Source organism: Eucalyptus grandis, chromosome 4 (genome assembly GCF_016545825.1).
Source record: "Eucalyptus grandis isolate ANBG69807.140 chromosome 4, ASM1654582v1, whole genome shotgun sequence".
NCBI classification, from domain to species: Eukaryota; Viridiplantae; Streptophyta; class Magnoliopsida; order Myrtales; family Myrtaceae; genus Eucalyptus; species Eucalyptus grandis.
This window is the reverse complement of record NC_052615.1, coordinates 29,741,466-29,882,753: the sequence shown is the minus strand read 5'-3', so window position 1 is coordinate 29,882,753 and position 141,288 is coordinate 29,741,466. Positions and strand designations below refer to the sequence as shown.

Here is a 141,288-nt window from a genome sequence, read left to right as displayed (position 1 = left end):
GCCCTTGGTGTACCCATGGTTCACAGAGTTGGCCCCACCTCCGAGCAGCTCATACCTGGTGTCACCTTGCAAGCCCTTGACAACACCAGCTCCACAGATGGCACCAAGGCACTGCATGATGATGTAGAACACTGCCCTAGTGAGGGACAACTTCCTTGCCAAGAACAGGCCAAAGGTCACCGCCGGGTTGATGTGTCCACCTGTATCGATCATTCAAAAAACCACCCAAGTACACACATGCTTAGATCCAAGGTCTCTCTAACATTGCCAGATCTGTACTTATCACAAAACAAGAACAACGCAACTAATTTCCCCACAAATGGCATAAAAAGGGAACTTTTTTACTGGGCTTAACCGAATTGCATTGGCTAAGCAGATGAGTTAAGGAATGTATTCGCCTGTACCGAGCAAGAACCACCACCCAACACAAGTATGCTTTAGCCCAAGGTCTCTCTATGATGACTAGATCTATAAATACGCAAAACAAAGAAGAACACAACTAATTTGCCCACATATGGCATAAAAAAGCAAACTTTCTTTCTTGGGCTCCATGCGTTGGCTCAAAAACATTTCAAGAGAGGCTCTAACCTGAGATACCAGCAGTGCAGTACACAAGGGCAAAGATCATGCCGCCGAAGGCCCAAGCGATGCCCTGAACGCCCACAGTGGTACACTTGGTCTTGCTCTGAGACACGCCCATCACAGTCAAGACGGTGATGTAGAGGAACAAGAAGGTGGCCACGAACTCCGCAATCCCAGCCCTGTAGAATGACCATGACTGGAGCTCTCCGGGCTCAAAGAGCGGCGCTGGCGGCGGCTCCTTGTAGTCCTTGTCCGTCTGAGCAGACGTGCCAATGGGTTGCCTCTCAGAGAACTTGTTGGCTCCAAGCCTCACATCTTCTTCCTTACCCTCCATTATCTGTTGCTTCCCTCACACAGAACGAGCAATGCCTGCGAAGATGGTGGAGGGAGTGAAGCAAAAGGTGGTGGTGAAGTAGCAAGGGTGGCGAGGGATAAAAGGGTGGATTTATAGAAAGATGGAATGTCTTATCTGCACAGCAGAGTTGGTGAGGCTATTACTTGTTTCCCATTATTTTTTTAACACTAATTTCTGGGTAAAGAAAGGAACTTGATCATGATTATGTGCTGTCTGGGACTCTGTCCTACCCAAAAACAAAAGAAGCAATAATGGCGTGGTACTCTTAGGAATTTGAACCCCAAAGTAAAGCTTAGGAATTTTTAAAAAACAAGGAGGGATTGTAGGTGGAGCACAGTGCTAAAGAGAGAGAGAGAGAGATGATGACAGGGATTGGTTGGTGCCTCGGTTGTCCGGTTCTTATCCCTTCCTGCAGATGCTCAAGATGATTTCTTTTTAATTTGTCCTTTTAGTATTTATTAAAGGGTCAAAATTCTCTGTCAGATGTATTGGCCGGTGAGTCCAACTCCATCCACACTGTCTGTTCTAATCATGAGAGGAAGAACATCATCTTCCATTCATGCAGACCCAAAATGCCAAGAGAAAAACAGCTCAAAAATAATTTCTGTAAATGAAAAAAATAATCGAGAATGATACCGAGACCTCTATATTATTTTTTTGTCGGAGAGCTTTTCTCAATCCAATTCGATTTTTTTTTATATTTTATATATCATGAAGCAATTCAAACACTATACTTATGATATTCATATTCGACAATGTTTATGTTTATTCTCGTAAGCTTGCCTTACTTTCTGAGTCAAAACTTATATTACATTAGGTGAATATTAGAAAAAAAAATAAGAAAATATTAACAACGATAAATTTATTTCGTAGAATATGCCAAGAAATAACAATTTTTTTAAAATTTAATTATTATGGGGAAAATCCTCTCCCCTTCCTTTAGGGGGTTACCGTTTTGGGGCCAAAAAAGCGAGGGCCCGAAGGAGCACATGGGGGGGGCAACGGCTACCCGGTTCGTAATTGCGCTGAAATTACGCACCTGCCCCTGTCACCAACCGTGCAAGGGGGTGGGTGGGCTCCACTTTCAACGGGTATAATGGGCCACAACGATCCGACACGTCGTTCCAAGTCCAACCCACCTCAAGAAAAGAGAAGGGACCAATCAGCTCAGCTGCAGCTTGGACCTTGGTTTTGGTGGTCCCCCAATGATTGCCTTTTTTTTTTTTTTTCGCCCTTTCTGGAGTTCCGTTGGCTTCCCCAAAAATAAAATAATTAAAAAAAAATATTTTTCTACAAATACTCACTTGTATCGTTATATTGTTCATAACAAAGATTTACATATAAATTATTGTCGACAATCAAAATAATTTCTATTGACTAATTATTTACAAGCGATTACTTTTAAGGAAATGGTTTCTAAAATAGTTTGGAAAACATTTTCATAAAAACAATCATTTATATCGCTTATAAAAATAAATGAGTAAAGAAAAATTATCATCCATGAAAAATGTCTAGATATTAATTGTATACAAGCAATCATATTTCAAACTATTTATTTTCTGCGAAACAAACAGAGTCTAAATAACGAGAACCTCATTTTGAGATGAATTGACCATAGCTTCAAGAGGTATTTAGTGTTGTGTGAATTTAAGTCCATACTATTTATTTCAAATCTAAGAAAATTCATAATCAATTAGGCTTGATTACAAACTTATTAAAGGCCTTAAGCACGAATTTACTTGATCTCAACCGGGCAACGGCTACCCGGTTCGTAATTGCGCTGAAATTACGCACCTGCCCCTGTCACCAACCGTGCAAGGGGGTGGGTGGGCTCCACTTTCAACGGGTATAATGGGCCACAACGATCCGACACGTCGTTCCAAGTCCAACCCACCTCAAGAAAAGAGAAGGGACCAATCAGCTCAGCTGCAGCTTGGACCTTGGTTTTGGTGGTCCCCCCAATGATTGCCTTTTTTTTTTTCGCCCTTTCTGGAGTTCCGTTGGCTTCCCCAAAAATAAAATAATTAAAAAAAAATATTTTTCTACAAATACTCACTTGTATCGTTATATTGTTCATAACAAAGATTTACATATAAATTATTGTCGACAATCAAAATAATTTCTATTGACTAATTATTTACAAGCGATTACTTTTAAGGAAATGGTTTCTAAAATAGTTTGGAAAACATTTTCATAAAAACAATCATTTATATCGCTTATAAAAATAAATGAGTAAAGAAAAATTATCATCCATGAAAAATGTCTAGATATTAATTGTATACAAGAATCATATTTCAAACTATTTATTTTCTCAAGAAACAAACAGAGTCTAAAATAACGAGAACCTCATTTTGAGATGAATTGACCATAGCTTCAAGAGGTATTTAGTGTTGTGTGAATTTAAGTCCATACTATTTATTTCAAATCTAAGAAAATTCATAATCAATTAGGCTTGATTACAAACTTATTAAAGGCCTTAAGCACGAATTTACTTGATCTCAACCGGGCAACGGCTACCCGGTTCGTAATTGCGCTGAAATTACGCACCTGCCCCTGTCACCAACCGTGCAAGGGGGTGGGTGGGCTCCACTTTCAACGGGTATAATGGGCCACAACGATCCGACACGTCGTTCCAAGTCCAACCCACCTCAAGAAAAGAGAAGGGACCAATCAGCTCAGCTGCAGCTTGGACCTTGGTTTTGGTGGTCCCCCCAATGATTGCCTTTTTTTTTTTCGCCCTTTCTGGAGTTCCGTTGGCTTCCCAAAAATAAAATAATTAAAAAAATATTTTTCTACAAATACTCACTTGTATCGTTATATTGTTCATAACAAAGATTTACATATAAATTATTGTCGACAATCAAAATAATTTCTATTGACTAATTATTTACAAGCGATTACTTTTAAGGAAATGGTTTCTAAAATAGTTTGGAAAACATTTTCATAAAAACAATCATTTATATCGCTTATAAAAATAAATGAGTAAAGAAAATTATCATCCATGAAAAATGTCTAGATATTAATTGTATACAAAGAATCATATTTCAAACTATTTATTTTCTCGCGAAACAAACAGCCTAAATAACGGTAACCTCATTTTCGAGATTTAATTGACCATAGCTTCAAGAGGTATTTAGTGTTGTGTGAATTTAAGTCCATACTATTTATTTCAAATCTAAGAAAATTCATAATCAATTAGGCTTGATTACAAACTTATTAAAGGCCTTAAGCACGAATTTACTTGATCTCAACCGGGCAACGGCTACCCGGTTCGTAATTGCGCTGAAATTACGCACCTGCCCCTGTCACCAACCGTGCAAGGGGGTGGGTGGGCTCCACTTTCAACGGGTATAATGGGCCACAACGATCCGACACGTCGTTCCAAGTCCAACCCACCTCAAGAAAAGAGAAGGGACCAATCAGCTCAGCTGCAGCTTGGACCTTGGTTTTGGTGGTCCCCCCAATGATTGCCTTTTTTTTTTTCGCCCTTTCTGGAGTTCCGTTGGCTTCCCCAAAATAAAATAATTAAAAAAAAATTTTTCTACAAATACTCACTTGTATCGTTATATTGTTCATAACAAAGATTTACATATAAATTATTGTCGACAATCAAAATAATTTCTATTGACTAATTATTTACAAGCGATTACTTTTAAGGAAATGGTTTCTAAAATAGTTTGGAAAACATTTTCATAAAAACAATCATTTATATCGCTTATAAAAATAAATGAGTAAAGAAAAATTATCATCCATGAAAAATGTCTAGATATTAATTGTATACAAGCAATCATATTTCAAACTATTTATTTTCTGCGAAACAAACAGAGTCTAAATAACGAGAACCTCATTTTGAGATGAATTGACCATAGCTTCAAGAGGTATTTAGTGTTGTGTGAATTTAAGTCCATACTATTTATTTCAAATCTAAGAAAATTCATAATCAATTAGGCTTGATTACAAACTTATTAAAGGCCTTAAGCACGAATTTACTTGATCTCAAGTGTATAAACACTACCCATTTTTTCAAAATATCGAAATAGGTAAGGGTCCTTACGTGATGCTAAATAACTATAGGCTAAAAAAATTGATATTTCTCACCCCATTGAATTCCTTGAAAATTTTAATGGTAAGCTAAGATTGAACATTTTCATTTTAATTCGGCCTCACAAATAAACAACGCTTATACGTTTAAAAAGATTACAACCATGTGATTTCTTTTAGTAAATAAAGCTACATGATATTTTCTTTTTATCTGACTTTTTAATTACAAGAATACTACTTTGGTTACTAAAACGGATATGCTCGATTTACTCTTGACAATTTATTGATTTCTTTGTCCCAACTAAAGAAAATTTCTAGATCCCTCCTTGATTGCTTACTACATACATCGAACATAATGGAACCAAGGTCTATATGGTTAAAGAAAAAAATACGAAAAGGGAAAGCAAGTAGTGATATCAGATATCCTTATAGTTAATCGATTTGATTACCTTTACCAACCATTCTATGATGGTATACCTTGGTTTCTGAATATTGGTTTGTTTTGCAGCTCTATGGACTTGCCTTTTGTTTATTATTTCTGGGACTTTCTATGGATCATTTCATGAATCATTTTTATAATAAATGAAAATTTCTTTTGACAAAAAAAAAAAAAAAAAAATCACATCGATGACTCAACCCGATCCATGAACAACATTTTTTTTTTTTTTTATGGGCAAGAGTCGTGAATAAGATTGGATTAGCTTAGGTCATCTTGAAACGGGAAAAGCAAAATTGGGGTAGTGGGACCACATTTTCCTAATCAAGGTGCGACATTCACCTTATTCTTTCCATCATTTATCATTATTGGAGCCTCCATTTGCATAAACAAGAGGAGGAATCGATAATGCGTTCCAGCTCAGGAACATAGGATACCCACCTGGCTTTTCTGGCCGCAAATCACATGGCCAGCCCCTTTAGCCCCCCACCATGCGCTGCAGCCTTTTTTCTGGCCATCCGGAAGAAGAATTGTTGCATGGACCCGAATTCGTTGGATTTGAAAATGTTTGATCACGCATGGAAGGAGATGACTGATACAGTAAGAATCTTTGATTTTGTTACTTCCCAGACACGTTGGTCGAGGGCTTTTGGTTAACGAAGTATGATGAACTCTAAAGGGAATTCGCTAAAGAAAGCAAAAGGAAAAGAAGGAAGAAGCCTCTGCCTTTCTTGTGGGGTAGGACTGCAATTTTCCAAAGCACTACAACTTTAGCCACGCTTGCAAGATTAATAGCCAATGCGATTGCGAGCCTACTTAGGTATCATGGGACATTGACTCGATCGCCATCTAATCATCAAAGATGAACCGGCAGAGTCGCCATCATCATAGAGAACCCCTTTTCCTTAAATAGCACTCTTGCGTCTGAATCATGGGTCACGAAATGATGATGGCAAGCAGGAGCGGTTTTAGAGACCACGGACATGTTATCACAAGGATGCGTCTTCAGGTAAAGTCGATACCGCTGTTGGATACAAAGTTAGAACCAATTCAATTCCCTAACCAAACACCACATGGCTGTCGCCTAAATCTCTCGTATCTTTCCGTCCAAAGTGCGCAACAATGTCGTTTCTTACCCTCCTTGAGCTATCTGACGTGAGAGGAAAATCGGGGTGTCGATCCTGCTCTTCCAAAAGCCGAAAATGGAAAGTACAGGACCCCTTTACATTCCCTTTCCTAGAGCATCACCCTCGATGTAGGAAGTGAAAACTTGGCTCTGACGGCGAGGCTCTTTTGCGAAATTCTATCTTCAATGAAACGCAGAGAAGATGGTAAGCACATCATTGTCATGTACATACCAATTGACACAGCAAGCAAGGCTCTCGACACACATCGGGATCTTGCTTCTCCATAGCCAGAGTTAGCAGTCATAGAGCCTACAAGTTACACCTCGTTACCAGATAGCATCGCTCTAGACAGTGATAAAAATACTGCATATACAACATGTTGTGTCTCCATACATTAGTTAGTAGTCATTCGCACATCTAATACAGTCTAAGATGGCTCTAAGTCTTAAAGTGGAAGCAGGTACAGGATACAGGAGAAAGATCTGCCAATGATACATAGACAACGTTTTTGTCAACTGACTTTCACTTTGTTTCAAGCCGATGGTAGCAATCTTGTTCTTGCATACAACTTTGTCATCTCACGGTAAGCATCTGAGAAGCATTTTTCTACCACATAATCCTCAGTTAAGATTATTAACTTCACCTGATGTGCAATTACAAGCTCCAATCTCAATAATCTTGATCCACTTCCTCGCTAGAATGTAGTCGCACGTGTGGACAGGGTCTCTCTGGTTCTCCTCTGGTCCATAGTACCTTTAGATCGCCTCGCCTCCTTCCCAATGCTAAAAAGGTTCCTGCAGTAATGCACAAATCTCCCAGTTCATAAAGAGTTCTGTCAATGTGGCATTGACACATGCTTTAATTAGGTTTGCACGAGGAAATTACCGAGCGTAAATGGAACAATGTAAAGCAAGGCAGGTTGCCCATGCCCATCCATCAAATTCAATGCCACATAAGTTACAAGAAGACCTGCAGTCAGGCGTGCGGCAGAAAATAGTTATAAAAACAGTCATATTCACAAGAAATGGTAAAATGAAATGGGAAAATACTCTTATATTCCCTATCTTTCCATTTAGTAATTTTCTCTTACCTAATCCATAAGCAAGCATTGCCCACAAGAAGTATCCAGCTCGAAGATTCTTATTTGCCAGCCAATCATATCTGCAGATAGTACATTATTGCAAAATCCAATTGTAGACAGAAAGCAGTTTACCAAGATATAGATTTGATTGTGCTTCCGCCAGTTACAAATGTGAATACGTGTCGCAAGTGAGAACTTATTGAACGGAAATATTTTAGTTATGCAGCATAACTGAATCTGATACAAGCCAAAGGAAATTGGGTAAACCTGAGCGAAAATGCTACCACCAGTCCTGGCAAAAGAATGTCCCCAAATCCTATAATGCTATAACCACCCCATGGATCGAACATTCTGGGGATCTTTAACAGCATTGGAATTCCATCCTCTCCACTTCTATCACCTCGAGCAACCTATGGAATTGCAATCAAAAGATTATCGACATTGTTGAGCTCTAAAGAAAAGGCACTTCTAACCTCACTTTGATAAAAAGATTAGTAAGAATACCCACCACAATCATCACACTTTCTTTGAACAGCTTCTTTGAAACGAACACCCAGAAAATGTCATACAAGAAAGCACAGCTTAGAAGAACTGTTCCCACCTGATTAAGGAAACAAGAAAAGTCATGTGAGAGAGAGAGAGAGAGAGAGAGTTTCTCCAATATCCAGGACATTGGCGCTATACAGTTAACTCACTCGGAAAACATACATAGTAAACTACCTTGGACAAGGTCTAAATAATGCCGAAACATTAACCAGGGGAACAACATGCAGAGCAACTCTTGAACTAAAGCAGGGGAACAATATGTTGCATTAAAAAAGATTAAACAATGCTGAAAGAAGTCGAGATCAGGGGTGACATGGCAAATTCCACAAGTTTACTGATTCAAATTGAATTTCGACAGAGCAGTGGTGGAGAGTATTGGGACTGCTGATTGGTGGCATATGAAGGGAGGATCAAGGGGAATGGGGAAGGGTCATACTTGCTGTTTGGTTCCGCATTTGCAGCAGAAGTGTGGGTATCAAGGAGGGAAAGATTAATGGCCTCAAGAGGATCTTAGGGACAACTATGATCAAGAGCTTGTTCTTTACCATATCCATTGACACCTGAATTTTAAAAGCAATCATCTCAGCAGAGTTAATCAGAATGACTACCTTGAGATTTGGAATTCGAACAATTTGAAGAACGGTGATTATCAGAGCAATCCCCTGAAAGGAAGCAGACAAAACAAGTCTAAGTTTAATGTTCCAACAAAATCTCATAAACCTACTTTCGCCAGCCATTCGATCATCAATAATCCCCACACTATGCATAAAAACTCCCACAGAATAGTCTTGACTTGTGATATTCACATAGAATGTAAGCAGCAGACACATTAAGAAAGATCTAAAAGAGTTAATAAACAGAAGAGGCGGTGTAAATAAATCATTTTTGCAGACACCAAGGTATCCCTTTTTATCAGAAGGAATAGTAAAGTAAATAATGACGTGGAACAAAAAGAAGTAAATGTAGTATTTTCAAGTCACCTTTTACAACAACTAGTGCACTTGTTAAAGAGGCAAAAGTAAGAAAATATGTGAATTTATGATGTACATACTCATAGCGAAGTATTATAGGAAATGCAATATTCTTTACCCTATGAAAGCAAGAGAAACTAAAGAGCCAATGCAGGTGATTCAGTCACAAAATAAGGACCAACAAATAAGCAGAGACCAGCATTAGCAATTGCTCATCCCCACTAACATAACTTATCAACTACAATGATGAAATCTTCAGAGGCCTGACCAACCTTGAGCTTAAGCAGGGACTATAGATTATTATACCCAAGTCATTTAAAGATGGAGGCAGTTGGATGTTTGTTGGGTAAAGGAATTTTATTTGTACAATAAGATTGACGAACATAAGAATACTTAATAGTCAAGTATCTGCAAAACATACAACAGATACAGTCAAGAGATGACAAGAGGACGCCTTCTGATGCAGATTTTCCTTACTTAACCAACTGTTCTATTCTTGCAGAAAGTGAAAAATACAGAACATCACTGAGACTATGCAAGGACTACATCCACATGGCTGCAGAAAGTACAGTTCCATTCGGATTGTTAAAAAGGCAATTGAACCTTACAAGTATATCTTGACCAATCCAGGCGAAGTTAGTATTTCGATAAACAGCCCAAACAACAGCAAATGCTATGCAGAATGGAGAAACAGCCAAGGTCAGGTACGACACAGCTCCAAAGAACGGTACTTTGGTGTATGAATCCCCGAAATTTCTGAACCATCTGTAGAAATTGACAAATAATTAACTCTAGCCCTGAGATAATATAAAGAGAATCCAAACTGTTATTCCACTTAACCAAAATATGTCTCATCATCCATTTTAATTGTCTCATATGTATGTTGTGCTATAATCACCTTAATATCATCCCTCCTATCAATAACACCTTGATTTAACTATTTCACCTTCACATGGAGCAGTGTCTTCTTGTCAAGCTTAAAAACTATTATGGGCTTGCTTTTATCAGGTTGTCACAGAATATTTATACAGGGAAAGATATAATCAATAGCCAGCCTCACATTCTGGGAGAGGTCTCTCTAGTCACTAGTAGTGATGCTAGTTGCCATGCAATATGACCTTATTTTACATGACTGTAGAAGATTGTAAAGGAGCTACAAAGAATACGTTAAACACAAAATAAGATTGAATATAAGGACCAATTCCCTATTGAAAGTTGTTTTTAGCTGAATTCTCAAATCTCGCTCAATTTCTCTTTACAGCTTCCATTGACAATTTTTTTATGTTTGTTCAGCACGACAAATGCACATTAAATAGGGTCAGCATGGTATTCAACATAAGTAAATGATTTCTGCAGAATTAAACCATCCTCTTCAACATAACAAACAACAACATAATCAATTAACTAACGAATGGTTTTATAGTGAAATAATGCAACTTTTATATTCTATTATAAGAATTTGGCCCAACACATAAAATGCACCACTTCCCGTACAGAACAGGAACCGGATCAGAACCTGCTGGCTGGGAAATTCGGGAACTGGCGGTTCCAAAACCAACCAGTTCAGTAAAGGTCACAGGGTCAGTTCCTAGTTCTTGGTCCAACTCACCTTAGAACCTATCATCCCTATGTATCGCATCTTTTGTTAGGTAAGGCACGATATTGTGATCCCTATATCAATCAATTCAGCCAAATTCACAAGATTAATTATACTTACACTTGACCAAGTATGAGAATGATGAGCTTATGAATCTAAATTATCAAACATGCAAGGACATACGTGTCAAATAAGGAACTACCTTGACAATAAAGCAACCAAGCAAGTTTGTAAGCCCTGCAAGCCAAAGCAGCTACTATGTCAGATATGCACCTAAAGAGTATGCACACAGAAGGACTACAATCTGAAAAGACGAAGTAATTGTTGGAGCTGTATCATGAGCTATTTTCCTCAAGTAAAATGGCACAAACGAGGACTATTGAGTGACTGGCCTGTCATTAGCTCAGCAGTCACAATTCTGTGTAGAAAAATAAACAAATATGCAATAACAGGGGACGTCAACCAAAGATTTATACCTCTACACCACCTATGCAGAAAAGAACCACCAACAGTTCTATGAACCAGGTAGACATAAGTTTGTAAAGAACGATCAAGAAGCCCGAAGCAATGATGACAAAGAGGACGGCTGAAGTTGTGCTGATTTCTACAACACCAGTTGCCTTTACATGCTTGTCGTCTGTAAGTTCATCCACAGCATCCTACAAGATTGATAAAGGCAGAGAAGGTAAACCATTGAATCAGGGGAAAAGCATCTACCAAAGGAAAGCACAGGTGTACAGCACCAAATCAGAAAAAGAACCTTTGTTAGCTTGTCCTGCTCGAGAGCTGCTTCTCTAGCACTCCATGCAGACCAGTATGAGGCACAGAGGATGGTACCAACAGCCATTAGCCATAGAAATACTTCAGCGATGTCAACTAAAGGACGTGTAGGAGAATATAGCTGCACAGACACTGCAAACAACCTGAATGCTTAGTAAACAATCTGCATATTGAGCAAGCTATGCTTCAAACATAAAAGAGAACTTGAGGTGTGAGTAATGGGAGAATGAGAATGAGGTTTGAGGGGTAAATTTTACTAATGCTATAAGGAACTTTTGGGCCTAGGAAGCAGGAGCCACCACTGCCTTCCACCCCCAAAAAAAAAAAAAAACACAAAAAAGGGCATCTGCCACTGGGTATGACTAAGAAACTTCTGCAGGTAAGTAAATGCTGTACAGCTGAAGTTATCCGTATATTCTCAGATTGTATCAAGGTATGGAACCTTATTGAGCTGACATTAGACATGCAGCTAATTCAGAAGAAAAATTGCTTACCTGATGAACCATTCATCAGCATTTTCACGAGGCTTGAACCAGCATCCTGCGGGAGCATGACCGCCGGTATTTTTATATCCAGATCAGTTTCTTCGGGATCACAAACCATCTTGTATAGTTCTGTTGTGGAAAAGAAACAGCTTCACTAATGTGGTGAACAGAGCCGCACACTAAACTGACTCATCTCAATGGCCAATGAAATTCTCAAGTTAATAAGATTTGGTTTCTATAGTCAGGCACGACGCAGCATTATCTCATCCAAGTTCCAATTTTCATGTCACCTACAAAATCTTCATTATCGAAATTCATGCTTGATAGCAAGAACAAGTATTAGCTTTTTTGACAAAATACCGTCACTATTACCTTTTTGGTTGTTTACAATTAGGATGGCTGATGCATCAGCAAGTTCTGCATTATTTGCTTTTGTAGTAAATGTGCAGTTGCCTCGATCCACCATGATGACATCACCAGTGAGCTTAACAATATTGAAATTATAAGTCAGTCATACTGACGATGCAACAATACATCTTCAAATATAAGTAGTGCTACTTGTGAGTTTCTGGAGCTTTGAGGCGACCTAAAAAGAGATACCTTATTTGGCGGGCGGCAACAATCGCGAGGATCTGATAGAGTAAGGGGCGATTGGTCTGCATTTTTCTCCTTTGACACAATTGGTACACCGAATCTAGCACTAACACCAACAAATTCTCTGCTCTCCAATCCATTAACCCAGGTTTGGACTTTAACCTGACAGAATCATAATGAATCAATCACTGGAAAGGCAACTATAGTAACACTTTGCTTCAGAATGAGAAATAATTTTAAATCTACCAACTCATAACCTACACAGAACCTAAGAAGATACCCAGCTTCAAATCACCAGCTCTTTCCACAGCTGCAGTTTAACAATGATAAGGGCAGGCAGAAATTGGGGTAATACTCTATCTACTGAAGAAACGAAAGTTTCCCCAAAAGTAACGCGTGTCACCTGGGGAAATCTCCCCAGAAAGACACCGAAAACCAAATTGACCGAAAATAACCCCGAAGAAAAGCAACTTTCCCGGATAACAAGCTGAAGCAGTTCACATCTCGGCATGTTTGTACCTAAAGCAGTAAAATTGCTCTAACCTACTAACTCCATCAGCTCCCTTATACTCTTAAACAAAATATTAGCTCCAATCAGCACTATAATCAGTCCCTCTCTTACACACCATCAAGCAGACCACATTCCAACCTCAAACTCTAAGCACGACCCGGTCGCTCATCCACCAGGACAAGCACGGCGACCGGTTCCGTACACCGCGAATCGAGCAACGACCCAGTCAACGGCACGCGAACTGAGAGCCGGCGACCGGGTCAGAGACCGCCGGAACCGGGCGCACGCGTCCCGGCCGAGAACCCTGACGGAGGGAGCAACAACATCGGGAGCTTTACCAGGACGAATTGGTTGTTGCAGCCGGGCTTCTTGGGAGCGTTCTCGTCGTCTTGGGCGATGTCGCCGGCCGCCGCGGGGCGGGGGCCGCACGCCGCCAGCCAGATCACGGCGGCGACGGAGATCGCCCGCCACCAGACTCCCCGGAGCTCCATCGCCGTTCGCCGACCGCAGATTCAAGAAGCGCGCATCACAGCTCCGGACAGAGATAGAGATAGAGAGAGAGAGAGAGAATGCAAATAAACTGTTTGTCTTCTTCTTCTTCTTCTTCTTTTTTTAACTACTTTTTGCCGGTCGCGTTTGTACACGAGACGGTGGTTAAGAAAATGATCGAAAAGAAAAAATGGTAAGAAAGAAAGAAGAAAAAGAAAAGTGTGCGATAAGGTTGAAACTTTTAGCCGACTGGGACCCTGTCGTTTCGAGATTTCAATGGTCAGTAAAAGAATCGACCGACTAAAAACAATATATATATATTCAATTATTCGATTAAGCTCGCAATAATTTGTGCTTCGAATATATTTGACTTCTTGCCAAGGATCCGATTGGCATTTGAGTTTTTGCTCGATCTCGACTTGAGAAAGATAGCGTAGAGCTCGGGGGAAATTCGGAAGTCGAGCGAGCTCAACTGGTTCACTAGTAATTCCGTCGGGTTGAGTCATTTTCTTTAGTTTTTTTCCTTTTTGTGCTTTTCCAGCACGATAGCGTAGTTGGGGAGGAAACCAATAGTAAAAGAGGTAGTTGTACATTTCTACGGTGTCGTACGGTTGGATGATATTATTTATAAATAAATAAAAAGACGATTTGACCCTTTTTATTTTTGTTTGGGTTCAATAAACGTAATAGTTAGATGACCGGCAATTATTGTAGTTACTCAAAAAGAAAAAGAAAAAAAGGAGGGGGAAAACGATGAAGTGCCTTTTTCTTTTTTCTTTTTTTGAGGGAATACCAATGATTGATATAAATCACCGGCTGTGGCCGGTAAATGGGACTTGTCCGTACGCATCTGCCGGTCGGTAGTCAACCCCTTTCGGTTTCTTCTTTTTCGCCCCGCCCCCCCTTTTTTTTTTTTTTCTATATTCATCTTTGGCCATTCGTATTTTTTCCTAATTGGTCATGTCGTCAGCACGGTCGTCTAAACCGGGAACGTCTAAACCGGGACACCAAACACTAAACAAGAGCACGTTTCGCCCGAATTGAAGTGGAAACGTCACTCATCGCGTCAAGATCCTCTGAAAATATACTATTTGACATTTGACATTCGCTGAACCTAAAATCGATCAATCAGATGGATTGAGTTGGGTCGACCCGACTTAAATTAATACATTAAATTCGCGTTGATTCGATTTTTATATAATAAAAATTCAGTGACGTACACTTGACTCTATCCATATTACTAAAATATTTTCATATTTAACCCAACAAAGGAAAACTCGTACCCAAATCCAAGTGAGAGCATGGAGCAAGCAAGTGCAAGATTAAATAAAGGCGAGAGAGTGATAAATAAAACCATAAAAGTGGGTTTGATTTTGGTAAGTTGTAAACTCACTTAATGACATCCATATTTTTGGTTTACTATTCTAAATTTATTTACTGAATATAATTAATTTATTTAACAACTCAGTTCATTAAATATGAGTTAAGAAATTAAATCATTGGCCTATTTTGACAAGTCTAGCCGAACTTTAAACCTCTCGAATCTTTAAAAAAATATAGAAATTCGCATTTGAAATCTTGTAGAATAGGGAAAAAGGGCGGACAAGATAATAGGGAAGACAATTCAATTTGGGCGTACTTGTTCGCATCTGGATGTTGTCGACTAATTCCTAGGTCAAGTTGGAAAGAGAAGGGAGGAAACGAGGGGGGGGCAAAGGTGTAGAAAACCGAGAATTCTTCCCGTTGGTTCATCGTGAAAATTGTTCAACGATTCAATCATTTTCTATGCAAAGTCCAAGGTGGGCAGGTTTGGGTTCGGTGCCTAATAACGACAGCAAGAGATGGGGGCACCGCCCTCCTGCCCTCTGTTCTCCCTGTCTCCGACCGGCCATGTGGTCTTTATTTCACCATGCGTTTGGGGAATGGGGGCAAGATGGCCAGTTTTGACATCGTAACTGCTGCAAATCCTCCTCTACGCGGGTCGGATCTGACCACAAAGCCTAGGAGTGAGCAGGGTTTTAAAGGTAAAATTAGGGATCATCGGCTCCCGATCCGATTCGGTTCTACCTAAGAATCAGGGGGACCGGTTTCCATCTTTTGGAATCAGGATCGGACTGGCCAATCCAGCTGATCCACTTTGGTCAGGTCCAACAAAACAGGCCACTTAGCAAAAAAAATGAAAAAATTACTAGAGTTATTACAATTTTAGAGTTTGTTGCTATTTTTAAGAAATTAAAAGATATATTTTTATTATAAAAAGTGTCGATGCGGTTCTCCCTTGGACCGAGAATTGGATCAAAATCACCAACTTCATTTTTATGAAACTAGGAACTGAACTGACGCCCCTGGAAACCGGACCAAACCGACCAATCCAATCCAGTCGGGGTAGTTATGCTCACCCTTAGATAAAATCGAGAACCTAAGAACCAGATCTTTCCTACCAATCCGATTTCTTATTTTAGGATATGCATGATAGATTGTAGGTTTCAAATATTAGTAAATATGTTCTAATAGGTAAGTTTTAAGTTCTAGATGAAACTAATAACCTAGAACCTTAGTTTCACTTAGAACCTAAAACAAATCTTTGTATTTTTCTTGTTCTATATCTTCGCATTTCATGGTGTCCAACGATGGGTGCGTATTTTGAAACTATTAATTTGAACATCCATTTCAGCTAAAATCTATGACCGAACTTTTACTTAGTCAATATTTCATAATCTTTGTATATGTAAATATAAATTGTGATCCGTAGATTGTAGTAAATGGTGATCATTAGATGTGATGATTCATTACAATAATTAAATTAAGAGTTCGGGTGAAACTTGAATGAAACCTAAAACTACTTACCCCCTACTCATGATCCACAAGCTTGCTTGAGAAGCCGGGATGGATGAAATCGATATGAGAGTGGACTTGAATAAAGTGCACTTGGTCGATAAGACCACGACAGATCTTGATTAAGACCGAGCTAGGCCAGGCTCGATGAATCCCATTTTATGTTTTTTCGGTGATCGGTGGCGGGTAGGAGCGAGTTAAGTTCATTTCGAATTCCATGTGGCCAAATGATCGCCTCTAGTTTCAGTTCAGTCACATCTATGCTTGAGCAGGGGGAGACGTTCTTCAGAAATTTGTGGGATGGTGAGACAAGGAGCATTCAAGTTGTACTGTCTGCATCAGACCGTTTCACTCAAAGATGAACACAAAATGTACCATTGCATCTAGATATATCAAGGCAAGTCAATTGATGGTAAAATTTTTGGAAAGAAAAGCAGCAGACGAGGCATCTCTGGCTTGTAGATTGGAGTCATTCATCAATACTTCTGCTTCACGAAAGAACAGATTCCATCGTGGGAATCAACAACCTTTTTTAGGATCTGGGCTCTGAAATGTGGCGAGCCGACCGTCGAAGCTAGGACGCATGAGGCTGAGGAAGCTGTTAGGAACGTGGTAGTCTGAAAGACTGTGCCTGTTGTTCCACATTGCTCCGCCGCTCAGTCTCAGTCCTAGCGTGCTCTCGTTCGCTCGGAGCAAGTTCTCCAAACTCGAAGGCTGGTCGTTGCTGAAGCTTGCGTCCATGCCCTGATAGAGTGTCGTGGGAAGCCTGGCCTGTGCGGTTGGTTCCGAGGCACCGCCGCGGTTCAAAGAGCCTTCTTTTCTAGGACATGCCTGAGCGAGGCTCCCGAGCCTTCCTGCTGGATTCAGAGTCTCTCTTTGAGAGAATCTCGACTGGACAGGATTGATCCTGTGCAGGCAGTTTTCGCTCAAAGCATCGGCTTTCGAGATGGTAGGGAACATTGAGCATTTCGGGGAACCTGTAGGATTCGAGTGATCGGACAAGCTGCTGATCTGCGAAAGGAAACCTGAGTTTTGCCCGTTCTCCTTCTCGAACATCCTGCAATTAGCTTGATTGTTTGGAGTCACCTGGCGATTGCTTGAGTCGGATGTGATTTTGCTTGCTAAGGGTCTTTCCAGGAACCCAATGTTCCAATCCAGAGCACCCTTGCTCAGGTCAAGCTTGGTCGGCAGGAGTTGGAGATTGCTCTTCAAGGGATCGGTAGATTGTAACGGTTCATTAGTTTCTGGGACTTCTCTGTCGTTTGTCATCGATTTCGAACCGTGACCATTGCTTACGTGATTTTCAGCGGGCCTAGGACAAGTAGTGGGATCCGACGCCTTTTTCCTTTTGGCTGGTTGCGCGGAATCCCTGCCCTTGCTTTGCCTTTTCTTGCCTGGCTTCAGCTTCTGTGCTCTGGCATCATCGTTGGCACGAGTCCGATCCCTCATCTTCACGTTCTCCTCAATGCTGTTCTGATGCTGCAATTGCAATTCCTCTCTTTTGTTTCGTCCTCGGTTCGTCCGACTCTTAAGCCTTTCACTTTGAAGAGCCAGGACGACACCCTTTGCAGAGCTCTTCCCATGCCGGGCCTGATCGTTCTCCACATGTTCATGGCGCAGTGCTGGTTCGGTCTTGTCTCCACTGCAAGTGCCGTCTTTCCTCAACACGGGCGCTGAAGCGTCTCCAGACACCATCTTGTCGATTTCCTCCCTCATCCACGCAACCATTTTTATCCTTTCATCTTCGAGCTCCTGCACTACAGACTTCGTGAAAACTCCAAGCTCTTTCATAATGGAAGGATCATAAGCAATTCCTTTTCGCTTCTTAGTACCGGCTCCGGTGCTGGCTTGCCTCTTCTTTGTTTCCTTTACTGAGTTATCCTTCTTACTCCTAGTTTTCACCTTCTTGGTTTTCTCACCAGCCTGATCTGTTCCATCAGGGCATGCCGCTTGTTCTTTCTCCTGAGGCCTCCTAGAATAGCTGGACTCATTGTCTCCTAGAGAGATCTGATCATGGACCAGTTCATTCTTCTCTGACACTGATGGTGGCTCGAATTGGACTTGTCGTCACTTGACGAGTTGTCTTCGCCATTCCTGAACTCCCATCTCTGCTGAAATTTTAGGTTGCATCCGATTTCGAATCCCGGGGACATCACATTCAGGGCCATCCTGGCTAGAATTTGCTCTTATGCAGCTTACGACTATGTGATTTCTCGTCCACCCTGAAGTTGTTCTTCTTGAGATTTGAGAAAGCATGCATTATCAGACACCGCAACGAATCAATTATCAAACATGGGTTGAAGCCACAATAAAATTAAGAATCAGATCAAGAGCATAGAACGGATACTCTTTAAAACCATCTCGGACATCACATACTCACGGCAGAACAACTAATCAATCTCGACCGAAATGCTCACGACATAACACAATCTTAGCTTATCACTTTCACAGTAGGCTGACAAACCAAGCAACACTACCAGAATATTAAGACAGCAAAATTGAACCAGCCAGGATCGTTGCAGAAGTAATTAAACTTTTGGCATCACCAATTTCAAGTAACATGATATATAGGTGTAAGAACTAACCTATGCCCATATAAGGATTTCACTATTTTCATTTCAACAAAATAAACCAGGAGTTTGATGAGTATGAATCGATAAAAATTAGAACTCCGCCTTTGCCACTATCAACATTAATTGCAGGGAATTGAAGACCCGACGATCATTTTACTTTGCAAAGAAATAAGATGTGGAAATTTTCTCATGAGCAAGAACGATCAAAAGAATTTTTCTCATGAACAAGAACGATCGAAAGAACTAAGAGCAACAGCATACAAATATCACAAATCAAAGAAAAACAAACGAAATTAGCCAAGAATATTTCATTAATTCCAGCAGTTGGAGAATGCTTCTCACCATGTAGCCACCTTCATCTTACTCACAAGAAAAAAACTTCTTGCAGGGTATCTTCTTCTTCACAACCTTCAGCTCCAGTTTTGCACACCAACTCTGGCTCTCTTTCTCGTCCAATTTATCTTCCCGCATTCCATCTCCAAAACGGGGAAAAGATCAATGTGCCCTCCGTCACTTAAATGCAGGGTTTCCATATACTTCACTTGTTTCCCCGTACGGCAAGTCAGAGGGTTGGGAGACGAGTGGCAGAGCCATTATCCACCATTTACAACAACTGTGGTTACTCCTTAGCCCCTTCTTTTCCTCAAGAACAAGTTTTTTCTTTCCCTTTTCGGCATGAAAACTTTATTGGTTTGAACTTTTCAAGAAGTGTATCAAAGGTTAAGGGCTTGAGGGAAAACCCAGCTTATTTGGAGGATTCTGTATTTGATGCAAGGAGAGGGATCAATATGACTTGCACAGAAATGCAAATAGCAAACATTAAATGCGTGCCATTAAGGGAAGAGTTCCTATTTGGAAGTAGTAAATACCTAGAGTGCTTGCCGGTTAAGATATGAGTGATTATGATACGATCCAAGCTCATAGTAGAATGCATCTATTCAGATGAATTTCGTATCTTCTTGTTTTCAAAAAAAGACAGAAGGTTTAGTGATTTTCTTGAATCGCTTTTTTCTTATTTTTACTTTTGAGGTTTCGAGTTCAAATCCTTAAGCTTTCTTTCAAAAGAATGAGACTCATTGCCTCCGTAGATTTTCGAATCCTTAACCTCTCACGAATTTGCAGAAGTACCCGTTCTGGGCAATGTTAGAGGAAGAACTTCCTGTGAATGCAGAGCACAAAAGAAACTTATTTTCATTGTATTCATGTTTTCAAGAATACACCAAACATCTGTAACACTCGTTTTGTGCAAGAAAATTTGGAAGGATATATCCAGAAAATATGACTTTCGTTTGGATAAGTTCGAACACTCGCGGGTTCATCAAATGGTAAAATGATTAATTAGACGGGGAATATCAATGTCTCAAGCTTGAGTTGATCGATGAACAATCCATTATAGAATTGTTGTCTATCATTGACAATAATTTTTTTAAGCTCGGGAGAGCTTTTCTGAAGCAAAATGTCTTCTTATTTCTGTGTCTTCGGATCTCTAGGCACACTAGAAGAAAGTCCTGTATTACCTACGGAGCTAAGTCCTTTCAGGATCATTAGTTTTCTGTGATGAAGCATGCTCTTGCTGACCAAGTTCAGAATTATTCAGCAATGCACAGTGATATTTGAGTGTTTCACACTTCGCTGCTCCTCTAAAAGTGCAAATGGAATATGTAAAAAATATAAACCCAGCCAGAGTCTTTGAAACTTTCCCTTCTTAACACATCACCCACATACATAATTTCCACAGCAAATATGGCGTGCCACAGTTGTTTCGGGGCAAGGAGATTAAGCACTTATTATGATGGTTCTTTCTCAAAGACATTCCACATATATTGATGACTTGCAACTCACCACCATAGGAACAACCGCACAAACACCAAGTAGAGGTGACGTTCAAGCCGCCAAGCTTTTCGAGGCGATCTCAAAAACATTCTCGGACAGTCCATTGGTAGACATGATCATCTCTAACTGCGCCTGTAAAAGAGGCATGGAAAATGGCATCAGTGAATGAAATTGGCAAGTGAAGAAAAAGAGGGTACAGAAAACAGCATCCATGACCGGAACTCCTTACCTTAGCAAGGTTCTGCCTCGTCTCATCATAGCGTCTCCATCTTGAGAAAGCAGAGACCATTCGGGAGGCAACCTGAAATTTATCAAGAGAATATGCTGATAAGAACAAAAGTTACCTACGCTGCAGACGTATCTTACCATACCATCACATGAAACACGGCTTTCAAACCAACCTGAGGATTTATCTTGTCTAGTTGTACCACAACTTCTCCCAAGAACTTGTAGCCCGACCCATCCTTTGCATGGAAGTTCACGGGAGAACCACAGAACCCACCAACGAGCGAGTATACCTTATCCCCAGGAAAAGCAGATCGGTTAGGAATGCAAAAGAGTTCAACATGCATGTAGATTGCAGCTGAGGATGAACATACTTCTATCCCTGGAGCGAGCACTTACCTTGTTTGGATTACGCAAATCAAATGCCGGATGGTTTAAGAGATTCCGGACATTCTCAACATTACCAGGAATGTTAGACATTGCTTGAAGAGAGAACCATTTGTTCACCACCTTCAACAAAGAGGTTGAAACATGTCATTGAAGAATATACCCGACAACAGTTCAAGATTACAAATGTCACCCACTAAATGAATCCAAAACATGCTAAAATGGATGAAAATTTCACAAAAGAAAAGCATTTAAACGCTATATTACACACTAAACAGCTGAATTAAAATAAAATTTACAACAAAACCAAAGTTTTTCCACATAAGGACACACTGAAGTTGTATTTTCCTCATAAATAAATCTAGGCACAATTCTTATTTAACCAATGCCCATTCATTCTCTCCCCCAAAAAGAGAGTCGCAGGCACATTCTCAACCAAGGAATTCAAGAATGGATAAGAAGATATTACCAAGAAGTCATGCTGCCACTTGCTGTAGAAGTCAGCTAGAACCTCCTCACGAGTTTGAGAAGGATTCTGGGCGATTGCCGCCAAAGCTGCAAATTGTTCGGTCATATTTGCGGCAGTTTTGTACTCATGCATAGCAAGCGCGGTACACTCTGGATCATCCAGAGAAGCCAGATATGCTGGTTTATAATTTTTAAAAAAGAAAGATGCAAACTGGTCAGTAAACTATAGCTTTCTTATGCTAGAATCTGAAACACATTGACTTTAAAAAGCTAAACACATACCAAGGGCGGTGTTCTTCAGAGACCTCCTTGCCATGTTGTCATGGTTAAACACATATCCATCTGAGCTCCTATTCTTTTCAACCTGGAGGTTTAAAGAGAAGAGCAAGCTCAATAATTTCATCAGACACATTACACCTTTTTCTTGTACAAAATAAAAGTACCAGAATGTTTACCGTGCTTATTAAGTCACCCTTCAACTCCTGAGCTATCTGCTTCCTGATGAATACTCGAACAGCATGAACTGCATCAGGATCCGCAACATCCATCATGTCCATTACCTCACCCTCACCAGGAAGAGTTATTGCCTTCGCAATGAATTCCTGAACATACCAAGAATGTCAAGGTTCTTCTAAGCAGTAATCTTCTTCTCTTGAGGAGGCCAAGAAAAGAGAGAAAGAATCACTATATCAGCATATCTAAGTAAGAATGAGACCCTACTTTATCCAGACTTGAATCACAGAGGATGCTTCCGAGTCCATGAATGAACTTGGGGTTCAAAACCAATGGTTTGTTTTGTTGGAAATCAGCAGCCAAGGTTAGCATCAGCTTCCTGGCCAGCACTTGCCCCGCTTCCCAACTAACACAGGAATAAAAGTGTTAAGGCGCCTCAATCAGTTGGTAAGGCAAAACATCTGTACATGAAAAATGAAAAAGAAAAAAAAAAGTGTGCTCGTTAGAACAAACCGATTGAACTCATCCGAATCATGTGCAAGGAGGAAAAAGAGGTCACTGTCGGTGAGATCAGATTCAAGGCGAATAGGAGCACTGAAATCCCGCAAGAGAGATGGGATCGGCCTCTCATTTATATCAGCAAACACAAATTCTTCTTCTTTCTGCTTTGCATTGTCAAACCGTAAAAGAGGTTAAATCCGAACTACTGAATAGTTAAAAAAAGTGATGGATATCTGATCATGAGAGGAAATCAACAAACCTTGGTAACACGAAGAACTGTAGAGTAGACTGGCTGACCGTCTTTTGCTATGGATTGCAATGTCCCATCATGATATACTGAGGACAAAGGCAAATCCTTCCCAGTCGAGTCCAGCAGACCAACCGACACGGGAATGAACATTGGCTCTTTAACTGGCTGCCCTGGAGTCGGTGGTACCTCTTGGCTACACATAACAAGAGTCATGAGGCAACACACTAACCAAGCTGGAAAGATGAAAGGATTAGACTAATGCTTCATTGTTTGCATGCATACCAAAATTTCAAGGAGAACGTATGAGCTTCAGCATCGTAGGACGATGTCACTTTTACCATGGGGGTCCCAGCTTGCGAGTACCTAGAATACAGTCATATGTAGTTATTGACATGAAATTAAACTAGCAGACGTCAGGGCAACATGCAGTATACCATAGTAAGAAATTGGAGAATTCTGCATCATTTGCATCCCTCATTGCAGCAAAGAAATCTTCACAGGTGACAGCCTGACTATCATGTCTCTGAAAGTACAGATCCATACCCTGAAACAGAAGATAGAGTGAAGTATCGACCTTAGGATGAGGTCTTGTCAGGACCGAGACAGATGATAACTGTGCTTGAGAATCAATTTTAGGTTCTCCAACAACCTGATGATAACACTCAGCCTTACCTTCCTGAAACCTTGACTACCCAGCAAGGTCTTGTACATCCTCACAACTTCAGCTCCCTGAAAGTTTAATCCCAGGTTATTGAACATGAAATATGATTACTTGATGCACCAAAAATATTTCTAAGTCCAGATAAAGAGTCAAACCTTTTCATACACCTACAGACCATCAGAAACAACCCAAAAAAAAAAAGAGTATTAGAAATCATACAAAAAGAATCAAAGTATGAAGTGCAATAAGCAAGAAGATGTTAAACCTACCGTGACTGCAGGTCATGAGATGGGGAATCCACAAGTATTAATCCAAAATGATTGCAAAACAATTAGAGTTAGAGATGTCAAAGAACAAAAACAAGGAGAAAAGGAAATATTAGAGGAAAAAATGTACTGCCTCCCCAGGAAACACTTGCCTGTGTAAAAGTTGTCCATCTGAGAAACAGAATATGGAAAAAGTTAATAAAGCATTCCGGGAGAATAATCACTGAAAGACAAAATTAAATTAACAGCATATATTTGACTGCAAACCTTGATGTAAGAATGTGGCCGCACAGGATGAGCCATTGGACCAGCATCCTGAAAGGAATAGGGAAAGCAGAATATGACCAAACAATTGGAGAAGAAAGGCGCGCGTTTGGTAACGCTTCCATTCCCGGGAATAATTTCTGATCATAAATTATTATTTTTTATTATGTTTTTGAGAACAATTTATAAACATTTTAAGCCGTTTGGTAATTGTCTAAAATTTCAATTTCCGGAATAAAATTGCGTTTGGTATCGTGCTTCAAAATTTCTACTTCAAATCATTTTCTTTTATTTTTTAAATAATTTCATTATTTTTTCCTTTTTTTCTTTTTTTCCTTTCTTCAAGGTGACTGGTCGTCGACCTTAGGATGACCGGCGACCAGCTAGACAAGGGCCAATGATCTCACCGGAGTGTCACCAACCCTTGGCTAGGCCGTGCCTCGTCGGCCCGAGCCTTGTCGGCAACGGGCGAGGCTCGGCCGAGCCTTGCTCGGCGAGTGGCCTCGCCCAAATTTGCCAAGGCCGAGCTCGCCCAGCCGCCGCAGGGCTCAACCTCGTGGTGCACCGGCGAGGTCGAGCCCCACCGGTGGCTGGGCGAGTGGCACTCGCCCGGCCGCCGCAGAGCTCAACCTCGCCGGGCCACGGTGAGGTCGACCTCGCCAAGCCACCGTGAGGTCGACCTCGCCTTGGCCAAGCGACGTCGACCTCGCAGTGCCCCGGCAAGGTCGAGCCCCACCGGTGGCTGGGCGAGCTCAGCCTCACTAGATCTAGGCAAGGTTGAGCCTCACCGGTGGCTGAGGGAGGCCCCCGACGAGGCCCACCTCGCCGATGGCTGGGCGAGCCTCCGACAAGCTCGCTAGACCTCGCCATGGCCTGGCGAGCCTCCAATGAGCTCGCCGGACCAATCGCCGGCGACCAGCGGCGGATGGCGGCGAACAGTAGTGGCGGCAATTGAAGAAGAAGAAAGAGGGAATAAGAACAAGAAAAGAGAGAAAATAGGTGCTTGATTCTAAAATTGTTCCCGGGAACAAAAAATCAACTTTTTTACTTCTCGATTATGTTATAAATCTAATTCTAGGAACAAAATAATATAAATTTTCACTATTGGGCAAGTTAACAAACAGGCCCGGATTATCAGCAAAGTGGAAAACCTTTATCATTCTATTTCAAGAATAACCATGGCTAACCCACAAGATTAATACATAGATAATTCCACGAAATCCTTCCCACGAAAAAGCATGAGTGAGGAAGGCATAAGGTCTCTGAAAACATGAGAAGACAAACCTGTGGAAACTGATAAATACGAAGCTTCGAAACATCACTAATCCGCTTTACAGTTCGGCTTCCCATGTCAGAGGAGAATTCCTGCCAATCATACGTAAAATATTCTGAAATTCATGTAACAAAAGGATAATAACTTTTTTTTTCTTTTTGAAGTAACGAATAACCCATCATACTTGATCACGGAAAACAGTGAGCCCTTCCTTTAGACTGAGTTGGAACCAGTCGCGACATGTAACTCTGAAATCAATTCAAACAACCCACCGAAGAAAAATAAAAATGATGCCATCACAAAATGAGGTAAAAGTTATATAGTGCAAAGCATAATGTGGCATGCTGACTGCATAAGATTTGCAGGGTTATTTGTGGGTATGGGTGTGAGGGGATGTGCGTGCGAGCATGGGTGCGAGAGAGAGACCTGTTGCCAGTCCAGTTGTGAAAATACTGCACCATAGACAAAATATAAAACCCAAGTCATGATTGACCCACCATACAGATTACTAAAATAAATCAAAATTTAATTAATCTTTGGCAGCAAAGAAAAATATATCAACCTCATGGCCAATAACTCCTAAAATTGCAGCATAATCAGCATCTGTAGCAGTCTCTGGAGATGCCAAGACAAGCTTTGAGTTGAAAATCTGGCAAGAACAAACCCATATATGATTGCCAAAACATTGGTAAGTGAGAAGATTGATTGTGGGAGAATGAAAGCTCGAGACAGATGAGAAACATTACATTCAGACTCTTGTTTTCCATAGCTCCCCTGTGAATACAAAACAAAAGCACTATCACTGACAGAAAGTTGAAACGAAATCATAATCCAAGTAATCAACAAATATGATGTATTGAGTATACAATTACACCATCAACTTAAACATCACCAAGGTAACACATACATGTTAAAATCTGGAACAGCCACAATATTAAAGAGATCCAAGTCATACTCGAGACCAAAAACCTGTCACACGAAAAAATCACAAGTGAAGTCATAAATGGCAGCTGCTTACATAACCTAGAGACTGCAACAGAAAATATAGAAAAGCTACTGAAAACATACTTCCTCATCCCACTTCATAGCTGCTTTGAGTGAATACATGGCATGTCCCGTCTTAGGCACATCTTGCGACGGAGTCCAAATCCTCAGGGACACTTCACGTCCAGAACGAGTAATGAATGAGTCATCTCTGCTCTCCAACTTCCCAGCTACCAATGCAAACAAGTAGCATGGTTTCTTGAAGGGGTCCTCCCAAAGGGCATAATGACGGCCACCCTGCTCCAAGAGCAAGAATGAAATTGTAATTGATGATCCATTGACGGTCAAACTTTCAAATTTCATCAACTGGCACAAAAAAGTAAAGTCAACCTCAAGATCGCCTTGCTCTATAAGGTTTCCATTGGACAGTAACACAGGATAGAGATCCTTCTCAGCTTCAATTCGGCAAGTATATTTTGCCATAATATCAGGGCGGTCCTGTTTATATTAAAAATCATCCATGAAGATAATGAATTCACAATCATTTACTCGACAAATAAAAGAATAAGGGAACATGCTAAATCAACTAATCAGACCTGATAATAAGTGATCTTACGAAAACCCTCTGCTTCACACTGTGTGCAGAAGTTCCCAGATGACTGGTAGAGGCCCTAATAAATATTAAAATAAACAAAACATTAGAGAATATAAAGAGGAAATACCAGGAAAAAATTCAGCCAACAAGGCAATTTTCACCTCTAATGATGTGTTTTTCTGAGGATAGATTTCAGTAACAATTTCCAATGTGAATACACCGCTCGGGGGTGATGGAAGAATCAGATGGCGTGAATCCAAATGGTAATCCCCATCCTACAAAGCAGATACTTTGCATTAAAAAGACTGAAACAATACAACCCCCATAATGCTCTTCAATCCTCTGGGAAGAACTAGAGACATATTTTCCTTAAGCATTACCAGATTCACATTTTCCTTATGAAAAGTGAAAACAATTTAAGTCAGGCTTGCAATTCAAGCACGAAGTGATGGTTTGGGAACATCTTAATGTGCTATGTAAATACCTTCAGCTCCGTCTCATTGACCTTGACAGAAACTAGCTTCAAATCCTGTCCATTCAGAACCAGTGGTGCAGAAGAACCTATTTGTTTACATTGTTAGTCATCAGATAGAAAACTGCAAGATTGCCTCACAAATATTTTGCCCAAAATAAATTAATAATAAAACAAAAACAAAGCTCGCATTCATAGATAGTTTCTACTTTCTATGCATAACACATGTAGAGCAGGTCATGAAGCTACCTTCAACTCTGGCAACAATGCTTATCTTAGAACTGACATAGGTCTTCTCCTCACCCAGTGAAAATTTCAGATCCACCTGAATGACAGTTTTACAAGGAGACATAATCTAGCATGTTTAAGCAGAAAATCCAAGAAGCTCACAACGCTTGGCTGATAAAGCGATTCATACCGTGTCAAAATAGTAATCTGGCAACTTGTAATCCTTCAGAAATATTTCTTTTGGGGCATCCATCTGCGATTCCTCAACTTGCTTAGGTGTAGCCTCTGTGGCAACTGAACAAATTAACCTGCTCGCTTGCTTAGTTCTCTGAGTACACATTTAGGGTAAAATCAGGTTCAATCGGCAATAAACTAGATAATATTCTGCATGCCAACTATGACTACAGCGGCCAATGGCCAGACAACTATAGGTTGTATTGTTTCTACTACCGGTATAATTCCCAAACAAGGATTAAATTTAGTTGCAGCAACTTACACTCAATGAAGCACTTAAAATCCCATAATTCCTCCTGCCCGTAACCTATGGAGAAGCAATTACCAAGTGAAGCTCAATACCACAATTGCTTCAAAATAGATATCCTGCTCTATGAAAAGCGCAAAATAAGATCCGTACCTCTGAGCTAGCGAAAGGCCTACACTTGATTATATTTCTTGCCGACTTGATGTGCAAAGTACCACGAGAAGCCTGAATAGAAGCAAGAAATCGAAACCCTTTAGCAAAAACAAAAGAGTAACGATAATAAGAAGCAAAAGAGATAAAGCATTCAACTGAGAATAATCAAGATGACGATTCTCCATCGGGCGAACCACGAAAATGGAACTAGACACGCGCCTGCATATAATGAGCCGACACGAGTGCAGGCTCATTCATATGGACGAGCAAACTAGTCCCATCATTCCACTGGCGTATTTAATCCAAAAAGAAGTCGAATGTCAATCAAAGGTCTGAGTTTGAGTAATCACAGGAGATAAGGAGATCCAACCGAACAGATTTGTCTTTGCAAAAGTCGAAGCTTTGTACGGAAGAATCAAGCGAGCCATTCAGCTGGGTAAAAAGAATTGAAAACAAAATCCTACCCTAGACGTAATAGATCGAAACAGCTGGGATTTGTTCTTAAAGCATTCAACTTTGGAAGAAACAGAACGACCCAGAACAGGATCAGAGAGACCCAAGAAAGAGGGAAAAACAGAGCAAACTTCAGTCACTACTCCTCTATCATCGCCGGGTCTCAGATGGGTATATATAAACGGATGTGGATAATTCAAAAATATGGACAAGAAAATTTCTCAAACGCAGGGAAATGAATTAAAATCGAAATAAAAACCGACAAGGGTATGCACTGACTCGAGCGTACGAGCAATGGAGACCAGATTCTGTCAAGAAGATCGAGCGAAATTCAAGAACCGAGGCCCTTCACCTCTGTCCGACGATCAAGATGGAGAGGAAAGGTCAAAACAGTGGAATCCCCGAAACCTAAGATGGAACAAATTGAAAGTATGCCCCACCACAGGAAGATATTTGTGAAAAGATAATGACGCCTCTATGGAAAATGATTACCTGAAAAAAAAAATGGAAAATTATTCATCTTCTAAAAAAAGAAAATTGGATGGAAAATTATTCATCCTCTAAAAAAGGAAAATTGGTGTAAAACACCTCGGAAATTGTCCAGCAAATGTAAACTTAGGCTATGTTTGGTAAGAGGAATATAATATGGATATAAATATCTTATATGGGTTGAGATAAAAGAAGGATGAGATTTTTATGTCCATATTATAAAATTATTTCTTTCAAATAACAAACTTCTATATTGATTAAATAAAAGTAGAAACCTTGGTAAAGAAAAAGCCCTATGGATTCTAATGGTCCCAACTCTTCCCCTTTCACATTATGATCACGATGAAAGAGATTATTTTCCTCTTTAACAAGTTATCAAATGTTCTCGAGTATCGATTATGGGTTCAACTGAAAGATCCTCTTATCAAGAAACTCTTTTGGGATATAATATTCCACAAACTCGATTTGAAGCAGTGTTAGAGGATTCATATTTTAAAGTCTCAAATGATGAAGCCATGGGTGAGCCACAGACGGGCTTTGAGGACCTCTCGATAATGAGGGTAAGCAAGGAAGAAAAGGAAAGATTGCATCAACCTTGGTATCAATTTTTAATTGTCATATTGCTAGGGTCAAACTATTGGATACAATTTGCTTCATAAAAAACTTTTGCATATTTCGTTCCCAAAAGTAGAATTAGTTGTGATTGACTTGGGTAATGATTTTTTTGCAAAATTTTCCATGCCGGAGGGCTATCGGTTAGAAATCTTGCTAAGGAAAAACCCTTATGGATTTTGACGGTCCCAACTCTTCCTCTTTCACACTATAATCATGATGAAAGAGATTGTTTTCCTCTTCAACAAGTTATCAAACGTTCTCGAGCTATAGTTGTGGGTTCAACTAAAAGATCCTCTTATCGAAAATCTCTTTTGGGATGCAGTCTTCACAAACTCGATTTGAAGCAGTGTTAGATAATTCATATTTCAAAGTCTCAAATGATGAAGCCATGGGTGAGTCACAAATAGGCTTCAAGGACCTCTCGATAATGAGGGTACGCAAGGAGGAAAAGGAAAGATTGTGTCGACCTTGGCATCAATTTTTAATTGTCAAATTGCTAGGGTCAAACTATCAGATACAGTATGCTTCATAAAAAACTTGTGCACATTTGGTTTCCAAAAGAAAAATTAGTTGTGATTGACTTGGGTAAGGATTTTTTTGCAAAATTTTTCATGCCACAAGCTATCAGTTAGAAACCTTGGTGAAGAAAAAACCCTATGCATTTCGATGGTCCCAACTCTTCCTCTTCCGCACTATGATCACGATGAAAGAGATTATTTTCCTCTTTAGCATCAAACGTTCTCAGGCATTGAATGTGGGTTCAATTGAAAGATCCACTTATGGAGAATCTCTTTTGGGATGTAGTACTTCACAAACTCAATTTGAGGTAGCGTTAGAGGATTCATATTTCAAACTCTCAAATAATGAAGTCATGGGTGAGCCACAGCAGGCTTCGAGGACCTCTCGATATTGAGGGTAAGCAAGGAGGAAAAGGAAAGATTACGTCGACCTTGGCATCAATTTTTAATTATCAAATTGCTAAGGTCAAACTACTCGATACAATTTGCTTCATTAAAAACTTTTACATATTTGGTTCCAAAAGTAGAATTAGTAGTGATTGACTTGGGTAATGACTGTTTTTTGCAAAGTTTTCCATGCCAGAGGGCTATTAGTTTGTGCTTATGGAAGCACCTTGGATGACCTTTGATCATTATTTGGTCATTAGAAGATGGATTCCCAATTTCGATCCAAATGAGGCAACAATTATAGGGTCACGGCTTGGGTCAGGTTTCTAAATATCTATATTGAGTATTTTAATGAGAATCTTATCATGTAAATTGGTTTGTTAATTGGGAGACCATTAAGAGCAGTTTTATACAACGCCAATTACTAGAGGGAAGTATGCTTGTCTTTGTGTTGAAGTTGATTTAACACGCCTTTTAAGGCTTTTGATTTTTCTTGAAGGAAAACTTAGACGTGTGGAGTATAAAGGTATATATATGATTTCTTTCAAATATGGTAATTATGGCCACGGATCGAACGACTGCTAAAGGGGTAAAATGGCAAAAGAAACTATGAATGTAGCTCTATGCCTGATTCTCTTACTCTAAGCATAGCAATACAACAAGAAGTTCAAAAGGAGCCTTAAATTAAGTTTGGCCATGATGGTTGTGCACAAAACACGAAGGGGCTGAAGACAACAATTGAAAGATATGCCAGTGGATAGTTGAAAAGTGTTGGAAGATATGCGGCTAGACAAAAGGATCAAATTGATTCTAATCCGATTTGCACAGATCAATTAGGTTTAAATCTAGAATAAATTGATTTGTAGGATATTTAATTTCCTCGTTCATTCATTCTCTTGTAATATAATTACAGAAGATGTACATTGATTCATTAATTGAAGACAATAGAATATACAAAAACTTCTCTCCATTCTCGAGTTCTTCAATTCTCCTTTCTTTTTCTTCATCTTCTTACATGGTATCAGAGCGGTAGAAGATTCTATTGCTTCCGCTTTCTTATCTTCATCGCTTCTGTCGACTTTTTTTGTCATGGCAAACAATTTGCCTTCAATCCCCGGTGAGCATCCGCAAGCATGAAGATCCCGCACAAATCACGAAAGCCGGGACAATGCCTCCTCTGTTGATGTCGCCGAGATCTCACGAACAACCTGTTCAAACTCAAGAAAATCGCAATTTTTGGCTCGATTACTGGGGCAACCCTACTCGATTCAGCCCATTCCGGCCAACCAATAGCGGGTCATCCTTACCAATGGCCACTGATTCAGATGCAGCCAAATCCGTGGCTGTTTGGGCCTAACCAGAATGCATCATCGCCAATTTTTCAAGGGACATGGGCCTTTGGCCAACCCGATGGCAGCCTACCAACCGCAAGCGCGGCAAGCATCACCGACGGGTCGGGTGGATCAAATGCGGGGCAACCGAGATGGATCCGGTGGTTCGGGCAATGGAGCGAATCCATACCCGAACAATTTCAATGCGGGTTATGGAACCGGTTCGAATCCGGGTATGGGAGCGAATCCCTACCCGGGTTTCTCACCGGATTTTTCCGTTTCCGTGGTCGGGCTTCACCGAACGGCCAGAATCCGGCGACCCCCTTTTCATTTCCACCGCCGACGGACCTCAACTGAAGCTAATCAACCAGCAACTTACCGGGCACGAAAACTACTCCAGATGGTCGCAGGAATTCCGGCACGCGCTGGTGACTAAGGACAAAGATGGATTCCTCGATGGAACCATCCCTATTCCTTCAGACGAACGCCTGGCACGACACTGAAGGAAATGCAATCAACTCATCCGAACCTGGATCGGAAATTGCCTCTCTCCAGAAGTTGTGGCAGGACTTCCACCCACAGAAGACGCTCAAAGGATGTGGGAGAATATCAAAGAAATGTACGGCAAACTCGACCGTGCCAAAAAAATTTCGCTCATGCAGGAATTGAGCAATTTAAAACAGGGGAACATGACGATCACGGCTTGTTTCAACAAGCTATCGTCTTTATGGAACGAACTGGAAGCCATGGAGGAAAAACTCGAGGGGCCAGAATCGACACTAACACAGTATCGTTCCATCAAAGAGAGAGAAAAGGCAACGCGTTTCCTGCTAATTTTGAACGAAAATTACATTACCTTTCGTTCACAGATCCTGGCCATGGACCCCGTTCCTTCGATCGAACGGATCTATCAATTAGCTGTGCAGGAGGAGAGCCAACGTTTCACATCACCGGAGCATGCAAGGAACAGTGACAGTGTCGCTCTTGCAGCCCGCGGCGAACAAAGAGAGGGATCCACGAAAACCCTAAATCGAGAGAGAAGAGGCGGATTAGGGTTCGCAGGAGGAGACGTCGCACGGCCCTTTAAAAGGGACAACATCAACGGCCGAGATTCATTGCGCGGATCGGACGGACCAGATCGTGCGCGCGGATCGGACGGGCTGGATCGCACTCGCGGATCGGATGGTCTACTTATGCTTGAAGGCACAGATGAATCCGACGGTGGATATGATTCCGCACCTAAAGGAGTGGACGGCTAGATTTTTGCCACATCTTCAAAAAATTTCCGGCCGAATTTTAAAGCAAAGGGTAAAATGTTTTGCGATTATTGCAAATATCCTAACCACATGATTGACAGTTGTTGGAAATTACATGGAAGGCCTGGCGAAAAGGAGAAGAAAATATCATCTGCCTATCAAGTGATTGGACCCACCGGCCAAAATGCTGACCAACCTATCTCTTATGGTCAATATCAACAATTGATGCATGCTCTGCAAAAATTGGAAACCTCCAACAAAGGAGGAAGCTTCTCAGGTATCTCACATTGCCTCATTAATTCAATTTCAAGAAAGGCATGGATCATTGACTCAGGTGCAAGCGATCACATTGTTTGTGATAAGGGATTATTTACCAATCTAAATGGAAAATTAATTCTCCCTGTTTCCGTGCAATTACCAAATGGAAGCATCACACACGTGAATGTGACAGAACAAGATGCCTTAGCCCTCAAATTACACTTGAGAATGTCCTTTATGTCCCAGATTTTCAGTTTAATCTTATCTCTATCTCACGGGTATGCAAGGACAATTCATGCCGGGTATTCTTCGATATTGACACATGCTTCTTTCAGGCCCCTTCGACTGGCAGACTGATGGGCTTGGGTAGACTTTCTGAAGGTCTTTATTTCTGGACACATTTCCCAAGTAATTTCAGTTTTTCTAGTACTCATTTCAATAAGAAATCATTGTGTAATTTAACTACCAATGAAAAGAATTTCATTATGCACTTAAGGATGGGTCATAGTACTTTCTTTCCTTATGCTCAATGTCCCATTTGCCCCCTCGCCAAACAGTCACGCCTTCCATTTCCTTTAGGGAGTACTCGTGAAAATGAAATATTATCATTGATTCATGTTGATATCTGGGGCCCTTATCATACAGTCAATCACGATGGGTCTTGTTATTTTCTCACCATAGTAAATGATTGTTCTCGTGCAACGTGGATATTTTTAATGCAGTCTAAGGGGCTAGCTTATTCTCATTTGAAGAAATTCATTATTCTTTCGAAAATCAATTCGGAAAATCCATTAAGAGGATCCGAACTGATAACGAAAAGGAATTCTTCAGCCATGATTGCACCTTATTATTTTCATCTCATGGGATTCAACATGAAAGCTCTTGTATATACACTCCACAACAGAATGGGGTGGTTGAGCGTAAACACAGGCATCTTCTGGAAGTTGCTAGAGCTCTTAAATTTCAAGCAGCAATTCCAGATGAATATTGGGGAGAATGCATTCTTACAGCGGCCTATCTTATCAATCGAATGCCCACTCGGGTCTTACATGGGAAAACGTCTTTTGAGGTCTTATTTGGCAAGGCACCGGAGCGAACACATCTCAAAGTCTTCGAATGTCTTTGTTATGCAGCTATAGTGGGCTCTCGAGACAAACTGGATCCTCGTGCACGTCGCTGTATTTTCATGGGATATCCTAATCTTCAAAAGGGATACAGAGTCCTGGAACTATCTACCAAGGAATTCTTTGTAAGTAGAGATGTTTTATTTCATGAAAATGTTTTTCCTTTCAATGAAAAAACACTTTCTCATGAAGAATCCGGTACTCTGAGTATTCCTCGACAACTTGAGATGGATGATACAACATATCAGGATCTTCATTATATACCATTAGCAGTGCCTACTCATAATCATCATGTTCAGATGAATCCCTCTGTATCAGGACCAATTTCTGATGAGAATCAGGTTCCTACAAATGCATCGAGGAATTCACCTGCAGATTCTTCTACTAATGAAGAAGTTGAAGAAACATTTTCTACATCAGCTGGGGAATCAACATCTTCACTTCCGAGAGGAGATCCTCCACGACGTTCTAGTCGAGCTACACGACCCCCTACATGGACCAAAGATTATGTCTGTGCTGCTCTAGACTCTCCAGGTATCAAATATCCAGTTTCCTCATATGTTTCCTTCAATAATTTATCGTCAGAACATAAGTGCTGTATAAGTAGATTGTCCGAGGATAAGGAACCCGCTAGTTACAATGAAGCATCTGCGATCCAAGATGGCGAGAAGGCCATGGAAGCGAGTTACAGCCTTGATTGATAATAAGACCCGGGATCTTGTCACATTGCCACCAAATTGTAAACCCATTGGCTGTAAATGGGTATACAAAATAAAATATCGAGCTGATGGCTCCGTGGAAAGATTCAAGGCACGATTAGTTGCCAAAGGTTTCACTCGAGGGAAGGATTCGATTATCACGAGACATTCTCACCGTTGCCAAAGACGTCACCGTACGATCTTTTTGACATTGCAGGCTATTCACGATCGGTCTCTACACCGATGGACGTCCATAACGCCTTTCTCCACGAAGATTTGAATGAAGAGATATATATATGGATGTTCCTCAGGGATTATGGAGACAGGGGGAGAAGAAAGTATGTCGTCTCCAAAAATCCCTTTATGGGTTGAAACAAGCTTCCAGGCAGTGGTATGCAAAGTTTACAAGTGCTCTTACAACAGCAGGGTTCCAACAGTCCCGACATGATTATGCCTTATTCACGTGGACTGAAGGTATGTCATCTATTTATCTGATGATATATGTTGATGATATTCTCATTATGGGAAATGATGAAGCGGCCATAGGAAATTTTAAGAAATATCTGCATGCAATTTTTCATATTAAAGACTTAGGAGCACCTAAGTACTTTCTTGGCATTGAGATTGCTCGTTCAGAACAAGGGATTTCGCTCAGTCAGCGAAAATTCATATTGGAGATTATTTCAGAAACAGGTTTATTAGGTTGCAAACCAGCTGTTATTCCCATTGAACAGAACACGAAATTGACCACTCATTATGATAAGGGAATTTCTCAAGAAGATGACTTCATTTTGGAAGATCCTTCAAGCTATCAAAGGCTCGTCGGAAAACCTATATATCTGACAATGACTAGACCTGACATCTCTTATGCAGTGCAGACTCTTAGTCAATTCATGCACAGTCCAAAACAGTCACACTTGAATGCTGCATATAAAGTTGTGAAGTACCTAAAAAAGTGTCCAGGTCTTGGGATATTATTGTCCAGAAGATGTAACATGGAGATAACATCATATTGTGATTCAGACTATGCAACTTGTCCCATGAGTCGAAGGTCTATCACTGGATATTGCATCAAGCTAGGAGATTCTTTACTCTCCTGGAAGACAAAAAAACAACCTACTGTTTCTCTTTCTTCAGCTGAAGCGAGTATCGGGCTATGGCCAAAGCTACTTGTCGATAGTATGGATTCGGGGACTTCTTAAGGATCTTGGAATACGGTACAAGGGGCAACAAAGCTGTTCTGCGACAATGATGCAGCTCTCAAACTTGCAGCAAACCCTATAGTGCATGAGAGAACCAAGCATATAGAGGTTGATTGCCACTTTACACGAGACAAGATCTTAGAAGGAATCATTGAAGCAAGAGGAATTGGGACAACAGAACAGCCAGCGAGACATTTTCACCAAGCCTCTATGTCAAAGACAGCACACATATCTTCTGAGCAAACTAGGTGTCTTAGACATATACAAGCCACCAGCTTGAGGGGGAGTGTTGGAAGATATGCGGCTAGACAAAAGGATCAAATTGATTCTAATCCGATTTGCACAGATCAATTAGGTTTAAATCTAGAATAGATTGATTTGTAGGATATTTAATTTCCTCGTTCATTCATTCTCTTGTAATATAATTACAGAAGATGTACATTGATTCATTAATTGAAGACAATAGAATATACAAAAACTTCTCTCCATTCTCGAGTTCTTCAATTCTCCTTTCTTTTTCTTCATCTTCTTACAAAAAGGAGGAAATGTAGTTGTTCCAGGGTCTCGCTTTTTGGTGCAACCTCAAGCAAACTTACATGAAGATTTGAATGGTCCTTCTCAGCAAGAGATATATAACCACTGTTAGAACCAAAGATAAAAAGAAAGGTAAAGTTGTCGATTTTGACTCTAAGGGCTTGTTCACAAAAAATGAAAGTTTAGGATCGTCTCAGCTTCATAAGCAAATAACAAGAGTTGTGCAAAACCTTCCTCCTACAGACAGTAACAAGGTCTTCCAACAAAGTTCTTCCACTCAAAATATCTTATCCACGTTGTCACTTAATTCTTTAAATTTGCACCTTGACAACACTTTGCTTCCTAGAAATGTGGTGGTCTTGGTTTTCTATCTCTCAAACTGACTAATAAAGGCTTTATGACGAAGCTAGCTGGGGGCTTCGAGAGTCAGCCTAATAATCTATGGGCACAAGTTCTAACTGTTAAATATTGTTCATCGAAAAGTAATTTTCATGCTAAACCTACTGAACTGATCTTACGGAAGGTGGTTGTGAATGTATGGCCGGCCTCACGGGAAGGAGCCTTATGGACTTCGGAAAATGACAAACATGTTAGGCTTTGGACAAATAGATAGATACCAAGTATGGAGCTGCTCTATAATATTACTAGTACCCAACTATCTCCTTTTGAAATAGACAAGAAAGTTTATGATTACATGTAAATGGGAAGTGGAATTTTTGGATATTTAGGGGAATAGAAAATATCATCTTTTGCGTTAGAGCTAGCAAACATACTTTAGCCTTTGGTGGGGACTATGCTCTTTTGTGGGAGGGTACTAGAAAAAAGTCTTTCTCTATCAAGTTAGCATGTGAGGTAATCAATGGGGCGAACAATCAAGCCGACAATATACGATCCACAATTTGGAAGTGGAAGGGATATCAACATATTAGAACTTTCCTCTAGCTAGCCATTCATAAACGACTGTTGACTAGTGAGTTGAAGACGTCTCACAACTTGGGAGGAAATCCATATTACTTGAGATGCAAGTTTCTTGTGAACAACTTTACATGTTTTAAGGAATTGTCTAATTGTCCATAAGGTATGGCTTGAGTTGGTCCCACAACAATTCTTGGGAGAATTTTTCTCAATGAATTTGTTGCAATAATTGAATTCAAGTCTCACTGGCAAGGGACAATCAAATTTTCACCATGACTAGACCATAATTTTTTGAGTAGGTGTGTAGCTTTTTTAGTAATAGAGAAACAAGTCACTTTTCCAAGACAATTTTGTTTTCCCTTCGAATTCGGGATTAAGTAATTCGGTCATACACAAACAAAGGAAATCATTTTTGTTTCATCTATGAATAATCCAACATTAATTGGATCACGTGCTTCTCCGATTTCTATCAAATGGGATCATTTACCTTTCGGGTGATTAAATTGATTATTGATGGGGTTTCTAAAGGCAACTTAGGATTTACTAGTGCAAGAGGTTTATTTAGAAATGAAGGGTTGGTAGTTTTGCCACATTTGTATGAACATATTCGTTGTCACAAGCAAAACTTAGTGCTTTGTGGTCTCTGTGGTTATGATTCAACTTTGCAAAACAACTTGGATTTCATAAGATCATTATTGAGATTAAAGATAGTCATGACTCATCTTCTTAGTCAAGATCTTATGATTGATAATGATGAACTTGCTTTGCTTAAAGATATTGGAATATTGTTGCACTGTCACTTGGAGTTTAAAGTGCAACATAATTTTTGGCAAGGAAATCGCTTAGTTAACTGGCTTGCTAATGTTAGATTGACAAACGCTTAAATACTAGTTTCTTTTCATTATCTCCTATAGAGTTCATTTTTTATTAGGTGATAAAATAGTGATAATAGATTTATGATATTAAATTATCATATTGCTTTTTAGCCCTTTTCATATAAAAAATGAATATGTTCAGCAGAAGTCCTAAAACTTGTTCGAAAGTGCAATTGAGTCCTAAAACTTACAAAAAGTTCAATCAAGTCCTAAAACTTGTCAAGTTGGTTTAATTGAGTCCTAAAATTAACACCGTCAAAAAAGTTAACGGAAATTGTTGACGCGGCGCTGACGTCATACTTTAAATGATTTTTTTATTTTTCAAATGGCTTTTTAAAATTATTTTTTATTCAAAATCTTTAAAAATTAGATTAAAAACTGAAAAGGAAAATCTAAATTCATTTTAAAAAGGAAAATCTAAATTTATTTTTAAAAAAATAAAACTATTCAAAAAAAAAAAAAAAAAAGGGCACCGGTGGACTTCCACCGCCCCGCCGCCGCCCATCGTTGGAGGGGCCGGCAACGGTTCCGGCCCTCGCCCGGGCAAGGCCTCGCCAGCCCTCACGGGGGCCGGCAACCGCCCTGGGCGAGGCCTCGTCGGCCCTCGCTCGGGGCCGAGGCTCGCCAGATCTGGGCGAGCCTCGCCCAGGGCGGGCAACGGTCGCCGGCCCTCGCCTGGGGCCGGCGAGGCCGGCCACCCCGCCCAAGGCCGACGACCATCGCTCGGCCCCTCCGGCGATGGGCGGCGAACGGCGGGGGGGAGAAGAGGGCTGATTTTTTTAAAAACAATTTTAAAAATAAGTTTTATAACTTTTATTTTTAATTTTTGGTGAATTAATTTTTTTAAATGAATAAAAAATTATTTTAAAAATACACGTGGAAAATAAAAAATAATTTAAAATGACACGTTAACATTTTTAACGGAAAAGGCTAACGGTGTTAACTTTAGGATTCAATTGAACTAACTTGACAAGTTTTAGGACTTGATTGAACTTTTTATAAGTTTTAGGACTCAATTGCACTTTCTGACAAATTTTAGGACTTCTGCTGAACATATCCCTATAAAAAATTAAATTAAAATAATAATATAAATGATATATAAATTCTAATATACAATTTAAAATAACAACAATTTTCGTTTTAATTCGTTTATATTTTTATTTATATATTTTAATTTCTTGCTATTCTATAATTATATATGCTATCCATATATTCTTAGTATTTGCATTTATTACATATTTTAGGAATGTTAGTATAGTTTATTATTTAAAGAAATATTAATTATGGAATGATAGAGGAAAAAATGAAATTAGAGAAGGGAAAAATACTAAAAATAAATAAATAAAAATGAAGTAGAAGAACCCAAATATAGTCTTTTTAAAATCATTTTTCTACTCTCTTTTTTTCCAAATTCGTCCATACTTTATAAAATGATTCGCCATTTTCCTTGAATCATTTTGATGAAGGAATTTTTCTTTTTGTCAAATTGATGAAGGAATTTGTTGAGTTTGAAGTTTATATATATATATATTCTCATAATACTCTCTCTCTCCCGCCCCCCCATAATCAAATCTGCTCAATCAATCACTTTTGTCACCTTCTTCATTCAAACAAAACTCCATTACAAGAACCTCAAGCTCAAATAAATGAACTCAATAGTAGAATAATAAGCCACCGCCAGACCACTAGCATCGAATCGACTAACTTTACCACTGAACCATCTCAGATCAAGACATGGTACCTCCTTAGCGCCACATAACCTACGTCGATACTATATGTGTAATTAAAACCATTATATGTTTTCAAATTGGCCAACTCATCATCTCAATAGTCAGCTCAGTATTCTGATGGTCAAATTTAATTTAAGGGTTAACCAGTGAGACCTTTTATAAAATGTACCGAGAGATTTTGGAAGGGTAAAAATGGTAGAAGGATGGTTTTGATTTTTGAGGGGGTCTCATTATACCTTAGTTTAACCTTGACTATGAGGATAGAATATTAACAAGAGGGACATAGATTTAGGCCTGGGCTATCGTATATGAATTGATTTTGGGCCAAGGTGTAGTTGGACTTACTCGGCCTGGATAAGAAGGTTAAAAAGGAACTAGATTTACTTTGGGCAAACAAATGTTGTTCTTCGCTGGAAAAAACATTAGAGAAGATAATTTCAATAATGCCAGCTCTTTCTAGAAAAACCAACTCAATCGTCATGGCTCTATTTATTTCAAGAAAAATAAATGGTTGAGAAAACATCTTTTTAGTATAATCATTTGTATTGCTTACAAAAATAAATAAACGAAAAATATCTTCATCATTCACAAAGATATTTAAACATAAATTATTATCGATAATGAAAATATTTTTCATTGGCTAATTATATCAAGTGGTATAAGCAATCATTTATAAGAACACGTTTTCCAAACCATTTATTTTTTGTAAAACAAGCGGAGCCTAAGTCTCGGGCTTTTCATTTCACTTCTTACAATGAATTCGCCAACTAATAACCTCTAAAAAGGGCAATTAAGGGAGCCATCTTATCTTCTCCTCCGTAATTAATTATTGTCTGATAAAGAACCCCCCCCCTTCCTAACTCGGCTCAATATTCAATACTCTCGCATGTTCTAGGGTACAATTGAAAATTGAGGTGCACATACCAATGTCCAACTAAGCACTAGTGATGGAAAATGTCTTTAGCAGCGGTAGATAATTTAAATTTTGTAGGCCATGGACTAGATCTGAGGCTAGCCCTCTTTTGCTCTCCACTTATAATACTTCATAAACAGCTATAAGCACATTTTTCTCCGCAAAATCAACTAATTTAATCATTGATATTTTACTTGAAAAAAGGCAAGAAGGGGTAGACAACTGGATTCTTAGGTTTTAGTACGACATAAATGTGGAGCAAAGTTGCTGATTATGGGCCTCATTATGAGTGATTGAGGCTGTTGGACTATTTAGACATCCAACTATCACTTTATTGAAAAAGTGAAGAAAAGGTGACGCACCAAAGAGAAACACACCCCCCAAAAATTAATGGCCTTTCTCTTTTCTTTTTTTTTCTTTTTTTTTTGTCCCTTTGTGTCGCATTAAAATGTAATTTATTTGCATGAATAAAAATGGAATTTAGAGGGACACAAGGTCAATTTTACAGACAAGAAAGTCAATTTTAGTGGTGGTGTTACGAGGAGGTTTCAAACAAAGGCGGGGAAAGTCAAAAGGCGAGGGGCTTTTGGTTGAGTTGATTGACTCGATGGAACACTCCTTGTTATGTTACCTCTACAGGGGTTTTTTTCACAAAGAAATAAATTCAAATACACTAATATTCCTCCATTTATCAGTGCGGGGTGTGAGTGATTTTCAAGATGATAAGTTCGGAGTTTTTGTTCTCTAATACGGAGAAAACACAAACTTGCCCACTTAGGTGCCTTAATAAGAACTCCCTCTACTCAATCTCAATCACTCATTTCCATTGGTTTGGAGAAATCTGAACGAGAATTACATTGGAGTGAAAATTCGAACAGCATATTTCTTCACTCGCAACAACACACATCTTGTCATTGATCCCATTGGTACTACGCCATCATCCCACAAGCCGCTAAGCAAGGAGGTGATGCTCCAAACTCTCTAAGATCAATCTGGAACTAAAAAATACATAACAACATGCATGTAAAGATAACCAACTGGCCACAAAGAAACCCACAAAGAAACCCGCATGTTCTTCCTTTATTTATACATTTTCTAAAGTTGTTGGCTCGTCCACATCCCAACAGGCATTCGAATGCGGAATAAAACTAGGGTTTCTCCCCCTCCATCTCAAACCAAGCTAAGCCAATCGGATGTCCTGTTGTGTTTCTTAGGAATGGACAAAGGGCCTATCAGTACCTCCCCGGAGGGAAATGATTGATTAGACTCGGGATCTGGTGACCGTCCATCGGACCACTGTTGAATCGGGTCCACTTATCCTATTTGCTCGAGCAAAGGAAAACGCCAACATGAGCACTGTCTAATCCCTACAACAACTCCAACAGCGGCACACCACACGACCTTCGACTGAAAAGGCGAATGGATTGACCGGTTCCAAGACGAGGGCTCTTTGCAAAACTCTTTGTTTTTCGCCCGCATGAAATCTTGTAAAGCTTCAACGTCGCATCATCATCTGCTGCGCGAGCCATGGCTGGTAGGGGTGGTCCGAATTCAACACGATTTCAAACCCCTTCTTTGGCGTTTCACTCTACCTCGAGACCCATGACGTGTCGAGCCTAGAGACCGCGATCGGGCTTCGGAATCGGCAACGTGGGGAGAGATCAGAGCCGTCGAGAGCTCGGGGGCGATCACATGATTGCATGTGCTTTTGGAGAAGCGCCAGCCAAAGGGTCGTTTGGACTGATGCTGGTGAGGACACGGCCGAAATTGAACAATCGCACTAAGTCAACCGAACAGTGTGCTTTGGCAGACGAGGGAGAGATTATTTTACATCAATGTGGGGGGGACCCTTGTCCCAAAAATAGGAGAAAAAAGAAAGGATAAAGAAAAGGCATAGAGGAATTCGCGTGCATTCCGATACTTTGTTTTTTCGAAACTCGATATTATCCAATCATACAAAAATAATAATTGACATGAGGAGGACTTTTACCCACTTTGGACTCCACCAAAATATAGCTTCTTTTGTTGTTTCTTGAAAATTTTGCGGGACATGCTCCCCACTCAAAAGTCTCTTGGTCAATTGGGTTTTCGCTTCGCCCAAAAAAAAAAGGGTTTTCACATTATAATTTTAGAACACAATCATAGAGTCCGTGAGAAGAATATTAAGATATTACTAATAATGCGACTATGTCTTCGACTAGATCGAGTTGATGGTGCTCGTGCATTTCTTTTCATTTCTTTTCTATTTTTCAGAAAATGAAAAGAAATTATGGAATCAATGAACATGATAAATGGATAGGGTAATTAAGACATGTAGATTTTTTTCATTTGAGGAAAGAGCTATCGAATTCAAATATTTTATTAAAAAAAAAAGGTTAAGCAAAGTACTCCTTTTTTTTGGGTAAAGAGCAAGGTACTCATATTTAGATACAATAAAATAGGTAATTATGGTATCCTCACGACATATTATATTCAATTATCCTACAAATTGCTAACAAAACTCACGACATGAAACTAGGGGTGGAAAAAAAATTATAAAAAAAAAAAGAAGAACAAGATTTCATTATGATCATATTGTAATTATGGGTGTGCAATCAGCCTAGGTCACCTGAGAACTAGACCAGAACACCCGAAAAATAGGTCTGGGAGCAGGTTCCTATCTTAATCAATATGAGAACCGATTTTATTTTTTGAGAACCGGTTAAAACCGGTCCAAAAATCGGTTCCAAGTAAAGACCCACCCCAAAACTAGATCGACTAGACCGGTTGTGATATCGATTTTTACTAATGTTAAAAAAAGGAACCCCAATTGCCTCCCTTTCTCTCTGTGTCTCTCTCTTAGTCTATCTCTATACGCCCACCCACCATCGTCATCACCATCATCAATGCTGCAGCTTACAGAAACGCAACCCGACTCGTTGTTGCCTCTTGTTCCGCTGTCGCGAGACTCGCCATCGTCGCCGATGCAGCGCAAACTTGAGCAAGGTGAGTGTGAAATTGATTAATTTATTTTTGTTAGGGTTTTCGATTTTTTGGAGATGGGGTTTTTACAATCTCTTTTGATTTTGACGCCGGCGTTGGGCTTCCAGGTGTAGGTGTTCCGGTGCTTGGGCAGGCCGCGCCGATTGCTCATGTCTTCTCTGTCTTTGACTCCTCTTTTATCTTCTCAATTCAAAGTAATGAAATATGGGAGTAGGCGTTCTGGTGCTTGGCTTACCAGTGTAGGCATTTTGGTGCTTGGTTTTACGATAATTAACCTTATAGGTCCTTAATTTTTTATTTAGTCAAAAAGTTCATGTACTTATTAATTACATGTACTTAATGTTTCAATATAAATTAGAAGCATTACGTTATTGTTTTTTTGCGTATTTATGTAAAATTCGAAAATGTATAAGATATCGGATAGTTATAAAATAGGTTATGATGCAAACGCGGTAGATTCTAGAACCAGACTGCAAAAATAAATTAGATTCCAAAATAGGTTCTAGTGCAAACAAAGTAAGGTATATGATTCAGAAAAGGGAAATCAGTTATAATTGGATAGGGTATAGGGTTCAAGGTTGAAACCTACCCAATTTGAAACCAATTATCCTTAATTGTAATATAATTTAAACATGGCAATCAACTTCATTAATATCGACTGAAATTGTAGGGCTGAGTGTATCTTGTTAACAATCGTCTTCAATAAGGCCCATCTCGGGTAACAAGATAAAAGAAAGTTCAACGATCTTTGATGCACTAACAAATTTTTCAAGAGTCAACCAAACCTATTTAGGATAGTGAAGAGGGGGATGAAAAATACATGACGCCCATTAATGGAAAATCCAATGGTAAAGTAAATGAATGTTAATCAAATCGGATTCACCATGATGACGAGAATCAATTGCCAAATCAAGAATTAAACACGTCCGTCCACTTCCATAATAAATGAGATTTCAAGAGGGTTATGCCCCTGATTTTCTTCCCCTAGGTGTTGACCTCCCCCTTGCACTTATTACTTTGACCATTAGACCTTTCAGGCTATAAGAATCCATAGATTTTTGAAACCCAATTTTATACTAGACAAAAAGGCATCGATAAGACGGTATGGCCATCGGATAGCCGATTTCCCTAAAGTCTTTCGGTGAACTTCACCAACCGCAGGAACACGGCCATCGGGATATATGAAGTTGTAAAGGTATCATCTTCACGTTCATTCTCCCCCTCGACACATAGAATATTTCTCTTACACCTGTGCTTTACATACACGTCATATATATTTCTCGTGAATTTCGTTGGGATTTTACTGTTAGAATAACGAACAACAACCTCTCTGACCTAGAGATAACCGTCGATTATCTTAATATCGCGAAAAGAGTACATACCAATCAAATTTGAGAAAGATAACTCTAAACTATTTATCTCGTAATCCTAGTTAAACTCCATATAAATTGGGGCTAACTGGGCACCCTAGATGCCTGATTCAGGGTGAAGCAGTTTAAGAACTTGCTTAAGTTCACACCCATCTTTTATAAGGGGAGAAGAACATTTCCACTAGGAAATATGAAACATTTCTAATTTTGACTGAGCTGAAGATTAAAAAAAAAAAAAAAAGGAAATGAGTTTCCTTATCGCAGAAGGAACAGTTCGAATTTTCGAATGCTCGCACTTTAGTGGGGGTCTTAGGAGTAGTCTACTGGGTCAGCCCTCGAGGATTTATGTCTAAATAACGATTTGTGGCGAGGCCTCACCAGTACTACCGCGTACCGGAACATCGTGTGATCTCTGAAGAGTGATCTTAGGCGATCCCACGATCATAAATAAGAGAGGGAGAGAGAGAGAAAGGAAAATCTAGAATAGGATTGGACCCTACGACATGGTAATACCATCACCATCATCTCCGTCAGATCCGTAGCTTTGGTGGGTCCCTACACGACTTCTCCTTCTAACGGTGTCCTCCCTTCTGCTCCCCCAAAAAAACAAAAGAGGCAAAAAAAAAAAAAAAAAAAAACCAGAAAATTCACCATCACCTCAGCAGCAGCAGCAGCACAGAAAAATATATTTTCGGAGAGAGAAAGCGACTTTTGGAGAGAGAAACCACAGCTTCTGCTCCTCTCTAGTAGACATCGAACCCAGTGTTCCCATCATCCTTTCTCTCTCCTCTCTCTCTCTCTCTCTCTCTCTCTATCGAAAGATTTGCGAGTTTTCTCTCTCTTGCCCGTTTCACCACCTCGCGCTGAGTTCGCGTTCTTGCCATATTCTTCTGGCCTCGCGTCCGTTCGTTTCCTTTTCGAGCCGGAAAATCTTTCCTACCCATCTGCCGCTGCTCCTCACCGTCGCTCTCCTCCTCTCTCTCGCGCGAATCTGGAACTTGGGTCCGCCGAAAAATCCTATCTTTACGAGGTACGACACTCGGATTGCTCGCTCCCGCTTTCGCATTGGCCCCCCGTCGCTGTCCGCCCGATTGAATTCCGACCAATATCGGTTTCGAGCTGTATTTTTTTCTTTTTTTTCTTTTTTTGGTGGGCTCTCTGTAATGTGCTTGACACCGGTTTTTCCGTCTGTGTTTTTCTGGTTGGTCCCTCTGCAGACGTGAGCTGGATTGACTGCGGAAAAGAGTGAAGTGGGATTCTGGGGTTGGCTTGGAATTCACGTCACGAGAGTGGGATTCATCTGGATTGGAGGCCGGTTCGCGTGGAATTTGAATCCGCCCAATGCAATGATCGACGATTCCGGGCTCAGTGAGTCTCCAGATCTGAATTTCGTTGCTGGTTCTGTTTTATTGTTTTTGATGAATTCTTCGGCCGAGTTCTTTTTTCTCTTTGTTTTTGAATTCGGTTTCGTGTATTGGATAGCTCGGTTGAAGCTGTGCTGTGGTTTTTCCAACGAGAAAAAAACTGTACTTGTAGAGTGCCGTTCCCTTTTTTGTGCTTTTTTCAGGTCTGCGATCTCATCTTGTTGATTTCTGTGCATCTGTTGCCAGGAGTAGGGACAAAAACCTTGACGTTCACCCATCATGTCTGTCCTGTTCTCATGTCTATGTTAATGGGAGCATATGGAACACACTCATCTGGCTACTGTTTATCTTGTAGTATCTAGTTGATATCATGTTTGATTTTTGAAATTTTTGCTTGTTGAGATGCTGAAAGGCAGTTGGTTTCAGTTGTTATGCTGGATAAGGCTTGTTAGATTGTCGATGGAACTTTTCTATTTTCGATAATAACGACAAGCCGTCGACGGAATTTGATTTGTTCTGCTTTCCTAGATTAATTGTTTCTATATATTCCCTTCATTTATGTGTCCAGGAAAATGGACGGAAATCGCCAGGTGACCTTACCTAATTCTGAGTTGTGCCTATTTCAGGACGATTCTCATAATTAATGTGGTCTAATGGGGCTTGACGCGTGTTGAGAATGGAAACTGCAAAGATATGGATTTTCGAGAAGATAGTTCCAGGTTCGGGCCGTTACCAATCTCTACTTCGAGGAATATGTCATCATCATCTTCAACATTCTTCTCGGCGAACCAGTCACCCTTTTTCTCTCCGAGTTCTTCGACATGTCAGAGATCCAGCTCGATAGGATCAGAGGTTCTGCTTGGCAGATTAAAACACCAAACTTCTAGTGGGGGAATTTTGGACCTCGAAGCTCTTGATGCAAATGTTGGATTTATTTCAGCCAACACATCACAAATGCCCGCTGCTGGTCTTTCTGGCGACTCCCGCAAGTTCGACCATGCATCTAGTTCGACTGGTTTGTCAAACAGCACTGTATCCGTCTTCAGCAACGCCAATGACATAGTCTACTCCGGGCAGCGAGAGAAGCAGAGTAGGCATGGGAGAAGCCATGGAAACCTATTAACTCCAAGTTCAGTCTCTCTCTCCACTAACAGATTGAGGAGCTGCGACGTCTTTATAGGTCTGCACGGTCGCAAGCCGTCATTGCTCAGATTTGCCAATTGGCTCTGTGCCGAGTTAGAGTGCCAAGGAATTAGCTGCTTTATATCTGATAGATCTCGATGTAGGAACTCTCGCAAGCATGGCATTGTCGAGCGGGCCATGGACGTGTCGACTTTTGGTGTTGTGATCTTAACCAGGAAATCCTTTAGGAACCCTTATACCATAGAGGAGCTGCGATTTTTCTCAAGCAAGAAAAATCTGGTCCCAGTATTTTTTGATTTGAGTCCAGGTGATTGCCTTGTCAGGGATATCGTGGAGAAGAGGGGAGAATTGTGGGAGAAGCATGGAGGAGAGCTATGGGTTCTGTATGGAGGTATAGAGAAGGAGTGGAAAGAAGCCGTTGGTGGCCTTGCTAGGGTTCATGAGTGGAAACTGGAATGTCAGGATGGTAACTGGAGAGATTGCATCATAAGGGCTGTTACTTTACTGGCTATGAAGTTAGGGAGGAGAAGCGTCGCGGAGCGATTGGCTAAGTGGAAAGAGAAGGCAGACAAAGAGGAGTTCCCATTCCCTCGAAATGAGAATTTCATTGGTAGAAACAAGGAATTGTCTGAGCTTGAATTCATTCTATTCGGAGACATAAGTGGCGATTCCGAAAGGGATTACTTTGACCTCAAGGCTAGACCTAGGCGAAAAAATCTAACGATCGGTTGGAAGAAGAGCAACCTTTTAGAGGAAAGAAGGAAGGAGCATCAGCTAGATGAAGCCAGCTGGAAGGGAAAAGAACCAATCGTGTGGAAGGAGTCAGAAAAGGAAATCGAGATGTTCAGCTCGGACTTTCGCCCAAAGCAGTACCAACCAAGGCAAAAACCAGGTGGAAGGTATGTGAAAAGAAAAAGAGCTACGAAGATTTTGTATGGAAAGGGGATTGCTTGTGTTTCAGGTGACTCAGGCATTGGCAAAACGGAGCTTCTTTTAGAATTTGCTTATAGATACCATCAGAGGTATAAGATGGTTTTGTGGATTGGAGGGGAGAGCAGGTATATAAGGCAGAATTATTTGAACCTGTGGTCGTATCTAGAGGTTGATGTTGGTATAGAAAATACTTTGGAGAAAAGCAGGATCAAAAGCTTTGAAGAGCATGAAGATTCTGCTGTTTCTACGATTCGGAGGGAACTCATGAGGAATATACCATTTTTAATTGTGATTGATAACTTAGAAAATGAAAAGGATTGGTGGGATCATAAGCTTGTAATGGATCTACTTCCTCGATTTGGAGGAGAAACTCACATAATTATCTCGACGCGCCTTCCTCGGGTCATGAATATGGAACCTCTGAAGCTCTCTTTCTTATCAGGTATCGAGGCACTGCAATTAATGCAGGGAGGTGTCAAAGATTATTCACTCACTGAAATTGACGCCCTCAGAGTGATCGAGGAGAAAGTGGGACGATTGACCTTGGGTCTTGCTATTGTGGGATCTATTTTGTCAGAGCTCCCTATAAACCCTAGCAGACTCTTGGACACCATCAACAGAATGCCCTTGAGAGACTTGTCATGGAGTGGAAGGGAACGGACATTGTTGAGGCGGAACACTTTCCTTTTGCAGCTCCTTGAAGTTTGCTTCTCGATATTTGACCATGCGGACAGACCAAGGAGCCTTGCAACCAGAATGGTTCAGGCAAGCAGTTGGTTTGCCCCAGCTGCAATCCCAATTTCCCTATTAGCCCTAGCAGCTCATAAGATACCTGAAAAGCATCAAGGTACTCGGCGGTTCAGAAAATTATTGTGCTCCTTGACTTGTTGCTGCTCTTCATCATACATAAAGAGATCGGAGGCCGAAGCCGCATCGATGCTGTTGAGGTTCAACATTGGGAGAGCTAGCATCCGACAAGACTGCATCCATTTTAATGAGCTCATCAAGCTTTATGCACGTAAGAGGGGAGTTGTAGGAATTCCGCAGGCTGTGGTTCAGGCTATAATCAGTCGCGGTTTTGTATATGAGTACTCGGAACATTTATGGGCAGCAAGTTTTTTGCTCTTAGGGTTTGGTACTGATCCTGTAGCTGTGGAACTCAAGGTGTCTGAGCTATTGTATTTTGTCAAAGAAGTGGCTCTTCCTCTTGCAGTGCGGACATTTATCACATTTTCACGCTGTAGTGCCGCCATAGAACTGCTACGCCTCTGCACTGATGCTCTCGAAGCAGCGGACCAAGCGTTTGTTACTCCAGTTGATAAGTGGTTGGACAAATCACTTTGCTGGAGACCTGTCCAGACTAATGCTCAGCTCAACCCTTGCCTTTGGCAGGAGCTTGCTCTGTTAAGAGCGACGGTCCTGGAAACCAGAGCCAAGCTAATGTTGAGAGGGGGACATTTCGACATAGCGGACGACCTCATAAGGAAGGCTATTTTCGTCAGGACTTCCATCTATGGTGAAGATCATCCAACAACTGTATCAACTCGCGAAACTCTGAGCAAAATCACCAGGTTTCTTGCGACTATGCAAATCAATTCTTCTCCATAGATCTTTACTTTTCAGGCAAGCAAAGAAAAATCAGATTAGATTCATAGGAGAGTATCCAATAAACCCGCTTCGAAATTCCCCAGAGAAGTTTGTATACCATTATCTTGTTATTCATAAGATGACTGACAAGTTCTCTGATCCTACCCCGCCTTATCATCTTGAGATTCACTAGCCTCAGTTTGACAGGAGGTTGTATAGCTTTTGACATAGAAAATTGTTGTTAAAGTGTTATACTAAGCTTCAAATCTTTTTTCTTGGTATCTGCTCTGAGAAATTGGTCTGTGCAAAGCAAAATGTTTCATTTTATTTACTAGTAGAACCGGACTGAAGCACTTAAAGCAGCATCAATTTTTATTTTATTTTTAAAAAATCAGCTATCGACTTGCCTAAACAGCGGCTATCTATGCATCTATTTCTTCCTTCATGGCTAAAGCTTGTTGGAGACTCAATGGAGATTGCAAAGTGACTATGTGCAGTCTTCTTTTTGCATTGTTGAATCGGTGGTAAGCTTTTATAAAATCAGGGATAGCTGATTATATGCAAGATGTCAGAAGCTTCAGTTTCTGACAGAAGGGTATCAAAGATGACAATAGAAATTTAGGGGAAGTCTAGTGTGTTTCTCGGTGCATGCACGCTACCGGGGTAACTATTTTCTGGGCGAGTTTCATTTTTGCCATTTCTTTTTATTTGCAGAAATTAATTATTGTTCAAGAAGATTAAGAACCCTTCAATAGTTTCTGGAACCTACATTTAACAAGAGCTCAAGAGCATTGCTAAGTTGTCGTCTTGAAGTTGTAGTTCCAACCAGATCTCTAACTCTGAACTATATGATTGGTCTTCTCTCCTCCTTGATCCTGCATAAGATCGATTTGATCTGTCGCAGTACGCCTTCATGATTATTCTGTTGAAACTTGCCAGTAGAAGAACTAATCTATTCTCATCATGTTCAAGAAGTACTAGAATTACAGGTGAGAATCTGGGCCCGAAAATTTGGCAACCTGCCTGTGATGTCAATGGACGATTATGCAAATCTTCGGCCTAAAAACCTCATTAGAAGATTACGGCGCAATAATGAGAGTTACAGACACCAAATTGCTAACCCATTTCAAAAGTTACGATCATGCGTCAGAATTCGCCGGTGACGGAGTAACTTTGTCAGGATTCTGTGATTCGGCAGGGTGAACCAATGACCTTCATATACTTCCAATTGCAGAATGTAGGCATGTGTGATGTATGAGAGGGTCAAAAGAGAGTCGGAAAGATCCCCAGGAGACACATGAAGGAAGCTTGAGGAGGAGATGGTGAATTTTGTGACCATTGGTTTCTTGACGTTGTTGTTCATATAGTTCATGAGACATTCTCGAGTTTCGGCTTCGGCATCCACCAACAATCCTGTCCTTTGTACTATACCGATGATCGAACCAAAACGAAACGCGGCTTTGCCTGCCTTAAGCCGCCTTCCGATCTCACGCCGGCCGGAATGAATGGTGTGATATGAAAAATCTGCAGTTCAAAATATCCAGCACGGTGTCCTCAAATCCAATCTGAATTCAAGCAAAAACACCGAGAGAGAGAGAGACAGATACAGAAGGAGAAGAAAAGGCAAAAAGAGTGCCCTCACGCAGGATCGAACTACGGACCTTCAGTTTACAAGACTGACGCTCTACCACTGAGCTATAAGGGCTCGGTTCTGCCCTTTTTCACTAAAAACTTTATTTAACTTATAAATTTTTTTATGCTTAGGAATAAGAATAGTAAAAATATGGTTAAATCCCACGTGAATCGTAAGAGATGCCTTTTATTTTGGTTTTCCGAAACCCACAAAACAAAGTGAATTCATAAAGAATAGTTAGTTATAGTTTGCATAATTTTAACGGCAAAAAATTATCGATCCTCTCCCAAGCTTGACGGATTAAAAGCTCAATAAGCAACGACGCGTTAAAACTCCGATTATGACTTTCTTAAAACTCGAAATGCTCACTTGATTGTTGATGGTGGGGGGCTTCACCTCCATGATACAGAAATTGGCCTTTTTTTAAGTTTCTTACAAAGTCTTTGTAAAAAGCTTGCTCTCATAAAATGTTACCAGAAGTGCAGGAAGAGGGAGAGAGAGAGAGAAGGTTCATCTAAAGCTAAACTTTAATTTGGGAATTGCACTATGCTCCAAAATCCTCTTTTGATAGCCAACAATGAGGACAAGAATGTCACATGAAATTTGGTATCTTCACCATGTTTGGCCCGCTTAAAAAGCCCAACAAGGTCCAATAAAAGGGTTAATACCCCTTAGCCCGTTAAATGAAATATCTGAAAATAGTCCCTACCAAGTACTAAGCTCCTATGAAGAATTTTGTTGTGTGGCCACAAAATGATAAACAAATCAAATGGCTAACATCAATAAAAATCTCAAACTCCTACACCCATGACATATTTATCCCAAACTAATTTTCATATAACAAAAGATACCAAAATGCCACACCAATGCCTCATTTATCCCAAACTCATTTTCATCTCGCAAAAATACCCAAATTGATATTTGTGTCGCATTTATCTTAAATTAATGTTCATGTTACATAAAATCACAAACTTAATGTACCCTTGACAAATCTACCAAAATATTAGGGCAAAATTGTGGCAAAATTAGGGATCTTAGTGGACTTTCAAAATGGGAGGGGGTTATTGGGGAAAAATTAGTAGATCTTTTCAATTTGGGTCCATTTTCTTCAAATCGGGCTTCCCTAAATTAACGTCACTTAAGAGACCCATTTACATTGAATTTCCACGTTGGATCCACGTCACATCCGATCATCCAAGTTGTTTGCCACGCGTGTTTCCACGTTGGGATTTAATGGGGATATTGAATAGAAGTTAACGGATGGTAGATTATCGTGAATATGCTAACTTGAAATTTTTTATGACACGAATTAACTTTGAATAAATGAAGCATGAGTATACCAGTTTGAGACTTTTTTTTTGTGGTGTTAACCCCATTAGGTAGTACTTTTTGTTGGGTGAAAATCAACATCTGAAGCTGAAGGATAAAAATGAGCATCATAATAAAATGAAGCTCAACATATTGTCCTTTGCCAAAGACAAAATGACAAATGATACAAATTATAATACAACCTCCGTCGGCGTCCCAAAAAAAACAGGGTCTTATGTTCATTCTTTCTCAGTTCCAACAAACCAACAAAAAGGATAGGAATCCAATGACAAATGAACTGCAAAAAATCTCTCTAGACTTCGAATTGGACTTTCCTTTCACGTCGATTTCGAAACTCTACACAGTATGGCAATAACTCATCATTTTTATTATGAAAACGACTCCATCGACGCACTCCACGCAAAGCTTTTGTCGTTCAATGCCCGTTTTGACGGGAGAGGGAGGGAGCTTTTGGAATGGACCCCGCGAGCCCATTAAAAGAGGGAAGAAATTTGGCGGGGGCGTTTCAATTCCAACATCACATCATGTTGTCATGAGGAAAATGTCGGCATCACCCCATCTGTCGCATAATGTCTCGTGACAGCCTGGCCTGTCCCCCTTGCCTTGGGACACTAACCATTTTCAATGAAAAAATTAATTGGGGTGACAACGACACCAGTTAACCAAGCCAATTATGGTAACATCATCCGGTCCGTCATGATTGAAAATCATGCCGAGGGACCTTGAATCGAGGGAAGAACAGCCTCCTCCAAGTTGCCAAACTCTTATCGGCTAAGCATGTCACGAACGATTGGAGCAAATTGCGAAGGATGCATCGGCATTTGTGTTTTTGGATTCTGAGTCATCCCTTGTTTCGATGTTTTTCGAGTGCCGCGCGACGGAGGGCGAAGAGAATATTCGATTGATTGGAGAAGGGATGGGGAGCGGGGGACCGCTAAGTTGGAATTAACAGTTAAAATGGAGTCACGTTGCATGAGTCTCCCAGTCACGACTAAAATGGGTTAGGATCTGCGAGAAGATAATGGGACATGGTTTTTGCTCATATCAACCGTTTTCCACACATCATTCTATCAGTCAATCTAAAGGTGTTAGGGTTTTGAGGAGTGTACACTCTAATCACAAGCATCCCGACATTCCAGGAGTTCTCAGTAATCGCAGGTGCTGCCCGCTTTCTGTCTCTTCGCCAGACGGATGAAGTCCTTGATCACCTCTGCCTCGTTCACTTGCTGCAACATTTGTACATAACATATGCAGATGGAGTAAGTTTCATGTTTCCACAGAGAGAGAGAGAAAAAACACGCAAGCGCATGCACAGAGAGAGAGAGAGAGAGAGAGAGAGACCTGTGATGCAAAATGCCGACCCACAGCTTTAAGCATTTGCTCCCTTCCAAGATGGGAACTGGTGTTCACCTACGTACAGAACATCAAGAGCAAAGCTGAGCAGACAACCCTCCGGATGTAACAAGTTATGTATAAGAAATTTGCCAGATAGACTTACGAGTTTGTAATGTTTGCAGTATCTCCACAGCGAATTTGTTCCTAGTTTCGCCAGGTTTACCCTCTGAAGAGCAAATAACAAAGAATTCGTAAACTTTCAGCAAAACCTTAATGTTAAAACCTACTGTTACTCTTGTAATTGGCAGCTTAAGTAGTTAAGTGAAGCATCGATGACCTAAAACACATATTTACTTTCTCGCAGCTATCCATGGCTTGAGGTGTGGAATGAATGGGTATCATCACATGGTCAGAGACCTAAACTTTTGTTGCTGCTATTGGAAAAGTTTGCAAGGTGTACAAAAGATTTGCTTTATGTTACTTGCATTATGATGAATATATCAGGTTACTTTCTTAAGGACAGAGATCAGTTTAACAAGGACAAGAAGTGATCCAAAATACCACATAAAAGCGTCATAATTTTCTTACCAGCTGAGGAGTCTGAATAATGGACTGTACATCTCGATAGCATCCTCGATTCACTGATTTTGTTGGTGCAGATGTGATCCATGGCCTCGTATGCCTACCTCTTGGCTTGCCGAATTTGTGGAAGTCAAAGCAACTGGCTGTTTGGATGAAAACAGCACCTTAGAAAGTTTTCCTAGAAGATGTGAGATTAACAATACAACTAAAGAAACAAGTTCAGACACTATAATAAAAGAACCAAAACACCACATACAGAAATCACGATCCTTTTCAACAGTTTCAGAGCCACTACTAGAGTCGAAATCATGATCATCATCCTCTTCATTGCCCGTTGGATGTTCGATCACACTTAACGCGTTCCTTTGTAGCTTAACTTCAACCCCATTTTTCAGAACCTGCAGCACCAAGTATCCTTGTCTCAGTTATTTGAAGTGAAACTTCTGTCCAAATGTTTAATTCCCAATCGATATCAGAGTCTAACATGACCATTTTAACTAATTAACAAGAAAAAACATGTTGAGTTTTGACAAAGACAGATATTGTCAGTAGTGTTGTGGAGGGATAATGAGTGTCTTCGTACAGAAGGTCAATGACAACTTAACAAATTAATTTGCTTTCCAGGAGTTTCTTCTGATGGAACTTTCATGATCAAGTGGTAGTATTAAATTAAATTGAACAATCATTGCACTCCACCACAATTTGCTCTGTTCGTCATCTGAAAGGGTGTAGTTAATATTGATTACCCACTTCACGCAATCCTTGATATTTGCTTAAAGGCCATATTGCCAACAATAAACAAAATATACAATCAAACTTTGCAAGATTCGCTAATAAAATATTACACCACCATCATATTTTAAACAGAGTACCAACCATGGACCATCTCATGGGACATTCAGATGCTGAACTAACTTCAGATTTAGTAGAGTTCTAGCACTTTTTTCCAGCACTGTCATAGAAAGGACAAATTAAATGAAACTTTGATGAGTTATTTCTCTCACTCCATCCAAGCAGAAACAGGGCAGGCAAACATGTCCCAGACAATTCTCCTCAACAACCAATCGTTTCTGTTCATTGATAGGACGTCACAACTAGACACTCTAATACTAAAAGTCAAAATGTCCAGATGATCACTTTCTTAATTCACAGGACAATTAGCCCAGACGGATGGATACAAAATCACTAATCTAGCTAGAGCAAAACTATGGATGCACAAGAGAGGAGATATACCAGCCAGTGCCAGCCACCGAGGCCGACCGCCTTCTTGACAACGCCTTGAAGTCCCACTAATACAGACTTAGTCCTGTTATTTCCAGTCACGATGACTTTGGTGTGCCTCGGAAGGACGGAGAGCTCCTCATCGCCACTTTCCTCGCGAAACGGCGACAAAACCCGAGAAGCGCAAAACTGAGGCTCCTCTAACATTTCTCTCAAATTGGAACCCAACTAAACCAAGTTTGATAGTCCAAATTCCCACCTTTTGGAGTAATACCCAGAACACCAATTATGCAAAAGGCAAATGCATTTTCTTGCGAACTAAAAAACCATCAATTTTCAGGGAGAGTAATGATTCGTCTAAAGAGATCTCCTCAAAATTCGAAATCTCGGGTCACGTTGAAGTTGGAATTTTGCAATTTGAATGGCAAGAAAGCAAGGTCAATGACAGAGCGGCAGTTCATGAAACTACAGGCTAACATCCTCCCCAAAGAAAGTTCCTTCGCTTCAGCTGGACCTCCTGAATAAGAAGAAGAAGCAGAAGCAGAAGAAGAAGGAGAAGAAGATCAGAATGTACCATTAAAGAATGCAGAGAGACAACACAGAGTTTGTGAGCTTCTTCAATTTCATGCCATCAGATATGGAAAGACCCAAGAGAGAGAGAGAGAGGGCTAACAGTAAATGGAGATGAATGAGTCTGACACGAATTTTCCAAGTGCGTGCCTGAATAAAGGACGATTCCAAGGATGCAAAATTGGGTTCACAATGAATGCGTGAATGGATTTATTGGTGATTCAGCCATTTGGGCTCTGCTTCCAAGTCAGAGTGACATCAATTTACAGTACATTGGGTACGCGTACACTTTCCATCATTTTCAAAAAGAAGAGAAGATTAAAGAAAAAGGTAAGCACTTCACTAAATCTACGCTAGGTTCTTTCAAACTGATAATTTGCTTAATTTTCTGCGAGAAATAGGAAACGGCGACTTTTGTACACAGAAAAGACAAAAGCTCATTAGAATAAAGAAATTGGAGATTTTGTAACATATGCTTCTTCCTTTCTTTCTCTCTTTTTTTTATTTTTTTCCCCTCAGGTTATGGAACTTGCAAAAACATGGAGTGGCAATTCTCAAATTTTCTACTTCTCCTTCAGCGATAGATCATCAAATCCCTAAGAGGAACAGAGCATCAGGCAAAAAAAAAAAAAAAAAAACCTTTTCTTCAAATTTATAAAACCTGATGTGGAAGGAGTGAAACCCAGAACAGAAAAGATCAGCAGGAACAAAATCAATAACGAGGGAGAGTCAAGTTGAAATCTTTTCAGCTTTCGTTTCACACAAAAAGAAGGGCAGAAGTCAAAAGAATCGATCAAAGGCGACAACGAAATCTCTGGAGCTGGGAAGAGCTCAATGGGGGGAATGCCGGAAAAATCCACCCATTTTGGAAATTGTACTCCTTTATCGCTCGATAAATTCCATGAAAAGCTCGTTCCAAAGGGAATGCGTGAACATGGAAGTCGACCAACCGTCGCGATCACGAACACCAAACACCACTCACTCACTCACTCACTCCCACAGCCACACGCTTACCTGTACGGACGGCAAAGGGCAAAACCCGAATGCGGAAACCAATAGAACAGGGCTTGAGAGAAAGAGGGAAAGGTGCCTTCTTGAGTTCAACTTCTTGATCTGGGGAAGATCAAACGAGAATGGCGAGGATAGCGAGGCGGAGAACGGATAGAAGGCAGATGGGGGATGGATGGCTGCTTGCATGGGGGAGAGTTTGAAATTCCCAAGCACAGCTTTTGAGGAAGCCAACTGCTGAATGCTGATCAGTGTGCTCTGCTCTGTCCTCTCAATAATTCCAAATATGAATAGAAAGAGAGAGAGAGAGAGAGAAAGAGAGAGAGGGAGGGAGAGGAGGCAAGTGAACAGATGCAGACCACAGTGCATATTTGAATAGAATCCTTTACATTAACTAAGCATAAGTACAACGCTTAATATGGTCCTCATTAAATTCGATGATTTAATTCAATTTCTCATTAATACTGGGCTTTTTTCCTTTTGAGAAATTTTGGGTATTATATGTAATTTTGTAGTGATTTGAGAAAAAAAATGGTAAACGACATTTTATAGTTTTTCTTCCTTAAAAGGAGCTAAAATAATTGGCCATATTTTTTACATTAAAAAAAAACTTGTTTTTTTAGACAATAATACTGTTTGGAAGAGGGAGAAGGACAGTTAATGCTCGCCAACTGCCAATAGGAACGGAACGCCGCGCGTGTGCAGCACGCTCGCCATCTTTCTTCGCGACCGTCACCGTGCCAACCGGTTTACCGGGTATTGCCCGTAACGCTCGGTTCTGGTCAAACTCCTTGCCCAAGTAACGAGCGTTTCATGCTCGAGTCTTTTTGTCCCGTCAAAGGAGAGAACGTATTTCATGTGATGGAGGACATGCCGTGCGAAATCGATGCGTGAAGTAACCGATCAGTCGAAAGGCGAAATGCATGCACATACGGGCATCGATAGGGTGAGACTCGTACCCTATACGAACATCAATATAAATTAATTGGTCATATAGTGTCACCATTGTCGCGTGACATCGCATAAGATATTTCTTCGTGTCGGGCAGAAAAGTAATACACAGTAGATTAAAGTTGACTTGAGGGATCTTTTAAATGTTTCGGATGGAAAAAAACCCATTTGCTCAGATTGGTTTATACATAAAAAATTGTTGTTATTTCAAGAAAAAACAAAGATTACTCATGATGCTTGATACAAATCATGCTTGAAAAGTACCTAAAAGCTTTCATGCTTGAAAAGTACCTAAAAGCTTTCATTATGGTTAGGATGGAGATTTGACAATAATCCATGACAAGTTTTATATGATATATGTCAATTTTCACATAAAAGTATAACCCACGGATTTTTTCCCCATAAAATGTTGATATCACTTTTCATTAATTGCCTATCTCAATTCTTTTTTCTCGTGAAAAATATTGAAAAATATTTTATAGCATAAATTATCAATATAAGTGCTAATCCTTTTACGCTAGCATTTTATATAGGACAATCGATGTTAGTAATTTTAAGCTAAAATTGGTTAGAATGACTCCAATCACCAAAAAGTTCAAATATAAATCGATACAAGTAAAAGATTTAGAACTAAATTGATCGCCGTGCAATATTTTTATGACTTTTTCGTACAATTATCCCCGTTCTCTACTAGCCATAACTTGGATCTTTTTATAATTCACACGAGGTGCAATAAATGAACGTGCCAAAATATCTAAGTAGCGATCAAATATTCAAACCAAGCGTATTCTCTAATACACTTCTTAGTTGATTCGATTTTTTCCATATCATGGTCACATCCATATTGATCACAATGATGTCCCGCCCCTCGCTTGACCATGACATAGGGCGACGGGACAAGGATCACGTGTAGGCATCACAAAGGACGGATGGGGTAGGGATTGTGTTTTTGAGTGTCCCACGTCGCCCATCTTGTGTACCCTTATTTATTTTTGGGTGGGGCATGGCGCTAGCCATTCATCTTGTTGGTGCCATTTGGTCCTTCATTTATTTGTATGCACCGATATCCTCAAACTATCTACATTTCTAGAACGAAAGCACTGTAGTTGGCTGCCATATGAGGGGTGCCATTTAGCAAGAATGGTACTTCTTTGGCGTTGAAATGGCACATGTAGAGTTTATAATGAAGAAACAAAGGGAGAGAAATTGACAAAGTGAGTGCACGTGGAAAAACTCAAGCAAAGCTTTCATAAGAAGAGTGGAGATTGTGCGGTTGGATCACCCGGGCATGGCCACCACCAGCGGCCAGGGGTCAGTGGCCTTCCCCTTAAGCTCTATCAATGGAGGAGGCGGAGAGAGAGAGAGAGATCGGGCAGTGAGGTCTCAATCCTCACCTTGCCGCCTCGCGAGTCCTCACGTAATTAGTTACAATCGATGGCGAGGATCACGACTCATGCTTTGCCCCTACTCTAATAGAGGTAGGATTGCAATCTCTCTCTTTCTCTCTCTTCCTGGTGAAGATCGGTGATGATGCTTCCCAACAAAGTCTGGTTAAAGTCCCTATGGTGGTCGAAAATGGGGTGACAACCTTTGTTGCTCTCGTTTCTTCTTAGTTGTTATTGATAACAACTTTTCTCTTTTTAGGTTTCTTTCACATCGATATGTAAAATTACATGACACGATAATGTTTCTATGCTCAATAGTAATTTATGCTTTTAAAATCGACACCTTTCCTAAAAATTCATCATTGCCTCCACCGATGACGATAAGACCACCACCTTCTCCCATTCGGCTAGCGGTTAGGCTAGAATCATCAGTAGTTGCAACCTAGGCCCTCCAGGCCCTCGTCGTCCACATCCGATTGCCGCGACAATCAGATCCAAGTCTTCAATGGATCATACCCTAGATCTCAACAGGTTAAACCTGAGTCCTAGGATCCGAACTTAAGGCAGTGTCTAGGCCCTCGACAGAGCTTCAAAACCGGAAAAAGAATCGCGTGAAAACGGGACGAACGGACTCCACTCCGTTCCTAAAGAGCCGCGCGATGGCGAAACGGGGAGCAAATTAAGGAAACCGGGAGAAACGAGGGAGGAGACGGGCACGCGTCGGTGAGTGGAGGCCGGGGGTGAAAGGGACTGTCGGATATTCTGCTACCAAGCTCGGATTGCATGAAATTTGAATTTGGATTTGAAGTCCGCCCCCTGCAGCTGGAGCGCACAACCTTTATAGCCCTATAGCACCCCCTTCGCTTTTCTGATTTTCAGCATTCAAAAACATGGGCCCCAACCCCTCTCTCTCTCTCTCTCTCTCTCTCTCTCTCTTATCCACAAAACGTCTTGATTTTCGAGTAGTGTTTTCAAAGTTGGGCAAAAGTCACAAAAAGAAAATGTTAAAAGTATGTCCGACCATGTATTTTATTAATAAAAATAATTAAAAGTCGACCTACTAGAAAGCCAAAAGGAGAATAATGTTGACAATACAAACGAAGTTATTTTGGCCAAATAATTCATTTCACGAAACCTTAACGTGAAGTAAATATGTTACCCGAGTGCGGTTTAGAGTAAATGTATTGCCAAATGTGTTCTACTTAGAAATTTATACGAATAATAAAATATAAAAAATTATTTATGAATAAAAATTATTTTCAAAAACAAAAATGTTACCATATACACTATGAATGGCTGAAATCCACTTCAAATAAGCCAATTCGTTCGGGGGTGATTTCTATTGAGGGATCACATCTTGTCTAGTTCTTCTCATCTATCTTTACATTGTACTAAATTTGTATCCTAAAAATTTATTTAAATTGGTGTCAATCGGTTTTCCTTAACCTAAAAAAAGTAAGGAAAAAAATGATTGTCATGTAGTAGTTTGATAAAGTGATAGCAAACACCCGTTTTACATAAATCATATAAGAATAAACTTTCAATTTAATATTTAAAAGGGTCAAGATGAGGGATAGGTCTTGGGGCAAGGATTAATGCCATGTAAGATAGTTAGCGATGCCACATCATTAATTTCCTATGTAATTAGCTGAAAGAATTATGTTTGAATTTAGCATAAAAGTTTTAAATTGTATGGACAAAATTAAAATGTTTAAAATCGAATTTATATTCATACATCAATTTTCCTATTGATAGTAGACTTCTGAAAACCGATGATATATAATATTTCGTTTGGCCCATCAGAATGCCTAGTATTACATCATGTTCATTGAGTTGTGTCAGAATGCCAAATATCCCATCACGTGCATTCAGCTATAATCGCTTGTCCAACGTCTGTCTGATTCAGACCGGATTAACATTTACTTTTATTTCTTGTTTAATCAAAATATTGCAGTTCGTGCACTTTGACGTTGACTTTTAGAAAAAAATCCCAAACCTAGGACCTTCACGACAATTAAATGTTTGACACTTGGAACATATAAAATATTCTCATAGGGTTTCTATTTCTAATCTTGACGGGAATGCAAAAAATAATTCAAACCTTTTAAATGTAACAGACAGACTTCAGCAGTTATAACTTCAAAATCAGGGATTTGTCCTGCAAAGAGCGGGCAACATAATAAACGAAAGGACGAAATTTATCCTCTAAACAATAGCTTATTAAATATACAAGGCTTTTTTCATTTTATTTAGTCTGAAGGCACAGGACAGACGATCTTATCAATCAAGAAAACAGATTTGCTGCACACACCACACAAGCATAAGGAACCAAAATCCAAAGGAAGTGCACATAAGAGCAAATTTACTTATTTGCTACATAATTTGTCTTTCTCGGCGGCGTCGGCAGCTTACACTTTCTAAATGCAACAAACGATGGTTTAACATTTTGGAACACAACTGAAGTGGAATCTCCAGCAAAATAATTTTAGCTAAGCGATCTCGATGGTACAATTAAAATCAAGTGTTTGGCCACACTTTGAAAAATGAACACACAAATTACCAAAATCTCATGAGCCATTACGGATTTACAACACTGACCAAAAGAAGTAGAAACCAATTATGTAGAAAGAAAAACTTCTGGGGAGGTGAATCAACTCTTCAGGATTGTCTCCAAGGCTTCAAAGAAAACAGGTGCCATCTCTGGACCCGGCGTTTTTATCGCACACTTGACGCCTGGTACTCCAACAACCAGAGTGACTTCGATCAAGAACGGGACGCCCCGTGGTATCTTAGCGGAGAAGTAGAACACATCCTGGTTCGCATGCTTGCGTTTTGCGATGAAGAATAAGTTCGAGGCAGCCATCCGGTCAAGAGTTGTTTCTACGTTGCTTACCACAGCGCCAGGGAAATCCTTTGAGACCTCATTAGAATCGGGAAGGGACCTCCATGTCTGCAGGGCAATAACATAGCAATCAGGACTATAGATACGAGGCTTGCTTTTTCAAAAAAGTCACCAGAAATAAAAGATTTTCGGCATGTCTTGAATATACAGTTTCCACAGAAGTTTCAGTAGTGATGTTCACGACTCATCAATTTTCTTGTCATTTTCGTAAGGACACCATGTAAAGTAGTATTTATACGTATATACACACACACTACTTTATCAAGAAGAGTACATACACATTTAGGCAAAACAGGCATATTAATAACGGCAAATGTGCATATGCTCATACCAATCAATTAAAGAAAAAGCTAATTATGAGGAAGGCACTGCCGATAGTTCTAGTAAGTGGCCAAATACCAAATTGCTCTGCGTTAGCATGCAATGACATGAAAACCCCAGAAAAGGAAAAATAATTATCATGCATACCAGAATTATGTTAGCCCAATGCATGCGAGCCATCAGATTGGTCAGCCCCACATAGGACCCACACAATCTGATGGCTCATATAAATTAGGTTCATCAGTTGGGCCAATTCAAGTATTGCTCCCATGATGTAGTAGCTGTTCATAACCAGTATATTCAACTCATGAAACTTGGTAAACAAAATCAGATCTTCAACAGCTCGGTTAGCTTTTTTGCACAATATGAATTGTTGAACCTGACTTGAATTTCAACAGAAAAGTCAGGACCGAAAGCAATCTATAATTTCATTCTCCCCTTCTTGGCAAATTTGATGGGTGAAAGGGAACACAGGAGCCAAACTCAAGCCTAACAACTGATGAAGAGAGGGTTCTGCCTTTAAGCCTTGAAGCCGAGGATTCAATAATCTGACTGCACTTAAACGCAGGCAATATGGGAAAAGAATTTACCTCAAGGAAACTTGTGCGCTCCATTTTCCCATCCTCAGTAAAGAATGGTAGCAGTGAAATTTTGTCATTAAAGTACCATACTGGCTGTTGGTTATTTTTCACAGCCACCTGCAAAAGTGAGTTTGGAGGACCAGTGGACAAGTTCTGAAATAAAACCATAGGCAGAAGAGTCCCTGCCGATGTTCCCGGTTGCAATTGTGGAACCTGCAAGAAGGGTACATTGTTTTATAATACAAGAAGCTCATAAATTGATCCAGCAATAACCAACTACTCAATACCTGCAAGGGTCCAGCAGCTGCAAGACCAAATGAATTCTTGTTGAACTGAATCATGAATCCATCTAGAGCAACTGGTGAGTTGTTCTCAAACAACAAACTATAAAATATTTGACCATCTCGCCGTATCAGCTGGGCACTAATTTGCAGACCTTGACCAGTCGAAGCTGGCAACAATACTGGGAGAGGAGGCCTGGAATGCACAATGGGAAAATCCATTCAGTTATCTTCGAAGAACATGCCAGTAAGTCTCAGGACGAAGGTGCCAAGTCACAATTAGAACAGAAGGCAAAAGGCACCAATATCTCTAAATTATTCTAATCACCAAGCTTTGGAGAAAATGACTGTCATTTACTGATGTTTAAATACTTGAGAGTTCAAAGTCAAAACAGCATTACACAGTGCAAAAGAACAGCAAGTATGAATAGTAATGCACATGTTTGCATATTTCCCTCTTCCAATTTTTTGTGCCATCCTGGTGGTAAACATATAGAGGTGCATTTTCAAAGGCTCACCCTGTAGGTTCGGAAGGCTGGTCAACAGGGACAATGGCATTGTTATCCAGGCCTATCAAGTCACCAAGTAAATCCGGTACTGGAGCTGGGGCTGGTGCAGGATCAGCTTGCCTTGCAGCAGCTGGAACACTGCTTGAACTGGCTGGCGGTGATGTGATCCCATCACCTACATGGGCAGATGACTCAGCCGATTCACTTCCATCAGGATAGTCATCGTCCTCCGTTTTCTGGACCGTTGTCTTGACACGGGTCACGAAAGTATCTGGAGGCTTGTGATACACAGAGGACAATGTAGCAATGTTTGCAAGAAGTTCATCAAGAAGAGTAGGATCGAGTTGGTTGGAATCATCAGTGATCACTGGTTTCTCGGCTAACACGACATCTTTAGCTGCCTGAGGAAATCAATTCAGCATATAAATGTGAAATTTTTTTATGGCATATTTAGGAAAGGAAATAGTGCACATATCCAGGCACAAAGGGCCAAATGGGTGTATGGCTGTCAAATATCAAACAAACATGAAAGAGAAAGAGATTTCTTTGGTGCCAGAAAAGAACAAGAGAAGCCATTTTACTTGGAGACAATGTCCTACTTAAAACCATCAACAATCCAACTGGAGAAAATATGTATACCTATGTGTGAGATATCAATGCTAGAAGCAGTAAAATGTACAACAAAAACATACCTCAGGGTCAGTTGATAAAAGTCGCCAGTAAATGTACGCACGGTCACGTAGATCTGGATTATCTGTCTCTACGGTGGCATTATTCAGAACAACCTGTAAAGCACAACAGCACATGCCGCAGAAATGTGAATTTGCTGCTAGATGAACTGCACAGCCCATATAGAGCTTCTCCGAGGCAACAGAAAGATTAATAGGTATCACCATTTTCAATAGCAAAGGAACAACTCAACCAGCATGTGAGTGCGAAATTCTATTTTTTGCATTTTGGGTTGCAATGCAAGGAATATGCCAAACCTCCTACATGCTAAATAAGGAACTTCTGTATGACAAAGCAGATATGGATAATTCAGCCATACAATTGTCAGACCTGCCAACTTACCTCAAAGCTTAATTTGCTATATGAAGGCATAAATTGGATAATTAAATGCCTTCGAAATTCTTATCACACATAGATTTGGCATTAAATTATGACAGCTGATTATGAATGGAGAGGAAATTGACGAGATTGGAGAGATTTAAACAAGGAAGTTTCCCAAAAAGCAACTGGTAGTCCCACAAACTTCAAAAATGGGGATAGACCCCATGCCTAACACGGTGTCAGAGCAAATGAGTTCGGATCTTAACACTCGCTTTACTTATTTCATCTATCACTCTTTTTGTTCCTGGGTTATATTGCCAAAGCAACTATGTCCATGACTCGTATTTCATGAACAGGATCCAGCTTACAAGGCTAGGGGAGTGCTAAAAAAGTGTCACCAAACAGCAATGATGAGCTCAAAATGAATGAGGAACAACTACAGGCAGCATCTCAAATAATATATCCAAACTTTGACAAACAAAACAAATGAACTGACGATAGGCAGACATGTCGATACATATAAATATGGAGGAGATCAAACCTGGATCATTTGCTGTGGGCCTTCAGTTGGCTTCTTCAAAAATAATTTGACAGTCGCTGTCAATAATTGCAACTGGACTTGTGAAGGCTCTTCAGGGAAACTCTCCAGAAAGCTCTCTAGCAGCTCATCGGCATTGTCAATTCTTTCTGCATATTCGCCAATAATCCAAATCATTGATGCCTGCCAAGTGAAAAAAGGAGAGGCACAAGGTGGTTAAAGTTTGAGTAGAATGAATCAAAAAAGCTTAAATGAACAGTGTCCATATAACATGGTTGGTACACTAAAAGAGTAATGATATTTTAAAGAGTACCTTGGCCTCTGGCTCATCGAGAGTGTCTAAGCTCTCACATAGGGTAGCAATAATGGACTCATAGCTGTAGAACATAAAAAAGTTGAAAACAGAATTAAGAGATGAATGGAACTGCTTTTCAGTTCACGTACTCCAAAAATTACGGATATCGAGACTAACGTGTTAGGATATCTTCTGAATATGTCTTTAATAACTATAATAGCTTCTTGAACCACATAATTGACTTTAATCTTAATCAGCTCCAGCAAAACACTGATGCATCGCTCTGCTGCTCTCTCCAACTTGATTGCACAGCGACCAATAGCACGGACTGCCTTTCTAACAAAATCGACATCTACTTCTGTAGCATACTCCTTGAATTCCAGCAGAACCTGCAGCATTTAGTTAAAAGACAACATAAAATTAACCATTTTGAGTAAACAAGCAAATTCAACAGGTTAAATGCTCTTCAGTTTCCATGCCTGGTCAATATTTCTGTCCGAAGCAAGCTTTATCATGATTTCTAACTTCTCCATCTTCACATAAATTGGGTCATTGTACTTGCAGAAAAACACCTGGCAATGACGAGAGATCAATAAGCATGCCTTTCTTACTCATAATGCACCCAATCTGGGTCACTTAGAGTTGGCAAGACTAAATGGACCAACCTTAATTTCATGGGCGAGAATAGTAGGCCGCCTTTGGACAATGAGGTTGATATTTCTTAAGGCAACATACTGTATCTCTGGTTCTGCAGAGAGTAACGTAACAAGAGGAGGAGCCATCTTTTTGCACAGATTCCGAACCACGTCTGTACTCGTTATCAGTTCCATTTGTTGGAGGATCATCTGAGAGAATAGTAAGGCAAAAGGTTATTAGAAACTGAAGAATATAGCTTAGGTACTGCGCAAGTAATGATACAGTGACAACAATTATAACTCCTAAGGATACCTTAACAGCTGAAAGTACAACTGCACAATTTGCGTGCTGTAGTCTTGGAGTGACTCTCTCCACTATATTCTCAGCTTCCCGGGCATCAGCAGCTTTGTACTTGGAGAGGGCATCTAATATGAAAACTTGACCCCATCTAAACAAGTGGGTAGTATAAGTAAGAAAACAGACATAGAAGTTGTAAATGTGTAGCATGTGAATATATTATCTAGCTACTGTGAACGCGGGGATATGCTTAAACCTGATCAGGGGCACCTGTCACAGGTCCATTACATAAATGAAAATCCTGTCACTACGCTTTTCAAAGCTTCCAAATTAACAGTGTCGCTATAGCACCCATCGCTGATGCAAACTTGAATGCAGAACTTATAAAAACCAATATCCAAAAGAACAGCTGACTTAACCATGTTAACAATTTGCAATTTTATCCATCATGCTAACAGAACTTGTCATGGAGACATCACATTGATCCACTGGTGAATTATCAATTGCAAGGAGAGGGACCAAATAGAAACATGCTGTATCCTCTCTCTCTCTCTCTCTCTCTCTCTCTCTCTCTCTCTCTCTCTCTCTCTTTTAATGCTGATCAGTTAGCCATCTTAGGTAGATAAATCTTGCGTAAACCTTATGGACAAAGTGAGACACAAACCAAAGCCCAGATAAGAGGCTCAAACATGGCATTGCATGCATTTGGTGGTGTGGAGAGTCGATCTTGTGCCACAGGCCTACTTTACACACAAAAGTCCAAATGTCTGCTTGCACCTAAAATTCAATTCATTCTCTTTTTTTCCCCCAAAAAACTGCATAACTGACATTATATGACTTCAAAGTCAACTCTAACTTTCAAAACTAAAAGAACGCTAAAATCATACAGCAAAATAAATCCCATGGCGTAAGATGGAACTAACATATCAAAATCACTGCCAAAGCAACAAAAAGCAATAGATGGCTAAGAAGTCCAATGAATGCACACACAAATACATAGACATTGACACTCATGGGAAGGCATGAATTCCCATGATTACGTCCTGTTCCAAGCCAACTTCTTGCAAATCCATTGTAACCTAGTTGCTTGATAGTCATGCTATAAATTTCAACTTATTCCAGTTCTACTTACATCATTACATGCCCATGAAACAAAGGCAACACAAGATGGTCTGCTTAATACTCTCAAACTCACATAATCAATCATGTAAAACTGAGGTGATAAGACATTCAATCACAAAACATGGATTTCAATTTTGGTCCCTGCATCTTTCACAGTAGAACGTACTCGTTCTCATAAAAATGATGAATTAACATGTTTCATAGATCATTTTGCTAATGCCAGAGGCAAACCATTGATAAGCCATAAGATGACAAAACCAACAGATAGAACAAACAGATCATACCCTTATTCGATAATCGAAGTATTATCTAGAGGTACTTGTATTCACATTGGAAACGGGAAAGGAGGGCACTTTGGAGAAGTCAAAACAACTCGCAGCAGAAATCTGCATCTGCTCACCTTTTTAGGACAGAGGTAGAGGCAGAGGCACAATGTAGCTTGAGGCACAATGCTTGTGTATCCGTCCAGTATACATGCGTCTTAATTTTATATAACTATTGCAACAAACATTAGCCAATTTTCCTCCATGAGTCAGGTCCCAACAAACATAATATTTGAAGCTAAGACAAAGTCACAATCTAAGCCATTGGATTATGCAGTGATCGACATAGTTTCCTAATACTTAGTACAGTTTCAACAGTACAGCACTTCACTGGTGGAAGAGCTGACAGGAACAGACAAAAACAAAAGCAAAAAATTTTTGCCCCAGCACTAAATGATATGCAGCACTTGCTTTAGACTTTGAAATTTGAACATGGTAGGTATAAACAAGTAAATCTCCATACTTAAAGTACAAGCTTTGTTTCTAAGGAAGATGCGCAAAAAGTGAGAGATGACATATAAAGAATCGTTAAATGCAGACTTACTCAGTGCATTCATTTAGAGCCGTAAGAAGCTTCGAGAGTGTGTGACTAGTGATCTCAAAAACAGGTCTATTACTATTCTCTTGAATTTCAGCCAAAGCAGCAACGGCATTCGCCACAACCATTGGATTGTTGTCAGAGATCAAATCCTTTAGAGATTCTAGAAAACCACGGTCTTCCACTAATTCAGCATTAATGTCATAGAGTTTGGCAACACATATTGCTGCTGTTTTACGAACATATGGATCGTCATCCTGATAAACAAACCAAAGATAAGTAAATGATCAGCAAGTCAGGAAGGAACAATAAGGGGGCGAACCAACCAATTAAAGGTCAGTACAAATTCATAGTCAGCAATGGCAGATGGTTCAGAAAAACACCCACATATCCAACTTAAACATGCATTCTAGACTTCAATAGATATTAAAAAAGGACCAGTTGAAGTGAAGGCTTCAAATTAACCTTAAGACATCGCTGAAGGGGATCACAGAGGTACTCTGTAATTTTATCAACACGAATGCATCCCATAGTCCGTACAGCCAAAGCACGAATCAAAGGATTTGGATCCTGTGAATCCTGCACAAATTCGGTAGCCAAACTGCTTCATGATACAACATTGTCTAATCTACAAGAATATTATGCACATGTGACCATGGACACTTATCGTAGGATAGATTAGAAGACAATTGGAAAACCAGTTTCCAGATATTGAACAAAACTAATAAAATGGCCATGCCAAAACATACAGCACATTAACCACGATGCCTACCTTCACAAATGTATTTACTGCAAGTATTGCTAAGTCAGGCTGACTTTTCGCATAATTAATCAGATATAGATACACGAGCTTTTTCAACTCCAAGTTTTCTGTTTGCATGCAATTTACAACATCAGTGAATAAGGAGGACACGTCCTTTCCCACTGTCATTGCAGCAATTACTTTCTTCACGGCATCTTTCCTCTTATCCTGCATAATATAGTGAGGAATCACCGACATCAATATAAAGTAGAAGCACCGACATAAAAGCCAAATTCAACCAATAGATAATCTGAAGGATTAACGTGCTGAAATAAATTTCAAAATGTAACCAAGCTTTTGCTTGAATTCTCTGAAACTGCAAAACCCAACTAGATATCAAATTACAACCTATACACCAGCTCTAGCACACTAAGCAAGGGAAGTCAGTATGTTCGCATCAACTACATAAATACATACAACCAAATGACTTTGCTCTCTGGGGCATCGATAGTTCCATCCAGCATCGGTATGGTCAAAGATCTAACTGCATAAAAGCTATTGACATAACTGGTTGCGCCAAATGGTTGAGAGCTCTCGGCATACTGCATTATTGTAAAACAACCGCCCTAGCCACGAGAAGCTAATCAACAACTAAAAACCGAAACTATAGACACCATCGTGCCTACACAGAGAAATGCCGCATCCCCCCATCCCCTCGCGCATCATTGATCGATTCACACAAGTCCGGTACGGAGCGAAAGCATAAAGCTTGCGGAACGAAAAAGATCAAGATCCATCTTAGGCAAATCTAACTACACAAAGCTCCGTAACGCTCCAATCGACTGCAAACAACACGACGGCCGAAACCAGACGGTAGCGGAGCTCGCACCGACCTAAATCCTAACTCATTCTCCCCGCGATTTCTCCCCAGATCAAACCGCACGGGCGAGGGGACAACCTCGAATCCCGAATCGGATCGACAAATTCGACGGAATCGAGGGATCACTCGGAGCGCGAAACCGACAGATCTAGCCGAGAACAGTCCTAATCATCGAAATCGGGTCTAGGCGAGCACCCGCGCGAGGCGGGGAGCGCACGGAAAGGAATCGGCGGAGATCGGAGTATCGATGGGAGGGGGGGAAGGACCTTGTACTGGGAATTGAGCTCCTCCTTGAGCTCCGGGATTTCGCCCTTCTTCGTGGTGGAGAAGTACTTGGAGTCGTGCCCGCTCATCTCTCTCTCCCTCCCTCTGCCGCCGAGCTCACCACCAAGAAGAAGAAGAAGAAGAAGATGAAGAAGACGAAGAAGAAGAGCAGCGCAGGAAGAATGGCAGAAGAATTTCCGAACGCCTTCAATACGAATCGAAGGGGAGCCTCCGCGAGGCCGGCGACTCTTCCGAACCGGCGGGTTCCCGGGTTCCCGGCCCGGTTCGTGCTCTTTTTCCGTACGGTTTGATTGGGCCGAACCGGCTGACATCCATTTGGGCCTGAGTTTTGGGCCCGAGTGGCCAAGGGCCCAGTCCACATCAACCACGTCGTAGAAAGAAACGACCCGCGGATGTCTCGTCCTGGAAATGCTCCCATAAAATGTTTTGATGATCTTTCCATGTAACTGAGGCTCTGTTTTCCAATTAATCTCCATTTTGTTTTAGATGTGGATTGTGGACACGCTAGCATCGCCTTGTAATCTGGATTACTTAAAGGAGTACCTGTTTCTCTACTTCAAAAGCATGGGAAAATCAAGGCCCGGGAACTTTTTCTCCTAAGTTAAAGCAATCATTTTCGCCCGCTCTATAATATAATGCCATCCCGTCTCCCAGTGGATGTTGGCCATGCTGATCAGACCATGTAAATTTAGTCTCTGATCTATTTTCTTGTCGTGTTTATTTTATTGTTTAATTGCTTGTTTTCTACAGCGGTTTCCAATCTATTATCTATGCATTATTTAGTAATCCGAATTTCACAAATTCCTTGAGATTTCAAGGCATATATAGATTCCATTTAATTTTGATTTGAAGTCCTTTTTAACAATTTAAGTGGCCCTTTATTGGATTGTAACAACTAATTTGGATCGCTGAGTTTATACCAACCAAAACTCTGGAAAATTTTGTGTGATAGAGATATCAAAATCTGTGGATAAAAAGTTGGATTGAATTATTGAAATAAAAAAAAAATAGACAATTACATTAAAAAGGCTCTGAGCAGATATCCATAAAAATATGTTGATCAAGTATGGGAGATTGGTCAATTCTCTTGTGCAAGTGTTTTACATATCTGATTCGGGGGCAGATTGTGGAGCTTACCGGCACTCTTTATTTGTCCTGCAACTCTTTTTATCTCCAAAGTCGCTATTTCATCTTTCTCGGCAGGTTTGAACAGAGAAACGTATGGGCTCGGCCCAGGCCCAAGCTTAATGATCCATCGTTTTCGTGTTTTGTGCAAATAAAAAAAAAATAGAAAAAGAGGGAAAAACTCATTGCGAATTTGATTGAAAAAACATAACAAAAAGTGATGAATTATAATATGAAAAATGGTAATAATGAGGAGAGACTATTGCAAGAAGAATGTTGTGATGAAAAGATAAATAAATGATTATTTTAATGGAGTTTACTATGGTAGACAAAAATAGGCCATCAACATGGTAGTGACTTTATGTAATGGATTACAACAAATTTAGGAAACAATTAATTAAGAATAAACTTAAATCATGGGTTGTCAATACTAAAAATTGCCCAAGTCTTGACTGGCATGATTGATTTTGGGATAGGTTGGTTTTTACCGTGAAACTTGAAACCGGACTAGATATGACGATTATCAAGTTGTGAGATTGGAAACTAGCCCACTTGATCTTAGAACTAGACCAATCCATCTGGTCCAATTCTAGGGTTGATATCAAAACTGGTGACGTTGAGTTGACCGGGACTGGAAAAGACCAAGCACGACACAGACCATGATTAAGTTAAAATTTGCTAAATCCATTTTGGCAAGCAACTACGAGTAATCAACTTAGGCAATGAGAAGTTGCCGATAGGAAATATAAGAGAACTTATTAAGTGTTGAGCCATGAGTGTTGGTAAGTGAAACTCGGTCCAGTCCAGTTGACAAAAGAACCAGAGTTACAGTGAAAATCAATGAAACGAGAAAAAGATAAGCATTCGGTCGTGACCCAAAGCTGCAAAGCCGAACAGATTCGGTTGTAATCATAATGATCCATTCAATCATGAAGCAAGCACCATCACCGCCGGTTCGTGAAGCCGTGAATCTTGAAAGCCACGAACGATAATGGCTGAGAAACACAAGCTGATGTAACCATCAGGAAGAGAAGCTACAAGTTGAGAAGGAAGCCCTCGACGTGGGGCAAGTGATAAAGCCATAATTGCCAAGTAGTAGGTATTTTGGTAACCGTTTATAAATAGACAGTGCTACATTTTAGAAGTCACCTAGGATGTTATTTGTTTTCTCTGTAACTGTTGTTAACCATCGTTATTAACTATAAGCATTGGGATTGTGACACGAGAAAAGGATTGCCAATCAATCAATGAACACTAGTTGTCCAATTTTATCTTCTTCTTATCTTTACATTCTAATACCTTTTTTACATAATTGGTTGCGATTGCCTCCACTTTTCGTTCCTTTAATTTTCTTGTCAATTCATGTTTTTCATTCAAGAATCAACAGAGGACTCTCAACATTGTTTGTTGATTTTCATATTGATCCACATTTTAAAAAGTGCTTTGTTGACGCTTTTTGGCAAACACGAGTCTCACTTGTATCCCTTAAAATAATTAATGAATGAAAAATGATTTCATTATCAACATTAATTTACATCTAAATATTTTTGCGGACAATAAAAATATTTATTGTTCATTTATTTTTATAAGTGATTCAAGCGATCATTTTTTTTTTAAATATTTATGTTATGCAAAACAAATGCACCTAGACTTGAGTTTAGAAAATGATTAAAATAGTTGAGCTGGCAATAGATGAGAGGTTGTTAAAATCTGCTCAGGATGGCTATAACCCCTTGGGAAGTTTTCGTCTTCACTTATATATGAGATTACACAAAAGACTTGCATAAGAAAAATTCCTCACCCAATTGCTTTCTGCAAACCGTATCAATTTTTTTCTTGGTCGAGTTTCAAATCTAGTGGGTAGAAAAATTCAAGTCATATGGAAAGGTAAGGTTTGTTTATGATTTTAGTGTCGCCGACAAATCATCCATGGTGTTTATAATATACTAACAAAAGTTCGTAGGGCCGCTTGTGCGAAAGAAAAAATTGTCATTCGAAAGATTTCATAAAATCATCCTACTATGAAATATCCAATTTGTTGACTTAATGAAAAGAAAGTAATGACACAATATGAAGAAATCGAATACATTTATGTGGAAAGAGACAAAAATTTGATAAGTGTATACATAAGTCAACTGATTTTAAGAGGGAATTGGACCAAACGTTAGTCATTTTCACGTGTACTTTAACTCCTCCTAAATCCGTCCATTTATAGAGGGGTTCGGAGGGGGTCGTGCATCTATATAAGCAAACCTGTTTTTTTTCTTTGTTTTATATCTATTTCTAAATACATAAGAGGATATTTATCTCGTTAATACAAATTTTTCATTTCATTTTCCCCCATTGGCATCCAAACAACTCTATAATTTCATCCCTTCAAATTTTTTCATACTTCTTCACAACGATCAGTTAACTTCTCCATTTTTCTTACCAATCATCCTGATTTAAATACAATGTTAAAAAGTAGAAAATCCTCTTTACTTTATAAGATTTAGATAACGGTAATGTTCATTGTCCGTGGTTCGAATATAAATCTCCGTCCGCCGTGATTGGCCGACATCATAAGCCGTACCCAATTCTTGTCTTTTGGATGCGCAACTAAGGGTGAGACGGTGCAAATTCTTTGTACTTGGTCAACTTCTTGGGACTGGCATTCAGCATGTTCTCGTGGAAGACCAAAAGGGACGCATCATCAAGAACCTCGATGCCAATTTGCTCCCGGTAATCAATCTTTATTACCTCGAGTTGAATATGGTAGTCGGCGCCAAAGCGTCCAGGTGTCTTCTTCGTAACGACGAAGTAAATATAAATATATATCTACTTTTTCTTTCGGACAAAGGATACCAAATATTCTAAATTATGTCAAATGTGCATTTATTCTAAGCTATTTTTTTGACACAAAAAAAAAAATCCAAAACCTATATATGCGTGACAAATTACCATTTGTCAAAGTTTTATCAATCAAAACCATTTAAAATTTTCCTACATGGATGTTAGGAAGCAAATAGTGTTGATATGATGCCCACATGGCTTAGATGAAAAAAAATATCGTTATTTTGGTAGAAAAATTATCAAATGGAATCTCAACGAGGGATAAATGTGTTGTATAGATACAAATTTGAGGTTTTTATTATTATAAGAAAAATTTTATGGTAAATGTATAGCAGTTAACATGATTTGGGATTTTTTATGTTACATGAAAAGTTTGTGATAAATATAGTTAAGATTTTTTTTTCCGTTTTTTCTTTTTTTTTTAAATGATGTGAGGTATATTAAATTGACGTTTTAATTATAATTAATGATCGATATGACTCGCTTGTATACGTACCCATTTACATTAAAGAACATAAGCTAATGTCTTTTGCTCGGTAGGTTAGCTTTGCTTTTAAATGTGACGAACATTTCTTTTAATTTTCTGTCCGTGGTGGGTGAACCCACTTGGGGCTCAAGCACACTGAAAGAAAAGAATGAGTTTGGTGATGATTTAGACCTTTTACAGATTCCACACACGCTAGCCAAAGTCTCATTCTTTTTTCTTTTTTTTTCTTTTTTATTCTTTGTTTTATTTCTATTTGTGAATACGTAAGAGCATATTTATGTTGCTAATACAATTTTTTTTTTTTCATTTCATTTTCCCTCCTTAGTATCCGAACAACTTTATAACTTAACCCTTTCAATTTTTTTTCTTCTTCTTCGTCCTTTATTTTTTCTTTTTAATTATCCTGATCAAAATACAATATTAAAAAAAGTAGGAATCCTCTTTTACTTAGGTGATGTTAATGTTTATTGTCCCTGGTTTGATTATCAGGCCTTTTACAGATTCCCCACACGTTAGCCAAAAGTCTCATCCTTTTCTTTTTTTTTATTCTTTATTTCTATTTGTGAATACGTAAGAGGATATTTATGTTGTTAATACAATTTTTTTTTCATTTCATTTTCCCTCGTTAGTCAAACAACTTTATAACTCAACCCTTTCAAATAAATTTTCTTCTTCTTAATGATTAATTAACTCCTTTATATTTTCTTTTTAATTATCCCGGTCAAAATACAATATTAAAAGGTAGGAATTCCTATTTTACTGAGGTGATGGTAATGTTTATTGTCCCTGGATTGAATATGAATCTTTGTGGGCCATGATTGGCCGACATCATAGGACAGACCCAATTCTTTACTCGTGGATGCGCAACTAAAAGCTAGACGGTACAAATTCTTTGTACTTTGGTCAACTTTGGCCTCGCCTTTTCTCGTGGAAGACCAAAAAGGGAGGCGCTTCAAGAACGTTGATGCTAATTTGCTCCCAGTAAGCAATCTTTATTTACCTCAAATTGAAAAAAAGGAATCAGCTCCAGACTGTCGAATTATCTCCTTCGCAATTATGAAGTCAATGTGCATGTATCTATCTTTTCCTTTTCTTTTTTCTTTTTTTTGTGTGTGTGAAAAAATCTATTAAAAACTATAATTATGCTGACCACTACCATAATATATTTACTCAAAACTATTTTCTATGATACGAAAATCTCAAATTTGTATATGTATGACTCATTAAAGTTTTGTCAACAAGAATCGTTAACAATTGACCTACATGTACGTCAACAAGCAAACAATGCATGCGCGCTCACGTGACTTAAGTGAAATAAAAACAATATTAAAAATCATCAAATGAAATATTGACGGGTTAAAATATATTATGTATATACAAATTTGAGTTTTTAAAGTCACAAGAAAAATTTTAGAGTACATATGTCATAATTGGTATAATTTGTGATTTTTTAATGCTGCATAAAAAAGTTTAGAATAAATATGATGAGCATAGTTTGTAACTTTTTTTTTTTTTTTTTTTGCTTTTTTCCTTTTCTTTTTCTAACTTTTAAATAATGCTAGGTATATTGAATCGATGTGTAACGTAACGTGACAAATTCTTATCAATGATCGAGACGCCTCCTTATATACATACCCATTCGCATCATAGAACATAAGCGGTTGGGTTTTATTTGGTAGGTTAGCCTTGCTATCGGATGCAAACCAACATATTCTAGCAAAACCAACATATTCTTTTGATTCTTTCTCTATGGTGGGTGAGTCTACTTGGACTCAAGCGCACTCGAAGAAAAGAGGGAGCTCGATGATGATTAGACGTTTTGTAGATTCCCCACACGCTCGTCCGGAGTCTTATCCTAGCTGAAGACCTAAGGAGCTACGTGAGCTCTGGCATTTTGACCAGCCTTTGAGGACGTTCCTCTTTTCTCGAAATATTTTTTTCAGATCACCTGTTTTCTAGTCAAAACAAATTGCACTCCGGCAGATAATTGCCCCTTCCGCGCCATTAAGAGAGGGTGGAACAGGAGGACAGAGTGAACCCGAAGCCAAGAACTTGAACCCAAGATTCACTCAATTCGAGTCATAGCAAATTTTCAGCTAACACCTCGCACGTTCATTCCTCTCGATAAACCCTTGGAAAGGCCAAAAAGGAAGGAGAAAAGAAGGACAGATGGGAAGAGAATACGAAGCTAAGTTGAGATCACTTTTGATTCAACGTGGACATCTCTCCACGTCCCTGGTAGTGGAGTGAGCGACAAGAGGAATATTTAACCAAACTTTCTTTCTTTCCTTCGGTTTTCTTAGCAGCAAAGGAGGACTAATTGCACCGATTGTTGTCAAGGCCTACGAGGGTATCATTCGCGCGACACGTTTTCTGTTCTTTGTCAACCGCAAACAAGTCTTGTGTTCGAGAGTTCCGATGAAGACAACTTAATCAGGCAATCTCTATGCAATGATTACTTCATTGGAGTGACAAGGAGATACTATGGTGTACTTGGAAAAATTGGTCGGGATTTTCCGAGTAGACGTGATGATTATCAATAACACAGAAGAATTGATAGGAAGAACAGCTCTTGAGCATTTTTCGATTATTATTTTGAACGATTCTTCTATAATTTGCATGATGAATTATCACAACCAACGTACTTCAGGGAAGAGTTAGGTTTAGTTCATACTTCAAATCTACGAAGGTTTTCACTTGACGATCATTGGAAATGACACTGATTAAATTATGAAGAGCTTACAATATCATAAGTTCTTTAACAAAATGCAGTGTTTGATATATCATGAGAGGTTTAAACAACGATTGCTCAACATGATGTGTCCAAAAAACATTCGTTCAAGAATCTATTTCTTTTATAGATGGAGCTTTTTGTTTTTTAATGTGGAGAATATTTGTGTCTCTGCCTAATTTTAGCAAATACCTAAATAAATATAAAAGAAATCAATCTTAATGGTGCTAATTTCCCAGGCAGCTGATTGGTCCAAGCATAAAGGATCTTGCTTTTTAGCTGTTTTTATTTTTATTTTTTTTATAAACGACATTAAATACCCAATTTCTTTTTTCCCTAGCAAAAGAAACAACATCAAACTTTACCGAAAAGTAAATAATTAAATTAATAAAAGAGCAGGCCAAAGACCTGTCAAAGGGGACACCTTTTGCTTTCTTGTTATTCCCGAATTTTCCTCCCTCTCATGATTTATGCTTTTTCTCTTGTTTGTCCTTAAATTACCATTTTGCTTCATCGGCCCCATAGGGCTGTTGTTCTTGTCTGCTACAATGACATACCATTCGAGCACTCTATCATAATAATAATACTATCATCTTCCAATTGAAAATTAGCAATTAGTTATGTAAGAGACTATAAATATATGTCGAATTTTTTCATGTACTAAGAAAGAACCCCTTCATCTTGGACCGAACAAAGGGACATTTACATAAAAGCTCAAGCAACTTTTTTCCCCTCGGCCATTTCTTTGGGTTCTTTCTTCCGGGCAAATTCCTTTCTTGGGAATCGGTGCATAGGCCTACGGAACTAATCATGTCATAATCAATATCGTCGCAATGATAGGGCATTGGAATGGCGGGTCTTTGTTTATTGCATTATGCTGGTCAAAAGTGTCGTGTTGGAATCATTGCTTGTTTTTATGCAAAGATTAATCGAATATAATAAGCATTCTTTTCTTTACTGCGCTACCCATTAAGGCGTCGGCCTGTGGTTCTCTTTCCCCCCCACAAATAGCAACAGGAAGAAGCTGATTTTTCCATCATAATCAAGCAAAATGGCAAGTAGATTAGGGGAAGACAATGGAAATTAAGAAGTGAATAGTTACGTTGTTTAGTCGGCGTGACCTATACACAAAGAGAAAATCGCGTAAGATTGATTAGAAAAATGGTTAGGATTTATTGCATTAAATTTATTTACGAATTATGATCCATTCCAAACCATCCATTTTTATGAACATTATATTGCTTTTATTTTCCTTTTTGTTGTATGATTATAAATCAAAAAGGGAACGATAGAAACCACACAAGTACTTTCAACTTTTGACGACAATATTCGATGTACTTTTCATTATGGGAGTTTCCATAGTAACGTGCTAATTAAAAGATTTATTAAAGACTCCAAGCAAGATGGAGGACAACATGGTTCATTTTAAGGCAGCTCTCACCAAATTTCCCGAGCAATCAAGAAATTATCAGTTGGACATAATTTGCTCAAGTGAAAGAAAATTTGAGAATAAAGTTATATGTACAAAAAATGAATAAGATCCGGCTTAATGAAGAGCATACTTGTCAGAGTAAAGCAATATTTAAACAAGTGGTTTTCATCTTCATAGATTTGAGGGTTTTAACTACCCACTCTTCCACTAACCATTATCAATCATCGATAAGGCCGTCTATGGAAACATTTTTATATAGTGGTAGATTGATGGTATAAATTACAATCGCTTTAGGAAAAAAAATATTATAAATTCGACGACATCCGGTCCATTGTAACTTCAGATTGCGAGCTACCGATCTGAACGGGGAAGCTAGCCTCTATTCAGTTTAGCTATTCAAAGTTGTGTTACTGTGGCCCTTTCAATGAACACTTTTTAGCATCTTTTCCTGAAGGAGGTGGTCAAAGCATGAATGATGAAGATGCCAAGCTTAACGAAGACGATCACTTTTTGGGATTAATATAATTTAAGCATGCATTTCCTTTCTCGTTCCCCTTTGGCAATAATAAATTAGACGTGATTGCAAGCTTGATCACGAAAAAAGGCATCTGTCTCCTCGCCAGATGTTGCCGAGGAACGCCCCGGTTTAACGATTCGACAAAGGAAAAGTTTATATCTCCAGTCTTTGATTATATTCTCGTGTTTAGATGCCTACTTGTCTCGTCGCAAATGGTCATCTTAAAATGGCAAAAACATGAACTGTAATCGGCCGAATTTGATGGCACAGTCTCGATTTTCCTGATGAATGCTTTTGACCATTATCTGAACATTTAGATGAAACTTCATAGCATTAGCATCCGTGTTCTTATGTGAGATGCAGAATAATCTTGTACGGACAATAGTCCGACGGATCTGCATGAGATATTTAGAATTAGAAGAGCAATTAACATTAACAATGTTTTTTGTCCGATGGGCCATAACCGCGATGCTTATACTTTCGATTGGAATAAAGTCGAATTCATTATGTTAATAAGCTCGGATGTCTCTCTCTCTGTCCCATCATGAGATAGTAGATATCAGCCACAACTTAGAATGATAAATTTATTAATAATTTGTTAAAACCGTCTCGATGTAACCATCTCGCATTACTTCAAATTATATACTACAAGATATATGATAAAATATAATTCGAACTCTTAGAAGTGGAATATGTTCTAATATCCAACTTGAAGAGTTCAAACTAATCGGTGAAAAGATGCCATGTAGATATAAAGAGTATATGAAATTTGTAAATGAGTGATCAGATTTAACAAGAAGGAAAGACATAATTAGCAATTTGGTGGCTTGTAGCTTCTTGGGAGCAATAATGGCTCCTTTAAATGATTTATGTCGTTGATTAGGAAGGTCCCATTATTTACGCGAGGAACGGCAAGTGGTATTCCAAATTGTTTGAAATAAATGTCGATTTAGTCCTTCGTTACTGTTTTCATTTTTTAAAATTTTGTTAAATTTTTTAAAATTTTTTAAAATTTTTAAAATTTTAAATTTTTTGCTTTTTCTCCCTTCCCTCCGCCGGTTCCGGCGGAGGGAAGCTGGCGTCCGGCGAGGGTCGCCCTCGCCGGCGTCGGGCGAGGGCCGTCCTCGCCGGATGCAGGCGAGGGCGACCCTCGCCGGTGTCGGGCGAGGGCTCCCTCGCAGAGGGAGCCCCTCGCCCGACGCCGGGTGCTCCCTCGCCGGCGTCGAGCGAGGGGTTCCCTCGCCCGACGCCGGCGAGGGCTCCCTCGCAGATCTGGCGAGGGAGCTTCCCTCGCCGACGTCGGGCGAGGGCGGCCCTCGCCAGATCTGGCGAGTGCTCCCTCGCCTGACGCCGGCGAGGGGAGCCTTGCCAGATCTGCGAGGGGCTCCCTCGCCAGATCTGCGAGGGAGCCCCTCGCCCGACGCTGGCGAGGGCCCCTCGCTCGACGCCGGCGAGGGAGCACCCCGGCGTCGGGCGAGGGCTCCCTTGCCCGACAGCGGCGAGGGCCGCCCTCGCTTGCGTCCGGCGAGGACGGCCCTCGCCAGATCTGGCGAGGTGCTCCCTCGCCCGACGCCCGGCGAGGGGAGCCCCTTGCCGGATCTGCGAGGAGCTCCCTCGCCAGATCTGCGAGGAGCCCCTCGCCCGACAGCGGCGAGGCCGCCCTCGCCTGCGTCCGGCGAGGACGGCCCTCGCCCGACGCCGGCGAGGGCTACCCTCGCCGGACGCCGGCTTCCCTCCGCCGGCTCCGGCGGAGGAAGGAGAAAAGCAAAAAAAAAAATTAAAAAAATTTTAAAAAATTAAAAAAAAAAGAAAAAACAGTAACGAAGGACAAATCGGGCATTTATGAATAGTTTAAGGATCAAATTGAGCCGATCAAAAGTTCAGGGACTAAATGGACGTTTATCAATCGAGGCCAATGAGCCGATCAAAGAATCGATGAAAATGATCGCAAGAATATAGGGGCCATTGTGACATTTTCCTTTAAATGATTTATGTCGTTGATTAGGAAGGTCCCATTATTTACGCGAGGAACGGCAAGTGGTATTCCAAATTGTTTGAAAAGCAGATTCCTCGTCTATCTTTTGAGATGTGAAAGAAAGGGACGGGTAAAGGGAGTACAATTCTCTGACCAAAAAAATGAAAAAAAAAAAAAAGAGCACAATTCCAAATGGTAAACATGAGACGGTTTGCTCATTGGTCTTTTGAATCAAGGCACTCAAACGAAGCTTCATTCCAAAAGTTTGATGAATGATTATTTTCATCGAAAAACAAAAAGAGCCATAGTCATAATACACGGGACCCTCCATGAGCTCCTATTCATGCGTATCACATGGGCCATTCCGTAGTAGCGGTAGCTCATGACGGTCGAGACATCTAATTCGATGCTCTATGTGTCTACACATCGATTATGCATCAACCAACTTGGAATTCTAGCTTAGGTATATTGAGTCAAATTTTCTTTGGTGTTGCTCTAAAGTGATAATGGCATCCCTAGATATACGAGTCATCATAGCATGTAAAATGCACCATGATTTAAATAAGCGCGATGTGACAACATATACATACTTTGGAATATGGCTATATAAGATTGATAAGTCGTGCCATGCGTTCATCAAACTAATAACAACCTTGTCTTTTCTGTTCATCGTGACCTCAAAGAAGAATTTAAGCCCGCTTAGAGAGAGAGAGAGAGAGAGAGAGAGAGAGAGAGAGAGAAATTCATAAGCAGACCTCAATTATATCCTTGAAGAATTTATCAACATCCAATTGGGTTTGAGTATTTAAAAATGGTATCATAGACTCTTCGTATGTGAAGCTAACATATTGCAATTAGGATAAGATTGTGGTAAAACCTGACTTATATATGATGCGGTGGACAGACATTATCATTTATTGTACATATATTATCTCAAAACTTATCTTTTTGATGTCCACCCCTATATTCATTGATTCTCTGAATATTTTATACCCTGTCAAACTTATAGGAAAGAGGGTCTCTAACTAGGGACTTGCTCAGGTGCGCATTACTTGATGAAACGAATAACTAGCTTTCACGACAAGGAAGAGGCATGGATTTTCCGTGTAACATCGCTGAGAAAGATTATTTCGTGGATCTATTCTCATAATACTCTCTTTTGCTTTTCAATAAATAGGCGCTGGAAATTAATAGCTAGAAAAGCTCATGGAATGTCAAGTCTAGGTCTTTGATATGGGGAGGTGGCCCCGACCTCGAACGATTTGGAAACATTGGTGGGATTTGCATTTTGCCGACTCTATTAACTGCGTGTGCTTCCTCATTGACAGGATGAGCCATCCCGTGATGCTCCTTACGTTGTCATACCTTAATGTAAACTAACATAAACTGTCGAGAGAGACGATATTCTTACTTTTGGTATCCTAATTTTTTAGAACAAGATGGAGCTACGGGGCATGCCCGGTTTAGTGGATTCATCTTTTGTGATCAGCAAAGCGATGTTGTCCACCATTCTCAACTCTACAGTAATGGATTCCCGGGAAAAAAAGCCAATAACAAATGGAAACAAGTAGTCCCAAACATCTAGCAAAAGGCCACCACTTGAAGTTCTTTTTTCTTTATCAGGGTCAAAGATCGGCATACTCCAGAAAAGAGATCAGATGCTAATTGACGAAGTCATTTATTATTCATACCACTATAGATGATACAAAGGATGAAAATACCCCAAAAATCTGACCCAAAAATAAGAAAAAATCAAAGGGGCAAGAAGAGAATTCTTGGAATATAACGACCGCTACTCTTTGTCAATACCTACCAACTGCAAATCATTTGTCATCAACCAAAGACACTTGCTGTCTCTTTATTCTTAAAGAGCACCCGCAGATCGCTTCTTGATCGAGAGGGCTTTTCTCACGATTCCGATTCTGCACCGAAGCATCGATTCCTTGCTTCTTTGCGATTTTACGTAGTCCTTGTTGTCGTGTATACTTGGAGTCCTGCTTGAATTTATATACGTAAAGTCCACGCGATCCAACCGTCGTTCCGTCGTGGACCCCTTCGATCCATCGGTCAGTACCCGTAGTAGTGGAATTGCGGTTGACTGTAAGTAGTGAAAAACGGACCTCCTCCTCCTCCTCCTCCTGTTCCTCCGTATTGCTCCTCCTCATGCATAGTCATCTACCATCGTCGAAACCACGAAAATCTTTGATCAAATGAGAGCTCGAAAGCAAATCGTCGCGAGCGTACGTTTGGGAATCGCCGAGCGAAGACACGCGTGCACGGCCGGATGAATACGCTTCACGGACGGTTAAACGACAGACAGGTCGGGAGAAGAGAAATTTACCCAGAACTCATCCTCGTCATCGTCTCTGCCGGCGGACGAAACCTTGGGAACATCGGCGGTTTCGTCGTTACGTGCGAATCTGCCACGGATGCGCGGCCTGTTGTCGGCTAGCGTCTTGCGGCATGCGTACTGCCGCATCATCAATTTCACCAGACAGAAAGAAACAAGCAGCCGCATTCAGAGTTCAGTTGGGACATATCTTTTTCTTTTGTAGTTGACAAATACAGTCGTGACACATCGCAAGTCTCGTGATAAAGAAAAATCAGTAACCATGTGAAGGAAGATGATATTAAAAAAAATGGGTCGTTTCTCGTTTTCTTTATTATGAGGATCGATGCTTTACCTTGATCGTCTTGTTGAAGTTTCTCTGAGTGCGTTTGGCTCTGTACTTGAGGATCCTCTCCTTCCTTTCTTCAGCACTGTAACGTCCCACCTTGGCATTTGCTTCCTCGGTGAGGGAGCTCTCTGCGGCCAGAGGGGTCGAGAAGGATCGCGGTTCCGATTGCAGCGTCACGCTGCTCTGCTGCGTGACCAACAAATCGTAGATTCCTCTTCAAGATCGTGATTTATAAAAAGAAAGGAATCGATCTTGGGCGGGCTGAACCCGGAAATGGCAAAATAGCGTAAATTTTCTCAGACATAGTCTAGGAATTATACCTGCAGGTCTCCCGTGCTACACGCCCTCCTGATTTGACCGCCCAACAGGCAATGCTCAGGGGAGCTCAAGCCCTGTTGGTACTGGAAATCAGGAGCCTCCACGACAGCATCGATCACGGCCTGATGGAGCAGGACAGACCTCCCATCCCCAGAATTGCCGCTATAGTTCCTCTGCAAGTACTTGGCCACATTCTCGGGCCCACTATAACTACGAGCGAGATATGGGTAAGTCTCATAGCACAGTTGGGTTTCCTCGCTCTTGACCTCATAGCCACCGAGGATCGGGACCCCATTCGACACGTTGGAACCGTTCGGCACCGCCTGCAGCTGGTTCGCCCGGCAAAGGCTCAAGCTCCCGAGCTGTTGACACGGAGGGGAAGACGAGAGCAGAGAGCCGGAGAGCTGGTGGTGAAGAGAATGGTCATCGGGTGGCGACGATTCGAGGAGCGGGTTCTGGGGGTCGGAGATGGGTTGGAGGATGTCGATGGACTCGGTGTCCGGGAAAGGGAAGAAGGGGTCGGACAGGAACTGCAGCTCCGCATCGCAGGCGTACAGATCGTATGGTGACGACGACGACATTGAAATGAAGCTCAAGAAAAGGGAACTTTTTGGGTGCTAACGGAAGGAGCTCGGAATTCAGCGAGGCAACAGCAAGGAAAAAGACGATCTTTTTGTCTTCCTTTCCGCCTCCCCTTTTTTTCTTTCTCTCGCTGGACCTGTCTAAACAACTTCAAAAACAGCGACACAACTAGAGACAAGCGCACCCGCGTCTCGCAATTTATAGACGGCATTTGCGGACGAGTCCCTGATAACTTTTTATATTCTAATTCTCACCCCACTCTGAAAAGTCAATTACGAAGACACCCTTCTGACTTCGAGGTGCCCCCCCCCCCAACCCCGCGTAAAGACTCGGGCTTTTGTAAAAATTCCATAGTGGGTCTACTCCGGAGACACGCGTAAATACTCCGTTGGTCATCGCGGGGAGAGATAAAGCCAGTTGTTTTGAACCGAACGTGAACGAGGGACGACGACTCGCGGACTTTTTTCCGTATACCCATCTTCGAATTCGCCGTCTCTCTTGAGATCGATTTGCGGTATCTCCTCGAGCCTCTTGCATAGAAGGAAGATTCTTGCTTGGCGTTCGATCTTCTGCCGGGAGCAGTCATGCCGTCTCAAGAGTACATGGATAAGCTGCAGGTCCGGCAGAATTACCGGAACCTGTGGCACACTGATCTGATGCACACCATTCAAGCTGATACTGGATGTGAGCTTTACGGACTCTTCGCCGTTTCTGTCATTGATCTGATCTTTTTTTTTTTTTTTTTTTACCAAAGTTTGTGTTTTTTTGCTTACCCTGACGATTTTGGTTTTTGGGTCTCTGTTTGTTTTGTGAATACAGATTGCTGCTTTGCCTTGTGGTGGTGAGTAGCCTGGATCTGTGATTTTCTCTCTGTGAGGTTCATCTGTGCCTGTGGGCTGCAGATCTGGGTCTGAATAATTTCAACTTTGTGATCAGCTTTTTCATCATCTGAATTTTAGGGGTTATCGTTCTTTATCTGCCTGTGTTTTTGTGTTGAAATTGGGGTGATTGTCAATTTATCTGAAATTTTGAGCTGGACTAAGGCGTGGATTTAATATTTGGAGGATTAAGCATTTGGATACTCAGCAATTTGTTTCTATTGCGTTGTTAATATTCATTTTTGTGGACATGGCTATAGATGCGTGGACTTGTCATGCGCTGACTCTAATGTTTCTCTCCCCTTTCCAGGGGATGCTCATGCACCTTAGAACATAGAAATGAGTCGTGATCCTGTCATGGCTTCGATTTTGTTTGTCGCTCTTTCTTTGTGCCCTTTCTCTCTATGATGCTGGTCTGCTCCTGTTTCACGCATGATTTGATCAACCGAGACTAATGTGGATCTTATTCAGTTTAGACCTTAAAGTTGATGCATGAGATTAAGTCTTCTCTCACAATGAGCGGTTACACTGATCTGATAATAACACGTAGTTCTAGGTGGCAAAACTGCTTCATCATGTGTCTGGTCATATATATATAACTGAGGAGATGTTATGAAATTGGAGTCTCAGTCGATTGCTTAAAGAAGCTTTGTCGAATTTCGTAACTCGTTGTATGAAGTAATTGATGTATCTTATGCTTGCTGTATTACCTCAGAGGCTAAATTTCTTCTCGCGCTATGTATTTGGTGTTCCCTTGGGTTTTTCGCTTCACTGTCCAATTAAGTGGCTCCTTGGCTCCTTTTCCTTTCGGTCGACTTGAATTCGGTTTAGCACCAGAACCTGTAGTATGATCATATCATCAGTAGATTTGCACTTCTTATTTGTTCTTTTGAGTGGATTGATGGTCAACTTCTTCAAGTGAGGATATCACTTTAAAGCTAACGTTTGTCTTGCTTGGTTTTGGCTTCCTAAGTGAAACTTGTAGTTGTTGTGTTCTATTCCTTCCACCAACTTTTGTCTTTTCACTGTATATATGTTTTGATATATCTGTATCATCAATTGAATCTCTGTAGCTATAGTGCTTCATTTTTGGAGTACCATCTTTTGGTCTTCTAACAAATTGGTTTCATTGTAGTGGACCATGTGCTTCATACTTGCTCCGTAAAAGAGCCCTTTATAATGACATGTCAAGGTAATGCTCTGGTTCTCAAAATCTGTCTCAAATAAAAAAGAAAAGTGGCCTTTCTCAGGGGTGATAAATTTCTCTTGTTTGCTTTAGGTATGTCTGTTGTGCAGGTTACACGCCATGTAGTGGTAGGTGTGGAGAGAGTCGATGCCCTGAATTCTGTCTTTGCACTGAGGTATGGAGCTTATCTAATATTTTAGATTGATTCTTCCAGTTCAGTCGTTTTGTTTTCTCCAGATACATTTTTTTCCCTCTATGTATGCTAACAATAACCTGTATGAGATCCAACTAAACTGATAAAGGCTCTACATTTGGTCTTGTAAGCTTCATTTTCTTGCTTGTGTAAACTTATTGTTCTGAGGGTCTTCTTATTGTCAATTATCAATCTTGCTTTGTAAAGGTTTAAAATCTTGGATAGTGTTCAATTGCTACTTCTCTGGGGGTTGTTAATCAGGCCCTGCTTGGCCACTGGACCTACATAACCTATGTGGAACCGGCAAGAGCAGATGGTCAGCTCCAGTTTTTCTTTCTTTTGCTAAGCTAGGACAAGAAGAGAAAGACATGAATTGAACAGTTGTTATGTTTATTAGTGTCTGAATTTTCTGGAACTTGTAGATGTTTTGTCTAGATAATGCCATTACTCGACTTTTACATCTGGATATGGCTACTTTATTGTCTAAGGTTAATTTCATTGAGAGGGGAGTATTTCATACCTATCAGTGCCATCCCTCCTGCTGCTTGCCCGCTCATTCAAAATGAGAACTTTATGGTGTGAACTTAGGCAATGAATAGACTTACCTTCTGCAAATGATTTCGTATCCATTTGTTGAAAGCATCTGCAGATATCGCAGCCCCTCACTCTTGCCTTTTGTTGGTGCTACGGCTAAAATGCTATTCACAGTGTGCAAAAGCTGATGCAGTTACATCTTGTGTTTGACATGAGAATTGGAAAAGGAACATTTGTTCTCTTAAATCTTAAATATCCGCAGGAGGGATGTTATATATGGTTGGATATTGGTTAAATAGAAGTGCTCTGTTGTTTTGGCACTTCTATTGCTAGATGTCTGCACCTGGCGAAGTGCTTTCTTTGCTATCTTACTGATAAACACTAGAAAACTTCAGATTATGGGTTGTAGTCAGAACTTTTCATTAAAATTAGCTAGTAGTCAAGCATACATAAATATGATAAGCATGGGATCTTAATCATCTTACCATTCTGTGTTACTGAATCCAGGTTTTGCTCTGCTTCACAAATTCAGTGGCCTCCACTCGCTTTTTGTTGCAAGATGAGTTTAACATACAGACTACACAATGTGATAACTGTATCATTGTACATCCTCCTCTCTCTCGCTCCCTCTATGCATCCCTCCCTCTATACATGGTATACAAATCATGTCATTATGCTGATCTTGCATATCTAACTTTGATTTCAGGGCTTTATGCTCTGCCTCCAACAACTTGCCTGCATATTCTCAATAGTTGCTATGATAGTTGGGAGTGAAGAAATTTCAGAGGCTTCTCAATTGCTTAACTTCTTGTCTGATTTGGTTTATTGCTCGTGTGTTTCTTTCTCCCTTTTCCTCTTGGACTTTTTTCTAATCAGATCAAAACTTCAAAGCATCTGACTTGCGATTGTTTTTTGGCCCTTTGGTAGGGTTTGTGCTTGCATGCAGGTATGTAAATGAAAGACAAGAAAATATCACTTTGATGTTCTTGCTTCCTCTATCAATGGTGCTCTCTCTTGTTGCTAATCGGTTCATTCATATTCAGACACAACACAAGGTTGAGATGGACAAACGAGATGGCATGTTTGGGGACCGACCCATGGCCATGCCTCCTGTTCAGCAGATGTCCCGTATCGATCAGCCTATTCCTCCCTCAGCTGGTTATGCTTATCCAGCTCCGCCACCACCGCAGGCTTACGGCTATCCGCCTCCACATCAGGGCTATCCTGCTCCTAATTATCCTCCTGCAGCTTATCCTCCCCCCGCTTATCCTCCGTCTGGGTATCCGCCTACTGGCTATCCTAAGTGATCCATTTCTCTGCCTCACCCATTGATATACAGTTTCACCGATGTTCTCATATCGCTTGAGATGCGTGCACTACAGTTGAGTAGATAAGTGTAGACTTGGTGCGGATATATTTTTTCAGCGTTGCTTTCTTGTGGCCTCTGAGTGAAGCAGTATATGCACAGGATTGCGTGGGTTTTGCTATTTCATCTTGTTCAGACTTGTATAATCTGAATGCCTTTTCTTCTTGTCTATCTATGAACCAGAACATGGGCATTAAAAGGACCCTTCTACTATATTTATGCATATGATTTGTTATTTGGTCACTCGCAAATTTCTTGTCTGATCTTGCTGCCGATCTTTCCGCCATCCTCTGTTCTGTTAAATTCCATGATTCATGTGGTGCTTCATTAAGTGTGGCTCTACTATCCTATTCGTTTCTTTCTCGCATGATGTGTGCCTCTGCTGATCTATTTGCTTAGCTTTGCTGGTGCTGGTAGTTTTGACACCTCTTCGAAGAGTCGATCTTAGTCGGAAAGCAATTCAAGTGAAAATGATGTTAGATTACATTACCCATATTCCTGGACGTGTAAGCAACAATAATGCACTGAGGAACCAACTTCTAATCCAATTGGTCGGCACCAACCATGCTAGTGACATGCTACAGTCATGATTCATGAATGAGTAGGGAGGACGTCGGTCCCCCATCTTGATAAACGAATGTGTCGGCTCTTGATAGCGCGATTCGGTCACGTAGTAATTTTTGATGTTACTCAGCTCCTGAAGTTCTTAAGACTTCCGCTTCGAACCCGAGGACTGAATTGCTAGACTAATTGCAACCGCGAAAGCTAAGGATTGCAGTGTTGTGCTTTGTGATGTAAAGTGCCAGATGAATCGTTGCAAGGAAGTGCCACACAGATTCTCGGATCCTTTGGGGTCTTCCCATCTTCAGTGTTCTCGGTGCTGCCGTTTATGCTCTTCACATCGGTCGCCTGGTCAGTGGTCTTTTCTCCTTGGTTCTTGATTGCACAAGTGCTGAGGTTATCAGACCGGAACGCCTAGTTTAGCGATTGAATCCGACATTGATTGGGTTCGGATTTGATCTTAGATTAGCCCCCACGAAGAACCGGCTGAAAATCGACAATAGAAATTAAAATAACAAAAAAAATTGCAAAAAAAAAATATATATAATAATAAATTGGTCGCAGAAAACTCGAAAACCTCAAGGCCTAATGTATCTAACCAAAAATCTGGTCTAAGCCGTGTTGGCGTCCACAGCTAGCAAATTGATTTCGTCATATTAAACATAGTACGAAGTTGTCTATTGCTGCTCATATTTGCCGTCTGCGTAACATTTTCTTTTCTTTTCTTTTCTTTTTTATAGATTGTCAACTAGACATCCTAAACAATTAGGCAAAGGTTGAATTTTTCTTTATTTCCATTTCTTTTTTTCTTTTTCTTTTTTTATAAAGGAAGCAGTTGTAAATAATTCAAGCAGGCTTGAAGGAAACGCTCGTGGAAGTGGTCATTGTCGCGTTGCTTGTTTGACAATTAAAGTGACCAATTCATTGCGATTTGTTCCGGTGGTTGAGGCTTGTACTCAATTCTAGACACGCTTCTCAACTTTTTTGTGCTCTAGTGCCGTTTCTTGAGCTTTCAAAATTGTAAAAAGTATAAATAGATGATGGTGATGATGATGATGATAGTAATTTGAAGAATAGTATAATAATTTATTATTTGCTCATAAATTGGCAAAATGGGGACTTTCAAATTATATTTCCAAAAACCCCTTTGAGTTTATATGCTGCGAAACCAAAAAAAAAAGATGACAAACATGAGTGTATGTGCTACAAATTAGAGATAAAAGCAACCAGGTTTTGAATGTTAATTAAGCTCTAATCCCTTTTGATTACATGTCCTTGTCGATGTGAACCCACTCATTGACTGGGAAACTATTTTAATGACATGAAAAAAAAGTTTTGTATATTTTACGACAAAAGGGTTCCTTAACCGGTCGGTGTCGCGATGTCGTGGCTAAGCAACCGTGCAAAAACATATTGTAGCTCAAAATATTAGGCCGTCCCTTTCTATGTTCATAGTTTATTTTATACGCGGTGCTCTTTGGTTTTACAAAAGGGAAAATGTCCAAGTGACATTGCCATATAATGCCTGCAATCCTATAGATTTGTTGGGTAATCTAATGTTTGGTCACATTGGATTGAGAAGAAGCGATTGCGACTGGTGCATTTTGACCACTGGATCAATAAGACAAGGGACCATGCGAGGTGCTCCTTTCCTACGTCCACGATCCACCTACTCCTTTGGCTTTTGACCTGTATTTCGACTTCTCGCTAGCGGAAACCAGCGTAAAAGAACTTCTAAAAAGTAAAAATTTGATTTGATTGACTTGAAATTGTATTTTCACATTGAAAGCGTGAAAATCCGACGGTACGATCGAGTTTCTTCCCTACACTATTAAAATATTTCTACTGCAAGACGTGGAAAACAATTTGAGTTGAAAAGTTAACACTCATCCAGAATAAAAAGAGCTAAAAAATCACCAAAAAAGAAGAAGAGAAAAGGGCATGTTTTATGTAATCTTCAAAGCCATAGTGGTCCCAATCTCACAAAAAAAAAAAAAGACTTATTAGGGATTAAAAAAAAGCCCTTCCTTTTTGTCCATTCCGAAAAAATAAAAAATCAAAACAGAGAATATAGCCTCTTTTTTTTTTTTTTTTTTTCTCTCTTGCCCTTTGAGATTGTGGGACTTAGCACTGGGATTAAAATAGCAGCTAATTTTTTCAATTAAATTCAAAAAAAAAAATGGAAATATAAGAGAAACATGAAAAACAAGCTTGAAACTATCTAGAAGGGTTAGGTGTAAATGATGAGTGAAAACATTGACGTGAATGAGCAAAAGAGCAAACCGTGTGGGCTCTAGCTTCGGCGAAAATTAGAGACACCCGCACGCAATAATCGGATAGACATGCCACTTGGAATGGTACCTAATCAAAATCAAAATTGTAATTTGTCCATGCTCTTTCCATGTCTTCATAGTACGCCCCGAAGCTTCCTTAATCCTTATCCAGCCTATGCTTTAGCCAAAAATTATTCCTCTCCTCAACCATAAAGTACCCATAAAAGAGGGGAAAATTTAAGGGGAAAAAAAAGAAAACAGATTAATTTATTGCTTCATATAATTCACATAATTCAGCAATAATGTAAATAAATTCTTGTCAGCCGTTCCAATGATTAGGATCCGCAGGACGGCGGATCATGAATTCTTGGCCCCTTCTATTTAGTTTTGCTTCTTTAAATTAGGAGAAGTGATATTTTTTTCTTAATTTCTTAATATTCAACAATGTCCTTTTATATCGGGCGCTTTTTTGATCAAACGGATTATCTTCTCGTAAAATCATCTAATTGCACTTATTAGTGGTTTTGCTTGAAGGGTGTGCACAGTAGTTTGGGAATCTTGATAATTGATTGTTCCACAATGAAAGAATAAAAAGGATATTTAGGGGGTTAATGATAATGTCCTACACTAACTTTCATTATTCATCACAGCTCGAGTTTCACTTAAGATCTTGGCTATATCTTTTTTCCCCCTTTTCTGGACATCATTAGATAAGAAATCCTCTGACTTTTTCATCACAAAAATAATTACTGGATAATACCTAGACATTCCATTATTTTTGTAGGCTACCAAGATCGAGATTCTTGCTGCTTGCTCGGACCCAATCATCCCCAGAAGTGGAAAAAGCAAAAAGAGGAAAAAGGAAAAAAGATGCAATTCGGGACCAGATGAGATCGCGAGAATTGCCACGAAACGCGCAAAGCTTTCAATGCTCTTTTCAAAATAAAATGAGAAAAAAAAATGATAAAAATCTGAAAATGAAAAGAGTAAATAAAAGCATTAATGACCAATAATTTGTGTACAGTGTATTCATCAAAGAAAACAAAAGAAAAGAAAAACTAAATTGACACTTTCCCGGTTTTCTCGGTAAGAAATTATTGGCGAAAACCATAGAGCTGAATCGACAATGCAGATGCCCCCCCAGAACTAACGAGCCAAACCGCAAGCATTATTCTTTTTCTTTTTCAGCAAGATTTAAATATTACTATCAATAAATCAAGATCAAAAGCACTGAACCTACTGCTCCATGCAGAGCTCAGAGAAACCAAACTTTCAATTTTATAAATAAAAGAAATTAATAACCCAAAAAATCGGTGGTGTTGGATTCTTTTCTTAATCAAGTATTAGCATGGGAATTTATTGCAACGCCATTTGATATCATGGCTCAAAATGCGGTGCCAAGTTTGATCAATTTCCGCAACTGAAAATATACAAAAATCGTACCAATTTCATTTCATTTCTTTTTTTTTTTTACCCTTTTGGGGTCGATCGATTTTCCCTCTATCTACAAAGATCAAACCAACCCATCCACCCCCCAAAAAAAAAAAAAAAAAAAAAAAAAAAGAAGCACCAGAGACTTCCTGAAAATAAAAATCAAAACTTGGCCTTCCTTTTTCTATTGCTATAAGCCAGTGACGTGAGCGTACTCTTCGAATCCGTGGAACTCCGGCACGAACGACGCCGCCCAGAGCCGCTCGTTGATGGCGCCGACCACGTCGTCGGGCACCAGCGTCGTCCGGCAGAGCGGGCACGTCATCTGGTCGTATCCCATCCAGCGGTCCAGGCAGCCCCGGTGGAAGACGTGGCTGCAGTTCGCCAGCCGCCGGGTCTCGTCCTCCCCGTCGAAGTCGTACAGGCAGACGGCGCAGCTCTCCGGGGGGTCCGCCAGGTCGGCGAACCGGACCACCGGCAGGATCTCCCGCATCAGGGCCGCCGACACGGACGGCGCCGGCTCCGGCGGGGGGCGGGACACCGGGTCGAGGTGGTGGGGGTCCGGGTCGAGGAAGCCGGAGAGGCCGGCGAGGCCGAGGAGGGCGGAGATGAGGCGGCGGAGGACGGTGAAGATGGAGAGGGTGTCGAGGAGGAGCTTCGGGAGGAGGAGCTCGCTGTAGCACACTGGGAAACCCATGAAAAAGATCCGAAATTGGAGCCGAAAATGGGGGAGGGAGAGGAATCTGAGATGGTGGGATTGGTGGATCGAGTGAATGAGTGAGTTCTTGCTGGGTAGTTTGGGTTTCTGGTTTTTCTGGTTGCGTTCTTGATGGAGGTGAGAGAGAGAGAGAGAGAGAGGGAGAGAGAGTGGAAGAAGAGAGAGATATATAGGAGAGAGAGATGGAGGAAGATGGATCTAGTCTTGCTTTATGGGATTCTTTTCTTAATAGATTAATCATTCTTCTTTTAATTTTTTTTTTCTTGCAGTGGGAATAATGAGGAGGAGCATGAGGTGAAGGTGTGGCCTGTTTGAGGTGTGTCTTGTACACGTACATGTCGTTTTCTAGTATCCAGGTTTTATGTAATAAAATTCATTATTTTTTTTAAATTTCTTTTTACAGATGGGTGAAAAGTCCTCTCTCTTTCTTTTTTTTTTTTTTTTTTTAAATTATAATTTCTGCTATAAATTAGATTTTATTTGTATGCACAGGGAGGGATTGGTGTTGGGTTCCAGTTGGTGAATTTTTCTTTGGCTTTGAGAACGAGGAGTCCATCATACTTATCCTCCTCTTCTTGATGGCCTTTCTATTATATCATTCCTCCTGAGGGGGTTGATGTGAAACGGGGGAAAATGATGGTGTTGAAGTTTCAGAGAGTTCTAGATGACACTTGACCAGCGACTCCTCACACGTCCCTCTAGGGAATCCATATCAAGAGGACATGGTGGGGTTCTTGGTCATTTACTTTAGGATGTAGTTAGGTTTGAAATTTGGAAAAATTCAATTTTTAGAATAATGACTTCTTTTGTGCTTCATGTGGGCGTTCGGTGTTTTGGAAATATAACTTTTCGAGTCCTCATTGGTCGTGCAATCTTTGAACTTTTCTCGATGTGCGGTGTCATCTTTGAATTTTTCAATTGACTCTTTTGGGTCCTTGAACTAGTATAAGATGTTCAACGTCATCTATGCCTAATAATTGAAGAGCATCATTATACATTTAGTAAAATTCAAGAATTAAAAAATTAAAGTAGAGAACAAGTGCTTTAGTATAACTTATATGAAATTCATTTAAATTTGTGAAATCATAAATGAGTCGTTTCAAACGTAATTCTTTATATGCCATTTTAGTTAAACATACGGCATATGATTGAATCTAAAATTTTCATCTTGACTAATCTGACATATACATTCGAACTGCTTCCTGAAGCCCTTTATATGCCATTTAGTTGGCATTGATGGCAATCATTAAGTGGATGTCGTTGTAGCAATAGAATGTGACAACACTCTTATTGAAAACCTTCCTTTTTTCTTGCTAAGGACTTTTCATGCATTATATAATGGAAAATTGTTCAAAAAGTCCTATATCTAATACACTTTTACTAATTAAGTCATAAATATTTTAATTTTACCAATTGAGTCCTAAATCTTTTCATATTTTGCTAATTGAGTTTATTCGAACAATTTTTTGATGGAATTCACTAATGTAGACGTTGGCTGTCCTATGTGGCACGGCCCAAGTGATATGGATAATTTTAGTAATATTTTTAACATTTTTGAAACTTAATTACTTTTCCTATTTTTCTTTTCTTCTTTTTCCTTCTTTTTTTTCCCCTTTCTCCTTTTTGCCTCACCCAAGAGAGGGCGGCCTTGCCAGGCTAGCGAGGGGGTGTCCCTCACACGAGACCGGTTGCCTCCGCTAGCCATTGAAAAGGTTCAACAGTTGTCAGCGAAGGGAAAAAGAGAAAATAAAAAAAAAAAAAGAAAGAAAAGAGAAGAAAAGAAAAATCTAAAAATTTAAAAAATTGAAAATATATTAAAATATTATTAAAAATTATTTACATTAATGTTAGTTGTGCTAATAGGATGACTAGTATTTACGTTAGTAATCTGGTCAAAATTAGCCAGATAGATTCATTTGGTAAAACATGAAATAGTTTAGGATTTAATTGATAAAATTGAAATATATAGGATTAAATTAGCAAAAGTACAATAAATATAGGATATTTTGGACAATATTCCCATTATATAATTGAATATATCTAAAAATATTAATTTCTCAAAAATGCATTTAACTTATCCGACATACTCGAAAGCACATCATGGTTTTCTAGGTTTTCTTTTGATAAAGATAAAGCTTATATTATAAACCCTTCAACTGAAATAGGCGCGTGTCTCGACTATATTTTATGTAAAACCATCTTTTTCATCAGCCTTCTTGGTCCTTCGTATTTTTTTAGTGCACAAACGTATCACAAACTAATAAAATGAAGAAGAATGCAAATGATGGCAAGATTTGAATATTGGCTAAGAATTTCTTATTCGATAGTTTTGTTGGCTATTCGAAGCTTCAGAGCAGTACCAAGGAATAAAAGAACTAAAAAGCTCCTTGATCATCATTAAAATTTGTCATGAGGAATATTGTACACACCTAGCCGACCCACCCTTTTTTTTCTCCCTTAAACATGTGACTTTGGACAAGTATATGAGTTAATGTTGATGTTATATTATAATGACGCTGCTCTTTCGGTTGCTAATTGATCTCGTCTTAATTGGAATGTGGTGTTAGGCTTAGTTTATGGTATGCTGGGATGGATTCGAGCGGCAAAAGGTGAGAGGAAATAATGACAAAGAAAAACATTAAATATATGTGTGTTTTGCCCATGCATTTTGGCTAATAATATTGGGAAGGAAATAGCTAGAAAGAGGTAGAAGCCTGAGTGAAAACAATTCCTGATGAAATAATTACTCTATGAAAGAATTTCATTAACATCCTTCGCCTTTTTTTTAACCTTCCAGCAAGTAGATTGATTAATATATTAACTAACTTATTTTGTTAGATGGAACGAATAATCGGAACACTCGGGCTCGTCTGTACCATGACGCAAGCCACTCATCCATGTGCACCTAGTGCCGGGGTGACTCAAAGGTTTGTATGAATGAATAATATATACCATTTGAATCTCAGATCTAATATATCTAAATGAAGCGCTTGATCACTTAATCAATCGTTTTTTGTATTATCTATTAACCGACCTCATTTTTCTATCTATGCGATTTGAATCTCAGATTTAATATATCTAAATTAAGCGCTTGATCACTTAATCAATCAGTTTTTTATATTATCTATTAACCGACCTCATCTTTCCATCTATTCTTGTTCTTCTTTCGATTTGCATTAGCAAAGGTGAAGGAAATCATCACCATCCATTCTTATTTAACTTCAATTCAATTCCCCTCTCTTATTTTTCTCTTCAATCTGCTCCCCTACCATAAATATCAAACATAGTGACCAGCTGAACATGGCGCAAGGATGGGGACGATCCTTTTGAAAGAGACGGACTAAATGGTGGGGGAGAAAAGTACGTCTCACAAGTGATTCAAGTGTCAGAAGGGTTTTACTCTCTTGGTCATAGAAGAGAGGAGAAAAGCGAGAGGAGAAAAGCAATAAATGAGAGAGGGGACCGAAAGAGGAGGGGAGATTCTTCTCACAGTAGATCAAACCATTGAAATGCAATAATTGAAGTGTCCTAGACATGAGAAGTGGGCATCAAATGGAGGGTCACTAGATCAAATCGAATTGGGGGAAAGGGGGTAGCCCCCACGCATCTAGACAAGCCGTGCCCAAAGGAAGCAACAATTCAATGGCGCAAGGGCCATAAGTCATGGCCTTGGTAGGTGATATTTGGTGTCTTTGGCACATCATAAGTGTCCTTTTCCAAATTCAATTGATGGGGTTCGACTATCAACCTCTCTCTCCCTCTCTCATGTCCCATCATATTGTAGTAATTACGGCAAAATTACTTGTTGGGAAGTGCAGCTTTTTCCAACATGGAAATGGGTCGATTCATCCAAGAATTTTTCAAGCTCTTGGCTTTTCCTACGTTCACACATCACTAGCTAGGGTCCAAAAGAAATAAATGAACTTCTTTGACAATGCGTGTCTTGGGATGACTTCTTTGCCTGGTGAGTTCTGATCGCTATGCACGACTTCTGAATTGTGGATCTACCATAGGAAGAACAAACCCTAGATAGATCAAGCCTCGATCCAATGTTTTCTGGAGTACCTGATAAGAGTGATTGCATGTGTCACGAAACAAGTAGTGCTCGCACGACTGTTCGCTTTCACCACTGTATACATTGATGTTTGTTTTCTGAAAGCCGGGACCTTACAAAAAAACTTTTGGTCTAATATTGGATCGAGCGAAATGTAACATATTCCAATTCTTATGCTCCGTTATGATGTTTATTTATGCTCGTGTCAGACATCTTTCTCCAACACCCTATCCCTACGTTATTATTCGACATGGTGTGGGATGGGCATGGAGATGGAAATCCTGCCCTGTCCCACATATGTAAATGTTCATATTATTTATATTTCAGTAACTGTGCACAACATTTTTCTTAGTTTTTTTTTTTTTGCTCTTAAATACCATCATAACTAGATTTCTCATTTCAAGAATCTCTTGAAAATTAAATTCCAATGATCATTGTAAAAAAATAACTCTGCCGGCATCATATTCCCTATTAAACATTTTGAGCGCGATTGCAATTGAGTGAGCGTGTGTCAATGGGTAATAGATTCTTCTATATATATATATATATATATATATATATATATGGCATGATCTCTTGTTATGAGGCGTGAGATTTGTGTGCAAAGGACTTCAAACGCACACTCCAAACAGAAAAAGAAAGAATGGCAAGTGAGCTGTTCAAAACGAAGAAATAATTCTTACGATGTTAAGGAAATAGGTTTTCAATCATGGACAGTCGCATCAGGCAAATCAATCATTCACTCGATATAACTCTCCCCATGGAATTCAAGAGAGAGAGGACAGAGAGTGTCGGCCAGATGGGTTGAGCCTTGACAACCAGCCCGGCATGAAGACTGGGGCAAAGTCCGGAGTCACATGAACCGAACCGCACGGCGTGGCAGGCTCTGAGCCAGAATCAATGTGTCTGATGTAACATTTTCAATGCCTTCTGACATCTTAATTTTAATGTCCTTTGTTATTAATCTGAGTAATGTTTCCATCTTCCGATCATGCGAAGATTACTATGTTTGCCCTCTCTTCTCATGGTGAAACATCGGGATAGGTTGGTTTTCGCCATGAAAGCTCCAATCTAATGCTAATCTGCTAGGACAAGTACTCATCGATCTGAAAGCGACACGACTTGATGAGTTTTGACCGACTTTTGTGACAAGCAATTCGTCGTGATGTTGTGGAAAATTGTGGCTCCTCGATGGGACGATCGACATGGGTAGATGGGGTTGGGCTGGGAGCTGAGCTTGGCTCTGACATGTGTCCGAATGCGGCCGCGGCACGGGGTGGCCCACCCGTCCTCTGCCCCGACCGCAACAAGCGGAGCTCTCAGTGGTCAGTGGTCACCACCACCACCACCACCCCACCCCCACCCCCAGTTGCTCGATCACTTCTTTCTCGCCACTCCCTCTTGTCTCATCCTCTGTCACCGAGTCCTCCGATGCCTAGAAGTCCCAATCCGAATCCCAATCATTTTTATTCTCTCACCTCTACTCATGTCCTTAGCCCCTTTTCATCTTTCCCCCTTTTTTTTCTTTCCGATGATGTTGTGCTATCCAAGATAAAATTCCCAAATTTCGTTTTGTTTTTGATATAAAATAGAAAGAAATGCAATGTTCTAGTTGTCTTTGCCAAAAAGAAAAAGGAAATTCATCCATGTGATGCGCACGTAATAAGCATACACTATCTAGTGAAATGATATTCATTTTTTTCTTTCCGATGGGAGTAACCTTCTTTTTCCCCTTGAATAAAGAAGCGAAATTGTTTCGTGCAATTAAATTTTTCAAGTGTGTTGTGTGAGAACACAATCTTATACAAACCTCTAGGCTCTAATTGAATTATATACGGACTAAATTGTTTATTCAATGGAATTGATGAGAAATGGTGTCGAGGGTTGGACTTTCACATAGTCGAAGTGGCTTGTAGCGTGTTTTCTAGGTGTGGCTGGATATATTGACATTTTTGCATTCGACTACAAGAGTCCTAATGGCACTTGATAATAATGGAAAAATAGAAAGAACAATTCTTAATGCACATTAAAGAAATTGAATATTTTCATAAGTAAAAATGCAAATTTGAAAGTAAATTAATGCTATTTATTAAGTGCTTTTGAGGGGCGATTTTCAACAAGAAACATGTTCATATTTGAAAAGGTTAATACCATGAAAAACTTCAAACTGCTACACCTATAATAAATTTACTCTCTGTTAGTTAGTTTTTATGAAATTTTATTATTAAATTATTGAGTTTGATGACATGTGACAGTTGATGAACGTACCAATTTGGAATTTTACCTTATGTTGGTCATAGATGTATTCGTTTGTGGTATTTTGTGGTACTAATTCAATTTAACTAAATGGTAAATTTTTGATGGTTAAAATATTAGTTTGAGATAATTTTATCACAAGTGTATCAGTTTGGAGTTTTTAAAGGTGAAAAAATTAATTTAAGATAAATTTATTACATGTAGACTAGTTTAGGGTTTTTGGTTATATTAACCCTATTTGAATCATATATAAGAAATAATGCTCATGACTTCTTTAATTTTGAGTAGTCGACCTAGTATGAAGGGTAGAGAAAGGAAAATTCTATTCGATAGAACAAAGGGTTCACCGACCGAAAAAAAGAAAAAAAAAGGGTTATTTTCTTTTTCTCTATGGTCTCGCGGCATTTTCTGGCTCTCGATTTTTCCTTTGCACGTGGTTTAACCTTTTCTTTTCCACGTCATAACCTCCTGCACATTGCTCACGTTTGTCTTTGCTTCGCCCCATGATAAGGACGAATCATCCAGCCAAACGATTCAGAAAAAGCTCAAAGAAGGCTACCAAATTTTCACAGTGCGAATCCAAAAGTTCACCCCGGAAAATTGAAAAAGATAAAAAAAACCCACTTGAGAGTACGAAATTCTGCAAATTCTTGCTGTCATTTCCTCACGTTAGAGGCAGGTTAACTTAATTAACAGGTGAAATCCAGCTAGGTTTTCTCTTCATCCCAAGCGCACTGCACTCAAAATCCATAACAGCAGAAAGATATCGCTCTTAAAGATTTTTAACCTTTAAATTATTCAATCTTTTCAGAGCTTGGCTCCTCTTTACCACCATGTTTAGCTACAAGAACCCTATAAACAAATCCTTTTTTACTGCCAACGATTGTGTTTTTTCATTCTGTTCATGTCCTAGCCACTGTAGAAAAAGAAGACAAACCGAGACCAACCTGTCTCGCTAGGCAATTGCCTTGAACTACACGTGAAAAATTATTCATCCAGCATTTACTTGTCAGAAACTGTCTCCCAGAAACAAAGAAGAAACCCTAGGAGCAAGTTGAAGAGCAGAGAATTAATAATGCAAAGATGGGTTCTTTAGGGGGAGCTTGATTTTGGACATGTGAGGGCACGTTATAGTGGGGGTTGCAGTCGCGAAGTGACTAGGAGTTTTTGGACCACGTATACGCATATCGGCCTTGTCTTTTTCCTTGTATTCCTTTCGTCTAGTCTAGGAGAATCGAAGACTAATCATTAATCGAATCATTAATCGTTGCTCGTGGCACGTTCTTTCTGTATACTTGTACATTACACAGATATGCGGAGGAAGAAAAGAGAGATGAAAACTAACCCTAAAAGGTTGCAGAAAGTTATAATGAGGTAGGCTTGCTCAGTTTGGTTTTTTGCATACGTATGTATGTGCAGCTTCCTCCTCGTTTTGTAGTTCTCAACTCCTCAAGGCTAAGGGGGAGAGGGGTTGAGAGAGCAATCCAAAATCTGCAAATCGACAATGAGAGATTACAAGTGACCCTCCTTTTTACCATCCTGTGCCCTTGAATTCAAAGTCGATGCTAGCGGTTTGCGAATGAAACTAGTAAAATTAATGATGAAAACCAAAGGAATACGAGCTGAAGCGGAGGCAGCGCACACGGGCCTTATCTGAATTATTATCAACTGAGAATCTACCACGGATAAAGAAATAACGATAAAACCCTACATCCAAATTACAATCCAAGTATCACTGATAACTCAGAGAATAAGCACGCAACAAATATCGATGTCATTTTGGCGAAATCCCACGTCGCTGCAAGACTGATTGCGCAGCACGTTTGGCTAATTTAGACGATTGAACAGTGTAGCATGTAAGAAAAGCCTGCTGGGGATGTTTAGCTTTACTTACTAAAAAGAGAAGAACGTGGTTTCCAGACAAAATGGCCCCAAAATAGCTCATCACTCATTAAACAGGTCTTTTATTGGAATTACTCACTGTATATCCTCGTTTTGTTCGCGTCAGATGGTGCGGATCAACAGAACTCCACATGCCCACCACCATTATTATATCGTTGACACGTAAATCACGTATGACTTGAGCAGTGGGAAAACACATGCCGTCACCACCGAGGTTGGATTGAGAGAAATCGTGAACCGTAATTGCTTGCTTTCAACCGGTTTGGAGGCAATTCTCTGATGCGACTTCTGCTGCTGTGTTTACACGCTCATGTATCATCTTCACGTGAATTTAACTAACGAACCCCATGGCCCTTCCATCATCTCCTATGCCCTAGCCGGCCACGGGTCGCCACAGCTGTTGTTGCTGGGGCCATCGCCGCTGCCACAAACCATCCCCCCGGGGTGCGGTTATAGGGTTTTATCGATAAGGATAGAATAGTTTCTTAATCCGGTCCATTAACAAAGCAACCGTGATTCTAGCAGAGATCTCTTTGTCTAGAGACGTAAGTGGAAGAGATGAATCCTCATCAATCTTCCCTTTTCTTTCTTTGTAAGTAAAGAATTGCAGGCGGACCAAATCCTGCCGTCTCTGCAAAGTACATCCTTTGGATCCGCGATCGTTTGATCATCCATAACTAATCACCCTTGCCAACCTGGTGCACGTTTTCACTTTAATCTTCTACTTTGTCTTTAGTTAGGGATGTTCTTTTTCCAAGCCCTCATCATTGGTCAACATTTTTCCAATTCTTTAAATGGGAGGAGTTTGATGCCTTTCGGTCGTTCATGCTGCTTAATATATCGAGCACCCAAGAGAAAACGAAGGTGCAATATTAGGTGTGTACGTCTTAATCACACCCTAACAAAGTAAAATATATACTTGCGTCAACTTATGTTATTTACTCAATCTGGGCCACATAACCACAAAATCATTACACAAACGCTATTTTTTTTTTTTTCTGTTTCATCAAAAGGGTATGCAAATCATAAAGCATCATCATAGAAAATTATCAAATCGTCTAAGCTTTCTATATTTTTATACTCTGTACTACGCAAGTCTGTGATGAGCAACTACCTAGCTAGCTTGAGAAGCTTTCTTTTAAGTGGACCTATCTTCTTGCTGACTAATTAGGCCACGCCCTTTGCGGTTGAGATATAATAAAAGAAATTTATTATAAATCTACAGCTAAGTAGCAGTTAATTTGGGACCCACGCAAGAGGGAAGCCCTGTGCAAATTACGAGACTTTCGTACTCAGAAGACGTTAAAAAGACATTGGCATCGACATAAGTCAGAGGATGGGGTCATTTTGGCATGTGGGATGTCGGGGATTTTCGTTTGATTTAATTCAATAGGTCATTTCCAATGGTATAATAAATGGGGGGGACAGCATCAACATAGTCAGATAATAAAATGAGCATGGTCTTTGTTTAGACGTGAGCGTGTGGTTTTATCACTTAATAAAATGCTTAATGGTGGGAATGCGCAAGAGAAGCACAACAACTTCGTCGGAGAGATTGCTAAAAGAGACAGCAAGTTCAAACCTGACTGATCCACACCATATTAAATTTTCCAAGCGAAACTTTTTAACCTAATTTACACATGCATCTCGCACAAGTTATATATACATCATAACAATTTTTTCCTCATGCGTAAGTTCAAAATTAGGTTTGCCTTCCACTTTGTATTCCTGCCTTGAGATGCCACCACAACGCCTACTTTCACTCTAGGGTTTCGGATTACAAAATTCTGTTCTTGAGACATTCACCAAATATTGATACATTGAGTGGGCCACCAATCAATCATTGACTCCGATATCATTTATTGGAAGGGTGCCAACACTAGGTGAGATCCCAAAGTCTGAAATCGTTAATACATTCAGTTCGATTCATATTCACTCAAAAGTTTAAATTAATGAGTTATTTGCCAATTAGGATATACTAATTGATTTATACCACACCAATTTTCTGATGTAAGATTTTTTAGCACAATTCACATGTGCATCTCCGTGCTCAAGAGGCTAAATAGTGCCAAAATTTGTTTGTTGAGGGTGAATTCTCATCGTCGACTCTTAGAATCTTATTCAACTCGTGTAGAACTAAGTAGGTTCTAAAACCTTATAGCAATAGTAATCGAAAGAACTCCACTAAGTGATTAAAATTAAAATATTTTGAACTTAACTATGGTAATCTGGTTTGGCATTACAAATTAGTTGTCACCTGGTTGATTCAATAAAAAAATGTTTTTATTTAATGTGCTGGGCAAGGAATGGATTCCACCATTGATTGAGTAGAAAATTATTTTAATGGGCATCAAAATTTCCAAAGTTTTGTTGTTTAAAAAGCTAAAAAAGTAATATATGAAATTTCACCTTTTTTAGAAATCAATTTTTTTTTTTTTTTTTTTTTTTGATCGGTCCTACTCTAATCCTACTCTAACACTCACTCTCGAGAAATCAATACTTTTCGATATTCAAAGTTTGACTCTTGTAAATTTTATGTTTTCACCTCCAGCATTAATAATTGGCGGTACTTAATTTCAACTTTAAATATTTTGCACATATTTTGATCTTCATAAAAAAGAAGCAAAGCCTAATATACAATTGCAATGAGATCAAGTTCAGGGAAGACCTTCTAAGCATATTTTGCAAGGAGGTCCGTATTGCCATTTCAAAGATTTTTCTTTTCTTAATCCCATCCCTCTAATAAATCTAGAGGGAACGATTCACATAATGATAGATCATCAGTTCATCACCACATCAAAAACATGCTTTAATCTAAAAATTTTAGAACTTTTAAACCGGTGGAAAGTGGTTTCTCACAAGTATAGTAGCATCATATGGCAGGAAGTCATGCATTACATATATACACGTATAACAATTCAGGGGCACGGTGTCGTAAACGGTCGGCTTCATGAAGGAAGTCATACATACATATGTACGAGTTCTCTAGGGCCGGTTTTGGATTAACAATCATTCACTGCTGAGATCAAAGAATGGGGACACCATCAAATTTAAATTTGATTTCTCGAGCCTTATATGGCGGGTTCATAAGCAGTGACAATTGCCTTACGAAGACTCGCCCGGGATCAGTGGGGTAAATGCATTAGAAAATGGTCCCAGGCTTTGTGGGCCGAGGATTGGTACGTTTTTTTTTTTTTTTTTTTTTTGGGAGCAAATAGGAATGGTGCGTTCACATGTCAAAGTTTGCTCTTTCCTGTCATCCGAGATGAGCTTGCACAAACCCAATTGATCAAATTTAGGTAGAGTCATATGGACCAAATAATTAGAGGGCTTCATAGGCCCATAAGGCTAGTAATGGCTCGTGAACGAAGAGCTTGATGACATTAATTCTGATTGGGCCATTGATAAGCCCAGCAGTCGAACCCATCAAATTATTCCATAACCACATCAAAGTCCAATGGGCCTCAAGTCCATCACACGCTAACATCCAAAGGGACAAAAACCTAGACTTCGATTAAGGATGAAGTATAGATGAAGTCACTCTAGATGTCTTGCGCATAAAGATGGTTCTCCATATTTGGGCCGAAGTCCAAGATAATATTAGATGGCTCTAAATTCAGTACCGCAATCGCATGCATTATGCACCGACTACATGCTTGCACAAAGCACGTAAGCGCTTAAATTTACGTAAGTTTATTGAGTTTAAAGGCTCATGATTGGACTTCGGTGTCAGCAAAACCCGGCCCTAATTAACCTAGTTCGAGCATTGGTTGCGGGTATGAGCAACGCATGTAACCAACCCTTTCGATTTGGTGATAGTTGTTGAATACCTTGTCTTTGCCTTCGAAGCAAAAAACTCTACACAAAAAGGTGGGGAAAAAAGGCCAAGACTAGACTTTTGAGTTGATAGGACTTTTCTCGTTGGCACATACCAAACCCACGAGACTCGATTCCTAATTGGACGAGAACCCTAGAAATGACATCCCAAGGAAAGTTTAGTCAGTGGTTGAGCGGGCAACGATTTAGACTTTCGATCGCAATTATTTGATAATGGCCTTTGAATGTGAAGCGTTGGGAAGGGGCTTAGAAAGCACACCTAGGTTTTGCTGGCTTTTTAGTATGGTCCTTTTTTTTTAAAACCAATTGACTCGTCCTAAGCTTTTTAGAATTATTTCACGCGCGAAAGTCAAAGTTCACAGTAATTGCTCCTCGGGAAAATTGGAATTATTCGTCCTCGTTATTTTTGCATGGGAGGCCACACGGTGCGGGTACATAAGATTAGGTCATTAATTAAGTTTTTAGCATGAAAATGGGGGTGGCAATTATTGACCATAAAGAAGAAATTACCTCTAGCGGTGGTTTGGACCGCCTAAAAGAATGACAACCATAGGTTTGCGACGCATTAATGTTGGGACGACAAAGGGTCTAATCAATAATCTCTCGTCGCTAATATGAATGCTGACCACAGGCCGTTCGTGCGTGAGAACAAGCTTTTTTTGATGATGCCTTTTATTGGAAAGTCTCCAGTTTTCACCTTTTTTTTGGGGGACGTTGGTTCACTCGTAGACTTACCTGTTCCATAGGTGTTGCGACGAAGGTCAGATGACGATTAACGAAGTCACCCCTCCGAGGGACCTGCTTGGGTGGTTTTGGTTTTTTTTTTTTTTTTTTTTTTTTTTTTTTGCCGTCTTTTAGCTTTAAAAACAAGGGCTTTCACCTATTTCTTTTTTCCCCTTCCCTCGACGTGGGTATATTTGAACTCCAATTTGGATCCGTGGATGCACGCAAGCTGTCTAGTCCGTGCAAGCTGTCTAGTCCGTCCGTATCGGATAGAACTCCACTCATTGGAAGACATTGGCCAGCGATGTTATCATTCGAATTTAGAATTAGTCATAAACTTATTATATGGATGCCAATTTAGTTATAAACTTTTCAGTTTTACTAATTTAGTTTTAAATTTTTATTAAAAATTCAAATATAATTTTTTTGGCCGACTAAAAATGTTAAAATAGCACTCAAAGGCGTCAAGCTTAGTGGATCCTGGACGTGGCCACGCACAGGGCGTCTTCCGACAACCGTTCAAACTGAATTTCAAGACCTTAGTTTATTTGAGGGTAGTGAGTTTGGTGGCGGTGGTTGTTTTCTGAAACGAGTAATGGAATGGTCTTGAACAACAATTTAAGCTGCGGACTTGGCAGAGAAATGTGAGTAACATGGCTGCTGTGCCTGGCAACATAATGATCACCGTTGAGTAGACTCGATGGGCGCTTCCTTAAATAACAAATATTGTTTTGATACCAAGTTAGAATGTACACCCTAGAGCTTAAGTTATTAGGTGGAAAAAGATCACATGTATATTAAAGTGAGGCTTTGCCTTAATTAATTCTCCATGTATGTTCATCCCATTTGTTAAATTCCATATATGTGACATCCGGATTTTTTACTTGATGAAAGAGTAAGCCTTGAATGTGTAACGGTTCATGCCAGTCAACGAGCTCATCATTGGGCCATGTCGTTCGCACCGCCTTAAAATTTGCCATCTCAACTTGTCTTCGCCACCATCAAGACACCTCGCTCCGCCAAGTTGACGGTGTCACAATGCATCGCCGCCACCTCATCATCATGCCATGTCATTAAGCCTCCATCCGAACAAGTCACCATGCCTAGCCACTGTATCACGTCGCCAAGCTCGCCATTGAGCCTCGCCTCTGCCGTCCCCGTCGTCATCAAACCACCTCAGACTCACCACGACACCAAGCCAGCACCCCCGCCACCTCAGCTGTCGATCGCACCACGTCAACCCGAGCCACCTGGCTTCTTCTCAAGGCGCCACCTACCGTTTTCCCTGCTGGCGCACGTCTCCCTCACGGAGTCAACAACGACGACCAAGCTTCGTTTCGTTTCCCTCCTCAGCCAAAACCTTCAACCGGCGACACCTCAGCATGCAATGAAACGGTGTAAAGCGAGTGGAAGGAGAGAAGAACGGAGCCGCACGCCCCTCTTTGCTTTCACCGTTAAAACCCTCCGTTTCTTTCGGTTCCACTTCGTTTCACCTCCGCCCACGCCATTTCGCCAGAACACACCCCTTATTCCCTTTGTTCTTCTGTGTTGTGCACGGTTGCTCAACCAGGGCGACCGCCGGCAGCCCTTTTCCCCCTCAACTCAGCTGCTCACATCGCCGCCCGTCAGCCACACTGTCGCCTCAGCTCGGACAGCAACAGCTCAGGAGCCTGCCGAACTGTGACCGCAGTTCCTCTAGGATTCGAGACAAGAAGATATCCTTCGTTCTGTCCTTTATCGATTGATTGTCGTTCTGCAAGGAGAGTTTCCTTAGAATTTCCGCGAATTATGTAACCCCGTATATGCTCATGTCTAGTTGGAAGTTTCCGAAAAGGTCTACCTAGCTAAAATGCTTGAATCCATAGTCATTGGGTCCGTACGTGCGTCATGGCAGTATTATCCATTGAATCTCGTACATACTCAGGCTTGATATGTGGAAACTTGAGCCAAAAATCATGGATATCGTCTAGGTCAGGTTTGGACTTGGTACGGCCTCAGTTTTGCTAATTGTACCGACTTGTGTGATGTGAGTTTCTTGGGACGTCCTACACGAAAGTTGTCCCTTATTGGCTGTTCTATGACATAATTTAAATTCAGATTTTTCAGAATTCGTATGACAATTGAAAAATGACCGGTTGAATAACCTGTTTTTGCGGACGTGAAACCGACCTTTTCCTGATTTTCATTTTCGACAGAATTTTTGGTCAAGAAATTTAATGACTTTCCTTCATGAAAGTCGTAGAGTACATCCTAAAATACAACTTACAAAATTTCCAGGATTTTTCGAAACTGTTTAGTTGGCTAAACAATTTCCTTTTTTGGTTCTGCTATGTGTAGGAATACCCTACTGTTTTAGTCCAGAATTCTATAAATAATATAGTATTGTATAAGCTGAATTCGACTTCAGTTCATTCACAGAAAATGTTCTTTTGGATCTTGTCTATTCTATGCTAAAATTTCATAATTTTTGAAACCCATTTACTTAGACAGCATCTGTAATTTTTAAAGGTGTATGAAATGCCATTATAGGGCAAGTCTGGGGACTTTGGGATGGAATTCTTCTTGCAACTTGTTTGATATTGTGTATGAGTGAGTTTATATTAGTCTAGTGGTTTATAAGTGGATGAAGATTTGTTAGGTTCACACTTGAGTTTCTTTGGTAGCAATAAAGTCAATGGTATTTTTCAATTAAATTATAAAATTGCTATACCATGCTATGAATGCGTGACTTGGGAATGCCATTAGCCCTCGGGACGACGATGCCTTGGGGTGCGGTAGGGGCACCTAGAGGGGTAATTGGGCTCCTCTAGATGCCTGAGGGATGTAACACGGTTCCTCCAGATATCCTCACGATGCCGGATGGGTGTGAGATGCCTGGGGAGTCGAAAGATGGTGGCAACATGAATTCATATCAAATATGGTCCTAGCACTTTCAAATTCCACTTGAATTTTTGTTTAGAAAAGCTACATTTCTTATTAATTTGCTATGCTGCTTTTGAAAAAGGTTCTTAGGTGAGTTGATTTGGAAATGATTCCCTATGCTTTACACTGAAGCTTTCTTTGTCAGTATAGTGATTGGTTTATGTAGTATAGACCAGTGGACTTTTTGCTTACTAGGTTTAGGCTCATTGGTTGTTGATAATCCTTTTTTAGATTAGTAGTAAATATGCTAATCCTTCTTGCCTCTTCCTCCATTAGTTAAGGGGTCCCAATGGACCTCACTTGGGATTTTTCCGAGTTCGTAAATCCGGATTTTCCAAACGTCACTTTCATCCGGTGCATAGTGATACTGTCCGTCAATATAGGAGCCCCGACAAGCCTAGTACTCATGGGTTTCTTGGCGATCTACTCATGCGTAGGAAGGCAGCAGTTGGCACCCAAATCAGCTTATTGGGCTTTAGAAGCCGAAGAGAATAAAACAAGTCTAGAACACAGGAATCCATAAAGAATGGCCGGGATGCAAGCGGTTGATAGATGAAGATCTTGAACAATGTGAAAAGGGGCTTTACTAGAGTCAATACTAGTGGAAACATTAGCAAGGCAGGACGATTAACGACAAAGAGCTGAAACTTCTGGAACATTATGGATGTCGAGATAGTAATCGCAAAACGGCAGTTACCTTTGGAGTAATACTATAAATAGTCGGAAAGGCACCACTATAAAGGACCTTTTGCCAAATTGACAAACGATCATTCAATTTTAAGTTGTTATATTTTCATTATAGCACTTTTACATTCAATTGCACCTTTATTTTTCTCATGTTATTCTTGTACTTTACTTTTGCCAGTAGTTTAGATCAGTTACTTCCTTAGCAGAGCAACACAAGACCCGTTGAAAATAAATAAAATTGAAACTCTGCCATCTTCGATGAAAGATCTTTGTCAAGGAAACTTTCCTTGGTGAATAACAACTTGTGGGACTGATCCCACGTCCAGGTGAGGATGGAGATGACGATGGTGATAGTATGATCGACTGAGATGGTGATAGTATGATCGACTGAGGCAAGGGTAGGAAAGTGAATAAACATTTTTGGGATCCAGGCGATGACTTTCGAGCGTACCAATGTTGAAGGATAGATGGCTGGACATGTATAGACAATCCTAGGGTCGAGATGATATCGTTGGTGTATGTGTGATGTAGTTTGGGATGACAGGCCTTTTTGAAATCCTCAGTATACTCAATCATGTCATCTAAAGTAAATAAATAAAAAATGAAATGCGTTAACTTGGTTTATGTTTCCGCGTGCAATCTTTGAGTTTCCTATGTTCTAGGTTATTATTGGTCTGAAAATGCTTCCGCGTGCTTAAAAAGTGGAAATAATTGGATGATTATGTTAGCAGTGACGTGTTGGGGATGTCATAAGATATCACGGCATACTATCATAAACAGACTTGCACATGAGGGGGTGTTGAAATATCATAAATTGCTTGACTATGTAGTTTATGTGCTCTTTTTATACATGGTGCAGGCATGCGACGTTAGAATAATAATTAAGGTTTATGGTATGAAGATGGGGGCAGCAATTGTTGACCTTAATGAAGAAATTACCTCTAGTGGCGTTTCAGACCGCCTAAAACGCGATTCCTTAGGTTTGCCGCCCATTAATATTAATATTGAGATTGCAAAGGGTCTAATTAATAATCTCGTCGCCAACGAGGAGCAATAGGAATGCTGACCAGAGGCTATTCGTGCATGCAATTTCATTTCTACCTCTTTTGGGATGCTGTTTCATTCGTAGACTTACCTGTTCTCTAGGTGTTGAAACGGAAGGAATATGACAGATTATTGAAATCACCCCTTCCACGGGACACATTAGGGCCTAAATTAGGGTGGTTGCGATCTTTCGTTGCCGCCTTTTAACTTTAAAGGGAAGAGCTTTGACCTTTCTCAATCTCAATCCCCTCAACTGATGGTGAATTTAAACCTTCTGGTTCAATCAATTTCCGTGGATGCATGCAAACCGTTTCGTCCACGCGCATCGGGTGATGATCCATTCAAAGGCTTGAATTTGTAAAACCTGGGATATCAACCTTCCATCTTGATGTAATGTAACATGACCCCCATGTACTTTAGAGAAGGTCCCCGGCTTAACTCTTTCATGCCTAGAAACCGAGTAACGCGGTCTATGATTACAAACCCTAGGAGCTGCTCCTTACAACTTAATGGTGTCTTGTTTCACTAGGATTACAGTTGATTGCGATGGGGTCTCAAAAGCGGAATCTCGGCCTACTACATCTGAACAATCCCCATAAGAACACACAAAAGACTATCGATCATTCAAAGATGAGTCGCTGTGGTCAATCATATTGCTTCTTGTTATGTCTTTCATGTTTACTTTAATTGGGCGAAAACAGTGTTATATATATTATTATTATTATTATTTTTTGTCAATATTCAGAAATGTTTGGTAGTGCTTAGGATATACTTTCGCAGTTTCTAAAATCAAAGCATTCCAAATTCAAAGATGGAAAATCTTGTTTTTTCACAAGAATGGAGCCATGGAGTACATGGATTGAGATTTGAGAGGAATCGGTGTCGGTCCATCTAAATTTAGTATTGTAATAATGGAGTGCAAATATTGCTGTCCGGATATCTAAATTAAAGGCCAAAAAAAAAAAAAATCTCTAATTTATTACTCAAGGACGAAGGACCCCTTTGATGAAAGGGATGGGTTAGCCAACTCAAATTATTAATTTGCCTATTTTATTCCTTTCAGAGCTTACGTCAATCATTTATTCACCCATTTCATTTTGTAATATTCAACCTCATTACATACATGACTCTATAAGTAGAGATCATCAGCTCTAGGGTAAGCAGATTCTCACCTTCAAACTGGGTACCGGATCAAAATGGTCAAATTTCAATTTGTGGAATTGAAATGATGGTTTCGGAATTGGTCCAATCTGACTCTCTAGTGGGTCCAAGAATTGACGTGATTTCTTTTTATCTGTTTTTATCCTATTCCTTCACAGGGAATGGAACACTAGAATCGGACAAGAGATTGGAAAGAACTTGATTTTTGCTCTTGCAGAGCATGGAACACTCTTGCAATGTGCAAGTGCGTATATAAATGTTGCTTTTGTTCTCTTCTCCGACCTTTTGGCAAAAAAAAAAAAAAAAAAAAATTATTGATCCGATCTAGGTGATTTGATTTAAACCTGAAATCGGGAATGAGACCGACTTTCACTGATTCAAAGTTTAGAAACTGGAACCGCCTAGAACCGGCCGTCCATGCTCATCCCTGCCTCTAAGCATTTGACTTTGTTACAATTTGAAAAGCCCAAATTACAATTTGTGCTTTTTTTATAAGATTTTTTCCGTGATTGTATGGCACATGAATTGCATCTGGGGAATTCGCAAGCCAAATTAGTATAGTTGTCAATTCACGCACGAGGAAGAATCTTGAATTGCAAGTGACTTGAAACCTCACTCCATCCATAAGTTTGACTAAATTTATTAAATGGACAGAAATAATCCCATATGGCAACCTCCACATAAAAAACAAACGAATTACTCGGCACAACATAGTGTACGCTCTGAGGGTGTGGCACTTTGTTTTATTGTCAGCTTTTGACAATCGCTAATGACGGACAGAACAAGAAAAATAGAATATTCACATATGCATATAATATATTATATGTGCATATTTATTTAAAAAATCACACGAAAGATCCTCGAAATTATTCTCACAAATTAATTAGGGTTTTTGGGTCGAGCTTTATCCGGATGGCGTGAAAACATTGATGGGATATTTTGACGGTAATTTGTTTTACTTGTTGCTAGTACATGCACTTTTGGTCAATAAGAGCGTAAGTGCTAAAGAAAAAGAACCTCAAATAATTAGAATTAATGAAGTGATGAATACATTCATTTTGCTCATAACTCACTCATTTCAATTTTTTAGTGAAATTAGGTCCGGCTAGGAGTCGTACTTATAATAACTAGTCAGAAGAATATATCTAGTTTGCTTGTAACTCGATTGACTTGATCTTTCGAGTTGAATCGAATCAGACCATTATATTGAACTTCCAATCCCCATTAAAGAGAAACCTGAGCTATGTTGTGTTTCGTTCACACGCATCTAGGCTAAGGTGTAGCTTTCAACAGATTTTGTCTCTTGCGCAAAAGTTTATTTATTTTTTTATAAATAATCGTCCAATCAAAAAAGTTGCAAGTTCTTGTAAGAAACTTTTTGTAATTGACAAATTAACGATTATATTATGTTTTATCCGTGCAAGTTTAGTGAACTCAGTATTGGGAGATCGGCCCCAGTCAGAGAGTGTACACTTCGAGGGGACTAGAGAAAAAAGTGGGAAAGAGAAACAAAAGGGTTTTGGGAAAGTTACAAAATTAACCTTAAGCTGATTAGAAGATCCAATATATATAAATTATTTCTTTTATTTAATCGTTTGTTTGTCATTTGCATTGACTTTAGTCCTTTAGGCAACTTATCTTCCGTGTGGGAGAGGGAGAGGGAGATGAAAATGATGCAAAGATTGATTATGGAATAAGATAGTGTTTATTCTCTTTTTGGATTGATATGTGCTGTAATCTTCTCTTTTGGCTTCTTTCTTTCTTTGAGCATTGGCAAGCATGTCTCGTGAAAGATGGAACCCTAATCATGTTTACCCACTTTTGGGGAACCGCTGAGAGCATTATCTACGTTGATTAAGAAAATAGATTATATCATCTTTCTTCCCGATGATGTAATAGTTTGCAATAATCATTTCGTCCAATTATTTCCCGTGGAAGCAAATAAGGAAAAAAGAGAGATTGCATGCATTAATTAGAGCTTTTACTTATAATGATTATGCCTTCTTTCTCGATATCATAATATTGGGATAATATAATTGTGCCGTCCAATATATATCAATGCTTTGAGATTTATTGGAAAAATTATACGATAAGTCATAAACCTTATATATGGAATGCATTTAGTTCCTAAAACATTCAATTGATTAAATCAAATTCTATATCTTCATCCAAAAATGAAACTGAGTTCTAAACTTTTGAAGCGATAATTAAGTCCTAAATTTATATTGAAAATGCTACTAAGTCCTATAATACATGCTGAAAAAAGAAATTTAAAGATGCCGCATACATGACAATTTTTACTTCACAAGTGGAAAAGTTTTAGAACTTGTGTTGTTAAAAAGGAGTTAATTGCACTTTTCAAAGAATATTGAGAACTTGATTGCATTTTGCACATAAGATTTAGGACTTCCCAGATACTTTCCTCGAGATTTTTTTTTTTTTGGTAAGGTCTTTTCTTGAGATTTATTTGTCATCCTTTTGACCAAGAAAAATAATGTGTTCCCATAATTAAAATTTGGCATTGGGTGTTGACAATAGAGATTTTAATTGATTGAATGTTGCACTTTGACAAATCAACGATTCCCGACCGACGAGTAGATGCGTTGAAGAACTAGAAAAACTAACAATTTCCTTAATTTCAAACCTATTCGTATCATAATTAAGCATCACATATGAACATGAATAATTAATTCCGATATTATAAAACCTTATAAGTCCCAAAGAGCAAATTATAACGCGCAATACTAGGGATATTAAAAATTCAGTTACAATATTTACTTAGCAATTTCAAAATAATAATAATAATAATAATAATAATAATAATAATAATAATAATAATAATAATAATAATAATAATAATAATAATAATAATAATAATAATAATAATAATAATAATAATAATAATAATAATAATAATAATAATAATAATAATAATAATAATAATAATAATAATAATAATAATAATTTGGATGTGTAAACAAATGGAAATCAATGCACAATATGATTGTTCTCATTAGTAATTTTAGGGCATGAAATTTTATGGTATCTTGAAGCATTTCTAATAAAAGAATATGTCCTTGCCTTTTCCTTTTTCTCCAAGGCATGAATTTTATTCAACAAAAATATGGACTTTTTACTTCTTGGAAAGGGAGATTAGTCCCAGTCCAAGGCACGCAATGGGCAAATGTAGAATGACATGGGGGTCCATGATTGTTCTCATTAGTAATTTTAGGGCATGAAATTTTATGGTATCTTTAAGCATTTCTAATAAAAGAATATGTCCTTGCCTTTTCCTTTTTCTCCAAGGCATGAATTTTATTCAACAAAAATATGGACCTTTTGCTTCTTGGAAAGGGAGATTAGTCCCAGTCCAAGGCACGCAATGGGCAAATGTAGAATGACATGGGGGTCCTGCCGGTCAAGTTGTGCATCGATTTTGATCCAGCTAATCTTCTAGAGCTCTTTTCTTATGATCAAATTCAAGATGAACATCCTTAAGTCGACATGTAAATCTTTGAATACGCATTTAATTTTTCTGATTATTTGCCGAAGAGAAAAAAAAGTGTAACAACTTCGTTTGGAAAAACTCAATTTAAGCGAATTGGTACGTGCTTATTTAGGCCTCATTGAGTTAGGAGGTTGATTTGTGATCTTATCAGTAGTATCCACAAACATGCATCACATATTTAGTTGTTGGCGCGTCGCTATTAGGATTCGATGATGGCGAGGCTTCCAACAATGGTTGAAGCTAATGCTCTGTGGAGTTCACTTGGTTGGACCACACAAATTGCTCCATGTCGCATGCAACTTTGTGCACTTGAAATTACTAGCACTGCGTGGGGTATTCTTGATTGCATCGGTTCTTAATTAGCAGACACTATGAAATTATTATCGTTCAAACTTTTGTCTCTCAATCAAATCAATCATATGTCCAAGTGCGTGATCCATCGGTTTATTGAGCAACTCTTTCTTATCACTAGAGACCTTATGTTATTAAGCCCTATCAGACCTTCGATCCATCTCCCTTTATTGCCGAAGGAACTAAAAATAAGTTTCGAGATTCAAATAATTGGATCTTGGAATAAGAATATAATAAAGCCGAAAATATTTCTTGCACTAGAATCAGTTTTCTCTTTACGATATCATGTTTAGAAGAAGTCTAAATAGTATATGCTTATTTATTTTTCCCTATGGGAGGACCATATGTCTCTCTCTCATGCAAAACTCACAAGAAGGAAAGAAACTCCACTTGATCATAAGGATCGAAACTCTCTTTATACACGCGCACTCCCATTATTATGAACCTTTTTCTAGGTTTGTGGCCACCACTTTGGTGATTTATCTCAAACCTTCTTTATTCTTTTTTGGCAATTTTTGGTTGTTTGCGAGTGTAGGTGGCCCCAGCTTCAAGACTTCTGCTCTTTCTTTTCTCTTTTTATGTGCATGCTTTTTAACTTCCCTCCTTTTGGTCAAAAATTTAGGATGGTGAAGTTCTTCAAGGACCCAAGAAGAAATTCCAGTAAAATAGTGATAGTCTCGACCAAATAGATTCCGGGTGCATTGAATTTTAGGGTTCTTGTTCACCTTTCCCTATCTTTGTTAGACACTAAACTCGAGCCCGAGAAATTTTTCCCCAAAAGAACTGGTGATGTAACAAATCATTTATGTGCGGGATTCAGAAAAAAAATTATTTGACTAGCTACCTACGAATTGAATGCAGTTACTAAAATGAACAACATGCGTATTTTGCTAAATGCCTTCTTCTTCCTCTTCGCCTCAGTGATTAGAATCCATCCTTTCACTTTCAATTTCAATATTCAATTTTGTTTTGAAACAAATTCTCTCTCTCTCTCTCTCTCTCTCGGTTTGCAATCCAAGACCAACAATGACTCCTCGGATTAGGTAAGGTTTACGGCAGGGAAAGAAAGGGAAACCGTATCATATCCAAGACGCACGACCGTCCCAATCTAAAGAAGCGAGGGGAAGCGGGTGGAGATTCTGATGTTGCAAGAGGGAAACCTTGTTTTAACGGCTTCGGAAACAGAAGCCCAATTTTTGACTATTTATCGAGGGGGCATAAGCCATTATTTTATGCAGAGAAAAGTGGGGCCGCCATAATTGCAAGACTTTTCTAATTGGTGGGCCGCCTCTAGAATGGCGTATTATGCATCGGGCTAGTGCCAGATTGCGAATGATGCCGACCTCTCCCGCGATGGTGGGAAAAAGAGATCATGAGGTGGGAAAAAAATAGAGGGGAATGTTGACTACATGACCATGCCACCCAGGGAAAAAGCTTGGTTTTACTATTCTATTCACGAGGATTACCCATGAGAGATCTCTGTCAATCCCCACTTAGCCATTTAACATTAGGGTGGTGTGCTAGACTCCATCTTATTTCTTCCCTATGTAAAAGTCTTAGTGGAATGTGCGTGGATGAGTTGATTTGGTCAGGGACACGCGGTATACTTTCCTCCCGAGGATATCACTGAGGGAGAGCTCAAGCGTGAGCTCACCAACGTAGCTAGTTGGACCCGCTTAAAAGTTTTAGCCAATGTGTTATCTCTACTCGAGAATTCTCCTTCTTGGCTAGCCCTTGTTGGTGTAGACGGCATCTACCCTTTAGAATTCACCTCGTCTGTCTTGGCCTAGCCAAGTTTGGTGGGTAGTCGGGGGAGAACATTTGTCATCTCAATTAAAGAATTACATGGGAGATTTATGATTTGATATATTTTATCAAACGTTGGTAAACGTTGGGAGAGTGAGCTACATAATACCACAGGCTCTGATACTATCATTTGGGGATGCACGATGGAAGTCTGAGATGTTCATTTGGGAAATTCATTAAGGGGTTGTCAAAGTTCTAAGCCCATCAATATATTTAGTTTGATCAATCTTGATTAAATACTTAAGCCATTGAGTTACGAGTTAACTCGGTTATTAGCTGGTCCACATTACATGGATACTTATCCAAGAAGTCTTAAATCTATTGTACGGTGGCCATTTTAGTCTTTAACCTTTCACTTTGACAAATTAACGTTAAAATGTTTAGGATTGAAGTGGCCAAACTAGAAAGTTTAAGACTAAGGATGCGTTTGTTTGTGTTTTTGTTCAAAAATTGTTCAGGAATAAAAATAGAAAAAACTATTTTTATTTCCAAGGAACAATTTTTTACTAGAAAAACACGTTTAGTAAATTTGTTCCGGGAATAAAAAAAACCAAAACACATTTAGAAAATTTGGTTTTTTTTTTTTTTCTTTTAAATTTTTTAATTTTTTATTTTATTTTTCCTTATTTTTTTTCTCTTTTTTTTTTTCTTCTTTTAGGTGGTGGCCTCGCCTAGCCACAGCGAGGCCGAGCCTTGCCCGCGCTAGTGACACTCGGCCTCGCCTTGGCTGGGCGAGCTTGGGCTCGCCTAGATCCGGTGAGATCGAGCTCGCTCGCTCGCTGCGACCTTGCCGGGGGTCGACGACACTCGCGAGGTTGCACGGCCCTCAATGGCATCGCCGACCCATGATAGCCGGTCGCCCGGTCATGGTCGAGGTCGGTGACCGGCCAAAGAGAAAAAAGAAGAAGAAAAGAAGAAGAAAAAAGAAAAAAAAAATAGGAGAGAGAAAATTTGTTCTTAAAAATCGTTCCAAAACAATGTTCCAATTGTGTTTCCGGAAACAAAAAATAGATTTTGACAAAAAATGCAAACAAACGTTTTTTTTTTTTTTTTTTGTTTCTAGGAAAAAAAAATAATTTTTGCTCATAAACAAAAAAAAAAAAAGAACACAACCATGCAAGCCCTAAATTGATTGTTGTATAATATGTTTAAGACTTTTTGGACATTTTCTCCCACATTACATCACATCTTCATGTGAAACTTCTTTTGCATACACTCTCACACATGCAAATAAGTTAGCATTGCTGTTTATAACTCTAACTCTATTGTTCTAAATATCGAAGCTTTTAAGACATACGTGCCAGGATTGAAGTCTCATAACTCATCTTTAAAAGGATGCATATCTTGAAATGACGATCGTTAAACTCAAGTCAACATTTCATCTTCATTAAAAACCATTGATAACCCTTGTCTATTAGATTGAAAAGTCTCTTTCATTCATCGTATAAGGAGATTGACTCGAGGCACCCTTTGACGATAACCAACGTGAATGGTACTGTCTCATGTGAAAAAATCGAAGCACGTGTCGAGCTTTCCCCTATCAATTATTCAAGTCTAATTCACACCAATTGAAATGTCGAAACCGTAGCGCGATGGATCGTTTCTTCCTGCGTTCATTGGTTCCTCATTTGCAATTTGACTTTTCACGACACAAAATTTAAAGCCAGAGAGGAAAATATAAAGTTCGTATTGAAAAATCATTTGTCCTGCCAAAATAAAGACAGAAAAAGAAAGTCGCGGGGAATCACATTATTGTCCACAACCTCTGCGTGGCTCTGGGACGGACCACGTCGGACATTGCTTTGAAAGAACGGTTGACCAAGGGTCAAGAGTCCTTTTGGCCTGGGATGCACACAGAAGGATTCTTGCCTAAAAGGTCCCTACTTTCATGCATTTTTGTTCAATTAAATCTGGTAATATTTGGTTCGACTATATCCGAAATACGACGCCTATTTATAATTTTAACTAGTCATTCTTGCAATTTAATTATTAAGTTTCATTCGGCAAACTCAAGTCCAATTGAAAGCTCGAACAATCACTAAGAAGTTCATTGTTCTTCCCTGTAAAGAAAAGCAAAAAAGGCAAAAAGAAAGAGACAATAATATGATTATAAAGTACATTAAAAAAAAAAAAAAAAACCAAAGAAAAGGAAGGTGAAAGGATCTAGGTCAGACCATGATTCCCAAAGATCAGAGGGAAAAGTACACCTTGCAGACAGACACATACACAGACACAGTCCCACGTACAGAAGAGAAGCTCCAGAGGATTGGCCGCTACCATCGTGCAACACGCATTATGGCGCACCAATCCCCAGGGCCCAACCAATAATTAAGCCACTTTGCACGCTTAAAACCTTTGAATTCTAGTCTGAATTCGACTTCACATGGATCAGATTCATATCGACCGTTCAATACATGGACTAAGCATGCGAATTTCTCATAAATAGTTATAGTGATTCCATTAAGTTTCAACAAGAATTTCTCCATCTAACTTGTAAATCTAATATTCATAATTTGTTCTTCCGACATAATTTTGTCGCGTCGTATTATTTATATAAATGTATTGAATTTGAATTCGTTGCAAGCACATGGCAAGATAAATGAACTTTTATGATTGTTTTTTTTGGTAAAGATGAATTTTTCTAAATTCTTATGTAAGAAATTACAAAAAATATTATTTCAAGAAAAAAGTGAATTAGGAAGGCTTTATAGACATTAGTTTTTTTTTTGTCAGTCCTACTCTATTCCTACTCTATACTTACTCGGACTTTCGCTCGCTTTTGCAAGACGTGGGAGTCGAAACCCACTCTTGAAACTCACGCGTCCCCACCCCATCTCCCTTTGAGAAGGTGGAGATTTGAACCCCTTACCTCATCCTTCCAAGTTAGAAGGGTGACCACTAGGGCGAATCCCAGTGATTCTTTATAGACATTAGTTAAGCATATCTAAATGTGTGCTTAAACGGTTTGGGAGAATCAACTCAATTATGTAAGCAAATTAATTTGGCCATATATATATATATGTATACATATTCTTGATCACCTATTATGCATATGTTGTGCTCACATATCATGTTGTGAAAATGCTTGCAATCTGAAATGAATTCTCAGGTGCTTCCATAATACTATGTTTAGACTCATATAGACTAATAAAACGCCAAAAGCATCATAAAATTCCTTTGCTTTTCTTTTCAAGACATGTGACTTGGCAAGGGCCGAGCAGCGACAAATCTAAATCCTTGCCATCGTTGCGCATCAGTGACGATAGAGCCGCAATTCCGAAAATTTAGCGATGGCAAAATTGAAAGGAAAAAAAGGAAAATCATTAGCATTAGGGAAAATCGCTCAAAGCTAGGGCCGGGCAGGACTCACATTGAGTTAAAAGACTTCGGAAATATTAATTTTAGTTCTAAGTGGTATGGAGTCATGGAATTATGTTATCAAACGCCTCTTAACGTTGGCTTAAAAGATCTGCGGAAGTGCCAAAAAAAAAACATTTTGAAACGCTGGCGTCAAAGCCGACCGTACCAAATCCCAGGGCGCGGTCGTCCCCAATTCCCATCAGTTCCCTCCCCTCGTAAAAGCTGCAACCCACATAGCCTGGGAGGGCAGTACAGTAGGGCAGAGCAGAACCCCAGCTAAGGACGGAGGACGGACGGAGGGGGGGGTGCTGTGCAGAAAGGGCAACGTAGAATGGTCCCATGCCATGGCAACAAGAGCCAGCAAGCTCCTCTGTAGCAGGACCACCGCAACCTCTTCCCCTACCTACGATCCCGACACGAACCTGACCGAAGCAGCACGGCCGAGAGAGAGAGAGAGAGAGAGAGAGAAGGCGCGCCCGAGTCCCGAGCCGGACGAACCCGAAATGTGGACTGCTGCTGACGCGAGGCCAGGCCTGACCGCACCCCGCCTTTTATGGGTGGTGGTGGTGGTGCTCCTGCGTATTGACCCCGGTGCCCTCCCCATGCTCTTGGTTCTTTCTTTTGCTGAGGTGGGATTGGTATGCGTGGGGCGGACGTCACGCAAGGGTTCTTTTCGAGCGTGCTTGGGGGTTATGCTGGAGCTAGGGGGATTGATTCCGTGTTTACCCTGCTCTTGCTCTCGGGATAGCGTAAATGTTATGTAACGTTTCGTGGAATTCGATGATTGACATGTACCGAATCATGTCGTGATTCCTCTGCGTTCAAAATGCCCGGATGGGGTTCTCGCTGAGCTCGAATAACTTAAGTTCCAAACGGTTCGTGGGTATCGGTCTGTTGCTTGCTTTATCTGAATTATGAGGCGCCTGCTATTAGGAGATAAATCCAGTGAGTAGCAGTATCCGGCTAATTATCACGCTTGATCCCGATATATAACAAAAATTTTCCTTGATTAGATGAGGCATGAAAATGGTTAGTGTAATCTATAAAATATATGAACCGCACTATATTCCCATTTCGCAATTTGAGCTTTGTGGAGCAATATTAGAGTTTAGAGTCACAAGTCTAGGGTTCCGCCGCTTATTTCCTCTTTCATTTGTCTATTAGACTTCCATTTTTATATTTGATGCGTGTTTTCATGATTCGTCCATTCACACATGAATCATGCATTGAGCTCGAGCTCAAATTTGCTTTCAAGATGAGATGACTCAACCTCTATATATTTATTTTCTGTCGAGATGATGTCCACATGAAATTCACGCTTTCCCATCGATCTCCAAGAAGCACAAGTACATCAAGGCGGTCGTACGTGCGGGCTTGAACTCGCCCATCATGCCGGGTCGCCTCCGACCCGAATCCGCCCCGGCCCAGATAGACTTTCTTATCATTGGGGGATCGTTTCGCGTTTAGTATACTGCGCGCGGGTGCGCAGTGTGCACCCTTACAAGAAAGTACAAGCCGATAGAGGCCAAGAAATGGTGACGTCAGGCGTTACATATAGGTTTATATATAATTTATATTTATTTATATATAATATATTGGGGGCGAGAAAGAATAGAATTGGGGGCAAACGGCGAGAGAAGCAAAAGAGTGTGGGGGGGAGAAAAACACTAAAAATGCTTTTGGACCACCTCCTTCCTTTCCAATGGACAAAAATTAAAGCTTACTATTATATGTGTTGTTTTTCTCTCTCTTCAAGGGCCTCACTCTCTCGGGTCGGCGCGTGCACGTAACGCACTTCCCCTCCCAAAACGCTAGGGTTCATTAGTTCATTTTTGTGGTGGTGTTTGCGTCCTCAATTAATTCGTACCCACAAATTAGGGCTCCATTAGTGTTCAGGATGTAATGGCACGGAGAGCGTCGAAAGAATATAAGGACGTATTGATGGAATGTTTTCTGGTTCTGGAGCATGCTGATTCGGCTAGTTGCATGTCGTTGGGTGGAGAGGTGATGAAGATCCCAATAGTCCCTGTCTAAGTCAATATTTTAGAAGGCAATTTGGCCAAACAAAAACATGCTAATAAATCCTTTTTTTGTGGTCGGTATGCTAATAAGTACTTGAATGCTACCTTTTAACGACTTGAATGCGAATGAACTGAATGAGGTTTGGAAGATTTTCATCTTTGATGCATAAATCATGGAAGGATTAAATGGTAAATGCATGAACGGAACTCAGCTGGAGCGAAGCTCTTTGATTCAGCTTTCATGCAGAAAAGGGTAAACCAATCACTACCTTACTAAGGTCATTATGGATATGAGCATAGAAGGCAATCAACTATTTTAAATAGAAAATGTTGCCCACATAAGAAAAAAAAACACCATTAACTTAGAAAGAGAAAGTTTAGGAATGCATAGTTATAGGACACATGAAGTACGACTAATGAAACTTTGCCTTCAGGACAACGATGAGGAAGAAGAAGAATCATGTCCTTGGTGTACGCAAGTTCCTACATTAAAGCTTCTTGGTGCCGATATAAAAAGAAAGGAACTCGAACTTACTTAGTGAGACACAATTATGTAAAAAATTTCCGTACTATCAAAAACTTTACACGTACTCACTTTAACATAAATGCTCCAGACTTTTTTTTTTGTATCAAACTTATATATACTCTCTATTTCAATATCTTTAAGATGCATTTATAGAAGTAAGGAGTGTTTAGAATTTTGGTGAGACAAAGAAATTTCGGGGTATTGGGATCGAAATGAAGGTATTGACCTTTAATTTATGAACAATTGTAGTTGAGAAAAAAAGAAAAGTCCTTGGTGATGCAAGCTCCACCATGAGGCACGGCGCGCGTGGATTTTAGGCATACGCCCACCAAAATAAATTGAAAGGCGAAGAAAAAGAGAAGGGGGAGGGAGAAAATTAAAAGGGAGATGCGGTCCCATCTTTGTTTTGTGGGGCGCGTCTAGAGAGAGAGAGGGGATGGGAGGGGGAGGGGGGTAACTTTAATAGGCGAATTAATTAGGAATTAGATGGGAGAGGGAGAAAGCATTGGACCACCTCATCTCCTCCCATGCACAGTCCCTTATTTTGGGAACATTTTGAACAACCCACCAATCGCATCTCATTCTTTCCCCCTTTCTCTCTCCTCTCCCCAAACCCCATTTCCACCATAATTCCCCCCCCCCAAAAAAAAAAAAAAAAAACCCATCTCTCTCTCTCTAGAAGTTGAGAGTTGAGTCTCGGTGAAAGTTTTCATTTCTTTTTGTGGAGAGAGAGAGAGAGAGAGAGAGAGAGAGTACACATGAAAGAGAATGCCCCCACCAAAAACCAAGATCCCAAGAACCCCAAAAGAAAGTCACCACTGAAAACCATCTGAGAAAAGCCTGCCACAACTCCCCTACTTAGGTACTCTCCCCCTCCTTGGGATTTGTGACCTACAAAGATTTGCCCCCCTCCCAATTCTCATTCCCATTTCTTCCTTTTTTCTATGCATGGGGGGTGTCATCATTTCATGCGCTCTCCCCCTTGCATCTTTTCTCATGCTTCGGGCGTCCGAGGGCCGTATTAAAAAATAATAATAATAATTTGACTTTCTCATTGTTCACAGGGCTTTTGTCACACCAAAGGGTCTCGTTCGCAACACATTATAAAACTCAAAAAAATCGTGCATTTCACTAGCATATGTGTTAGGTCATGTGGCGGCTTGTGGATTGTGGTTCATCTGGGCAAAACCTCCCAATCATTAGGCGAAGAGGCTGCTGATCCATCGCCTATGGCGATGCTTCCTAATGCAGAGGATCGAAGCGCCTCCCCGGGGTGTTATTTTTTTCTATGCTGTTGCGGGCGTGGAGAATAATTGAGGGCAAATAGATCATTTCGGTTCCTCTAGGAAGTCTATTTTGGACGTATTTATGTCGCGGTGCATTGACCCACTCGAGCGAAGAAGAGAGAGAGAGAGAGAGAGAAAGAGAGAGATGGAGAGAGAGTGTTCGTGTTTGTGTGTGTGGGGGTGATGATCGTGCCTAGGATGGAGGACATCATCATGATCATCGACCTCCATCATCTTCTGATCCCTCTCCCTCTCTCTCTCTCTCTATATCTGTGAGAGCCGAAGCATCTGATAAATTCCCTATCTCTCTCTCTCTCTCTTTTACTAGGTTGAGCTTTCCATGGCGTACCGGCGCCATACCATGTTTGCTCGTTGACAGTACGGCAAAGCAGTTCCCACTTCTTCCTTTTTCCTCTCTCCTGACCATCATCACCAGATCATCATCACCATCTTAAACCCCTCAATAATTCCCACTCCTCGTTTAACTGGTAAGAACTCTCACTTCTCTCTCTCTCTCTCTCTCTCTCTCTCTCTCTCTCAAAAGGGTATGAGCTGCAGGAATCAAAAGCTCGGCACATCCCACCTGATCGAATCGCCAAAGGACTTGTTTTTTTCCATACTTTCTCGATCTTTCACCTCTTTGAAAGATCTGGGTCTCTCTCTCTCTGTCTTTCTCTCCCTCTCGTTGGTATTATTGGGAAGTTTCTTGCTCTTCCCATTTTCCCCACCCCGCCTTTCCTGAAGAGATCAAAAGTTGCAGCAGAAAGGACAAACCTTTTGCTATCAGAAACTCCAGAAACAGAAGGCAACTCTTGCTGATGCACTAGCCCCGGAAAAAGAAGCAGGAGAAAAAAAAAGGGAGAAAGAGAAAGAGAGGGAAAGAGAGAAAACAACATTTTTCGGGCCATCTCTATATGCCCATGCGCAGTGAAGAGAAATCGAGCGACATGGTGGTCTCGTCCTCAAGCACCGGTGGGTTTTGCTACTCGGACTTGTCTTCTTCCCACAACCCGGCGATCCAGGCTCAGCCCCATCTGGTGAGTCAAATCCCGAGTTACGACTCCGGCTCGGAGATCTTCAACTTGGCCTCCGGCATGGACATGATCGGCTTCCCCAAGGACGGTCTGCCGAGTCACCCTCCCCAGAACCACGTCGCGGCAACGAGCGCACTCTTGTGGAAAGGCAATGACTTCTTCGCCAAAACTGTGAGCCCCAACAACAATAACCAAAGTGGACCTTCGTCATCGAAAACGGTGGCAGCGGCGGGGCTCGATGACTCGGCGGCCAGCGAGTTCTACCGGCACGAATTCAACAAGACCGATTTCGTGCCGGCCAATCAGAATCTGATGACAGCAGCAGCGACGACTTCGCAAGACGAGTCCACCTGGCAAGAGAGCAACAAGCTCGTGGTGGACGATTCCTCCATAAGGTGCGTGTTTCCGTGCGAAGGGAACGAGAGGCCGAGCCAAGGCCTTTCGCTCTCGCTCTCCTCGGCCAACCCTTCAAGCATCGGACTCCAATCCTTCGAACTAAGGCACACCAACACTAGTGGTGGTGGTGGTGGCCATCACAGTGATCATCATCAGCACCAAGGTGACATGAGATTGTTTGCTGCTTCGACTTCGAAAGAAGGGTTCTTCGGGAAGTCCCATCTGGGGGGTCATATTCACCCCCAGCAAGCGATGATGATGATGCATCAACAGGCCGGGCAGTTTCAGCTGAGGAATTCCAAGTATCTGGGTCCTGCTCAGGAGATTCTGAACGAGTTTTGCAGCCTCGGGGCTAAGCAAAGTGACTTGTTAAAGCATCAAAAGCCCAACAAAAGCAAAGCTTATGATGATCAAGACGGTGATAACGGCGGACCAAGTGGGTCTTCAAAGCAACAGTCTCTCGGGTCACTCGAGTTCATGGAGTTGCAGAAGAGGAAGACAAAGCTGCTTTCAATGCTTGACGAGGTTTTTTGGTGTTTTCTGTGGTCTTCTTCTTCTTTATTTTATCAGTTTGCTCTCTTATACAAGCAAGGATGAAACAAACACATGATATGCACGATTTCATCAGGTTGAGACACAGAAAAGTTCGAAACTTTTTTTAAGTGAGTGGGTGAGTATGATTGTTTCTTGAGCTAATTAAGCAACTGAGAGGGGCCTTTCAATTAATGCTCACATCCTGCCAATTCTTTCGGGGTGGGGTGGGGGTGTTCCCCTTTGTTAATTACTTCAGAAATTTCTATTCCTTTTCCTTTTCATGGCATATGCATAACTGTTTAGTTGCTCTAACAAGTATCAGCAACTGACTTTTCAAAGTTCCATTTCCTTTTCCCTCCCCTCTTCTCCAATCTCCAGCTGATTAAATAATCTTGGACTTTTTATAGGTGGATAGAAGATACAGGCACTACTGTGATCAAATGAAGGCAGTGGTATCGTCCTTCGAGGCAGTGGCAGGGAGCGGGGCGGCGACGGTCTACTCCGCGCTGGCCTCGAAGGCCATGTCGAGGCACTTCCGGTGCCTAAGGGACGGGATCGTGGGCCAGATCCAGGCAACGAAGAAGGCCATGGGGGAGAAGGACCTCGCTTCCCCAGGGACTACGAGGGGTGAGACGCCACGGCTGAAGATCATCGACCAGGCTCTGAGGCAGCAGAGGGCATTCCAGCAGATGACTATGATGGACAATCACCCCTGGCGGCCTCAGAGAGGCCTGCCAGAGCGGTCGGTGTCGGTCCTCCGTGCCTGGCTCTTCGAACACTTTCTTCACCCGTAAGTACTTCCATCCATCCATCCATCCATCCATCCACCCACCCATCCACCCGTCTGTCGATTTGCCTAGGCGCGAAAGTTTCGAGCTTTACCTGTAGGAGAGGATACTGTAAAGTGGTGCCGTTTTATTTAGCGACTGTTTGCGGGAGAGCAAATTCGGGTTCTCAATCATTAGCTTGCCTAAAACAATGCTATTACCTTTTGGTAGTTCGTGTCCAACCATCTTTCAGGTTCCACATATTCTTTTATCATTTTAATCACACAAACGCATATTTAGTCTCTCTTCTGGATTGCATATTTCTCTCCAAGCTCTCTTGTTCCTCCATGATCTTCATCCTGACGCAAATGACCCATCTGTGTGTGTGCGCGCGCGCGCGCGCGTAAGTCTCTAAGTCAACAAGCTGATGGTGTGTTTCATGGGGGGCTGTGTTTTGCAGGTATCCAAGCGATGTTGATAAGCATATTTTGGCTCGCCAAACAGGCCTATCGAGGAGCCAGGCACGTCCACATCGTTCTATGTTACTTTCTCTTTAGTTTCATCCGGAATACTTTAACGTCCTCAAATAAAATAGGGATTAAAAAAAGAACATACCTCATCATCATCATCAACGTGTACCCTAAGAACAAAAACCCTAGCGCTTATAATATCCATCGCGATAATCTATCTTTTCTCCTATGCGATTTCACATTATTCTTTATATACTAATGCAGGTGTCCAACTGGTTTATTAATGCGAGGGTGAGGCTCTGGAAGCCCATGGTGGAGGAGATGTACACGGAAGAAACAAGGGAGCATGACAACATGGGATCCTCCGATGGCGCCGCAGATCTCGAAGACGATGGCCGGCCAAATAACCATAACCGTGAGGCGACACGTGTCGAGGATCAGAAGCCGACCTCGGATCAGTTGGTCCGGATTGACTCCGAATGCTTCTCCTCCATCGTCACCAGCCCCGACAAGAGCGACCAGCACCACCACTCCAAGATGGCTGCCACAAGAGCCCCGCAGAACCACCACCACCACCACTTGCACCCGCAGAACTCCGGTTTCGGGCGTGTTGGCGATGCGTACGGGGGCATGGAGATTGACTTCTCGTCCTATAATCACCACCCCGTGACCTCAGCGGCACCGTACAGCAACGACGGCGATGCCAGTCATCAGAATTTCAATGGGAGCGGGGGTGGCGTGTCGCTGACGTTGGGGCTGCAGCAGCACGGAGGGCCGAGCCATGGGGTGAGCCTGGCGTTCTCCTCGGTATCGCAGAACTCGCTGTTCTACCCTCGAGACCACATCGAGGATTGCCACCCGGTTCAGTACTCGCTCCTCGATGGCGAAGGGCAAACTCTGCCCTACAGGAACTTGATGGGAGCTCAGCTGCTCCACGATTTGGCCGGTTAAAATGGAGATAGAAAAGATGAAATTGCTTCATTGCAATATGGATATATCTGGTAGGGGTTTATTATCATGAAAGATGACGATATATATATATATATATATTTATTAGATTATATATTTAGGTATAGATTGAATACCCCATACATGCAAAAAAGAGGAGAAAGAAAACATGGTGTTCGAGACGTACTTTTGACAGGTGCTAGATGCCTATTATGAATCCTTTTTCCCTTTTTTCCATGCATATGGTTGGTAACTTGGCTATGTTTTTTATCTTTGTTTATAATTTCTCTAATGGGATTGGAAGGATGGATTACAACATTTAGCTCGCGACACGCCACTCTTTCGGAGCTGCGGTTTGATTAAATGCTGCATCATACATAAAGATTTTTATGTGTGATTTGTCCTCTCTCTCGAGGCAGATTCATGTTTTGTGGCTGATTTTTCGACTGGATTTCAAAGGGTTCTTGGTGTTCACACACCCTTCTTTAGATATTTGTTCTTGAGAAGAAATTTAGCATGAAGAGAAGGGTCATTTGGGGTTTTCTGGTCCTTGGAGATTAAGACATTTTGTGGTGTTTAGAAAGCAAAATATCAAGATCCTTTCTTTGTTTCTTGAGTTGTGGTCCCTCAAGATAGGTGATCTTTCGTGCCAATAAGTTGCTTTGCTTTATGATTTGTCCACTTTAGACGGTTTATGCTGTTGCCTTGGCCATGGAAAAAAAAAAGTGCTTTTTAGTACCCTTTTATTTCTTTGGTTAAAGAAACCTGCAATTTTTTTTTTTTTTGGAGGAACAATATACAAATTTTCCTATTTTTTCTTCTGGGTTTCGTAATTTACTTCTGGCACTAGATTTTTTTTTCCTATTACACTCTCACGTGAATATTGATGTTTCTGATCATGCGGGATTCTTTTTTTTTACCTCATCATTCTACTACAACATTCTACTACAACTACTTATTAATGTTGATAACTGGATGTTACCATGTCTTCCTCAACAGTGGTTTCTTGTCTTAATCACAAAATCAATGCTCAAATTCGCTCATCTGTATCAAAGCGTGGCTAAAGCAAACAACATCTGCTCGTCGTGTCGACACATGTATTCATTCGATTGAATGACTTATCTTTATTGATTGCAGTCGTTTAATTGAGCAATAAGGGGATTTTTCTTAATACCGGATCTTATATCTAACCTTCAAGTTCATGTTTCTCCTTCATCTATCACTGCGCACTAGTGCTATGCAAGTAATGTTTGGACTCTAATTTCGCTTGGATGAACATCTAGTTTAATTCCAAGTTTTTATGTTCATTTGTTGCCCCACACAAGCAATTTTAGGGGATTAAACAGTTAAAACATCGACAATCTTCTCGACACGGAAAAGTTGTGACTCTAAGTTTTTCTTTCTACCAAAACTCTCTAACTTGTCGCAACTATGTATAGCCATGGATAATTTTCTACATAAACATAATACTTATGTTCGTGTTTGGGAATATGAAGACGTATCATCAAGTTCATTCCAATTTAAAGAAACTTCGATATATGACTATTAGGGAATGGATATATAGGTATTACTAATTTTATGAATCATGCAGACAAATTTTATCAAGCAAACAGGGGAAAGAATCAAATGCAAAAGGGGAATATCCAAGATTAGTTTCTAAACTTCTTATGCTGGATTTGTTAAAAAAATGACCAGTGAAGGAGCAAGAAACTGAAATTGGTAGATGGAGCCAAGCAATTACACTCACCGACATTTTTTCAGAGAAACAGCTTAATGAACGATGTGCGATGCGAGAAAGTTTGCTTAGAATACCATCTGATCTCAACATGAAAATGATAGGTTTGATTACGCTTTAGATACTGCCTGTGACGTATAGCCCATTCCTAAATATTATATTTACATGTACAAAAGGAAAAAAGACCTAACATAAGTCACGACCGGCTCGTGCATTTAATCGACGGACATAGCTCATAATGATGGAGAAAGATAAATCACGATATGATTGTTATGATACAAAGATTGACTCTATAAAATTGATTATCAAGCAGCATGTGGCAGAATATTCTTGTTGCACGCACGCTTCGCTCGATTCAGCCCCTGGTTGTGCACGGGCGAAGGAGGAGCCGGCATTCAGTTTATCATATCGAGTATACGAGTATGCAAAGTACGAAGACGGACTCTTGTAGCTGGAAACCATCTAGCGCCCCCCCAAACGCCCCGATCGATTATCGAAAATCGACGAGAAGTACATCATAAACCCTGGTAGCGATGCGCTTTCTTCGGGCGAAGCAGGCTCCGCATCATGCGCAGGTGATCAAACGACGCTCCTCCGAATACAGATCGATCGCTCAGAGCCGATAGATCCGCAGGCTCTTGGCACCGGCCCTCGGCCCTACTGAAGAGCTTGTTCAGTACACATGCAAACAGACGCGCGGAGGACCACCACTATGAATATTCTTTCTCGACGTGACGTCCGGAACACGAACCCCATGAGCTCGAATCGATTCCCCTAAATTCACTCACCGCAAATGTCCCCATTCGGAGCATCGTCGTTAAGGTAAGATACATCGTCGAGTACGAAACCCCGGTGAGCGATGTGGACCTTTCGTATGTGGTGCTTCTTGCGTTCCGAGTTTTGTTGGTGAAAAGTCTTTTCATCAATTTCAGGTCAATGCGTCCTTTGCCTGCTTGGTTTTTACACCTTAGCTACACTAAGTTAATTGATCATAAGAAGCAAGAGAACTAATCCCGACACGTATGCGGAACCCAAGTTTGCCAACTTTGGAAAGGTCGGTCCGTGCATAAGTACAAAATCTACCGTACTCATCTTACTGGGTTGATTTCGAGATATTCAACAGGTCGCCATGTTAAAGTTAGCTAAAGTAGTGATAAATCCCGTCGGTAAAATAGGTACTATGAAAAGTGTTATAAGCTAATGGGGTGACAATTTACCGCTTCTTAAAACTCCGAGTCTAATGCTTAATCAAAACGTATGGCGAATCGGTGGGGCATTATGTGATGTAGCATGATGCGAGGTGGGCCGTTAAACAAATGGACCATATTTGATGTCCCATAAAGATCTACCACATCGTTTAGTATTATCAATTTTGTAGATTTTTGATGAACTTATTTGGGAAAATTATTCAATCTGCTTTAAACTTATTGTACAGATATCAATTCAAATCTAAATTTTTGATTTTGCCAATTTTCCCAAGCTTTGTGTGAAATTACAAGACTTTCATTCCAATTAATTATTACCAAAAATTGCCACATGATAGTCCAGTCATTACTGGCCATCCTACATAGTACACCACCAATTCAGCAGTCTCAAACAAAAATTGGCCTTAAGGATTGCATTGAAATTTCATGCTAAGGATTGTGGTTAAATTGAAAAAATTGAAATATTTAGAATTGAATTGATATTTTTCATTAAGTATATTAAAGATGGATTGGACAATCTCTCTAGACTAAACATTTCTTTTTTTTTATCCCAGAGATTGAATCTCGACCGTAGATAATCACACCCGACTCATCGATTCTCGAGAGGTCACGACCATGAGGACGATCCTGGGGGTTCTCTTGTCAAATAGGCTATGGATTGGATCCATCAATTTGGACTCTCTATCTGTTGGATCTTCATTAGATGCATGTACCGTCTCACTTGTCCCGTGTTGCCAACCCAAAACATTTTTCAATAAACCTTTCGACCCCATCCATGGTGCTAGTACACGCCACCCAAGCACAAAAGGGAAAGACAGACTAAATAAAGGAAAAAGACATAAACTATACGGACAAAATAATGAATGATTGCATCGCACGTATTTTACTCAGTCGAACGACAATTTTGTCCCATCGGTGCTTGCTTGCCCTAGGTAATTTAATAATTGCGTAAATTATCTTCCACCAATCGTAGTCTTCCAAGCAGTGGAGAAGAGCTAACTGGAGACTTCTTGATCCATTTTGAAGACTGCCATATTTTTCTAACTTGTCCTACTTTATTTCATTGCACTTTTTGAGTGAATTAGTGACAAAGAAAGTACATAGTACCACAATAGAGATGCTTTTGGAGCACGATCGTACCTTTTCGTGAGGGAAATGGGAAAGTGGACGTAAGAAAGACGGTTCGAAAGTATACAGAGCCCGCCGTCCATCCTAGATTGACGTGATTTCCAACCATAAACGGTGCTATTGAAGATTATGTCGAAATGAATGGTAATATCAATCACATTCCCTTTTCATCTTATTAAAATATTTAAATAATAAGTCATACTTTCATTTAATAGTTTAAATTTTTAGAATAATTAGTAGTAATCTTACAAAATCTTACATTGTATCGTGTGAAGGCCCTAAGTTCAAATTTTATCAAGCCCTATTTGTTTCTTTAATTTTGTTTTTTCACGCTTAGTAGCGGGCAAACAAAAAAACCGCTCTAAGTGTGAAGAGGAGTGTAAAAATATTTAAATAATAAATCATGCTTTTATTTAACAACTTCAGTTTTTAGAATAGTTAATAATAATCCTACAAAATCTTACACATCTCCTCACCTTGGTTCGGATTGGGCCTGGATAATGGATAATGAGGCAAAGGATGGACCGACGTTTAGGGACATAGGTGAGTTTCTGAGGAAACAGCCCAGATTATCGGTCTGCGAGAATGGTGTTCGAGCTTGGGAAGACTGCAACAATGGCCCAAGATTGATTTTGGGCCCAATTTATGACCTCAAAAGCAAACGCGAGTATCTGGATTTGTATAGACCAAGATTCCTCGTTCTACGATTTGTATAAACATGGATTCTCTGGGCTAATGGATAAGTACCTATCCGGTTCGCAAAATTCTCGTTGAGTAATGAGAAACAGAGCGGGGAAGACAATTCGCATTTTCGGTCACGCAAAGTGATAGATTTCTGTATATCCGCTAACTCTTTGCCATTTTTGCAATGTCTAGTTAAGAAGATCGTACCCAATCGTAGGTAGCTGTATTGTTTGAAGAGTCTCTCATTCATCGTCGAGGTCGAGAGTTCGAAATTCGATTCTTAGTGTTGTAAATGAGAACCATAGTATGGGGATGTTCTGGGTCTCGCTCGAGGAATAGAGGCCCAACCCTTCAGTGCCATCCGGGCATGGGGCTCGTGGTGGAGTCCTCGATTACCAAAAAAGAAGAAGATCGTGATATGAGGATGGGGTGCCGGTTGTGAGTTTGTGCTATGATGCACAGAACCGAGTTCTTGCGGAAGATACTTTCTCGACATAGAGAGGACAGATTGGTGATGGTGAAGAGAGAGTAGTCCGTCTTTCGCCGAGGGTGGCTGGTTCTCCAAATTAGCACGCAATTAGACTCTGCATTGCATCAGATTCGGTTGCATTAGATGCTTTCGTTTTCTGTTTTTTTTCCTCTCTGTCTCGGTGACAGAACAGTTCAATGAGTATCATGTATAGTGACGTTTCCTCTGTTTGTCTTAGTCCTGAAATGCCTCAAACTTTCTTGGTCACTGGACATGATTCTGCTCAAGAAAAGGTCCATCTCTGATCAGACTAGAAACAGATGTAGCCAGAATAGTTTCATGACAGAAGAAGAATCTCACAAAACTTTTCAAGAATTTCACAGTGAGATTACAAACGAGGGTGCTAAACAGATATCGACATTATTTATACATTTCCTGGACAGAAGTCTTTCAAGATTCTCTAAATAATTCTTTCTTGCAACTGGAAGAGTGCTGGCGGTGTGATGAAGAAGCAGCTCTGGCGATCGCGGTGGCGATGGAATGAAAAGCCGTTGCGGCGATTCGGTACTTGATCTGCCCTCTTTTGGGGAGAGGCCTGCGTCTGATGAAGCAGCCCCTGTTGCCCAACATTGCCGATGATGGAGCGACATTGCTGACCTTGCCGTTCATGGTGCTGTTGCCGGAGTGAATCTCGAGGCTGAAAGCTTTGATGGGTTTTCTTCCAATTGGAGTTTGCTTTCGGTTTTGCTCGAGTTGCGTGTGTTTAGTGCGAATGTGTTTGAAAATTTTGAGAGCGTAGGTTTGGTTTATATAGAAGACGAAAATGGGATTTGGCTAAGGCCGAGAGACTCAAGTCATTGGGGGTGGGTTGAGGGGGCATTACAGCGAGGACGACTAGCTGTACAAGATTCCTTTCTCTGACTGGTCCTCCACTTCAGACAACTTGAGTCGTTTGCTGATTTTGTAAAGATAATCTGGCCTCAGCTGGGGCACACAACCTAAACGGTAGGTTTTTCATCGGTGTGGCATCATGTTTTGAGCCTCTCTCTTGCTCATGAGCCCCTGTGGCCTGGCTTCGATGATTTTTCCTTGCTGGCCTCCTGACCGGAAGTGGTAATTTTGGACGCGCCGGGGCGATATCTTGATGCGAATATGATAAGGCATGATGGCACAAAACGCGACATTAACATTGATGAGAACGAAAGTAACTCAGGAAGTACACAAATTGCAATATTTATTCCGAACCATCCTTTTAAAATGTGCTTGAATTTCTATCTCACTGCTAAAAGTCGAGTTGTTGAGTGGCCAAAAGAAATGACACTGTAATAGGTAAATTATGGAGTTTGATTCAATTTAGCCTAGAGAGATAAAGAAATAAAATGGTGGATTCACTTTTCAAGCCAATGAATTCATATAAGATTCTATTTTTTATGGTGTCCACATACCAATGACTACAATTAATGATTAAATCGAAGTTCACATGGTCTGATCCATTTTTGGTGGTACCCCACTTGAATTGAATGGATCAAATTTCTCATTTAACCCTACCGAATCATGACATGAATCTTGAAAAACCTTTTTGTTATCCACAAAAGCGTGAATCACTCTATTACTAAGGCCAAGTTGCAGCAACTTTTCGGCAAAACCTGAACTAGGCTGCAATACAATGGGTGGATAAACAGAAGCAATGAAAAGGCATCCTTGGTACTGGTTTCTGGATTTCCCTTTGCCTACTCATGCTCTTTAGAAAAAGGGCAATAGCTTACTTTTATGTGCAATTTGACAATTGAAAATTGGCAAAGTTGTCAATGCCGTGCATGCCTGGACTCTAGCGAGCATATAGGCTACAATAGCATGATTCTGCGATCTCTGCATGTCCTTGTTTTCAGGGAGGACCTCCTCGGTAATGTCAAATGGGGGGCTTATTGTATTCCTTTTCTCTTGTTTTCTTCTGGGTTTTGTCCCCATCGACTGAACGAGCTTCGTTCCCTACAATACAAAAATACAATGCAGGGGTTCATCACGTGGCCATTGGTCGACCTGTGTACTTGCTGCTGTATCATCTCGTGGCGGACATCATCTGAAGATAAGAGATTGCGAGAACCTTCTGCAGGTTCATAGATATCCAATTAATTCGACCCTATGCACGATGCCATAGATGAACGCCCAAACGTGCCGACAAAGGAGTAAATTTTATAAGACGAATTACAGGGCTTCAACATTTCCCCTAATGAAATTGGCCATGCCAGTGTGATTTGCCTTTGGCAAAGATGCATCTAATACTTCTTGATGTACTTAATTAGACAGTTTTCTCGAGTCCTAAACTTTGGTCACAGCTCATGAATGGTTAAATCATGCGAGCATCTTTGCTCGGATTTGGGACTCTTTTAGTCCTAAAATGGTCGATCATTGATTCTCAAAGGGAGGACATCAAGTAACAGGATCGAGGAAGTACTGAAGCATGAAGTGCTAGCCATCTCACTCGGCTAATTCCATTTATGGCAATCCACGAGTCTTTCTAGTTTGAGGAATGTACGTGATAACCTCTGCTTGAGTAGGAGTTAGAGAACTTCCTATTACTGTCGGTAGTATTGGAGAAAATATCTCTCAATAGCAAAGTAATTCCAAAAATACTCCCAATCTGATCAAATTAATCAAGTGATATACTCTGACAAGTGTAGCAAGAGTTTTCAAAGTCGACAAATTCATTTTGTCTTTCTCTGCACAAAGGATTTTACCTTTCCATGTATAAAGGCTGTAACTCGCAAGTACTCGGTCCTTCCTGGGAAGCCTCCTCCTCTATTCTCACTGCTGTGCATACGTGCATCTGCGTTGAGAACATGGCGTCATTGATGATTGGATTCATTCAATGATTTGGAGTCATAGTCATCTTAAAGAATCGGTGCACGGTCATCTCTGAGCGAATAAACTTAAATATCATATGCTCCATGCCCTTCACCAACCCCTCAATGTTCAGACAATCCAACAAAACGAGTTCCGAAACCAGGCCGCTGTTTTGCAACAAGCCGACACAGTAGAGAGAGAGAGAGAGAGAGAGAGAGAGCTATAATAAGAGATTTTTTAACCCTAGAATAATGAGAAATTGAATTGGATAACCCAATGACATGCAAAAGTCTGTCCCTAAAGGCTAAAGCCACTGGAGTAGCATTTCTGGTGGACAGCTTGCTTCTCTAGGCCTGCCAACCCCCAAGTTGGGTAGCTCATTCCTAGGCTTTTTCTTCTGAAAGAGCATTACAATAGATTGGTAATGATTAGGAATGATGATTCAGATTAGAGCATTGAATTTAGGGTGGGTGGGCTTCTCTTTTCCCCCACTCTTTTGGAAGTTACAGCTTCGGCCCAACTGAAAAACCACTGGGAGTGATGACTCCATTGTTCTGTCCTTGATTTCTTTCCGAAGTGGTAGATTTTTGAAATTGTTTGTAAGTATAGAAGATGTTTTCATGAAACATGTTAAGAGCACACAATAGAAGTCTGTGTACCTTTGCATTAGGATACCATAAAAAAAGAGTTCAAGTTCGAGCCTATCAACATATTCAGTTGGATTTACCTAAATACAAAAATTTAAGCTAATGACTTGTGAGCCAAGTATGATATATATTAACTACTACACACTTACTAATTCTTTGATGTGGAACTTTTTTAACATATCTCATATGTACATCTCAATAATCTCCACCTCATGTGAATTTAGTGTTAGGCTGTCTCCCCTTTAATCCATGTATCATTCTACATAGATATCCCAACTTAAATCTTCAATGCCGACCTTCAGCACTCTTTTTTTGGACCGAACTATGAAGGTTGTGATTGGGATGGCGTTACTAGAACGCACAATTGGTACACTACAATGTCCACCACCCAAAAACCACATTGGTCATCAGATTCATTCTTGAGATATTCACCAAATATTGGAACAGATTGGGGGTTCACCAATCTATCATCAACTCTAATTTCATTATTGGAGATGCGTAGTAGGATTTCGATACATTTGCCAAGGAGATAGTTAAGAGAGAGTTCAAGTTTGAGTCCGTCAATATATTCAATTAAACCTATCTTCACTCAAAAAGCTTAAACTAATGAGTTATGAGCCAACTAGAATATATTAGCTACCTTATTCCTTACCAATTCTCTGATGTGAAACTTCTTTG

At 40.2% G+C, this 141,288-nt stretch overlaps 11 protein-coding genes and 1 non-coding gene across 20 annotated transcripts in view; 3 read left to right on the top strand and 9 right to left on the bottom strand.

The window, feature by feature from the left end:
- Positions 1–1,014, bottom strand: part of LOC104441735 (aquaporin PIP1-3) — a 2,618-nt gene extending 1,604 nt beyond the window's left edge. Inside the window, exons 1-2 of the mRNA XM_010054942.3 lie at positions 589–1,014; positions 1–200 (exon numbers count right to left, since the gene is read on the bottom strand). The exon at positions 1–200 is cut by the window's left edge and continues 99 nt beyond it. Coding sequence (XP_010053244.2) covers positions 1–200; positions 589–916 — 528 coding nt within the window. The 5' untranslated portion in view covers positions 917–1,014. The remainder of the gene's footprint in view (positions 201–588) is intronic.
- A 5,872-nt stretch (positions 1,015–6,886) lies between these two features.
- LOC104441734 (signal peptide peptidase-like 2) lies at positions 6,887–13,717 on the bottom strand. 2 transcript variants are annotated; one of them, XM_010054941.3, is made up of 14 exons: positions 13,445–13,717; positions 12,602–12,757; positions 12,374–12,485; positions 12,011–12,130; positions 11,497–11,648; positions 11,213–11,395; positions 10,939–10,973; positions 9,748–9,904; positions 8,777–8,830; positions 8,131–8,223; positions 7,890–8,032; positions 7,632–7,702; positions 7,427–7,510; positions 6,887–7,335 (listed from the first exon to the last, which is right to left on the bottom strand). In XM_010054941.3, the coding sequence occupies exons 1-14, from the start codon at positions 13,595–13,597 to the stop codon at positions 7,211–7,213; spliced, it is 1,638 nt and encodes a 545-aa protein (XP_010053243.1). In that variant the 5' UTR covers positions 13,598–13,717; the 3' UTR covers positions 6,887–7,210. The 2 variants fall into 2 exon arrangements, with proteins under 2 accessions (XP_010053243.1, XP_018727792.1); XM_018872247.2 differs by having other exon boundaries at positions 12,374–12,488; positions 13,445–13,713.
- A 3,095-nt stretch (positions 13,718–16,812) lies between these two features.
- LOC120292850 lies at positions 16,813–20,491 on the bottom strand. Its single transcript, XM_039311315.1, has 2 exons — positions 19,346–20,491; positions 16,813–18,666 (listed from the first exon to the last, which is right to left on the bottom strand). Exon 2 carries the CDS (start codon positions 18,219–18,221, stop codon positions 16,950–16,952), a length of 1,272 nt encoding a protein of 423 aa, XP_039167249.1. The 5' UTR covers positions 18,222–18,666; positions 19,346–20,491; the 3' UTR covers positions 16,813–16,949.
- Positions 20,492–20,686: 195 nt separating this feature from the next.
- LOC104441733 (puromycin-sensitive aminopeptidase) lies at positions 20,687–29,386 on the bottom strand. Of its 6 annotated transcripts, none has more exons than XM_010054936.3 (33): positions 29,230–29,386; positions 28,498–28,569; positions 28,360–28,404; positions 28,054–28,191; positions 27,885–27,960; positions 27,648–27,724; positions 27,325–27,438; positions 27,165–27,239; positions 26,959–27,066; positions 26,653–26,865; positions 26,492–26,553; positions 26,331–26,358; positions 26,147–26,233; positions 26,011–26,036; positions 25,769–25,832; positions 25,596–25,676; positions 24,315–24,362; positions 24,200–24,218; positions 24,051–24,055; positions 23,937–23,948; positions 23,793–23,849; positions 23,555–23,664; positions 23,403–23,483; positions 23,130–23,313; positions 22,883–23,031; positions 22,637–22,775; positions 22,372–22,518; positions 22,199–22,280; positions 21,918–22,093; positions 21,461–21,571; positions 21,238–21,354; positions 21,066–21,137; positions 20,687–20,968 (listed from the first exon to the last, which is right to left on the bottom strand). In XM_010054936.3, exons 4-33 carry the CDS (start codon positions 28,114–28,116, stop codon positions 20,888–20,890), a joined length of 2,664 nt encoding a protein of 887 aa, XP_010053238.1. In that variant the 5' UTR covers positions 28,117–28,191; positions 28,360–28,404; positions 28,498–28,569; positions 29,230–29,386; the 3' UTR covers positions 20,687–20,887. The 6 variants fall into 6 exon arrangements, with proteins under 6 accessions (XP_010053238.1, XP_010053239.1, XP_018727791.1 ...); XM_010054937.3 differs by having other exon boundaries at positions 29,240–29,363; XM_018872246.2 differs by having other exon boundaries at positions 29,303–29,321.
- Positions 29,387–46,878: 17,492 nt separating this feature from the next.
- LOC104441731 lies at positions 46,879–51,465 on the top strand. Its single transcript, XM_010054934.3, has 3 exons — positions 46,879–47,177; positions 47,365–47,515; positions 48,138–51,465. Exon 3 carries the CDS (start codon positions 48,205–48,207, stop codon positions 51,193–51,195), a length of 2,991 nt encoding a protein of 996 aa, XP_010053236.2. The 5' UTR covers positions 46,879–47,177; positions 47,365–47,515; positions 48,138–48,204; the 3' UTR covers positions 51,196–51,465.
- A 1,342-nt stretch (positions 51,466–52,807) lies between these two features.
- On the bottom strand, positions 52,808–52,879 carry TRNAT-UGU. The gene has a single exon. It is a non-coding gene; the product is annotated as a tRNA-Thr (tRNA).
- Positions 52,880–55,057: 2,178 nt separating this feature from the next.
- Positions 55,058–59,194, bottom strand: LOC104441730. 2 transcript variants are annotated; one of them, XM_010054933.3, is made up of 7 exons: positions 58,859–59,194; positions 57,287–57,791; positions 56,310–56,451; positions 56,060–56,196; positions 55,635–55,697; positions 55,478–55,546; positions 55,058–55,362 (listed from the first exon to the last, which is right to left on the bottom strand). In XM_010054933.3, the coding sequence occupies exons 2-7, from the start codon at positions 57,479–57,481 to the stop codon at positions 55,282–55,284; spliced, it is 687 nt and encodes a 228-aa protein (XP_010053235.2). In that variant the 5' UTR covers positions 57,482–57,791; positions 58,859–59,194; the 3' UTR covers positions 55,058–55,281. The 2 variants fall into 2 exon arrangements, with proteins under 2 accessions (XP_010053235.2, XP_039166529.1); XM_039310595.1 differs by lacking the exon at positions 58,859–59,194 and adding an exon at positions 57,948–58,822.
- A 4,328-nt stretch (positions 59,195–63,522) lies between these two features.
- LOC104441729 (beta-adaptin-like protein C) lies at positions 63,523–72,653 on the bottom strand. The gene is made up of 15 exons (XM_010054929.3): positions 72,470–72,653; positions 71,354–71,551; positions 71,047–71,160; positions 70,588–70,838; positions 68,614–68,749; positions 68,331–68,510; positions 68,145–68,237; positions 67,843–68,054; positions 67,684–67,747; positions 67,374–67,553; positions 66,475–66,567; positions 65,792–66,183; positions 65,280–65,469; positions 65,002–65,205; positions 63,523–64,138 (listed from the first exon to the last, which is right to left on the bottom strand). The coding sequence occupies exons 1-15, from the start codon at positions 72,554–72,556 to the stop codon at positions 63,839–63,841; spliced, it is 2,694 nt and encodes an 897-aa protein (XP_010053231.2). The 5' UTR covers positions 72,557–72,653; the 3' UTR covers positions 63,523–63,838.
- A 12,605-nt stretch (positions 72,654–85,258) lies between these two features.
- Positions 85,259–87,319, bottom strand: LOC104441728 (zinc finger protein CONSTANS-LIKE 4-like). 2 transcript variants are annotated; one of them, XM_010054927.3, is made up of 4 exons: positions 86,586–87,319; positions 86,272–86,451; positions 85,929–86,057; positions 85,259–85,762 (listed from the first exon to the last, which is right to left on the bottom strand). In XM_010054927.3, the coding sequence occupies exons 1-4, from the start codon at positions 87,162–87,164 to the stop codon at positions 85,655–85,657; spliced, it is 996 nt and encodes a 331-aa protein (XP_010053229.2). In that variant the 5' UTR covers positions 87,165–87,319; the 3' UTR covers positions 85,259–85,654. The 2 variants fall into 2 exon arrangements, with proteins under 2 accessions (XP_010053229.2, XP_010053230.2); XM_010054928.3 differs by having other exon boundaries at positions 86,272–86,448.
- Positions 87,320–87,528: 209 nt separating this feature from the next.
- LOC104441727 (leucine-rich repeat extensin-like protein 6) lies at positions 87,529–91,573 on the top strand. Its single transcript, XM_010054926.3, has 8 exons — positions 87,529–87,849; positions 87,985–88,006; positions 89,179–89,235; positions 89,323–89,404; positions 90,464–90,559; positions 90,663–90,787; positions 90,884–90,902; positions 91,000–91,573. Exons 1-8 carry the CDS (start codon positions 87,750–87,752, stop codon positions 91,261–91,263), a joined length of 765 nt encoding a protein of 254 aa, XP_010053228.1. The 5' UTR covers positions 87,529–87,749; the 3' UTR covers positions 91,264–91,573.
- Positions 91,574–95,488: 3,915 nt separating this feature from the next.
- LOC104441726 (E3 ubiquitin-protein ligase RHA1B) lies at positions 95,489–96,493 on the bottom strand. Its single transcript, XM_010054924.3, has one exon. It carries the CDS (start codon positions 96,282–96,284, stop codon positions 95,778–95,780), a length of 507 nt encoding a protein of 168 aa, XP_010053226.1. The 5' UTR covers positions 96,285–96,493; the 3' UTR covers positions 95,489–95,777.
- Positions 96,494–127,871: 31,378 nt separating this feature from the next.
- LOC104441725 (homeobox protein BEL1 homolog) lies at positions 127,872–132,216 on the top strand. The gene is made up of 5 exons (XM_010054922.3): positions 127,872–128,237; positions 128,308–129,704; positions 130,121–130,503; positions 130,941–131,001; positions 131,215–132,216. The coding sequence occupies exons 2-5, from the start codon at positions 128,664–128,666 to the stop codon at positions 131,899–131,901; spliced, it is 2,172 nt and encodes a 723-aa protein (XP_010053224.1). The 5' UTR covers positions 127,872–128,237; positions 128,308–128,663; the 3' UTR covers positions 131,902–132,216.
- The last annotated feature ends 9,072 nt before the right edge of the window (positions 132,217–141,288 follow it).

Bases quoted from the DNA above. Each gene is read 5' to 3' on its own strand.
- LOC104441725 (XM_010054922.3), top strand. From the start codon at position 128,664: ATGCCCATGCGCAGTGAAGAGAAATCGAGCGACATGGTGGTCTCGTCC. The intron at 130,504-130,940 runs GTAAGTACTTCC...TGTGTTTTGCAG, and splicing joins TTCGAACACTTTCTTCACCC to GTATCCAAGCGATGTTGATA. The intron at 131,002-131,214 runs GCACGTCCACAT...ATACTAATGCAG, and splicing joins CAGGCCTATCGAGGAGCCAG to GTGTCCAACTGGTTTATTAA.
- LOC120292850 (XM_039311315.1), bottom strand. From the start codon at position 18,221: ATGAAAGAGCTTGGAGTTTTCACGAAGTCTGTAGTGCAGGAGCTCGAA.
- LOC104441733 (XM_010054935.3), bottom strand. From the start codon at position 28,925: ATGGCTCGCTTGATTCTTCCGTACAAAGCTTCGACTTTTGCAAAGACA. The intron at 27,961-28,053 runs GTATGAATCGCT...ACTGTCATTCAG, and splicing joins CAGATTACTATTTTGACACG to GTGGATCTGAAATTTTCACT. The intron at 27,725-27,884 runs GTAGCTTCATGA...GTAAACAAATAG, and splicing joins CATTGTTGCCAGAGTTGAAG to GTTCTTCTGCACCACTGGTT.
- LOC104441726 (XM_010054924.3), bottom strand. From the start codon at position 96,284: ATGGGTTTCCCAGTGTGCTACAGCGAGCTCCTCCTCCCGAAGCTCCTC.
- LOC104441731 (XM_010054934.3), top strand. From the start codon at position 48,205: ATGGATTTTCGAGAAGATAGTTCCAGGTTCGGGCCGTTACCAATCTCT.
- LOC104441730 (XM_010054933.3), bottom strand. From the start codon at position 57,481: ATGTTAGAGGAGCCTCAGTTTTGCGCTTCTCGGGTTTTGTCGCCGTTT. The intron at 56,452-57,286 runs GTATATCTCCTC...TTGGTGCTGCAG, and splicing joins TCGGTGGCTGGCACTGGCTG to GTTCTGAAAAATGGGGTTGA. The intron at 55,698-56,059 runs GTAAGAAAATTA...TTTGCTCTTCAG, and splicing joins TTATTCAGACTCCTCAGCTG to AGGGTAAACCTGGCGAAACT.
- LOC104441728 (XM_010054927.3), bottom strand. From the start codon at position 87,164: ATGTCGTCGTCGTCACCATACGATCTGTACGCCTGCGATGCGGAGCTG. The intron at 86,452-86,585 runs GTATAATTCCTA...TTGGTCACGCAG, and splicing joins GTAGCACGGGAGACCTGCAG to CAGAGCAGCGTGACGCTGCA. The intron at 86,058-86,271 runs GTAAAGCATCGA...ATGATGCGGCAG, and splicing joins ACTTCAACAAGACGATCAAG to TACGCATGCCGCAAGACGCT.
- LOC104441727 (XM_010054926.3), top strand. From the start codon at position 87,750: ATGCCGTCTCAAGAGTACATGGATAAGCTGCAGGTCCGGCAGAATTAC. The intron at 88,007-89,178 runs GTGAGTAGCCTG...GTTTCATTGTAG, and splicing joins TGCTGCTTTGCCTTGTGGTG to TGGACCATGTGCTTCATACT. The intron at 90,560-90,662 runs GTACATCCTCCT...CTTTGATTTCAG, and splicing joins AATGTGATAACTGTATCATT to GGCTTTATGCTCTGCCTCCA.
- LOC104441729 (XM_010054929.3), bottom strand. From the start codon at position 72,556: ATGAGCGGGCACGACTCCAAGTACTTCTCCACCACGAAGAAGGGCGAA. The intron at 65,470-65,791 runs GTGAGCCTTTGA...TGTGCATTCCAG, and splicing joins CAGCCTTCCGAACCTACAGG to GCCTCCTCTCCCAGTATTGT. The intron at 65,206-65,279 runs GTATTGAGTAGT...CCCTTCTTGCAG, and splicing joins CAGCTGCTGGACCCTTGCAG to GTTCCACAATTGCAACCGGG.
- LOC104441734 (XM_018872247.2), bottom strand. From the start codon at position 13,597: ATGGAGCTCCGGGGAGTCTGGTGGCGGGCGATCTCCGTCGCCGCCGTG. The intron at 12,131-12,373 runs GTAATAGTGACG...TTTCCACAACAG, and splicing joins AATTGTAAACAACCAAAAAG to AACTATACAAGATGGTTTGT. The intron at 7,511-7,631 runs GTAAGAGAAAAT...GCCTGACTGCAG, and splicing joins AATGCTTGCTTATGGATTAG to GTCTTCTTGTAACTTATGTG.